This window comes from Macrotis lagotis, chromosome 2 (genome assembly GCF_037893015.1).
Source record: "Macrotis lagotis isolate mMagLag1 chromosome 2, bilby.v1.9.chrom.fasta, whole genome shotgun sequence".
NCBI lineage: Eukaryota > Metazoa > Chordata > Mammalia > Peramelemorphia > Peramelidae > Macrotis > Macrotis lagotis.
Window position 1 is genome coordinate 318278182 of NC_133659.1, and position 139277 is coordinate 318417458.

General features: G+C 39.1%; 2 protein-coding genes across 3 annotated transcripts in view; both read right to left on the bottom strand.

The window, feature by feature from the left end:
- Positions 1–9929, bottom strand: part of ANKS1B (ankyrin repeat and sterile alpha motif domain containing 1B) — a 1440110-nt gene extending 1430181 nt beyond the window's left edge. The window contains exon 1 of the mRNA XM_074226655.1: positions 9724–9929. Coding sequence (XP_074082756.1) covers positions 9724–9857 — 134 coding nt within the window. The 5' untranslated portion in view covers positions 9858–9929. The remainder of the gene's footprint in view (positions 1–9723) is intronic.
- Positions 9930–27755: 17826 nt separating this feature from the next.
- Positions 27756–119251, bottom strand: BLTP3B (bridge-like lipid transfer protein family member 3B). Of its 2 annotated transcripts, none has more exons than XM_074226656.1 (21): positions 119159–119251; positions 83000–83162; positions 80825–80863; positions 75995–76086; positions 73871–74060; positions 73134–73274; positions 71464–71634; positions 69850–70030; positions 68592–68675; positions 65848–66030; positions 65557–65675; positions 63151–63292; positions 57156–57349; positions 53305–54794; positions 52767–52933; positions 50812–50954; positions 49539–49689; positions 46396–46652; positions 45790–45898; positions 40111–40262; positions 27756–39938 (listed from the first exon to the last, which is right to left on the bottom strand). In XM_074226656.1, exons 1-21 carry the CDS (start codon positions 119200–119202, stop codon positions 39810–39812), a joined length of 4341 nt encoding a protein of 1446 aa, XP_074082757.1. In that variant the 5' UTR covers positions 119203–119251; the 3' UTR covers positions 27756–39809. The 2 variants fall into 2 exon arrangements, with proteins under 2 accessions (XP_074082757.1, XP_074082758.1); XM_074226657.1 differs by lacking the exon at positions 119159–119251 and adding an exon at positions 80404–80626 and having other exon boundaries at positions 83000–83038.
- Positions 119252–139277: the final 20026 nt, after the last annotated feature.

Below are 139277 nucleotides of genomic sequence, written 5' to 3' on the forward strand. Positions count from 1 at the left end.
GTAGAATAGGTTCTATGACAAAATGTCCTGTAGGAAACTAAGAAAATCAGTCTGGAGCTAAGCAAAGTCAAGGCTAGAAATACAAAGCTAGGTCACTCTTGCATAAAAATGAGCGCTTCAGTTATGGGGAAGAATGGGATAGCCAAGGACAAGGAAGTAAGACAGCAGAGGATCAATAACGGAAACAATAGGTCAGGAAAAGAATGAGGAAAAAGAAAAAAGGCAAAAGAGAAAGACTGAAAACAAACATAGGAAATAAACCAAGAAATCATGGTAGCTCTGAATCAATGAGAATTTAAGGTGATAGCCTATGGGACAGAAGTAAAATACTGGCTGCCCTCCAGGAGCTTACATTCTAATGCACTGGTATAACATTATATATGCAAACATATGTAGAGTAGATAATAATATACTGGAACAGGAGGGAAGGGGACTAGCAACTGAGGAAATAAGAAAGACCTTCTGTAGAAGGTGTCAAATGCTATGAGTCCTGAAGGAAACCGAGAAATTCCAGGAAACAGAGATGAAGAGAGGACATTCTCAAAATATGGGATGGGGGCAACTAGATGGTGCAGTGGATACAGCACTGACCCTGGAGTCAGGAGGACCTGAGTTCAAATCTGACCTCAGACACTTATAATTACCTAGCTGTGTGGCCTTGGGCAAGTCCATTGCCTTACAAAAAAAAAAACAACTAAAAATAATTTATAAAAATATGGGATAGATGCAGAAATGGAACTTGGAGAAGAAGATGTAAGGAGTGATTTAGCTGTTTCATACAGTTCTTGATGGGAATAATTTATGATAATGTTATAAAAGTGGGGTGAGGTTTGTTTTAGATCAATTTCAAACACAAAATGTTGAGATATATTTGATCATAGAGGCAACAAGGAACTACAACAGTATTGTGAGTGAGAAAGAGTATGCTGATAAAAGGAAGAGTTTATGACATCATTTGCTACAGAGAGGTCAAGAAATACAAGGTCATTGGATCTGGAATTTAGGAGGTCACTGATGACCCTTCACAAGACCACAGAATTAAGAGTTGGAAAGGTTCTCAGTAGTTAGCTAGTCCAACCCATGATGTTGTCCATCATTCTTAAAAAAGACCACTGGGATTGAGAGTCTTGGAGAGCGGCCTGGGACCATTGGAAGGATCCATGATCTTCTCAGAGTCATTCAGTCAGGATGCACCAGAGACAAGTCCTACTTTCAAAACTGGCTCTCTATCCACTACAAAATGCTTCCTCTTTTCACAGCAGGAATAACAACAGTAATAATAGATAACACATAGAGAGATTATAGATAAATAGCACTTTAATGCTTGCAGAGTGCTTTACATGTTATTTATCTGATTCTCATAACTTTATAAGCTAGGTACTTCTAATGCCTACACTTTACAGATAAGAGAATAGAGGCTGAGGAAGATGGGACTTGCCCTGGGTTGCACATGAAATACTCAGAGAGTATTCAAAACTATCTTCCTGACTGCAAGTCCAACACTCCATCCATTTGCCAAGTAGCTGCCTCATAGGCTTACTATATCATGGATTAAGAACTAGAATGAACTATATTAATCATGGAAAACTCCCTCCTTTTACAGTCAAAACTGAGATCTAGAAATGTCAGGACTTAGCCCTCTGTTCGCTATCTCAACCCTTTCACAATCTGATCCCAATCTTTGTTGTTCAGTCTTTTCAGTTGTGTAAGCCTCTTCATGACCCCATTTGGAATTTTCTTGGCAAAAATACTGGAGTGGCCTGCCATTTCCTTCTCCAGCTCATTTGATAGATGAGGAAAATGCAATCATCGACTCCAACTAAACCTTTCCAGCTTTATCAAACAAAAATCTCCTTCCCATACTCTATGATCCAACTGTCTTTCTGTTTCTTATATTCAAGACTCCATGTCCCATCTTTGCACTTTTACCCCAGCTGCTCCTCCCTGTCTGGAATATACTCCACATTACACATCAATCCTACATTCATTTCACTCCTCTTAGAATCCCTAATTTCTTCAAAACTCAGTTCAAGTAACATCAAATTTTCTCGAATTGTTGTGTGTCTATACACACGTCTGCATGTATGTATGCATGTATTTACTCAAGTCATCTTCTGTCCAATATCCAATAGAATGCAAGCTCTCCAAAGGCCAGGGTTTTGTTTCATTTTTTTACTTTATATTTCCCAAAATGTCAGAGATACTTAAGAAACACTTCTTGGGAAACATTCATACACATGCATAAACATACACACACACACACACACACACACACACACACACAGTATAAGTAATTTTATTGGTTGGTTCATCGATTCAATTGCCTAAGGTCACACTGATAGTACAGTGGCCAGTTGGATTTTCTCTTAATCCAGTGCCTTTTCAACTTCCATATACTGCCCCTCTCATTACCCCCAATTATAGCAAGACAGATTTTGGTTCACTATAAGAAAGAAATATGAAATGTTAAAGAGGATTGAGCAGAGTCAGGAAGTCAATGTACATAGTGACTATAATATTTTAAATGGTAAGAATAATCACAAAACAGTTGAAACTGGATGCTCAGAAATTATAAAGAATAAACTTGGCCCTAAAGAAAATAAGATGCTATCTCCCCGTCTGTGGAACATTTCATATATTATCAGATTCTTTCAATGTGTTGATTGGTTTTGTTGGCTATTTTTCTGTTCTTCCTCCTTTCCTTTTTAAAAAAAAACCAATCCTTTTTTGTCGAAAGGATGGGTCTCTAAGAAGAGGGAGGGCAAACGTTATAGGGCAAAATCTAGCTAACATGAAAATCAAAGATAGAAATAAAAACCTACTTTTTAAAAAAGTTATTTAAAATGACTTAGATTCTTGAAAAATTCTTATCACTGGAAACAGCCAAGTAGAGGCTAGATGTCCTCCCACAATGTACACTAAAGAAGGGATATATATCAGAGACTGAATTGGGCTAGATGACCTCAGGTCCCTTCTACCATTAGGACTCAGATTCCACAATCGGCTTCCCAGACTGAAATTCATTCCCATTATTCCCATTACATGAGGCAGACATTTAATTCCCAGGGCCACATCCTTAGTAATTAGATTCTTCAGAAATGTAGAGCCAGGTGTTTTTCCTAAAGTCTGGGATGACTTCGCCTGAAACTCCCAGGTCTGTTCTATGTTTCTGTCCTGAGACTGAGCTTACTTGGGTAATTAAATGACCACAATCTCGAATGACCTACTTCCTCAGACACTATTTCTACATTGTGTAATAGCTCCAGGCTTCTCAAACCCCTCTTTGGAAAGTGCACAGTCACAGACACACACTTTAGCTCCCAGTAATATGATTCTTGCACACTTAATTGATATAAGGCAATCAACAAAATCTTTGGGAAAGTCCTACATTGGTTGGTTTTCTAAGAACACTGGTGGGAATTAGCAACAAGAGAATGATAATGTCTAACCAAAATAAATTGAAGAAGTGAAGAAAAATTAAATGAATAGCCAGCATTAAAGATGAAGTTGCAAGGTCAATTAAAATGGATCCCTAATTTAAAGTTTTTGTGCAAATAATATCTCCAAGTGATTAAAAATGAGAATCATACAGAAGGCTGAAAAGGACATGATGAGCCAGAATACAACATATAATCAAGGATTTATTTGACTATGCCTATTTGTGAAGAGTTTTTTTTTCCTTTGGGAGGGAGGTGTAGGAGAGGTAGGAAGGAAAAATATATTTCTATTTTGAAAATTAAATTAAATTTTAAAATATGCTCCAAAATACTTGCATTGATACACAACCAAAGAGGAACCTCAAAGAATTAGAGAAAAGTATATGAACAAAAGGTCAGGTCAACACATGGTTATGGAGTAAGGGAAAACAGATGAACAGCACAAATGCCCCACACTTGGCAAAGTGCCACAAATAGCACTCTTGAAATGGCAGGAGAAATCTAAGTGAACTTCCAGCACCTTGGATGACCCTCTGGAGAAGTTATGAAAGGACATGGAAGAGAAGCAGCCATGATGAGTTGCAATCTGCATCATTGAAAGGTAAGTCCAAATCAATGTACTCATAAATCCATTGGAAAATTTTGAATGAATAATAACTCACATTTCCTTAGTTACTCATAGGATCATAGATTTAAAGAAAGACCCTAGAGGTCATCTGACATAAGAAACAGGATAGTATAGCAAGAGGCAGTTTGGTATGAAGAGTAAGACACTGGACTTGAAATCAGGAAACCCTAGAATCAAACTCTACCTCAAACTCTAGCCATATGGTTCTGACTCTTAGTTGTCCTTATCTAAGTCTCTTACCTTTCCTGGACCTCAGTTTCCTCATCAGTAAAATGAAGGATATGGATTTTAGGTTTCCCTCCAGCTCTGAAGATTTGGTTATAAGTTTCATATTTCAGATAAGGAAACTGAGGCACAGAGAGGTTAAGTAATTTACCCAGGGTATAAACAACTAATAAGTAGTTGAAGCAGGATTCAAATCCAAGTCCTGTTGATACCAAGTCTAACAGTGCATTTACTGTACCAAGTGCCTCAGAATATGAAAATAAGGATGACAAATTACAATTTGACAGATAAAAAAACAAGAGGTAAAATGACTTGCTTAAGGTCACCTAATTAATAAATGTCAAAGGCAGTACTCAAATTCAGATCTCCGATGATTGAGTCCAAGTGTTCTCCACTCTGCCCATGCTGCCTCTCATTTCCAACTTAGATATACAGATCTAAAGGTTTTAAGAAACTTTAGAAACCATCAAGTCTAAGATTCTTCACCTAGAGTCCCAAAGAATCAGGGATCAAATTTCAGGGAGATAGACTGGGGAAGGGAAAAGGAGGAAGGGAAATTACATATTTATTTTTCACTTTCCTCTCACTGAAAAACTACCATTTCCTTTGGTTATTTAAAGCCATCATTCTTCAGAGACTTCATTAGATTGCCAGGACAAAAAAAAAACATTAAAGACCCTTAATCTAATCTAACTCCCTCATTTTACAGAAGGGAAACTGATGACCAGGGTTAAATGAATTAGAATCACAAAATCTAGAACTGAAAGTGACCTGTGACATCATCTAAACCAACCTTTCATTTTACAAATAAGCATAGAATTCTAGATTGGGGAGGAACCACCTTGACTGACACTCATTTTGTTGTTTAATTAATTTTCAGTCAAGTCTGATGCGATCCCATTTTGTTTTCTTGGAAGAGGCACTGGAATGGTTTGCCATTCCCTTCTCCGGTTCATTTTACAGATGAGGAAAATGAAGCAAACAGTTAAGTGACTTGCTCTAGGTCACACAGCTAGAAAGTGTCCTCATGGCACTTTATCCATTTCTATACCTAGTTGCTTCTCATTTTAGAAAAAAATTGAGATCCACTGAGAAAAAGTGCCTAAAATAAAGGCAAGGTTAGAACCCAGGGCAAAAAAAGGCCCAATCTAGTGTCATTTCTAACATGTCACATATATGACCCAGCTCACAAACAAAAGGCCATCTATTTGATAAGTTATGCTGAGACATACAAACTTCAAAGCCTTGTACAAATTACATTTTGTGAGTAATTAGATTTGATTCATCAGAAAAAAATGAACCAATTTTCCATTACCCTATAACTAAATTCCTCTAAAAGTGAACCATTTGTTAAAGTGATAATAGAATGATGGGAATTACATACCATTTTTGAGTTTTTATCTTGTCCCCAGGAACAACTATCTCCTGCCCTTCCACAGTGAATTTTTTCAAGTATAGAGCATCAAATTTTGCATAGAAGAGAACAAAATCAGAAAGAACTGAAGAGGAGAAGAGTTTTGTTTTTCATAATTTCTTTTAGGAGTTTTTCTCTGGAACGGTTTTTTGCAGGGATACAAAAAAAATTCTGCCACTTAAGACAAAACCACACTTTTCCAAACCAAAGAATTCCTTTTCAAGTTAGCACACTATTTTCTTTTTTCAAATTTGCTTTGCATTTACTATGTGATGACAATCAAGGACTGGATGTGCTTATTTTAAAAACTGACCATCCTGATTGCCATAAATTCAGAGAGAGGACATCTAATGCATCCCTGTCCTCTCCTCCAAACCTTCCTTTTTTCAAAGCAGTGAAATTGGGGAAGGGCTATTTTCAATTGTCTTCAAAACTCATGACCCATATACCCCAAGGATATACAAGGCAGAGAGCCAGGTTCCACAGATGGCACCAAATTCCTAGCAGCAAAAACTTGAAACAAAGATAGTGTTTACTGAGTGAAAGAAAAATTGATCAAATTATAGCACCGATATAATAGAAAAGTACAAGATAATATGAAAAAATCAAAAATAAGGCAAGGAAATTCAGGAAATTGTCTTGCAGAATCATGAGGGAAAAAATACATAATGACCTCAGTAACATAAGAGAAAAGAATTCAGGTTAGGTGTTTTGTTTTTATTTCAGAGAATGTGAGAAGACTTGTTTGAAGTGGTATGGAGTGAAGTAACAGACCCAAGGGAACCTCATACATACTGGCCACTATAATGTAAAGGGGGAAAAAATCAGATAAATGCAATAAGCCTTTGGATCTCCAGAGAGCTAAGGAAGAACCTCATTGCTCACTTTTTTATTAGGTATCCTACAGATTTTGAATAAGAGACTTGTCATCAGGAATGGATTGATTTGTTTTGTTTAACTGTACTATATTACAAGGAAAATGGGGGGGGATAAGAGTATTGGAAATTTGTGACAATTTTTTTAAAAAGCATCCATAAAACATTTTAAAACAACAAAGAAGAATTATCACAAATATGTCTACTTTAAAGCATCATTCATCATGGTAAAAAGCAAAGCATTAATATGCTCTTAATCAGGTCTTTCTTTGTCATTGTCTCCTCTCCACTCTCATCTCTTTCCCTGAGATTCAGTTATTATCACAGCCCACTTGGAGCATTCAGCTATGTAGCCATAGTCCTCTCAATTACTGAATGTAAACTCAGATGAGAGGATTGGTTTTACCTCTAATGAAGCAATATAAACAGGCCACTATAGTATATGCTTCATACAACTGCTATGCCTACCTAAGAACATTCATTGGATCTGTAATAAGACAGAGCTTTGTGAGGGGTTTAAGACTCTCCAACTTACAGTGAAATTGTGTCATCCACAGGGATGTCTAGGAATCACCAGTTCTTTGCAAAACTATAATGGACATTGGAGCAGCTAGGTGGTGCAGTGGATAGAGCACTGACCCTGGAGTCAGGAGGACCTGAGTTCAAATCCGGCCTCAGACATTTAATAATTACCTAGTGGCCTTGGGCAAGCCACTTAACCCCATTGCCTTGCAAAATCTAAAAAAAAAAAAAAACTATATGAACATACCCAGTGATTATTCCATATGCTGAATTCTAATTAAGTCTTACTGACAAAAGAAATATGGTCACTTCTCCCTCTCCACTCACCCCCCTTTTTTGTTTTGTTATATCTATTCAATTTCTTAAAATTATACAAGTCAAGAATAATTTTAAGTGCCTACCATGGACTAGCAATGTGATAAGTGCTGGAGGGATACAAAGAGAAGCAAAAAACAGTCTCAACCCTCAAGGAGCTCCCAGTCTAATGAGGAGACAACATATAAATATGTACAAACAAAATACAGACTCGGTAAACTGAGGAGAATCTCAGAAGTAGGGCGCTCACTTTAGTACCTTAATCTAGTGAGCCCTATGATTTCATCAGTGTGGGGAAGCCATCCACACAAATGAAGAACACAGTCCTTCATTTAGATAAATCTTTAACAGTTGCTGGAAGCTCAGAGAGGTTCAGTGATTTGTCTAGGGTCACACAGCTAGAAAGTGTCAGAGGTCAGATGTGAATCTTGGTTCCCCAGGCTCCAAGCACAGTGCTCTTTATACTACACCATCCTGCCTCTACGCCCTAGGGAGAAATATACACATAGAAAAGCATTTTCCTTTTTCTTTAAGATGCAAACAATTAGAAAGTTATCTTCCCTGACCACTAGGACAGAAGTAAACTTTAGTTATGAATAGACAAACAGTTTGTATGAAGCACATCATAGGAACCCACAAAAAAAAAAGTTTTATGAAGATATTTTTCTTCTAAATGAAATGCAATACCTATAACATAGCTGGAGTGGCAAATATATGGATATAATACATACATATATATATATATATATACATCATATATAAGCACATACATATATATTGAAAGACACATTCACATTTATACATACACATACCCATACACACACACACACACACACACACACACACACACACAGAAACTCATATACATATAAATACAGATACACATAGAGAATAAATCACATAGATGGGGGGGTAAAAAGAATAGTTTGTTAGGTTATGGAATGCCACATATGTTCACCTAGATCTAGAGGGGGAAGGGGCCCTAAAAGCCATGTAGCCCAAGCCCTGTGTGTTACGGATGAGAAAGCTAGGGCCCAAAGCCTTTAATAACTTGTCCAAGGTCAATTGGGTAGCTCATTGGATAGAGTCAGGAACACCAGACTCAGATAGTTTCTTTGTGGCACTTGACCTCTGTGAGCCTCAGTTTCCTTGAGTGGAAAATGGGGGATAATACCAGCACCCATCCTGAAGGAGTGTTGTGAGGACTGAATGAGACAATATTTGTGAAGCACAGTGCTTATCCTCTTCTCTTTCTCAAGGTCACCCAGCTAATGACACAAATGACACACGTGGGATTTGAACCCAGGTCTTCAGACTCCTTTAAGTCTGCACTCTATGCTGCCGCCTTATGCCTTCTTGACTCTGGCTCAGTAATCAGTATTTTCCTGACTTCAAGTCTGATCGCCTCTTCCCCATAAATACATTTGCCCGCTAGTTCAACTCTTAGTGAGTCCATCATTTTTAAATGTCCTATCTGAAGCTGCATCCAGACTCACATTCTTTTTCGGAAGTAATGTGAGAATAGCTTCCTCCTGCAACAATTCTACATTAAAAGCCCCTACAATCTCCCGCTTTGGATGTTCTCTCCCAGCTCCCGATCCTTTCGGTTGGATCTGTATGTATTTATAATAACAGAGTTGCACTCAGCTGTGTCCAGAAAAGGCAAAGCCTCCTGGCCGCCTCACCTGCTCCTTCAAGTTTCACACACTCTTAGGACCAGTGACATCTCATGCCAAGGTTCACTTTCTTCTTTTGTGGAATCGCACCCCAGAGCCTAAGTCATTATAAATCCGCACAGACCCATCTATATCTAGCACATATGAATATATATAAATATATGTATATATGTATGTGGGGGGGGGGGGGCTGAGGCTTTGGCTAAGTGTTCGAGTCCCTGTCGATTTCATTGAAACGGAAAGGAATGAGAGGAGGGAGCCTAGGCTAGAAGCTGCATCTATAATAAGCACGATTTATGGAAATATCCAAGAAAAGCATCCGAATTCTTATCCAGCGATGCCATAAAGATGCACGACTTCTGCACACGGCTTGGGGGGAGGGGGAGGGAGGAGTAGCAACCGATGCACTGAGGAGAGGAACATTTAAAATTTCTCTGAGGCTCTAAGATTCATTTACCTGGAAGACAAACATAGATTTCCCCTCCTCCCATCCAAACACATCCTGTTTCAAGAAGACACTCTGGAAGCGACCAGGCTCAAGGAGCTACAGAAAGATGATTATTGATCCCAAGACATAAGGTTGAGTGAGGGAGTTGGGGGGAGAAGGGGAGGGGAGGGGGCACGTCCTTACCTTAGCAGGCTGGAGAGTGGCAGAGCCCCGGAACCACTGCCTAGAATCCCTCCTTTCCTCCCAGACAGGAGTTTCTCCACCAGAGCCACATTTCCAGTTCGAGCCGCTTCCAGTAGCTCCTGGTCCTTCCCCATAATCACTCGCCCGCACCGAGAGGGGTGGAGGGGGGGAGTCCTTTCCCCACCTTATGCTCCTACTTCCCGCCCCTCCCCTCCCCCCCAAAAAAATCCAGCGCCCCTCCCCACCCCACCCTAAAAATAAGGAGAAAGCTTCATTCAAGGAGAGATTCCTGCAGCCAGTCAAGAGAGCCGCCAGCAGCACCTCTCTACCTCCTCCTCCTCCTCCTCCTCCTCCTCCTCCTCCTCCTCCTCTTCAGGGCGCAGCTCTTACTGGGGGGAATTCGAGCATCTCCGAGGAGAGGGGCTGGACTCGCTCAGAGGAAGGAGAATCAGCGCTCCTGCCTAACCCCCTGGGGGGTGGGGTGATGGGGGACAGGGTGCTTTTCAAAGGGGGGTGGGGGAGAAAGGTAAGGAGCAGGGAGAGGTGGGCAGTGAGGGATCCAGAAGCAAGCGAGAACCAGAGTCCGGGCTGGCGCCGGGAGAGCGGGGAGCCAACGGCCGGAGGAGGAGGAGGAGGAGGCGGGCGGGGATGCCGGCCCAGGCCCGTTGCTGGGAGACCAGGGCTGGCATCGGAGGTGCTGGACAGCTCCGCGCCCCGCACCCGCGCTCCGGAGCCCGGGCTGGACAGCTCCGCGCCCCGCGCTGGCCGCGGCGGTGCTGGACAGCTCCGCGCCCGCTCCCGGAGCCGGGCAGCCCGGCGCCGCTGCGCCCCGCTCCGCGTCCCCGGGCCGGGCGGCCTGGGCCGGGGCTGGCGCTGGCCGGAGCGGGGCCGCGGCCGCTGGAGCTGGGCTGGAGAGGCTGGCGGCCCTGGGCCGCCTGCAGCCGGGGCCGCCGCTCCGCCGGAGGAGGGCTGGGGGAGATGAGACGCTGCGCGTGCAGCAGGGAGGGAAGGCCGGGGGGGAGGGGTGGGGGCGGGGATCTGGGGTGGGGCAGGGAGGGATTTGGGGGAGGCGGGGAGCTGGCGAAGGAGGGCGGGGAGAACGAGGTGCTTCTGATTCCCTCGCACCGGAGAACAGGTTGAGACGGAGGGGACCCCGCTTGGCCCTCCCGGAGCCGGGTCCGGCGCGCTGCCCGGCGAGCACAGGCATTGTGTAGCCAGGGCCAGGTGTCCCCCAAGCAGGTCTGTCCGGAATCGGGGCTCAGGAAGGGGGGGAGGGGGCAAGAGGAAGGGGGTATTTCCCCGGGGGAAGGCAGGCACCGTTCTTCCATGCCCGTGCGGGCACCACCGGGGCTCCGGCTCCGGCTCCGGCCCAGAAGGATGCTGAGGAGCCTCCTTCAACACGATGGGGCTGGGGCTGGGGTCGAAGGTGACGGTGGAGCCGAGGATGAAGAAAGAGGTGAGAACAGAGATGGCATGGAGATGCTCGTCGAAATCCGGCCGCCAGCGCTCAGGCAATCGGGTCCGTGACTCCTGCTCACCCCCGACTCGGAGGTCTTAGCATTCCTGGTTTCCTCAACTCAATTCGAGCCTCCCTTCCTACATATTGCTCCTTCTGCAGCCCCCCACAACCATATTGTATCTATACTGCCTAGAACCTGACCATCTCCTTCAGGATGTGCTTCACGGATGCTGTGCTTACAGCCACTGCACCATGATTTGTGTTGCACGCTTTAGGAATAAAAGCTAATCTTGCTATGGGATTAGTTTGCATTTTTTTCCAAACTCATTGAGGTTTCGGGCTATGAATATTATTTCGTTTGTAATCATGGTTGGTATTTATTTAACTACTCTCTTGACAGAATGTAAGCTCCTTGAGGGCAGGGACTACGTTATGTTTATCTTTGCCTCCTCAGCACCAATCAGAATGCCTGGAAGTAGTGGTTAATAAATGCTTGAATATTGCATAAGGTTCCTGGATAAAGCCCAGTTTAGGTGCTTCTTGTGCTGTTGGTCAGAGTTCTACGCCCAAGGGTCATGAAATAACTGTAGTTTTGTTTTGTTTTCTTTGCATTATCTACTACATAAAATAAATATGACAAGGGACTCATTAAATATTCTCCTACACGTATGAAGGATAATATCAGTGGCAGACATACTTGATTTTCCATTTTGTCCTGCATGCTTTGCAGGACAAAGAGCATGCTTTGGACAAGGAGAAAAAAGGCCAAGAGTTTTGGTTCTAGCTCCACCATTTACTAGATAGGTGACTATGGAAAAGCAATTTAATTTTTTTGCTTCACCATTAACTAGATGTTTGACTTGGGGCAAGCAATTGAACTTTTTTGCTCACTCATTTTCCTCATTGATAAAATGAAGATAATATGATAACAGCCAAACTCCCTCCTATTACTGAGAACCAAGAAAATCGAGTAACGTAGCCAAGGTAATGCATACATCAAGTGGCACAGTTGGGATTCAAACCAAAATCATTTGATCCAATTTCTATCTTTTGACTCCCTCTACCTATCGCATTGTTTCATCTCTTCTCACCTACATGATTACAATGACCTCCTTAATCGGTCTCCAGTGCTGCCAAGATGATGTTCTTTATGTACACATCTATGATACTCCAATACTCAATAAACCCAAATGGTTCCCTGTAATTCCTAAGACACAATTTTTGTTTTTTGAAGCCCTTCTCAACCTTGACCAACTAGCCTGTGCAGTCTCATTATAGCTTACCTCTTCTCTCATGTGGCACTCTGTGATCTGGTCACACTAGCCTTTCCTCCCTGTTCTTCACACAGAGTACCTCTATCTTCTGTCTCTTCCATTCCTTTGCACTGACCATTCTCCATATCTGGAATGCTTTCCTTCCTTACACATTCCTTCACTCCCCAGTGCCAACCCCATTTCACAGAATCCCTCTCTTCCATCAAGAGAAAACTGTAGCATCACCTATATGAAGGCTTTTGTGTTCCCCCCAACTGCATAGTATCTTTGTGATCTTGGATTCTTTTTTAATTTATTTCTCCATTTATTCTGTACAAGATTTATATGCATGTGAGATAATCTATTGATAGAATGTTAGCTCTTTAAGAGTAATGATTGCTTCAAAATTGTTGTCTGTATTCCTGGTACCTAGCACAGTGTCTGGCACCTATGGGCAGACATATAAATGCTGGTTTACTTGAATAATTGACTTCCATTGCATCCAACTGTCCTGACAGACTCAGAGAGCTGAAAGGTGGGCAAGCTATTAATAGGTATATGAAAGCATTTTGCAAACTGTAAAAGACTGTATATTCATAAATATATGATTATGAAGGATCTCACACACACACACACACACACACATATATATATATAATATATATGTATATATGTATATATAACACTTTTTAAAGGTTTTCAGGAAACTTTTCTTACCACCCTGTGATTTGGAGGCATTGTTCTCATTTTATAGGTGAGGAGATGAAAAGTCTAAAGAGATCCAGTGTTTTGCCAAAGGTCACACAGGTAGCAGGTATCACAAGTGGAATTTGAACCCAAGTCCCAACTCCCATGCTCTTGTACTTACATCCACTGCACCACGATTTTTGTTGCATAGTTTAGGAATAAAAGCAAATCTTGCTATTGGATTAGTTTTAATTTTTTAATTCATTGGAGTTTCAGACTATGAATATTATTTCATTTGCAATTATGATTGATATTTATATAGTGCTTTACACAATTTAGCTCATCTGAGCCTCACAAACACCCTATGGGTTTTATTATCCCTCTTTTACAGATATGAAAGCTGAGACTCAAAAGTTGACTAAAATTTCCATGGGTACCCATTCAGAAATGTCAGAAAAGTATTTTTGCAGACTCTAGGTCCTACGTCTAGGATTTATACATCCTCCATGATACCTATCAACTCTGTACTTTGTGCACAGTACAGGCTTGATAAGGATTAATTTCCTCACAATTTGGTAAGAAAATGAAAGATAGCAATAAAAATTAGGATGAATTCCCCTCTCTTTTTAGCTCCCTTTTATGTAATGTCTTTCCCAATTACAGTGTAAGCTCCTTGAGGGCAGGACTGATCTTTCTTTTTGCTTTTTTTTTTTGTATTTAGCACAGTGCCTTGGCCGATCATAAACACTTAATAAATGTTTATTGACTGACTGGTTTCTTTGGTACAGAGAATTCTTGAATCAGCAGACTCCATACTGGTGTGGATCTGTACCTTCTCTGCAATTTATAATATTCCAGACTTGACACTGAAAATTCAGGTGACTTGATCAAACTAGTACATATGAGAGGAGAGTCTTGAACCCAGTCTCTTCCTGACTCCAAGGCCATTTCCATATCCACTAAGCCACAGTTGTCTCTCCTGGAGAACAAGGAAGATAAACATAAATTGTAAATCAATTGGATTATAAGGTTAAATAATAAATGTGTTCCAAAAAATGTATAAAGAAGCGAAGGTCAGTTGGTTGTGTTTTATGATATAGAGTAGACAAATCTGGGTTAACACTTGGGGAAATGGATTTTGAACTACAAGCAATTTTAGAAATCAGATAAAATAACCTTACTTATGACATCCCTTCTTCCATCTCGGCATCTTTATAGAGATGTATACATGCTTGGAATGTGCATTTCTCAACTTCATCTCTTGAAATTCCTAGTTCCTTCCAAGGCTTAGCTTAAGAACCATGTCATACAAGAGATCTTTCCTGATTCCCCCAGTGTATTAGTGCCCTATACCACTCCCTACTGCCCTCCCCCAATCAAAAAAAAATTCTTTGTATTTGCCTTTTAACCTAGTTTGTATTCATTTATTTTTTATATATGCTGTTTCTTTTCTTGGTGGAATATAAGCTCCTTGAGGGAAGGATTCAACTTATAATTTTGTTTGTATCTCCATGACTTACCACAATGCCTAGCCCATGATAGGCTCTTAATAAAGACTTACTGACTGAGTTTCATTGAATGCGTTCCAGACAAACTGGTCCCATCAGATCTCTAAGTAAATGGGAAGTGTGAAAAAAGCAAATTCAATTTGTAAGTGACACAAGGCAATCCATTCATCACTTAGACAAGATGTCTCTTTTTCAGAAGAAACCACCAAGGAAATATTCTAGTGGCCATGAGTGAAAATGGAACCCAGTCACCATACCACACCGGCTATCGACAGCAAATGTTAGTCATCGGTGAGCTAAGGCAAGATCCAGTGACCCCAGGCCCCTGTGTCATCAGCATTCTCATCGGAGCCACCCAACCACTAATGGGAAAGACATTAGTAAGGTTTTATCCCCAGAGTCAGTTTCTGGCACTCTGGTGTTCATTTCTTTAATGATATTTTCACATCCATCAAAATTTCTAGTTATAAAGTTAGAAGCTAACTTGCAGAAGGGGAAGAAAGTTATGTTTTGCCAGTCTGCATCTGTGATTTACTGTTGTTACACACACTCATAGGAAGGCAATTCAGCGGTCAGTTAGACCAACTCCCTTATTTTAGTTATGGAAACTGAGACCCTAAAAAGGTTAAGAGAAATGATAAAGATTACACATGTAGTAACCATCAGAGGTAGAATTTGAATGCAGACTTGAGAGACAGTATTTTTCATCAATGTTAGGGAACCCCTGGCGTGGAAAGTTCCTCCATTTATGCAGATTGGTGACTTATTTGTAATTAATAGTCTTATTTGCCTGGATATTTAGGAGGTCAGAATGATGTGTCTGAGGTAGGCTTGACTAGAAGTCTTCCCAACTTCCTGCTTTCAAGAAGAAGAGTACATTCCTCAATAAATCACACAAGAATGCTACTTTAATGAAAATATAAAGGATCTATCTTTTTGATGGTGTAGGAGCTTCTTCCAGCTCTGAAGACTACAATCCATCTAGGTGTCGCTTGAGGTTATATTTACAAAGGTCAAATAGCTATTAAATGCCAGAGGTAGGATTTGAACCTAGCTCCAAGTCTAGAACCTTATTCATTAAACCAAGGATATCAAATTCAAATAGAAACAGAGGCCACTAAGTCACACATAAGGATCCCTGTGGGTCACATAATTGACTTTAGAAAACCATAAATTATACTTAAATTTTGTCTTATTAAATATTTCTCAGTTACATTTTTTTTTAGGTTTTTGAAAGGCAATGGGGTTAAGTGGCTTGCCCAAGGCCACACAGCTAGGTCATTATTAAGTGTCTGAGGCCAGATTTGAACTCAGGTACTTCTGACTCCAGGGCCAGTGTTCTATCCACTGCACCAGCTAGCCGCCCCTCAATTGCATTTTAATCTAGTTCAGCAGGAATAATTCAGAAGCGTTGATCACTGCATGTGGCTGCCTCAGAAATGCCACATAGCCAAATAAAAACTGGAAACCCAACACCTGGATATTTTCCTGAAATGGGCTCACATTTCCAGCTCAGATATTTATGAGCTGTGTGAACTTGGTCAAGTCAGTTAAAGTCTTTGAACTTAAGAGCTATAAAACAAGCTTTAAAAATAGCTCATCTTCTGAGCAGAACCAGAACATTGTCCACCCTAACAGCAACATGGGGGTAATGATCAATCTTAATGGACTCACTCATTCCATCAGTGCAACAATCAGGGACAATTTTATGGTATCTGTGAGGGAGAATACCATCCGTATCCAGATTTTGGGGTTTAAACAAAGACCAAAGACTAATACCTTTAATTTTTTTAAAAATTATTATTATGTAATTATTATGTAATAATATTATGCACATAATATTATGTAATTTTACTATCTTATATTTTGTTGTTTCCTTAAGGATATGATTGCTCTCTCAACACATTCAATTTTGATCAGTGTGTAGCATGGAAACAGGGTAAAGACTATCAGACTGCTTTCTGTGGGGAGGTGGGGGGAGGGAAGGGAGACTGGGGAGGAGGGAAATTTTAAAATTCAAAACAATTATAGCTCATCTCAAAAAGTTGTTGGGAGTACCAAGTGTAACCACATATCTTAAAGTAATATACTGCCTACACTATTAAAAATAACAAAACATTTTAAGTACTATAAAATGAAAAAGGTGGATTCAGAGAAGCATAGGAAGATTTCTATGAATTGATGAATTCAGTGAGCTGAACCATTTCTTTTGCTAAGTAAATATCGATCTTTGTTATTGTTTTTATTTAGACTCAGCCATCATGTAGAAAGTTTACATTCTGAACCTAAGCATAAACATGAAGGTTAAAGGTTTGTATGAGCTAAAATATGGTTCAATTTTGAATTAATAAAAAACTGCTCATGTTCTGGAGCCTGTAAGAAATGATTCCTTTATCATATAAATCCATCTTCACATTCCAAATGGAAGACAGAGCAGTATATTAGAAAATACACTAGAGTGATAGCCAGGAAACATGGGCTTTGGTCCCAATTCTCCCACAAGCTACCCAAATGGCCTTGGGCAAACTCTCTGGGCCTCAGTTTCCTCATTCATAAAATGAATGGGTTGAATTGTACACACTGGGGTCCTTCCAGGTCTAGAATTTTATGAGTCCAATTAATAGCGGGGACCAATGAGATTCAAAGTAAATGTGGAGATGTGTTTGGTGATGGGATTCTGAAGCATAAAACTTTTAAAAAAGTATTATAACCTTAGAATATATTGTCATGTATAAATGCCCTAGATTTTCATGACATTGGAAGACATCTCCTGAACTTTTTCTCATCCATTTGTGACCTTTCCTCTCCAAATCTAATATTTTTTTGGATGTAGTTGTTTGCATGTCACCTCCCTCATCACACTATGAGCTCCTTGAAAAAAGGGATTTTCTTTTGTTTGTATTCCCAGAGTTTAGCACAGTGTCTTAAAGAATGTTTCTTCATACAATCTTTTTTTTTTTAGGTTTTTGCAAGGCAAACGGGGTTAAGTGGCTTGCCCAAGGCCACACAGCTAGGTAATTATTAAGAGTCTGAGAACGGATTTGAACTCAGGTACTCCTGACTCCAAGGCCAGTGTTTTATCCACTACACCACCTAGCCACCCCTAAGAATGTTTCTTCATTAACTGACTTTTCAAGTGCTTGCTTCAGGACAGGTAGAGAGACTCATTAATTATCTGGGTTCATTGTTTGGCCATCATTTTGGAGAAAGTAGCAAAGAGCTAGGTATGTCTTTTGACTTCCTTTTAAATATTATTCCTTTTCATTTCAGTAAACCTGTTTTTCAAGAAGAGGAAGGGATTCAATTAAAATTGCTTCAATTAAAATTGCTAATATAGCCAGGAAATTTTGAGAATATCTTGAGTAATGTTAACAGCTCTATTGCATAGACTAATTAGACCAAAACTGGATATCATCACTCAGCAGCGAGTCCCTGACATCTCCCACATGAGTGCCTACATCTTGGGTGATCTAGGGAAGCATCAAAGTCTCATTATACTCTTTAGAATATCTATTTTGATATTCTTATTAGCATTATATCAAGTATATACCACAGTATTACAAAGTGATGCATCTATTATTTTAATAAATTCATAAATGTGTGTCATTCTCTTAGAAGATGGTGCTTTTTCCAATTTTTCATCATTGCTTAAAACACTATTTTTAAAATTTATCCTTTAGAATTGTCTTTGGAACAGGTGGTACATTCTTTTTTTTTAGGTTGTTTTTTTTTTTTTTGCAAGGCAATGGGGTTAAGTGGCTTGCCCAAGGCCTCACAGCTAGGTCATTATTAAGTGTCTGAGGCCAGATTTGAACCCAGGTACCCCTGACTGCAAGGCCGGTGCTCTAGCCATTGTTCCACCGAGCCATCCCTAAGGTGGTACATTCTTGACAAAATAAAGAAAATTAATGATGAATTGCTGGATTTGGAGTCCAAAGACCTAGGTTCTGCCATTTAATAAAAGTATATATGACCTCTTCTAGACTTCAGCTTTCTTTTTTGTTGAATGAGGGGTTTCAGTTCAATGGTCTTTAAGATCTCTTGCAGCTCCAAATCTACTTGTACACTTGGGTTAAAAAAAATCAGCTTCCCAAATACAAGATCAAAAAGATAATGGCTGTATTTTTCTGAAAAAGATCTGGAATTATTAGTAGACTGCAAGCTCATTATGAGTCAGAAGCATAACACTGAAAAGAAAGCAAATGAGATGTGGGGCTGCATAGTGTCCATGAACAAAGAAATGTAAATCTTGCACTCTGCCATGATTAGATCACATCAAGACAGTTATTTTAATTTTGTTCAGTTGTTTTCAGGCGTATCCAACTTCAAAACCCTTTCTGGAATTCTTTTTGGCAAAGATATTGTAGTTTGGCATTACCTTCTCCAGTTCTTTTTCCAGATGAGAAAACTGAGATCAGATGTGAACCCAGAATGAGGAGTTTTACTGACCCCAGGTCATGCACTCCATCCACTGCAGTGCCACCTAGCTGCAATGTTGATTAAAGGGCATCAAATTTTAGGAAGGACATTGATAAACTAAAGGGTCCCTAAAGGATGGCAACTGGAATGGCAAAAGGCTCAGAGAAATTGGCACATGAGAATCCCTTAAAGCAGAGACATTGAGTCTAAAGAAGAAAAGATTTGGGGAGAAATGATTGCTGCCTTCAAGTATTTGAGAGGCTCTCATGTGGAAAAAAGGATTCAATTTGTTCTTGACTCAAGAGGGAAGAACAGGGAATAATGGGTAGGAGTTGGAGAGAGGCAGATGTAGACTAGATGTTCAGAGAAAAACATTTTAACAATTAGATCTATCCAAAAATGAAATGGAGTGGATAGGGCTAGTGAGTTACCTCTCATACAAAGTCTTTAAGTGACGGCTAAATACCAAATGATCAGAGATGTTATATAAAGGATTCTAATTCAGAAGTGCCAGGCCCAGAGTAAGGACCTGATAAATACTTGTTTGTTGATTGACTATTGAAATTCATAAACTACATAAGTTGAAAAGCAATAATCATTTATTAAGCAATCAAGATATTGGGCTATCTAAATATAAAAGTTAAACAGTCCCTGTCCTCAATGACCCTCCATTCTACTAAGGGAAACAATCTGTTCATAGTAAATACATAATAAATACAAAATAAATAAACCTGCAATAGAAAAAATGTTAGGTAATTTTAAGAATTCCCTTCTTTAATTATTAATTCTCATTGGTGCTAATACAATGTCCATTATGTATCATTTATTTTTCTCTGTGAAATAAAGGAGTTGCAGGGGAGGAAATGTTATTAAAAATGAAAGGGGAAAAGAAGCCAGAGTATATCGCTCTTTGGGATTAAATTTATCTTGTGACTTAGCATCATGCCATGCTCTATTTGCTGGTAGTTTGGGATGAAGACTCACCGGAGGTAAGTATTATAGGATTTAAGAAGAAACTCACTGTGACTTTATGATGAAAAGACTCTTCCCTTGCTGTTAGTGGAAATTGTCCATATTACTATATATCCAAAAAACTTTGTGATATTGCATAACTGCACAATGGAATTCTAGAAACCTTTACTCCCATGGGGGGAGGGCCCCAAGGCAATGAGCCATCAAAATAAGACCTAGAAACAGAGACGTAATTGGAAATTTTCCTACACAGAGTAGGGAGTGTTTTATGAAAGTTCAAATAAACTCTGGTGAAGGGAGTTTTAGAGGCCATTCCGGGTGAAGGGAAAAGGGATTTCCACTTAGAGTAGAGCAGAATTAGGATTTCATCTATTAAAAAAAATTGTACTCTTCATTTTGGTGCTGCATGTAATAGAACCCTCATGGTCCCGACCTAAATATAGTCCTTGCCTCAACAGTATCAAAGGATTGTAGAGTGAGATGTTGAAAACTTTTGTAAGATCATCAAACCCATCTTCTTCATTTTTTAGATGAAGGCATTAAAGTTCAGAGAAGTGAACTGTGATCTTATGTCAGAGGTGCCACATTTGAATATAGATACTCTGAAAAGGAGGTGGAATGGAAACTGGAAGAAACGGGGAAATGGAAGAGAGGAGAAGGAAAGGGAAAGGGAGAGAAGGGAGAAGTCTAGGACAGTAATAAGGGAAGGGGAGAAGAAAGGATGGTAGGGAGGGGAAGAGGGGGAAGAAACAAGTCATATAAGTGTGTCAGGATCCAATGCATATTGTGACAGTGTGAAACATTCACTTTACTTGTGTTTAGCTGAGAAAATCTGTGGACTTTACAATTTCAATCAGGGTTCCTATTCTAAGGGAAAGAGATTATCTTTCATTCTCAACTTGATGCTAAATGGGAGGCAGCTACATCAGATTGGGACAAATAATGAGAACCAATAAAAGCTGAGCAAAGAATTATCATTTATTTACCCAAATGTATGCTTATTATCTCAATTCTACAAATAAAAGGGAGCACAAGCTCAGTCAGAAGTTCTGCTCAGAAGAGTTTGTATCTTGAAACATCATCGACAGGGAGGTAAAGAACCAGAAATAGGAATTTCAAAGAGGCAAAGTTGGGCTTCATACAAAGAAAAACTACCTAACAAGATGTGTTGCCCCAGAGTAGAAGTTGCTGCTATGTGAAATAGAAGACTTCCCAGCATTAGAATTCTCTGAGAAGAGGTTCAATGACCTTCTTTTGAATATGTTTTAAAAGGGACATTTTTTTCCCATTTGGATTATGGGGTCCCCTCTCAACTGCCAGCCTCTATGATTCTGTGAAAAGGGAAGTTGTTTGGAGGTTCAACAAGGTCTGTGAGCTAGAAAAGAAAATCAGTCAGTTTTTGGAAACTTTCAATGGGAGCATGTTTAAGGCTAGCAAATGGTCAGATAGACCCAATAGATGTTGTTTGGAAGAAATGTTTATGTATGTATATACATAGATATAGATACACATGCAAAATTATATACACACGCAGATGTGTATGTGTGTGCATTTATTTTTATTTATTCATTCACTCATTTATTTGCTTGTTTGTTTGTTTATTCATTTATTTATTTAAGGTTCCTTCAAGCTATAGGCAACAAGAATGTATTACATACCTCCTATGTCAGGTAGAATGGTAAAGTTGTTGAAACCTCTCAAAGAAGTGTATGAGTAGAGGAGGCTTCTCCCTGTCTTTTTTTTTTTTTTTTAGGTTTTTGCAAGGCAAATGGGGTTAAGTGGCTTGCCCAAGGCCACACAGCTAGGTAATTATTAAGTGTCTGAGACCTGATTTGAACTCAGGTACTCCTGTCCAAGGCCAGTGCTTTATCCACTACGTCACATAGCCGCCCCATCCCTGTCTTCTAAGATCACTAAATGAGACCATTGAGTCCAACCCTCCCATGCCACTTTACTTAGGTAAGATCACTTGATCCTCACAAAAACCTGGGAGGTAGGTGCTATCACTATCTCCATTTGACAGATGAGGACACTGAGGCAAACAGGGTGAAAGGACAAGTCCAAGGTCATACAACTCATCAGTGTCTGAGATCACACTGGAACTCAAGACTTACTGACTCCAAGCCCATCTCTCTAGCCATTGCACCACCTTGCTACCATCTCAATTTTTATGGGGGGTCAAACAGGAAGACTTCTGAGGTCTCTTTTAACTCCACCGTTTATTTTCAAATTCTATTCTACAAATCTCTGATCTGCATAGCAATACTGATTGCGTAACTCAGGGCACAGGTATGTCTATTATTTATTTTTCAATTTCTAAAAGCAGGTGCATGGTCAAAGTCTCTGGATGTAGGAGAGGCAATATTTTAATAACCTCCCCAAACAGAGTCAAAGCTAGAGCCAACTCAGCAGAAAATAATAGCAAGGAACTACTTGACTTCTTCATGAATGCAGAAAAATAGCAGGCCTATCAAAGTTGCATAGGAAAACAGCTGAGTGCTTACCAGGGAGCAACATTCCAAAGACTGAGCCTGCAGATTCATCAAATAAATATTTACTGACAAAATATAAAGTTAGTCTCTCTCTCTCTCTCTCTCTCTCTCTCTCTCTCTCTCCTATTCATCCCTCCCCAATAAGATGGGTGATTTCATTTCATCAGTGAGGACTTTAACAATCCTGACATTCTTTCTAAATTCACTGCTGTTAGGACAACTAAAGGGAACTGGACCACCCTTTAGGAAGGTATCATCTATAAATTAGAACATTCAGTCATAACTTATAGATTAAATCTCTCCCATTACCAGTTAGCATCAAGCCCCCTTAAAATGTACAGATGCAATGGTTGTGAATCTAGAGTCTGAAAGTTGCCTGTGATACTTCACAGTTAAGTGACTTGCCTAAGACCACATAGCCATTGTTGTTAGAGGTGGGAATTTGCTAGCCCTAATACACAAATTATAAAGCCCTTTAAGGTTTGCAAAAAAAACGTTACAAATATAATATATATTATTTGATCTTCACAACAATCTTGGGGATGAAGAGGTTAAATGACTTGCCTAGGGTTATATAGCTATTATAGGTGTCTGAGGCCAGATTTGAATTTAGGATAAATTGGAAATAACCAGAACAGGAAGGGACTAGCATTAAGGGAGATTTAGAAAAATTTCTTGTAGAAAGGGGATTTTTTTTCCTACTTGGGGAGAAAATGTACACATAAATTAGTGCATACCAAATGAACGCAAAGCACATTTCTCAACAGTTGTAATTTTCTTTGTCAGTTGAGTATTATTCTAAATGTAATGACTCTACTTCTAAATAAACTTGAATTTGGGTTTTTTTTATCCCACCAACATGATTTACTTGACTCTGCATTAGCAAATTGTTCATTGACAGGCAGGCTTAGTTTGGTCCCAAAGGAGAGATGAAAAGATGTACCCCTTTCCTTTTATTGGAGAAGTGGGGGCCCATCATACTGTCAGATTCAGTTGATATGTAGGTTAATTTCACTGAATTGTTTTTTCCACCCCAATTCCTTTTTTTGTCATTGTTACCAAGGGTGGCTCTCTGGGAAGGAGTTTGGGGAGAGATATAGTTGGAATTGAAACTGATATGAAAATAAAATATATCAATGAAAGACATTTTTAAAAGAAAGGTGGGGTTGACATCTATGCTTGGGGCTACCGTGAGTGTTTTTTTTAAATTCTGGATATTTTTCTTATATTCTGCGTAAGCTGCTTGGATAGTGCTTACAGTCCAAAAGGCTCTAAAGTTGAAGGTTCAAATGGAAAATTAATTGACAGATATCATATTCTCAAAACATTTATTGTTGCTGCTGTTGCTTCAGGGTTCGACCAATCAAAAATCCTTCAATCTTATACATGCTCATTTCTTAAAATATTGGGTGACAGAGAGAGACAGAGACAGAGACAGAGAGACAGGGAGAGGGAGAGACAGAGAGAGAGAGGTAGGAGGATTCAAATACGAGGAATTCAAATAAATATGGGAAGATTTAAATGAACCGATGCAGTAAGGACCAAAAGAATATACACAATGACAACAATACACACACACACACACACACACACACACACATATACAGAGAGAGTTACAAAAACAAAAAAATCTAAATATAATCTAACAAAATTATGATGATCAAGTTTATTCTAAAGAACAGATTTGAGAAATCATCTCCCCATAGCTCCTGTGCAGTGATAGGGACTATAGGTATGGAACCTTGCATGTAATATAGGATTTTTTTGCTATGTTGATTGGTTTTGCTGTACTGTTTTCCCCCTCTTTTATTTGTTGCTAAAAAAGCAATGGTTCTCAGAGTGTGGCCCCCTAAGAATCTACAAGACTTTCAGGGTGTCTGAGAGGTTGAAACTATTTTCAAAAATAATAGCGAAATGTTATTTGCCTATTGAAATGCTCCTCTTTTTTTCATACTACATATCCATGTGAGGGTGAATTTTCCCCACATACATAAACTAAAACATACTGCAACTGACGGCAGAAACAGATATGAGAATTTATCTTCAATTAAGCTAGACATTTGATTTGCAAAAATGCATAAAACAATGTAATTCTCACTAATTTTTTTTGTTTTGGAAGTTATTTTAAAATAGTTCATATAATATTAAGATATGCTATATTAAGTTGTATGTTTATTATTATTTTAATGAATTAAATAATTTAAATATCTCATATATTTAGATATTTTTATAGCTTTAAAAAAAATTTTTTTTGTAAGGCAATGGGGTTGAGTGCCTCGCCCAGGGTCACATAGCTAGGTAAGTATTAAATGTCTGAGGCCAGATTTAAATTCAGGGACTCCTGACTCCAGAGCAGGTGTTCTATCCACTGCACCACCTAGCCGCCCTTATTTTATAGCTTTTAATTTCTAATATGTTAAATACCAATAGAAATGAATAAAATCTGTTCAATAATTTTAAAATTAAGAGTATAAAGGGGTCCTTAGATCAAAAATTTGAGAATTCCTGTTGTAACAGATAACTCTCTAGGAGGGGAGAAGGGGATACTCTGGAAAATGTAGATGATGCAAAAACAAATGTTATCAATGAAAATTTATTTCTTAAAAATACAAATGCCAAATATGAAGATCTGTATATTAAGCAGAAGTATAAATGAGGTAAAGCGAAGCTAAGTATAGCACAATTTACATGAAGACAGAGCAGAATGGTATACTCATCAATTAATATACTCAATAAATTAATCAATCAACAGGCAAATATGAAATTCCTACCATTTCTCAGACAGTGTACTAGGTAGAGACAAAAAATGAATCATTCTATGGAAATTTCACAGTTATACATGTATAACCACTGTCAAGGGGAGGGAGGAAGGAGAAAAATGTGGAACTCAAAATCTTACCTAAATATGAATCCAGAAAACTATCTTTCTATGTAGTTGGAATAATAAATATATCTTTTAAAAAATGAACCAGTTGGGGCAGCCAAGTGGTGTAGTGGATAGAGCACCAGCTCTGGAATCAGGAGAACCTGAGTTTAAATTCGGTCTCTAACACTGAATAATACCTAGCTGTGTGGCCTTGGACAAGTCTCTTAACCCCATTGCCTTGCAAAAAAAAAAAAAGAACCAGTCCTTGCCCTCAATTTTACATTCAAGCTGGAAAAACATGCAGCTACTACTTTAGTCCAAGTTCTCATCATTTCTTGCCCAGGTAAACATGTTCATTCTCCTCTCTCAGATCTGACCCTTCTTCTATTCAAATAACTCTAGTGGATTCCTGTTGCCTCCAGAAGAAACTATAAATGTCTCTGAATCATTTTTGAAGCCTTTACTTTTTCATTCTTATTGGATGTTAATCCTCCTCCAACTTTCTACAATACAATTAAACTACATCTGTCTCTGTCTCTATTTCTCTCTCTCTCTCTCTCTCTCTCTCTCTCTCTCTCTCTCTCTCTCTCTCTCTCTCTCTCTCTCTGCCTTTTTCTTCACTTGTCATCCCCCATGTCTAGAACACACTCACTCTTTACCTTGGCTCAGTCTCTCTCTTGCCCAACAACTTGGCTCCAGTAATACCCTCTGCATGAAGCCTCCGCTACACCCCCACCTCTAGTACCACCCCTCCCAAAGAAACGTAACTACTTCATATGGGCATTTGTTCACTTTCTGCTGCCTCTATCTACATATGCACTTCTTTTTCTTGTGTTTCCTTCCCCAACTAGTTGATAACACAGACAAGCCTGGTGAGCTTCAGAAGGTCAGGAGGTCCTGGATGGCCACCAAGGCAACAGCTCAAGGATTCACTGGAGCGACCCATTGTGGTCATGGTGCTAGTCGTACAGTTATCAGCAAGAATAGGCCGATGGCAAGGGAAGAGCCAGGATGGAAGCCATGAAAAAGAAAATCAGATTTAGTCGTTGGTTCTGGCAATGTCCAATTCCGAGGTGGACTGTGAAAGGCTTAATTAGCAGGATACACATCTGTTGTATATTCTGGTAAGGCTTAAGATATTGGCCTCTGAACAGATTATAATATAGCAATAAGGTAAAATACTTTATTCTGTTTAAATCATTCTGTGCATGCAGGCTGGGACTCTCTTGTGTAATTTGTTACTTTCTGTATGGCATAAAAGCAGATGTCCTATACCCCCTTCATTTGTGTAACTCTCACTTTCTTCACTTTAGGGGAAATCCTCCATCAGGGCCCAAATTAGCAATTTTTCCAGGGGTATCCAGGGTTGGGGGTGATGAACCAATCACTGTTACAGTGAAAAGTTACATCCACTGTGGTAGGGCTGACTTGAGCCTTGAACCCAAACCAAGATCAAATCTCTGGGTACAAACCAGAGACTGACAACAGAAACAGTGGCAACCTCTTGTAAGACACTGTTCGAGAGTATCCTACATTGCTCCCCCAACAAAAATGGAACCCAGACAGACCCAAGCCACCCTGCTCTAGCAGACTTCTGGGACTGCTTAGAAGAGGGTTTGATCAGTGCTTCTGATTATTCCAATTATTGGATCCTGGAGCCTTGCATCTGAAATGAGGAGACACGTTTCCAATGCCACGTCAGTCATGCCCTAGCTCATGACATGAGTTGTACCATTTCCCTCAGCATATAATAATATAAATGGAGATGAAATTTTTGCAATATCTATCCGATGGGGTGATTGGCAGATTCTATATTACATGTTGTAAGATGATTTCACATTAAGGATTGGTTCAGTCTTTATATTGGTAGTCCCAGCCCCTAGTACCTGAGGAAAGGAAAGACTGCACAGTGAATAGAAAGAGGGCAGCTAGGTGGTGCAGTGGATAGAGCACTGGCCCTGAGTTCAAATCCAGCCACAGACATTTGATAATTACCTAGCTGTGTGACCTTGGGCAAGTCGCTTAACCCCATTGCCTTGCAAAAACCTAAAAAAAATGAATAGAAAGCCAGAGGGTCTGAGTACGAGTCCTGTTTCGGACACATTCTAGCTATGTAATCTTGGACAAGCCTATAGAAAGTTTTATTTGGACATTTCCCACCTTGCTAACTCCTCATCAAAAACAAAAACTCTATATATGGAGCCCTTTTCTGTCAAATTCCTCTGTGGAGGGATTACAAGAGAAAGGTTAATTGCCTCCTTCTTCTCTCCCAGTCATCATTATTCTCAAATATTTCTTTTCATAAATGTAAGTCAAGTAAATGAGACCCATAGAGGACAGCATGGCATATAGAGGGTTAATAAGTAGCATCCTGCATTTCTCTCTCTCTCTCTCTCTCTCTCTCTCTCTCTCTCTCTCTCTCTCTCTCTCTCTCTCTCTCTCTCTTTAGGTTTTTGCAAGGCAAATAGGGTTAAGTTGTTTGTCCAAGGTCACATAGCTAGGTGGTCAGGTACTCCTAACTCCAGGGCCGGTGCTCTATCCACTGTGCTACCTAGCCGCCCCTGCATTCTGCATTTCTAGATGGCAGTGAACACACTGAAAATACAAACTAATTCAAAAATAAGTACCTTGACATTTTGTCTAAGTGGTCTCTTCCCCCTTACAAAGAAAAAAATCAGAATTACTATCCCTGATGACTCAAAATATACATGCTTTTCACCTGAGGCCAAGGAAACTCTTGCTCATATTTTACAGGAAATTTAAATGGAAATGAAATGCTCTTTTCATCACCGTTAAATTCTTGCTCTTAAAAAAAAGGTTGAAAATTCTCCAATTTGTAATGACACCATTATTCTGGAAATGCCAATACTAGTTAGAGTGAATTGTTAGTGTGAATCAAGGACCCGTTATTTCATCAATATGAGAAGTCTCTGAGTGGGGCACCCTCTATAAAGGAAGGCTCCTTGTCTTATGAAGACTTATCGTCTTCCAGGTCCAAGACTGTCACACAGCTGGTAGGTGCTGAACCCAGATCTTCCTGACACCACGTATATCAGTCAGCCATAAAGCCCTCTATGGGTCAGGCCGTATGCAAAAGTGGTAGAACGATGACATCTGATGCAGAATAGGACTTCATAAGTGTCAACAATTCATTTATGTCAAGTTACTGAGAAAAATTTATTAAATTTCCACAATCTATACATACCACCAGCTGATTTATGCCATGTGTTTACTGCTTGTGTTATGTATTTATATCCCCAGCACTTGAACAGGGTCACCCAGGAAGTAATTAATAAAATGTTTATTGATTGATGAAATCACATAATTCTTACATTGGAAGCTTCCTAGAAACTATTCTGCTTGTGCCAGAGCTGTAGTGGATCCCTAGTCAACATCTAAAAAGTGTTCTCTTCATGTGGGGAGTAGGTAGCAGAGCCATAATTAGAAAGATTTGCCTCTGGAGAAAACAGCACAAAATGAGCTATAAAGGCAATAATAAAGTTTCAAGACCTAGATAGACCTTTTAAGACAAATTTAGTTGAGAGAGTAAAAGGGGGACCCAATGGTGATTGCCCTAAGGTGGGTACAGAGAGAAACCAGGACACTTCTGGTTGCTAGGTGTGCCATGAAAGGGGAAGGACAAAGAGCAAAGCAAATGGTAAGCAGCTCACTTGGGATACAGCTGCTAGCGGGAAGAACCGCATCACCTGGTTCTCACCAATTAAAGGCTGAACTCAGCTGCTTCTATATCGCCAAAAGACTGGGAATGCTATTCATTCCCTCTAAATTTCAGAGCCCTGAGACGAAGCTCTGGTTACTCCATACTAGTTATGGCTGTAATAATCATTGTCTGTTATTTTCATTTTTTTCTTAGAAATAAATGGTAAAAGCCTATTGATGTAATTGAATGATTTGCTCACTCTCTTATGGTAACTCAATTGAATAGGAATTATCCATAAGAGTGATCCTGATCTTTTGTCTTTTCAGGTTTACAGTTTTTTCAAAATATCTTTTCCTTGTTCTTCTTTCATTTGCTGTTCTTCAAACTATATGATAGAAAAAGTATCTGAGAAAACAAATGCTTGCCAACACAAAAAATAAAGGAAATTTTGAAAAAAAAAATGTAAAAGAGCACCAACCTAGAATTCAAAAAAAAAAAAAAAATTAGGTCCCAAACCGGATTCTGACTAATCAGTTGTATGGCCTTGGGCAAATCACTTTATCCCCACCTTCCCTGAAAAAATGGAGGTAACATTTCCCCAGTAGAGGAGAAGGTTGGGAACTTGGGACTGGACAGATCCAAGTACGGAATGAGCAAGAAAGGCTTTTAACCTCTTTCAGTCTATTTTCTCATCTCTATAATGAAGATAATGGGACTTATTGTAAGGATGAAATGAGATAATATAAGTAAAGTGAGCTTTATAGTGAAGTGTTAGCTATTATAATTATCGAGCAGGGTGATTGTGAGGATACAAACAATAGGAGAGCAAGGGGCTACCATGGACATACAACACTAGGTTTAGCATCAGGAAGATTCATCTTCATGAGTTCAAATCCAGCCTCAGACACTGACTAGCTATGTGGACTGGGCAAGTCACTTAACTCAGCTTGCCTCAGTTTCAGTTATTTTTAAATTTAAAGCAATGGGGAAGTGACTTGCCCAAGGTCACACTGCTAGGCAATTAAGTGTCTTGAGGTCAGATTGAAAACTCAGGTCCTCCTGACTCCAGGGCTGGCACTCTATCCACTGTGCCACCTAGCTGCCCTTGCCTCAGGGCAGCCAAAAAACTGAACTGAAAAAGTAAATGACAGAGCACTCCGGCAACTTTGCCAAGGAAACTTGAATGAGCTCATGAAGAGTCAGATGCAAATGAAACAACACAATTAACAATCAAATAACAAATGTAAATTTTGAAAATTATAGAGGATTCAAGAGTTGAGCTGAGAGGAAGACCTGGATTCGAATCTCACCTCTAATACTTACTAGCTGCTTGACCATGATCAGCAAGTCACAACTTTGTTGATGCAGGGATGGCACAAGCATTTGGGGAAGGGGAATCAGGAAAGGATTGATGTAAGTTTTTTGTTTGTTTGATTTTTAGATTTTTCAAGGCAATGGGGTTAAGTGGCTTGTCCAAGGCGACACGGCTAGGTAATTATTAAGTATCTGAGGCCGGATTTGAACTTGGGTACTCCTGACTCCAAGGCCGGTGCTCTGTCCACTGCACCACCTAGCCGCCCTGGATTGTTGTAAATTTTGAAGAAACTAGAGATACTGAGAGATAGTGGGAAAGGAACACGATCCAGGAATGGATCCAGCTGCTGCAAAGGTGTGGGCACAAGAAATAGAATTTTAGTTAGTAATTTGCTATAAAAAAAATGTTAAAAGAAGTATGAAGTCTCTACAAAGTCTACTTTTTTCTCAGGGAACTGACTAAAAGGAGATTAGCTTACATTTCAAGATGCCATCCATAACCAAAGGGGGAAAATATCTGGAGAGTCAATTTTCCAAATAGGAAATCGGTGACTATTGTCAGGACTCTTTTCTCTTCTGTTTAGCCAATACAATGAGCAGATCGTGACAGCCACAACACAATATGTTACTCCCAATGCCAGATGACTCTCTGGCATGGTAGCAGCACAATGAGAAGACTTGCTCATCTATTTTACCAGCCATTGTTTACCAGTGGAACATACTATAGTCACGCTTCTCTAGAGTAGTTGCTAACTTTGTTCTCTGGCCCCAATACACCACCCAGTACACTGGAGGTGGCAGTGAAGGGGGACTTTGGCATGCCCTGATCCTAGAAACACTACCCTCAAGGTATCACAAGAGGAAGAAGAAGAAAGGTGGCAACAAAAACTGCTCATCCACAACCCAAGGAGAGAAGGAAACTCAGGGACAAGAAGATCTCAGCGCTTCCAGCCAGGGAGCAGAGCTCAAAGAGTTTAGAAACCAGTGACGGAAAAAGTCTCAGTGCAAAGGGCAGGTGTGGTATCATGAGTTCTTGACAGGATGAGCAAAGCCTTTGGTCCAAGGCTATAACCCTAATTTTACAGATGAAGAAATTGGATCAGAGATGCCCATGATCCTAAGTAGGATTTGAAAAGCTTTTCAAGTGTGCTTTTTGTTTGACATTTATTAGAGGTAAAAAAGGGTCACAGACCAAAAACTATTATTTTTAATTTAGAAAAAAATTCCATTATCTTATTATGTAATTGTGCTATGTCGTGTGCTTAATTTTTCTTCCTTAAGGATATGATTTCTCTCTCATTACATTCAACTTAGATCAATGTTTGTTCGTTTGTTTTGTAGGTTTTTGCAAGACAATGGGGTTAAGTGGCTTGCCAAGGCCAAACAGCTAGGTCATTTTGTCTCAGGATGGACTCTGGGACTCCTGACTGCAGGGCCAGTGCTCTATCCACTGTGCCACCCAGCTGTCCCTAGATCAATGTATACCATGGAAACATTGTAAAGACTAACAGATGGCCTTGGGGGGGGAGGAGGAAGATTGGGAGAAAAACTGTAAAACTCAAAATAAATAAAATCTTTTTAAAAGGGTCACAAAATGGTAATAATGAGTTTCAACTGATTAATGGAATCTTGATTTCTAACCACTATATGGTAGATGGTTACAAGTTTCCTAGAGGACTAATTAATGTTTCCTTCAGGGGCCCCATTTGCCCAGCATGATTCTCTCTCTCTCTTCAGTGCCAGTCTCTTTCTTTCCAATGGACCCAAAAGGAGAATGTGATGCTTTCACCTAGAACAAGGTTCCCCTTTCAGAACCCCTTTCAAACAGTAACAAAACATGTCGTGAGCCTCTAGAATAATTTAATACTCATGATATTCTGGCTTGGACTATTGCAGTAAATCCTCAGTGGTTCCTCAACCACTGAGAACTGCTAGCCTAGAACATCCTTCTGCTCAGTCTAGAGAGGGAACACTCAGCTTATCAAACAGCCTCCGGATCAATGATGGGATTTTCATTGTCTAATCACATCTTTCCATAGGTAACTATATCTATCTCTGCCAGACCCAGTTTTTAGAAAGCACTGCAAAAAGAGTTGGCAAATTCATAAACACCAAGGTAGCTGGGGGGGGGGGGGTAGTGGATATAGCACCACGCTTGGAGTCAAGAAGTCCTGAGTTCAAATATGACCGAGTCTTCATTTGTCTCAGTTTTCTTTGTAAAATGGAAAGAATAGCACCTATCTCCAAGAGCTGTTGTAAGAATAAAATGAGGTATGTGTAAAGTATTGAGCATCCTTATCATAGGAGAGACCATTTCAATCCCCCCAGTACCTAGCACAGTAACTAGCAAATGCAATTAACATGTATTGCTTATATGAATTCTGCATGACTAGATGCATACTTAGTCTATACACACACACAGAAAGTATACAGTTACCTATATATCTCTCTGATATTCATGGATATCTAGATATTGATATCGATAGATCCTGTGTGTGTGTGTGTGTGTGTATACTGATTAATGCACATACCAATAGATACTGATATAACATATGAATATATGTGTGTATACAAAGATCGGTAGATATATCCATTTTTATATATTAATATTGTGTATTGTACATACATGGCTATATAAATATATAGTGATATACCACTGGGGATAAGTGCATGTGTCTATACTAATACATATGCATATTATATATATATATGCTCATATTAAAATTGATATACACACATATGAGTGAGGGAAATGAATGACTAAAATGACTGAACAACAACACAGGGAATTATATATTGTGATATATATATATATACACACATATATACATATATAATATATATTGCCAATACATGTGTGCATGCAAGTATGTGCACATATATGTGAATGCCCATTAATGAAAACATATGCAAAGATACATATAAATTCATTTATAAATGGATACATGAATGTATATGGGCAGCTAAGTGGCGCAGTAGATAGAGCACTGCTCTTGGAAACAAGAGGATGGGAGATCGAATCCAGCCTCAGACACTTGACTCGTACTAGCTGCCTCCCACCCAGAGTCATCTCCAGGTGTCCCAACTCATATCTGGCCACTGGACCCAGATGGCTCTGGAGGAGAAAGTAACGCTGGGGACTTAGCCCAGCCCCCTCACTCATATTCAATTCACATGCATGACGACATCTCCTCCCTGATGTTCTGACAGTCTTCAAAAATAAAGGACAAACTTTAGACGTATGTGATATGTCTATATAAAAGCTGGAACATAATATAAATGCATCTTGTACAGATATACATTAAAATAGGTACCTACATGAACATTAACTGATGCAAATGAGGACATGTATACTCATATACATACTTATTTAAAAGGACTGCAGATACATGTTCAAGCACATATGTACACATAAACTGATATGTAGGCAAGTGATTCATATCTTCTCATGTGGGTTTAGAGCACTTTTAACTTTCACATTTCTTTCACATTTTATGTGAAAAATATTTTGTATTTTTATATTTTATATTTACTTATATTTATATTTCATTTTATATCTTCGCCTAACAAAGACTGGGAAAATCTACCATCCTTCCATGTGACATTATTCAGATGATAGAAAGCAGGGAAGAATAGGAAGCTGATTTGGCAGAAGAAAGGGCATGAAAGTTAGGAACAGTTCTCTAAAAGAAATCTCCAACTGTCAACAACCAGGGAGAAATATTCTGGATTTTTAATGAATGAAAGAGGCAAAAACAACTCTGAGGTTTCATCACTAATGGAAAACATCATTTTGAAAACCCTAACAAACAGAAAATAGGTAGGGGCTGTGGGATGATAAGCCCATCGATGCCCTGTTGGTGGGGCTGTGACTTGGACCACCAATTCTGGAAAACAATTTGAAATCTTGTTAGAAAATTAGCGAACGTTTATGATCTTTTGGCACATATTATCCCAGGGAACTCAGAGAAAGATTCCACATGCACATATAAACATACATACATACAAAATACACACATAAAAGCAAACATAAACATTGAAAAATATTCATGACCAGTCAAACTCGGAAACAAAGTGCATATAGATCAAATGGCAAAATTTAAAGAAATTGTAGTTTGCGGATGGAAGAGAATATAATTGCCCTCATAAGAAACAACAAAAAGGACTAATTCTGAAAAACCTAAAAAAAGACCTATGAACTGATACAAAGAGAAGAAAGAAGAACCTGGAAAAACAATTTACATAACAACAGTGATACAAATGAAAATGTTAAAAGGCAGCTGAATTCAGACTAAATTGCCATGACAAATTCTGTTCCTGAGTACAGATAACGAAACACACTTCCCTTCCATTAGTAAAGAGGTGAAGGACTGTGGACACCGCATGTTGCAGAAGCAAGTAAAAGATCCTTGTGACCAAGTTATGCTTGACTATTGTCTATGACAAGGGAGGGTGATAATGGGGACAGAAAGATGCTACCTGAAAGCCTCCATCGCATAAAAAAACAAAGACATCAATAAGTACAGATGGACTGGGATTTTCTTCTGGAATATTGCTCTCAAAATAAAGGAATTGAAATATTTTTGAAACTAGAAAGGTGCGTTTTTCTTTCTTTAATGTAGAATGACAATTTTGTCTTATGTATGTATACACTGGCCTATCCCCTGCCTGAACTTTGGCTCATCATCTAAATACATGCTCAGAGTAAAATTATGTTTTACTTCAATCCCCCAAACTCAGTGATCCTTTGAAACCCTTTTAGAAAGATGAAAGCAAGCAAGAAAAAAAGATTCCAAAGAACATTTTAGAAGACAGATGAGTTAAAACTCAAATTGATTATCAGATCTTTCCAATTACCTAAGGGTTTCAAATGAAGACAATTCAATTAAAAAAAAAAGACATTTGGATTTAATTTTAAATTTCCTTGGTAAAACTGATCATTTATTAAAGACTTATTCTGCTATATGTTGTACCAATCAAATATTTTAGGTTTGTGCCAATATATATGCACACATATGTACCAATACATACACATACATTTTTATAATATATAATATATATTACAATGTGTGTTTATAGATGTATGTATTATACACATAAATTATTAATTTTATTTAATTTATTTAAACAATTGTTTATTAATAAAATTAATGCACATGTATATTTACATATATAAATGGATATATATGGATTTATACTAATGTATAAATATAAACATATATACATGGGTCAAATGATATCTATATTACACAACATGTAAGTGTGTGTATAAAAGAAATGTGTGTGTATGTATATGAGAAGTCTGAGTTTTGGTGCATTTTTTACTTAACTCTGCCTTTATCAAAGAGTTTGCACCACATCTTTTAAGGGATTTGAATGCATTCATATATCTCTGGTTATCTCCAGACAACTGTTAGTCTTTTGTTTAGACTAAAAATCTTCAACATTGGACGCACACAAAGACATCCTGTACTGAAATCCTCCTCCAATGACTCTGGGTTGAGATAGGCTCTAGGACGGGGGCCATGCCCTCAGACTTGGCTGGTTCCACTAGTTTGGGAGACTTTGAATGGGGTCCCATAGAATAATATAAAACTTAAAAAAGGAAAATATCAAGTTCCACATATTAGTAGAGAAAATAAATTATTTGGATGGAGGGTTAGTAGAAACATTCTCTGAGATGATCCAGGAATCTGAGTGGACCGCAAAGTCAACAGGAATGAGCATTACAGCACAATCTAATGCAATCTTAAACTACATAAAAAGGACAACATTCAGAAGCAGGAAGGTACTAATACCAGGGTATCTCACCAGTTTAAAGTACATCCAGAATATCGTTGCTGAGCTCTTGTTGCTTCATCTCAAAAACAGCAACAAGCTGAAGTCCACTTAGATGTGCCACGTCAGGGAACAGATGTATGGGCTGTGGATGTTTGGATAAAAGACTTAGTTGTGACACAATAGCTATATTTGAAGGTTGGTCTTGCAGAAGATGGCAGAAACTAGCAGGCAGAACTGGGAGTGGTGGGTAAAAGTGGCAGAAAGGTAGGTAAATTCCAGCTCAACTTAAGAAAAAAAAAACAAAACAAAAGGTCACTAATCATTTTCCGAGGCTGACATGGGGGCTGCCAGTGAGTTCTATGTGATTGGAAGTTTTCAGGCAGAGCCTGAGTGACTTCTCTATTGGGATGGTATGCGAGATGATTGGACGAGATGGCTCCTGCCTCTTTGAAAGGAGGATCTGAAGGTGATGGACAATCTGAGAGTGACTTCACAAGCCTCTTTTCACAGGAGACCTTGAGAAGCAGAGTAGCATTGACCAAGATCACATGGGTAATAATGAGCAGAACCATCATTTGTACCCAAGTCATAAGGACCACAAATCCAACTTCCTCACTAGATCTCTAAGTAGAGAAATTCTATTCTCTTGATTACTAGAATGATTCTTTCACAACTGTTTTATGAGGAAAAACAGAGGCTGAATTAGTTTTCCAACAGGATATTACAAGAATCAATGTCTAAGTCAAATGGAAAATATGGAAGGCTCAGTGACACCATCAGGTTACTGATCCCTACAGGTTATGAATGGGGCAGTCAGCTAAAATGAGCAGAATCAAGTAAGGTCTCATGGCTTCCTGGATAGAGAGCTGATCTTGGCATCAGGACAGTTGGGGTTCAAGTCCCACTTGTGACACATTCTGGCATGGTAATCCTGGGCAAGGCTTTTAATCTCATGCACTAAGCAGTTTTCTAAGACTAGGATTTGCAGAATAGCTCCCCATCTGTTTTGGATGAATAATGGTCCTACACTGATGGTATCTCATGTGTGGACACGAAAAGTATGGCACTGGTACAAATACAAAAAGCCTTCCTGAAAAGATCACTGTTTGGCGTTTTGTTTTTTTTTTTTTGGTTTTTTTTGAAATCAGATTTCCTTGCCTCTCCCAGGCAAGTATCACTGCCGCTAGTGGTGGATCTTTGACCTGCTCCATTTCCGACCTGGGTCACTTTAACCCTTCTCCTTTGGCTCTGGTTCTCTCTCCCCATTTCACGCCCATGACTCACCATTCTGGGTTCAGACTTTGCTTTATGACAATTGTAGCTCTGAACCCTCATCAAACTCAAGTGATGCACCAACCTTAGCTTCTCCAGTAACAAGGACTACCCTGTGGGCCACCTATGACTGACTTATTGTTCCAAGAATAAAAAGATAAGCAAAGCTGTCCTGAAGAATCCTGTGGATTATGGGTTGTACTTGTATTTTATACAGGTCAGATTTGGGGGAAAATGTGTTGCCAATATAAGGAATATGAAGTCTGTGCAACACTAAACTGGAGTCCCACTCCAGATGAATTTAAAATTCATTTCAAACTATGAAAACCAAAGTTACAGGAGATGACTGAATTCTAGCAGTGACCCCACCTGATGGTGGACCCAACTTTTCTTAAAACAGAGATTGTGCTTTTGTGGAGATTAGGTCTGTAGCTCAAAGGCGTCCTGCTGGAGACACAGATTCCAGGGTACTGACTGAATTGTTAAATGGTTGACCAAACGTCGTAGCACCTGCAGAGTGACAGACAATGGGGCTATATCTGGAAAGAATGCATATTGTCTAGCAAAATGGTGCTCGATCCTCAAGGTTGCACCATTCACTAGCACTAGAGGCCAGCTGTGTTCTGAGCTCTGAGTAGGTCTCCATCACTTTGGAAGTCCTGGGTCTCCAGTATACATAAACCAGAACCGTGGGAGAGTGATTATCAGAAAAGCAAAGCCTGTCAAGTGGCTGTATAATTCCAAAGCTGATGTGCCCACCCAGTAGCTGATGCACTCACTATCTGATGTTCTACCTTTGGCATCTAAGAGAGGAAATATATCTTAGGGTTAAGGATACTGGACTGGGATTCATCATTGTAGCTATTTAACCTTGTATGACTTCAACAATCTGAGGTTTGTCCTCTATAAAACAAGGACATTAGTATACAGATGATCTCTGAGTCCCATTCCAAGCTCTAGGGCCCATGAGTATATACTACTTAGCAAAATCTAGGTGTTCTTTTACTTTTTATTCTCCAGAAAGTGAGTTTCAAACCCCCCACCATTCACTTAAAACCAACCATCTCTGATGTATCCAAATTTTAATGGTTTCTGGTGGCCCCAGGTGTAAGGTGTGCCTCTGGGACCCTCTCCCATGGACAATCAAAACAACATTGGGCCAAATACGCTCATCACAGCGAAAGGGACATAGTCCACATAAAGTTTTAATCAAAATCAACTTTATAAATTCAAAACGTGTAAACACCCTCCTAATCGGGCATCAAAGAAACAATTGTGCAAAATATCTTTTGTGTGAAAACAAAACTCTTCCAACACTCTTGAGTCCAGGAGGGACAGAAGCACATAGAGAGGATTCATGGAAACATGTCCCATCAAGCTCTGACTGCCAAACTTAACAAGATACATCCACTTCACTTCAACCAATCAAGTTTCATAGGAATGTACAAGTTGATTGTGAAATCATTTGGCAGCATCCGCTAAGAGTTTACTAGTTTGTACAACTTTGTGCTTTTTTATTTATGCATTTGAACCACCTTTGTGTTGGAAGTGATCATTCGGTTACACAGCTCACCCATCACAAACGGGTTCCTTCACATTTTCATGTGACTTCACAAGGTCAGCCGGAGAAATGATTTTCTGAGGTTTATAAACAATAATATACAATGTATCAATCAGATTGGTCTTTTTTTTTACATTAACCAGTTCTAGATTTAAATACATTATTTTATGAACAGTGAAAAAGAAAGCTCCTCCTTATTTTACATCAACACTAAAATATCTGAATTTTTGTAAATAGCATCACTGTTAACAAATAGTACAGGGAAATAAATTCAGCAACCCATGTTAACAGAATACATATTCAAGTTGTTCTTTTTAAAAAATATTTCCTACCATATTAAAACTAGGAGATGATTTTTTTCATTAAGTATGCAAGTATTTTACAATATGTACTAAATTCCCTGACCACATCAGTGTAAAAGGGAGTTAAGCAACAGCAAACAAAATGAAAACAGTTTCAATGTTCATACAATCATCCCGTTACACCTCTCTATACTTTTCAGGAACAAGCCAGAGGCCTCCATAAATCAGGAAACCCCACCTCACCTCTGTATCACCTCGGATCCCAGGGCGATCAACTAAAAGCCGGCTCCTTCATTCCCCAGGTGTCACACTGGTTCCCTTGCCTGTCTTTCCCTCCTCTCCCTGGTCATTCATTCACCAGCCCCCTCCCTCTGTCCCTGGCTCCTTCACTCATTCACTGGCTCCTCATTGTCTCCTTCACTCATTCACTGACTCCTCTCATTCCTGGCCCCCTCCCTCTCTCACTGGCTCTTTCACTTATTCACTGGCCCCTCATTCATCAGCCCCCTCCCTCCCTTGCTGGCCTGCTCACTACTCGCTCATTCCTGGGGCTCCATGACCTTCTTCTTGAGATGATGGAGCAGGGCATCTTTCTCCATGAGAGCTTCCGCCAGTGCCATTTTCGCTTGAGCCAGTTCCTGCTTGAGACATTCGTTTTCTTCCATGAGCTGAAATAAGGAATTGAGAGAATATGGGCATACAGATCTCATCATAAAGCCTTCGAGAAGCATTTCTCAAGCTTTGACATGTTGAACAATTAGAAAACACACCAAAGCCAAGGCCCTGGTGACTTACTGAACACAATTTGCTAAAAGAGAACCCCCTTTCCTTAGGAGTTACCTTCATGCTGCTAGGGTCGAGGGCTCGCGCAGGGACTTCTGGCCACGTCTGAGTCGCCTGGGAGACAGACAACTGTTTCCTCACTTCATAGTCTCCAGCAGTTTGAGGCACTGGGTCTTTCAACACATTGATGTCATTCAGCATTCCAGAATCTAATTAAGGAAAAAATACACGAATCTTGTAAAAGCTGAGTGAATTCCCAATTGCTGGAGAAATCCAAGACTCAGCCTGTTTCTCAGCAGCACAATGAAAAAGGCACATTTTAAGTTGCCCATAGGAGGGCCTTTCACACATGACCACTTCATTTCATTGCTTCTTTCATCACATTTGTTAGGAAGGAATAGGGTGCTTTAAAACACACATACACACACACACACACACACACACACACACACACACACAAAATGCAGGCCATGAGCACGCGCGCGCGCGCGCATGTGTGTGTGTGTGTGTGAGGGAAGGCTATTTTATAGTTTGCTTTCTGAAAGCTTTTATCATATACCTAGGATATGCCAGGCACTGAGCTGGGCAGGAGGCATACCAAGACAAAAACAAAGCTGTCTCTGACTTGATGACAGGCACTTGGAAACAATCTGCATGCCACAGAGAGAGGACAGGAGGGGACTCAGGGGGCTATGGGCACAGCTGGGAAGATCAAGGATGGTCCCAGATGGAAGACCAGAAGGAAACTTTTGGCATCATCTGATGAGGCAGGGAGCAGTTTCTAGACTGTTCTAGGAGGACCTCTCTAGAACAACAACAATGGTGGAATTGTGGAACAAAGCTCAAAAGTTAGATTAGAACCAAGCTGGGAAAGCTTTCAAAACCAAGGGTTTCTATGAGGTCAGTAGACCCCAAAGATGGAATGGTGGTTACTCAGAGTTATTGCCTGCAGGATGCCAGAGGTCAAGGGTGTGACCTATATTTTGGTAAATTCATTTTGGTAACTTTGTAGAGGATTGAAGTGAATAGGTAGACATGAGGCAGGGACACCAACCAGAAGCTTGGTTGTCCAAGCAAAAAGTGGAAACGGCTTGTTGACAATATAAATGGAGAAAATGGGGCAGACATGAAAGACTTTGTATAAGCAGAAACAACAGGGAGGAAAGATAACACTAATATTGGGAATTAGAAGGACCAGAAAAATAAAGGAAGTTTAGAAGAAGGATGGGTTTGGGAGGAAAGGTAATAACCATTGAATTTGGGGGTCTGTGAGACATCAAGTTCTAAATGTACAAGAGGCAAGCAGTGGCACAGGACTGCATAGAGATGACAATCAATGCGAGTTGATGAGGCAATCCACTAGAAAACACAGCAGCCTCCATGTATCCATGTCTTCCCATCAAGCCTTCACACAAGATCAAGGAGAATCTTCACTTGCTGGTTACCTGTCAAGACTTTTACTTTAAAGTACTAAGGGTTAAATCAAGATTTATAAATGATTCAAAAACTAGGTGATTCTTAACACTCACTATCCCTTTTCTTTGCTAATCAGCTGCCACCATCACTGCAGAAAGCAAAGAAGGCTTAGGGTCATGTTGCATTTGACACTGTTTCTTGTGCCACTGTGACCTAAGAATCCATCACTGGTGGTGAGGAAAGTGTGCCCATGCTGACCCTCGATCTGCTGACACAAAGTCCGAGCCTTTGGAGATGAGCAGAACCTTCCAGAGCCTTTGGGAGCCCGAGTCATCTCCACCTGCTCAGATGCAGCTCCTGGAAACTTCCCCTCTGGAATGGACTGTAACTATCCTTCCTCTCAATGAAGAGTTCCTCCTGAGACCTTCATTATGGGGAGGAGGCCAGGCTGACTGACCTTCATTTCCTGACCAGCTTCTGACTTCAGGCCTCCAACACAATACTGCCACTACCATTGCCACTGCTACCACCAAAGCCACGGCCACCAATTGCCCCATCACATACACACTTTCAAACTCCCCTTTGTGGGGGGTCTTCACTCATTAAATTGGAAGTTCCTTGAGAAAGAGCTGTGTTTGCAATGCGAGTGTTCAGCAAGTGTGTGGCACGTGGTAAGGAAGGGCTGAATCCATGTTTCTCACCGTGCTTGCCTCCCCAAATGACATAATGATGCCCCCGACAAAAAGGCCCCAAGACAGATTCTCATCTGTATCCCCCGAGGGAGCTCCCACCCTGCCAGATTCATCAATATACAAGGCTGAGGATTTATTCTGTGTTTGATTTATTGAAGTTTGTAGTCAATGCTGAGTTTCTAGGAATGAATTTCAAAAAACAAAGACTCAGCAACTAATGAAAATAATCATGCTTTGAGCCCTGTTAATAAGTGCTGCATAGTATCACTTCTAAGAACTAAGATGCTGGTTTAAACCAATAGATCAGTGAGTCAGGCGCCAACAAGAAACAATTTGTTCTTATAAATATAAAAACCTGGGTCACTTTACTACCATTTACTCAGTGACTTTATTTCCAAGAATGTGTGGCAGGGAAACTCTGGGACTGCTTATGTAAACCAAACCCATCCATCTTTCTATGTGTGCACCCTAAATATAATCCTCTTTCTAGGACTGACAGTAAAGAATCTTTCAGCATCACGATGATTTATATGCATGTTTGATGTGTTTTTAACATAATCTTTCTCCTAAAGGACATAATGTATGTTCACCTATTATCAGATTCATTCTTCCAGTATCCAGGAAAAGCTGGGAGAAGCAGGGGTTGGTTCCATCTCCATATTACCAAGACAGAAATTAAAGACTGCCCAAGACCCAGGAGATGAAATGAAAAATCAAATCTTGTGGCTCCTACTTTTTCTTATGGAGAAGATGGCACAGCTCTTTCCTCTAGAATTCCATTGCCTTTGGATCTAAAATTATTAATGATGTGGCTAAAAAATCATACAATTAAAATCAGTTTGCCATATAAAGATGTGGAAACGGAGGACTTTTAGCCTTTAAATACAAAATCCTTAATAAGATACTACTTCCACTTTAAAGGGTATCTAAGTGGCCAAGAGGATAGAGTAGAAGGCCTGGAGTTAGGAGGAGCTGCATTCAAATCCAGCCTCAGACACTTCTTAGCCATTCGATGTGGTAAAGTCACTTAACCCTATTTGTCCCAGTTTGCTCATCTGTAAAATGAATTGGATAAGGAAGCAGCAAAATACTTCAGTATCTCTGCCAAGAAAGCCTCAAATGGGGTCATGAAGAGCTGGACACAACTGAAGAAAAATGACAGCACACCAACTCTACTTTAAAAAATATTTTAACAATGGAAGCATACAATATACTGAAAAGTGACATCAATAAGAAAGAAATGGAGAATCCATTCTTCCTTAGAGTGGGTGGAGTTGTTATCTAGCTGAGAGTAAGAAGAGTCAACCAACATTAAAGATAAATGAAGTCTGTATTTCCATATGGAAATGTCATATTCCCTATGGGTCTTCATGCAAATCTACACAGTGCAGAAGAGATTTATTTTTGCCTTGAGCTACTTTCAGATGAACTCACCAACTAGTTAAGCAGCCTTTCACCTACTGCACTGTGGAATGCTGATAAGAGAAATAAGAGGAAACTACTGAAGAAAAAAATCCATCATTACACTTCTCTAAATAAATCTCCTTTGGCCACTTTCAAATCCTCAACTCTACATACCCAGCGACCTTATCTCAATATATAGTCATCCATCTCTACCTTTTGGGGATCTGTGAAGTTTTGTTTGTTTGTTTTTTGAGATATTTTGTTCTTCTTTTATGCCTACAATCCTACTGAGCACCTACTTCCTGCAAGTCACCAAGATAAACAGAGGGGTGAAACATAAGGGTCCCTGCCTGTAGTCAAGGACCCTGCCAAGCAAGGTGAGGAGACAACACAGTCACAAATAAAACGTCAAATAGCAATACAAAAACATATTAACAGTATTTAGGTTTTGAGGAGAAAAAGCTCACTTTGGATGAGAATGGCCTAGGAAGACAAAGGCTATGTTGACAGAAAAACAGAAGAGGATGGGAAGAGAAGAGAGTGAGCAGCTGACAATGGGGAATCATGGGGCAGTCAATCTGGGGAAGGCACAGAATGAGCCTCCCTCACTGGTTCTTTGGAGCACATTTGTAGATAACAGATGCCTTGGGGAGAGCTTCTGGACTGGAACTCATATAGATAACTCTAGAGAACTACTGACATCTGTATGTACACACAGAGACCAGAGAACTAGATGAATAGAAAGACAATCGGATAGGAAGACAGATGTAGCCACTCTTGAATCACTTCAGTAAGCCCAGGTAGGACCTGGCTTCAATACACTTCAGTACTGCCCAGGTACCACATTGTTCCAGTCACAGAGAAGCCAAAGGAATGATGGCCTGTCTTCACACAGGGAAGTAATGACAAAGTAGTTTCGGGGCAGGAGGAATGCTACCTGCTTGGGCTCAGAGGGCAAGCACAGGCCTCCAGTAGGAGATGGCTTTCTACCCCAAATGTACCTGACCTTCTGACAGTCAGAGATGAGAGAACATGCTGGGCTCAGGGGAGGGAGAGCCTGTGAGAAAGCATTGATGAAAGAGAAGGAAAATAATGCAAGGAGATCAGTCTGGCTGAAAGGTAGGATGTTAAGTCAGCCTGGAAATAGAGGCTGCAGTCAGACTGGGAAGAGCCTGAAGTGCCCAAGAAGAGCTTCTACTTTGTCCCATGGGTAAGAGGGAGCCACCAGAGCTTACAGAGCAGGGGAGGGACATGGTCAGACAGAAGCTTCAGGAAAATTAATTTGGCAGCTTTGTAAATGGATGGATAGGTTGGAGGAGAGTCTGGAGGCTCTTGTGATAAATGGTCCATGAAAAAAAGGTGGCAGAAGCTGTGTTGATGGAGAGAAGGGCCCAGATGGGAAGGGACAGGACTGAGCATATGACTACATGTAATAGAAAAGGGTCCAACATGACTTCAAGGTTGTGAATCTTGATGAGAACGGAAAGGTCAGTACCCTTGGAAAGAAGCTGAAAACTGTGAAGGAGGGATGGATAATGAATTCTGTTTTTGGACATGTACTTGTGATGCACAAGGGACATTTAGAACTAAAGTTCAGAGGAAAAGATGAAGAATGGGTATGCAAATTTGGGAATCTGTGTTGAGGAAACCTTAACCTGAAGGAGTCTGAAGTGATAACGGAGAGAAAGGTTCAAAGTAAATGAGGGCCCGTGTCAGAGCCCTTGAGCACAATGAGAAAAGATTGAATGGTGATTCAGCAAACAAACCAAGAAGGAAAAGCAAGATAGCAAAAAGAGATCAGGAAAAAGGAATGCCCCAGGAACTCAGGAAGGACAGAGGACTAGTGCGCCATGGGAAGGAGGGGTCAGCAGTGCCAAATGCCATTGACAAGTCAGGAAAGGGCTCTTTCTTAAGAAAAGCTTAACCTGATAGAGCAATTAAGAACCCACTGGTCATCTTGAAAAGAGAAGTTTCAGTTGAGGGATAGGACTTGAAAGCAGAGATAAGACTACACCTGCTACCTCTGAATGCTTCTCTCTCTCTCTCATACTTTACCCTCAGTCTAACCTAGATCACTCCCTGTCTTGGGAGGAAGGGAGAAAAATGTGGAACTCAAAAGCTTATAAAAATGAATTTTGAAAACTCTTTTTAATGCCATTCAGATATAGAACCAAAGTGCCTCAGCTCCCCATAGTGCCCCCTTCACCTGTGCTTTCCTCCTCACCTCTGATATGAAAAGAGCCATCGTCCTGTCTCTCAACCACGAGGTGATGGATGTGGAGCGCTATGGGAGCTGGGCCGGGGGCTGCTGAGTCACTGTGGGGGCTGTCATCCTAGGGACAGGAAAAGGAAAAGTTGTCCAAGGGTTGCTATAGTAAAATGAATAGTAAAACATTTCCATCAAATGTGGAACCTGAGATGTAACTTCTTAACATTTTGTTTCTTGAGGAGGTAAAAATTCTGTTAACCCCAGTACTTCATCAGAAAGAACCAGAAAAAAAAAACAAAAAAACAAAATCAAAGTCAGAAAATGAGACACTCCTCCAAGGACTGCTGTCACTTTGGGGCAGGGTGCAGACCAAGGATTTTCCTGACAAAGGGGCCTGTGGTGAGGAAACTTTCTCTGCCAAATGAAGCCACCTCCAAAGACGGGGCCGCTCCATCTCCAGAGCAGACTGAGCCACTTCGAGGGTGGGGGTTCTGCCTGGGCTCACGTAGCTTGGAGAGGGAGGAGGCAAGGAAGGTCTGGACCCAGGCAGGTCCTCCTGACTCTGCTGGATCTGTAACTCTAGACAACATCAACAAGAGAAAAATGATTTGTTCAACATACTTTCAAATTTATCTTTGTATTGGAAACTTGTATCTTCATCGGCATAACTGCTCCAACAGTCTCATCTTCCAGAAAATGTTGAATATTCATAAGTGAAGAGATTAAAAACTCAGTACTAAAATTTTCTATGTGACATTGCAGAAATCCATTTTTTGCAGCTAGCAAGGAATGTATGACAGCACTAGGACCACTTTCAAACCTCAGTGTAATCTCAGGTGACGACCTGGCAGGTGTAGCCACAGCTTTTCGATCTGAACCTAAAGAAAGGACATACAGGTGAAAGTTATATATTGTTACTACTTCCCAAAAAATCTAACACTCTTCCATGAAGGAATAATTATTTAATCTGTGTTAGATACAAAGAAGTTGTCTTTTACATTTCTTTCTCTCCCTTACCTCCTCCTCAACCCCCAATAATCAAAGGGCTTTTCTTTAGCATAATTTATGTAAATACAGACACAAAGATATTGTGCTCTCTCTCTCTCTCTCTCTCTCTCTCACACACACACACACACACACACACACACACACACACACAGCCCTTTATATCTAACCCTTCATAGGCAATTCTCTATCATGATCTTCATCCCTCCTTGTCCCCATTCTTCACTGAATCATTTCTATTTTTAAAACAATAAAAAAAGTGTAAAAAAAGATGAATTCAACTAAATTATCCCTGAAAAATATTCCACAAATTCTTGCTAATGCTTAGGGAGTGTGAAAGTGTGTTTGTATGTCTTTGGAAGGTAGTAGGGATAGCCATAATGTCTACTGTAGGCAGTTAGAAAGTCATAGTCAGCTCATAAACGAGCTTCCAAGAAGTCCCCAGAAGCCTCCTCAACCCCTCAGGATTGTTCCCTTTGGCCTGACAAAGAGGAAGGCAACCACCCCTGGCAGCACTGGTGTTTGAGGCCAAGGCATTCTACTAAAGGAGATTCCTTGTCTCTTAATTGCCTACACTCCCAGAGCAGGATGGGAAATGCTTTTTGCAGGAGGAAAGAAATGAAAGTAAAGACTGGAAAGTTAGGAATTTTATGATTCCCAGGAGAGGAGTTAAGAACTCAGAAAGAGGAACAGGAGAGATTAAGGTGCTTTCTAAAATCTGGGAGTCAAACTCATGACAGAGCAAAGAAGAGTGAAAACAAATCCAACATTGAAAATAAAGAAATTTTAGGTTTATTGTTGTTGTTCTTAAACCCAGATGACTTTAGGGGAGGGAAAAGGAGGGATCTTTTTAAAAGAATGTAAAAGAAAACAATAGATGTTTCTCAAGTCAAGAATATAGAAAAATGTTCAGTTACTTATTTCTAACAACATAAGATCAATTCATATCAAACATAATGTTTCACCATAATTTAATTCAGCTTCTTGGTACCCAAGGAAACATAGGCTTTGAAATTCAAAATCAGAAATACATTTGGCAACCAAAGTCATATTCATTTTTAGTCAGAGAAAAAATACTTCCATCATTCACAGTCCCCCCCCCCCTCTTTAAATTAGGAATAATGGTCCCTGGCTACAGCTCCTCCAGTTTATCCCTTCCATGCCTAATCCATCAGTGTAGCTGGGTGAGAAATCTTCTGCTCCTTCTGGTACCTGAATTCTCTCAGCTGAGTCCACAGTGACTCACATTTCACCAACTCTGTCATGATTCTGCTCTGGCAGACTGAGGCACATTGGCGCTTTAGTTTGGGTGTGCCTCAAACCCTCTACTAGTCAACAAGACCCAGCTAGTTTTTTGGAGACTGGTAAATTACTTTCCTGCAAATTATCTTTTTAACACTCCAAGAATCATCTGAGAATATAGACTTTCTTGCTCACTGAGAAACTCAGTAAGCATTCACCATATAACTCATGCACAAGGCAACCAAGAATACTTCCTTATTTCAATAATTTATAACAAAAGAGCAAGTTCTGAAGGGCCTGGGTAGGGAAGAAAAAATAACACATCTGGATCTGACTGCAGCATGGGCTCTAGGAAAAGAGAGAAGGGTTTAGATCTCTACATTCCTACACCACCACCCCCGATTTTTTCGATTCTACTGCCACAGCACATGTCTCAACTGTCTCTTAAACTTGGCTCTCAGTGATTTCCCTATTTCAATGGATTCCCACAGTTTGGGCTTGGCTTCCCTCATTTCTAAGAGGTTTGGAGCAAAAGCACTCCCATCTACACTGCCTAGGCAAGAGAAAAGCTGGCAGCCCCAAGGCCCTCCAGGTCTTGGAAGCTGTCTTACAGACAAATGGCACATTTACCTGAAATTCCCAGGATGAGTGGTGTGAACATATTTATTTGATATCATGCAGGGATGAATTTAGTTCAATTTGTAATGTACCAGATATAGCATTCTGTGTATATAGCAAAGAACAAGATTGTAACTCACTACATTTTTTAAAAGATAATGGAAAATAATCAACATTGTCATTTTCAATCTCGAGACTTCCAACCTAATGAGCACTTTCTCCAAATGAGCCAAATCTAAGTTCACATTAGCTCGAGAAAGGGCATGGTTTCATGTTCACAGGCTTCATTTCCTTTGTTGCTTAAATCCAAGCTGAGAGTCAATTCCAAAATGAACATGTTCAGCATAAAACAAAAGCACTATGAGGGCAGGGAACATGCACATTTACACACACACACACCCAATAACACTTGGATCAAAGGAGCAGCAGAAGCTTTTATTAGAGGATAGTGAGAATCAGAATCTTGACCTTGGGCCTAAAGTTTTCCTTCTCTCTCTTCCTCCATAAGTGACCCATCAAACCAAAGAATGTAAAGTCTGAATAAGACAAAAAAAAAAAAAAAACTGTGAAGACTTTCTGAACATGAGCTATAACAATCACATACAAGAGGAAATGAAGCAACTCTTATTAAGTTATGCTTCTTTCCTAACTCTACAATAATTCTCCAGCTTGGACCACAGTCTTTACAGAAGGGGCCATCGATCTAAATTGATTCACTAAATATGTTTTGGTCTTACTAGAAATGAAAGTCAATACTCTATTAGTCCTTCTATATTGAGAGTAATAGAAAAGTTTTTCTTGAATCTGATTATGTCACAGAAAGATGCACTACTGAGTTATACCATCGAAACCAAGCTCTATCATCTGTGAAAAGAACGGAAGATGACTTGGCCTCTTACCTACGGGACGATTACAGAGATACTGCCGAACACTGACATTGCCCAGCTGGCTGGGAGTCACCTGGTTCACCTGAAGGCAGATTTCCGTATCTTCTCCTCGGATGTCAATTTCCCCATTAACACCAGTGATTTTAAACACCACAACTGACATCTGTTAACAAATACAATTAAAATCAGGACAGAGGACAAAAATTAAAATAAATTGATCTGGAAGAGTTGAATAACTTTTTTCTTTAGAGATGAGACTATATAGAGAGGCAATTACATTTCATTAATTTAAAGTATAGAAATATGAAGCATAACATTGAATTGTAATATTTCAGTTCCAAAATCTCAAAAAAAAAAAGTGGATCACAAGGACCAGGATTTTTTGTCTTGAATTTTTTTAGTGATAAGAGTCCCTTATTGCATGAGGGAAGCCTTCCTGCTGAGACCTGATTTGTGACATTTTTCAAATCTACCAAAAGAACTTTGTTCCTAGTTAAGAGAACTCTAAAATTGGATCAATATGCTTTTTTCAGGGCATCTAGGTGGTGCAGTGGATAGAGCACCAGCCCTAGAGTCAGGAGAACCTGAGTTCAAATGCAGCCTCAGACACTTAATAATTACCTAGCTGTGTGGCCCTGGGCAAGTCACTTAACCACTGCCTAGCAAAAACAAAACAAACAGATATGCTTTTTTCTCCACAAACTATTATTACCTCATTTATAAACAAAGTAACCTCCCATACAGAGAGTTCCTATCTTGATCCTTTTTCTTTTTCTTTCTCTTGGGAGGCTGGGGGAGGTAATCAGGGTTAAGTGACTTGCTCAGGATTACACAACTAATAGGTATCTGAGGTTACATTTGAACTCAGGTCCTCTTGACTCCAGGACCCAGTTGCTCTTTCCACTGTACCACCTACCTGCCCCCACCTTTACCCTTTTTTAAATTTTGTTTAGACTCAACTAAAGGAAATGTAAGAAATTAAAAGCAAGGCAGCAGAAAAGACAATAAGATAAAAAGTAAGAAGAAATAGCTAGAATTTCACAATTCAGAGATGAACCACATGATAAATAGGCAGAAGTTCATTCCAACAAGAGACAGTCCAGATGCCTGGAGCCTGCAGAGTGAACCTCCTTGCCTTGCCACACAAGCCAAACAGCATTCCTCACTGATTTCATGGCCAGAGGAGTATGCTGGTCCCGAAGAAGGAGCTGCAAGTTTCTGGGCTAAATGTGCTAAGATTAATTGGTAATGTATTGGCTTGCACAGAATCTATTCAAACCATTACCATTTCTTCAGGATTTTCTTGAGCACTCTCTGAATTTGTACTGATGGCATCTGGAGAAGACTCTGCACAATTCTGAACCTTTGCACCAACACTGCTATTTTCTAATGGGCTCTGGTAACTCATATGTGAGATATCTTCAAGACCTATTATAAGAGAATTGAACAAATATTTTATGAAGTCCACTTTCCATACATGTAACATCACATTTATCTAACAACAACCATACTAAAATGAAAAAAAAATCACTCGCATACTGTGACAATAAAAATACCTTAACTTTCCATACTTTCAATGTTAATCCAAGTATTCTTTACTAAAAAGAAAAGAGAAGAAAAGAAAAGAAAAGAAAAGAGAAAAGAAAAGAGGAAAGGAAAGGAAAGAAAAGGAAAGGAAAGAAAAAAAGAAAAGAAAAGAAAAGAAAAGAAAAGAAAAGAAAAGAAGAAAATTGAAGATTGATGGGTGAACGCAGAATGAGTTCCTTCTGCTAACATTTGCTCATAATACTACACAAAAAGATTATACAGTCCCAAAGTTCCCAGCACTGAAAAATGCATCCATTTCGACAGGCCAGTGCTCTAACTGCTCTCCAAATACCTGTAACCCACTTTGACCTTCAGTCCCATTCTAACCTCTCCTATCAAAAAGAGCAAGACTCCTCTTCCTCAAGGAACATACTTTCCATTTCACTGTCTTTTTTTCAGATCTCTGCAAAGATTTCTCATGTCCTTTCACCTCAAATCAAAGCTAGTGGTTCTCCACCAACTGTTTCCCTTCACCCAACTGCCTAGTTCCCCTAGTCTCTGCCTCCTGGCTCAACCAGACAGCCAGACCACCTTGAGTAGACCCAACATGGCCCAACCACATTATCCAGAGTCCCACGGTCTCAGGACCATCTCACTAAGATCCATAGTCAAGACATTTTAACTTCTGGAATTTCCTTCCTGGAACTCCATTGTCTTGACTAATGAGTGCCTCCCTTAGCTCACTATTTTGTTAAGGTTCCACGTTCACTATTACTGACCATCTCTTCACCAGCTGCCTTGCCTCTCTCTTGCTCTCACTTTCGCTCTCTTCCTTTCCCTCTCTCTCTCTCTCTCCAGTTCTGGAAATATTATCAAATACTCTTCCACTGTTCCTAAAAGGTATCCTTCTGCTCAGTGGCCTACTCCCCACCCCTGTAACATTCCTGACCAAAGTAACCCTTCCAAGGCATCAATTCAATACCTGTACTATTTCTTTCTATTAAAGTATTAACTCTTTAAGGACAGAAACTGTCTTTTGCTTTTATATTTATACCCCCACAGTGCTTGGAATATAGTTAAAAGCTTAATAAATGATTTTTTTCATTCATTCATTCATTCATTCATTCATTGCAATTCACAGTTATATTTCTTTATATCTGTCTCAGAACTTTCACTATATTCACCACCAGATTTTCAAAAAGTAAGTATCTGCTAATGGTTTTTAACATTGAAAATTAGATAATGACACTTAATCTTTAGATTGCCATTCTTTTCATTTTTTAGATTTTGCAAGGCAAATAGGGTTAAGTGGCTTGCCCAAGGCCACACAGCTAGGGAATTATGAAGTGTCTGAGACCGGATTTGAACCCAGGTTCTCCTGACTCCAGGGTTGGTGCTCTATCCACTGTGCCACCTAGCCACCCCTAGATTGCCATTCTAAGGTACATTTATACCAATTTTTAAAAATTTTAATAACAAAGATAATAATAGTTCCACAATAGTGTATAACTGAATGTTATAAATCTTCCTTTTACCATATCTAAGCATCTTTCTCCTTCATATTATATTATGACCCATATGACCTTTACAGAGTTGTTTTGGATGTTCACAATTCTCTCCCTCTCTCTCAAAGGCAATGTAAAGCAAAGTGCCTTAAATGAATTGAATCACTAAAAATATTGCCCACTCTTATCTTAAGACTGGTAGTCTTACCTTTTTCTAAAAATATATGGCTATCATTCTCTAAAAGTTGTTCTTCCAGCATCATGCTATCAATTGAAACAGCATCCAGAGAGACTTGGGATGGACTTCTCCTCATGTTCTTATAAGAAACAGAGAATGCAGGTGGAGGGGGCAGGCCACGTTCCTTAGGCTTTCCACTTTTTATACATGTAAAGATATTAGAGAATTGTTATGAGAAAGGCAATTCTATTATAACATCATTTTCTTCCAATTAAATAAAATAAAAATAGATATAATAACCTAAGACATTAAAAATGAACTATTTTTAAAATTTTTATTTATTTAAGGCAATGGGGTTAAGTGACTTGCCCAAGGTCACACAGGTAACTATTAAGCATCTGAGGTCAAATTTGAACTCAGGTCTTCCTGAGTTGGTGAGAGCTAGTGCTCTCTCCACTGTGCTACCTAGCTGCCCCCCCAAAGCAAACTATATTAAGAAAAAAATGAAAATTCAAAAAAGATCTGGAAACCATCCATAACATTTTAGTCATAATCCAGGAATAATTACCTTAAAGAGGATTGTGATGTAAACATTCTAACTGTGGATGCCTGATCTTTATTTATCTCTTGTTCCTGAGAGAATAAAGCAGTTTCTGGGATTAAAGAATCTGTAGTTCCATTTGCTTTATCCATTAAACTATTTGGAAACATATTTTGTTCATCAACTTTATCAATTAACAAAGTTCTAGAATCCTCTTTGTCATCTAAGATATGATGTGAATCTGTGGAAGATGAACTGTTTTTGTCCCTTATTTCTGCCAAATCTTCTTCTGTCCCACTTCTGTAAACTAGCCCGGTACTCTCATCTTCAGTTATTTTCCCTAAACTTTTATCTGACGAATCCAAAAATGACATCCCTTTTTGCAGATTTGTATCACTGGCTGACTTGAAAAGACATGGATCCATAGAGGGGACATGGCTAAGGTCAACACTCATAGACCTATTGTCTGCCATCAGATTAACACCTGAACTCCTCACAGCATCCACTGCACCAGGAACAGATTTCCTTTTGGATTTCAGAGTTCCTCTGAGGTCCACAGGTGAATCTTCAGGGACCACAGGGCCTTGGCTGTCAGAAAGGGGAGATTTAAATGAATGAGCTTGGTCCAATGGGTGGAGGAGCAGAGCAACTTCCGCACTTTTCAATAAAATGCCCACACAAAGGGACGCTTCGGTGGCAGGTTTGCCCGTCACTGCTTCCACATCTTTCTTTAAGTTCTCGGAAAGCAAAATGAGTGACTCATGGAGGAAAAGCAGGAACAGATACTGGTAGTGATTGATCTGCATACTGACGTGCTTCTGAATGTGAACCAAGACGTGGAGGTCAGCACTGGGGGAAGAGGCAGCAGGAAGTGGGGCCATGCAAGCTTCAGCTGGCAGCCCGCTTGGAGCACCATTGGGCACAGGGGCAGACTCTGTGCTGTAATACTCCTTAAGGAGCTTCTTGCGCTTCAGGCGACTCGCCAGATCGCTAGACTCACTTTTTGAGATGTTTAAAGGGACCGGATTACAAGACTGGGACTCTTTTTGGGACTCTGCAAATCGGGTGGGCTGGCAAATCCAGAGGGAAAGGGGAAAAGAGTCGACAAAGCTGACTGGCCGTCCCTTCCCACTTCTCATTCCTTCATAGTCTATCCAGAACTGGGAAAAGTGCACGGCCCAGACGTCAGTGGCCGCCGAGGTCTTCAGAGTATCCTTATTCAACTTAGGAGTAACATAGCCTTTGTACACATCATGCATCTTGGTATCTTGTTCATGAGCGTGTCTCTGGAAGATTGGATGCAGGAGATCAAAATTATCACAATTTTTAGGAAAGCTGGTATACGTTTTACTAAAAAAACTGCAATCTTTGAAATCTTGGAACAAAGCTTCCAAATCAGAATGCCTGCAGTTTGGAGAATGTCGTGTATTTGTGGCAATCATTTCAGAACTCTGAACAGAAACTGCACGTGGTTGATCTTGATGGCATTCTGATTTCTTTTCAGAAGGAATGACAAGCTAGAAGAAAAAAAAAACATTTTGTCTAGTCAGAGCTCTAAGTGCATAAATTTATTTTTATTGATCAAAGTCAAGACTTAGCTCAAAAGGGATTTTCCTCAAAGTCTCAGTCTCTCTCTCTCTCTCTCACACACACACACACACACACACACACACAGACACACACAATACTATTTGAACAATAACTGTTAATCTGGTCACATTACTTATGTGAGGGACAGCTAGATGGTACCACAGAGTCAGAAAGACCAGAGTTCAAATCATCAGCATTTCCCACTTATGTGACCCTGGGCAAGTCACCTTACCTCTGTCTGCTGAAGTTTCCTCAACTGTAAAATGGGGATAATAATAGCATGTTCCTTGCTGCTCAAAACAGCAGGGTTATTTTGAAAATAAGATGATTTCACATTTGCAAAGCCTTATGCAAACCTTAAAACACTACATAAATGCTGGCTTTCATTCTTACGTTTGTTATATAATATTATACAACACAAAGGACATTTTTCTATACATTTTGGAATTATGCAGTATTTCATTTTTTCCCCTAAAGATGAAATGTGACATAAAAAAGAAACTATAATAAGGGAAAAAAAATGTCAGATGCTGGGAACCTCTTTAGGATGTGTTTACTCTATGACCCAAGTGTTGGGAAGGTCCTCTATAAAAGAATCAAATCAAGAGATTGATTTCTTTTAATATTCAACTTTGCAAATGCTTATATACCAACATCTTAAAATTAACTAATATCTTAATATCTTAACACAACAAGACAAATGTTAACAATAGGGTACAGAGCATGAGCTCCATGTTACTGAGGATGTGACTTCGCTGCCTCGGGTCTCAGAGTCCTCATCAACCTCATTCTTCTCTCTCTCTCTCTCTCTCTCTCTCTCTCTCTCTCTCTCTCTCTCTCTCATATAGGTGTACTTATGCACATACACACAAATGCTTATTTTATGTGTGTGTGTGTGTGTGTGTGTGTGTATGTGTGAAATTATATAACAGTCTTGGATCACATTAAATTACATATAATCTCAAAGTTCTCTTTTTACGTTAATATCTACAATTCCAAGACTTAATTGGGTATCTTAAAACAACATTTTGAAAACTTTTAAATAAAAAAACATCTATAGGTATTTTCCTCATGAGAAGCTCAGAAGTCTTAATAAAATTCCTGGGAAGATAATCTTTAATTTGCTGATCCCATATTGGAGGAGGGTAATGTGATAAATCTGAATGAGCAAGGGATGGACTGCCTGGTAGATGGCCAGCTCAGTCATCTGCCCTCTTGGGAGAAAAAAAAGGCATGCGAGATCTCAGTCTCCTTGGCCATAAAAGGAGGAGGTTGGATTATGTGATCCTGAAAAACCTATTTCTCTATAACTAGATAGATGATGTCTAAGACTTCTTCTAGATGTAAAATGTAATGCATCTATCCTCTCTGCCATGAAAAAAACAGGAATTTTTGTGAAGTCTAGAACTCCTTACTCTTCACCATTTACTAATATTTCTTTGGGTCCTCTCTCTGGAAGGTGCTGCTAACATTTTAATAGTTCAAATAATATAATACTCAAGGGGATAAATTGTCAAACCTTATAATCAGAACCTTTGGTTTCATATGTATACATGAGTGTGGATATATATATATTTAAATCTCTTTCTTAGTCATAGAAATTGAACATAAAGAAAACTTCAGCTAATTTTAAAATTTCAACTTAAGAATTCACCTCCAGCCAGAACACTTAAATCAGATTTAATGAGCAGTAAAACTAATTTTAGTTTCACATCTTTCTTGCTCACCTCTGAATGGAAGAACAACCAAATGAGCAAATAGAAGTTAGAAAATGAAACAAAGGAACTAAAACAATCAATTTCTCTACAATAGCTGAAAATGTGAAGGTTAAAAATAAAATTGCTAAATGAAAATCAGCATCACAGCTGAGAAAATTTATACCATCAAAGGGAACTGAAATTCTGGAAAGATAAGAACCTTTTCCTGGCTGGTGATGTCAAAGCCGGTTTGTTCCATGATCACATGATCTAGAGCTGCAAGGGGCCCAAGAGACAAAGAACTCGGTCTGTCTTATGCTTCAGAAGAGGAAATTGAAGCCCCCAGAGTTGATGTCACAAAGGACCCCCAAAGTAATAAATGAGAAGCGGAGTCAGGGTTGATCTCCATCTTCCCCAGATCTTTCTCTCTCCACTAACCCCCCCCCCCCCAACAGGAGGTGGAGGAGACCAGGACTTGCCCCCCCCCTTCAACCTTAGCTGTTGTCTGAGGCACCACATCTTTTTTTTGGAGGGGGGCACCACATTTCAAGAGAGACCCTTGCAGTCTTCTCACCAGAGGTCATACAGTACCTTTAGCATTAATCCATCAACTCGAATATCAACGTGTTCATCAGACTTTGAATTGTCATTCAACTTGTACATGGCCATGAACTGATTGAGACTTTGTTTTAAATCCAACACAAACTGATTTAACCAGAGAAGACTTCTCTCATCCAGAGTAAACTGTAGTGCATTCAGTTGTACATAAAGGTTGGGACTTGGAACTGGGCAGGAGAAAAATAAACATGAATGTGAAATCTATAGCTACACAGCATGAATAATCTTCACTGAAAGAGAAAATACAAGCACTGGGCTGGGTGGCACAGTGAACAGAGCTCTTCTTTTTAGGAAGCCTTGAGTTCAAATCCAGCCCCAGTCACTTGATCCTGGTCTATCTGCTCCATCAGCTTCCTCATCTGTAACAATGCAAACTGTAAGCACTGCATAAATGTTAGCCATTTCTATTAACAATAGCCAAGGAGACCAACCCTAGAGGCATCTCTGGAAGCTGCTCTCATCTGTCCCCTGGAGAGCCACAACTCTGGCTTCCCCTGTGGCAGACTCACATTTGAGGAGGCTGGTCCTTTCCTTGCAGCTCCAAGTCACAGATGCCTACGGCATCAAGAAGTGAAATGACTTGTCCATGGTCACACAGCCACTACTGATGAGACCGAGGTGCGACTGTCTCTCCTTCCTTGGAAGAATACTCTATAAGTGAATCTTACCCACCCACTCCAAATGACGGAGCCAAGAATGGACATGAGAAAGAATTCCTAAGCCATGCATCCATGTCAAGAGTGACTCCTCACATTTCTCAAGCAATGTTTCTGTGCCCATTTCAAATGACTGAATTATGAACCATGTGGTCATTTCTATCATGCCAAGCCCTTCCCTCTGCTTAAAGTCAGAAGATTGTTCCTTCTCAGTTATACCTGATGATGAGTGAATATGAGCTTTTGAAAAAAACACTCCTGCCAAGGAACCCTTGGAAGTCAACCTGGTGCACTGTCCACAAGACTTTGAGGATCCAGCTTTGAACTCCACATGGTTGGCATTAGTGATTCTCACTAGAGTTAAAGAACTCCAGAACTGGTAGCATGCAAGAAAAATGATTCCCTGTACCAGATGTCCTAACATGGTGATGCCCTGAGATGATGAGGTAAAGAATGGAGCTTTTTGACTAATGACAAAGGGATAGAAAACCTAAACAATAGAAAATCAACACAATGTGACCCCTGTTCTGAGCAAATAAAAATATGCATCAAAAAAAGATGATGGAATGTAAAGGACTACATTCAGTCAAAATGAGGAATTGGCTTTGGGAGCAAAAAGTGTTCATCTTCAAGAAAATTCTAATTTTCTGACAGTTTTGAGACATTTCTGAATACTGTTTCTCAATGAAAATGGCTTAATGAATGTCTTAAATAACAACACTTGGTTTCCCTTAATTGTTAACATGACCAGTTAGGTTGGTACCTAAACTGAAAAGAAAGCTTCAATTTAGCACAAGATATTTTTAAGCAAACTTGAAGGTTTGTCAACTGACATTCTTCTAGTTCCAGTCCCAGATTGCATTGGTAACCTTGTGCCTGATTTACTGCAAGCCCTTAGCTGGCCTCCCTACTCTTTACTCTCAATCTCTTCCCACCTTAATTCATTGGACACATCTGCTAATTATTTTTTTTTTTTTTTAGGTTTTTGCTAGGCAATGGAGCTAAGTGGCTTGCCCAAGGCCACACAGCTAGGTAATTATTAAGTGTCTGAGGCTGGATTTGAACTCAGGTCCTTCTGACTCCAGGGCTGGTGCTCTATCCGCTGCACCACCTAGCTGCCCCAGCTAATTAACTTTTAATTCAGATTAATCTTCCATAAGATCAGCTTCCCTCATTTCATTCTTCTCTGATGCCAGTTTCTCCCCCCACCCCCAACATTTCCATAGTGCACCTTGCACGTGATCTCATCTGACTCTCCCAATTATCTTCTAAGGTAGAGAGAACTGAGATAAAATCATTCTTTACAAATGAGGAAACAAAAACTCAGAGAGATCAGTCACAAGGCCAGTAAGGGACAGAAAGATCCCTGCATTCCATGTCTGTGCCTGTGGCAGCCTTAATTTTGCCAGCCTCTTCAAACTCCTTGCTAATGAATTAAGTTAGTCTCTTCAACAGCCCATGAATACATCACACTCTTTCCCACCTCCATCTCCATGTCCTCTCCTCCCATTCTAGACACCCCATTCCCTTTTTTAAGGTCCAGTTCAAAGACCTTCGTTTCAGCAAAAACTCTTGACTACTTTAGCCCTCAGGGAAACCTTTTATGAGTTTAATATACCACAAAATTTAGCATTTAATCATATACTGTTGTTTTGTACACAGCTTGTTTTATGAGACTTGAGTTTTATTTTCAGATAGGAAATTATTCTCCAAAGTCCCTCAGTAGACCCTACCACTCCCTCAAATTATCATCCAAGATCACTCTTCCCTGACTCCACCCAACTCCCAGAAAAAGCTGTCAATACTGATTGCCTCTTATTTTATTCCCTCTCATACATTTTTTAACCATTTGAGATGTAGTCAAAGATCTCATTTCTCATCTGAACTTGCCCTCTCCAAATTAACTTAAAGGTTAACATTAATGAATGTCAACCTAGACAGAGATCATTTATACGCCTATCTCCAGCATCCATTTCCTGTAGGATGGATCCCTTCTTCTGAGCACTCTTTGCTTCTTGCTTTGACAACTTCAACACCATCTTCACTGGCCTCCCTTTTTGGGTTTCTACTCCAATCTACTGTACATACCATTAGTTGTGCCATCTTCTTGAGATCCTATTAGGACTTCAATACTATCTTAGAGATTTCAAAAGCTCTTTCATTGTCCAATTTATGACTGTAAATGAACATTGACATTCAAGGCCCTCTCTAATCTGACACCAACTTATCTTTCCAGCTTAAACTAACACTAGGTCCTTTCTATGACTTCTGCATTGCTGCCCTAGAAGATCATCACCATTCACTAAATCTGTCTTGCTCCTTCTCTCTTTGCATTGCTCATGACAGCTCTCATGCTTGGAATAATTTTCTCCATTTCCAACTGTTTAAGCATCTTTTAAGGTTCAGCTCAAGTACTGTTCTATCCTAAAGCCCTTCCAAACCTCACCCAATACTACACTCAAAACCTTTCCATCTACTAATTACACTAATTCCTATTATTGTAAAGGTGCTCCTTTCATTATCACTTATTACACTGTAACCTCCTTGAAGGTACCACCAGGGTTTTCTTTAACTTTATATTACATCAACAAACCCATGACAAATCTATAGATTATTACTATGTCTGTACACTGATTAATGTTCTCTAAACTTTGTCTTATCTGCATGACCAGTGTCCATTCTTTGTAATTAAAAACGACATCTAAAAAATAAAACTTCACAAGGAAGAAATGCTATTTTAAGGAGTCTTTCCTGAAAAAATCCTGAAAATAAAAGTCTGGATAGGTCCTCTTCAAAGTGCACAAAAAAACAGAAGTCATACTGAAAAATGGTTCATTTTTACACCAATGAAAGTGAATGTAAAAATCACACACACAGGTAGTCTGAAGACCATTTGGATAAGTATAAACACTAAACCGTGACAGTGGTAAAAGGCTACTTTGTACACTGCTCTCTTATTCATCTTTCTTGGTGTCCTTTTGCTGATTTCATTTTTCTGTTTCTCTTCATCCCATCAAAGTGGTCATCTCTCAAAACTATACCCTCAATCCTCTTTTTTTTTCCTCTTTCTATACTTTTCTTTGACCATCTCATTGACGCATGGCTTTTCTTCTCATTTTTTTATGCACAATTTTTCTCTCTCTTTCCCTACCTCTCCATCTCTCTCTCTCCCCCATCCCTCTCCTCTCATATCTCTTCCCCATCTCACTCCTTATCCATCTCTTTCTTCCCCAACTCTCTCCTTTTCTCTCTCCTCTCCTCTCTTCTCTTTCTCCTCTCTCCCTGGCCTTATTCTTTCCCTCTCTTTCTTCCTGCATCCCATATTGAACCTCTCAGATTACTCTCATTTTTCCTAGTTATTCAATCATCATCTAATCTTTCTAAAAAGTTATGAAAAATACTTCATTCCAGCCTCCTAAAGGTTTCTTACCATCAACAAGATCAGAATCGCATTTTTCTTCTTTGTATTGTAGCCTCACTGCCTACACAGGGAATAATATGTACTTAATACATATTTATTGAAGTGATCGAGGAAATTTAACAGAAAAAAATGGTATTTAGTTCATTAGAATCAGTACACACAAAGTTCAGGACTTTTTAAACAGAAAGTGGGGTAAATGAAAAAGGATGTGAATTCCTTGTATATGCATTTTATAGACTTAGTGGAAAGAGAGCCAAGAACAATCTGGGAGACAAGAGTTCTAGTTCCAGCTCTTTAAATATCAGCCTTTATCATCATAATCCCTGTTTCTATTTTCAAATTTGTTAAATGGAGATTAAGAGATCGTTTTTCTACCAACTTCTAAAGGTCATAGTGAGATCAAAGGAAATGTCTATGAAAGCTCCTGGACAAAATTGTACAGTATACAAAAGTAATATAATTAAGGCAATGAGGGTAGATTGCAAAAAGTTTGAACCAGGAGGAAAGAAGGCAAGGATTTTAACTATCAAGAGCTGGGAATGAACAGTTGTCTAAAGTAAAGTAAATTCCTGTATTATTTCAATTTGTTTAGGCTCACCTCCTCTTAGAATATTTTTCAATAGTTGTTACTCAGGTACATACAACTTTTTAATTACCACATTTAGGGTTTTCTTGGCAAAGATACTGAAATGGTTCACCACTCTCTTTCCCAGCTCATTTTACAAATGAGGAAACATAAGGCAAACAGAATTAAGTGACTTACCCAGGGTCACATAGCTAATAAATGACTGAGGCAAGATTTGAACTCAGAAAAATGAGTCTTCCTGACTCCAGGTCCAGCACTCTCTCCAGTGTGCCACCTAGATGCCCTCTCCTAGTATATAAAATTATTCTAAATAGATCTGTATAGGAAAAATTCATTAATAAACTAAAATAAACAGCAGCATATACTATCATTTTTGTTCAAAATAAATAAGATTTACAGAACACTTTAAGGCTGCCAAAGTGCTCTGTGTAGGTCATCCCATTTGACCCTCACCATCATTATCCCCACTTTTTTTTTTTGATGAAGACACTGAGGCTTGGAGAGGCTACAAAGTTGGCAGACAGGAGGTGATCTCAGCTATTTCTGACTCAAGTCAACTGCTCTATCCATTACACCAAACTAGCCTAAGTATATCTGAGTACCCCACCTATACATCTGAGTAAACTAAGTGCAATGATTTATGAAAACTAAGTCAACATCCATCTTTAAGTCATTAATAAGATATTGACAGATGCATGGCATCATTGATAAGAATGTTCCTTCTCCACTTTTTATTACTGCCTTCCTATCTAGTATGATTGTTATCCAGAAATCTTTCATAGATGAGAACATAAAAATGGTTTTCCATTTTAACGCTAGAGTGGATGGGGAGTTGGGGGGAGGAAATGTCCCCAATAAACATTAGCAAGTCTTATAAAAGCATCATTTCTGGAATTTTTAGCTTGAAAGAGACATAATGCAATGATTGAGCAGCTCAACTTTGAATGTTAAAACTGTCTACATGGAATAAGCTTGACTTTTAAAAAAATCATCTTATTATCTGCTCTTAAAATGCACTATTTCAAACGTGTTGCTGTAATAAAAAAAAATCTGCCCGCCAAAATTCTGTTATTTAGTTAAGAGAGTAAAACTAAAAATTAATTATCTGTTATATTCTACATTCATCCTGAATTATTAATTTTTATTAGCTAAAATCAAGTTGGATTTTACAAAAGAGAAATTAAAGCTTTCAATTTATTCTGAAAATACACTTTCATACTTCAAATTGTTTTTCATCAGATAATCTTCAGAAGCTTAATAACTATGAGCCAAATAAATCAAGAAATAAAAGAAAATATGTCTTACTGGGAAAATCCTTGCCATCTGGATAGTAGTATTCTGTGAATTCTATATAAACAGCTGACATTTCTTGTGGAAGATAGAGGGATTTTTTATTGCAGGAAATCATAGTTTTGGGGGAAGATCGATACTGGTCAGCTGTAGATACCTGCAAAAGAATCCAGACTGCTTAAATAGTATTATTTTTAAAAATCAGGAATAAAATACCTTCCATGTGGAATCTATAAACTCAAAAAATTTGTAACAACACAGTGCTTGATTAAAAAAAATCACCTTAGAGACAACTTTCAAAAGATCTATTTATGATTTTAAAGAGATTTATTTCTCTCAAAACCCAAGTGGTAAGTGTCAAAAGGAATCATGATTTAACTTTAAACTTTAAGCTTTTAGAAAAACATTTCAGATAATCTGGAAATGACAAGGTAACACAGACTATTCACCATATCATCTGACAAATGCAACTACTGAAAATTAAATACCATAAATTCTAAAAGAGTAAGATATAAAAATCACAATTAAGCAATAGGTATGTAAAAAAAGACAAATCTTCATCTAAAGTCTACTATACAAACTTTCCTTTTCTAATTTATCTAAAAGAGAAAAATACAAAACGGCTCTTAATCTTTTGAAATCCCCCTTTCTATTCCTGCAATGACCACAGAGGAATAACAGGGAAAAAAAAAGAGGGGCTAAAAATAATCATATTATGTTTAGGCCATCTATAAAGTTTAATTTAGTCATTAATATTCCTAACATTCCTAAGCTAACCACGAACAAGAAGATAGGCTACTGGAGGAATGGAATTTTATTAGTCTTGACCTTTTTGTGATGAACAAAACCAGAAGAAAGACAAAAGTTGAAATTAAATAGCTCATAGTTTCTCTAGAAGAGGCAAAAGAATCAATGGAGTTGGCTTTGGTGAGTGCATAAAAGAAACAAGAAAGATCATTTCATGGGGCATTTGGTCATTCTATATGAACGACAAAAAGGAAAGGAGAAGCCATTTCAAGGCAAATATGAAAAAATGTTGGAAGGGAGTCAAGAAGTAGCAGACTTCTAATTATACAAAGCAACAAAAAATCAAAATTGCAAAAGTCATTCAGTGGAACAAATTAGGTATACAGCATATGGCAGCCACAGAATGCAGCATCAAAATGTTAAACTTAAAGACCTGAAGGGGGGGGGGGGTGAAAACTAATTATACAACAAAAATTCACCAGAACAACTAGAAAGCAGGCTGACAGAAATAAGGTTTAGACCAACATATCCCACTATTATCTATTAAGATGTGATCAAAATCAATACATAGATATAAAAGATCATATCATAAACAAATTAAAAGAGCAAAGAAGGAAATAATTTCAGCAACTATGGACAGAAAAAGAGTTCATCATCTAAGATTCAGAGAAGATCACATTAGATGAAAATGGAAAAGTTTTCAGGAACAAAATCAATGCCGATGAAATTAAGAATGAATCGAAGGGGGCAGCAGGGGGGAGGGGACCTTTGAAGCAAATTTCTGCCACAGAGCTCTAACTAAAGATTCAAAATGATTCAAATAAACTAATTTAAATATATAAGAACAAAAGTCATCTTCCCACTTAAAAATGGTCAAATGATATGAAAAAGCATTTATTAAAGGAAGAAATATAAGTTATCAATCACCATATAAAAATGTTCCAAATCAATGGGGACTGGAGAATGGAAATTAAAACAACTCTGAGGTTCTACTATATACCTCTCAGGATATCAAAAATTATTTAAAAAAAAGAAGATGGAAGCTACTGAAGGATCTGAGTGAAGACCAAGTTACATTAACATTCTGGATGGGTGGTCCCAACAGAAAACTGTGAAGTGATCCAGACATCCAGAAAGCAATTTAGAACTGTGCCTCAAAAGTCACTAAAGTATGTGTCTCCATTGAGTCAAAAAAATTAAGAAAAAGATCCACATAGACACAAAATATTCACAGTAACCCTTTATCTTATAGCAAAAGAATAGAAACAAGAGATGATCCTCCATTAGGGATTGGCTATACAAATTGCGACACAAGGATGTAATGAGATATTCTACTATAAGAGAACCCTAGGAAATTTGCATGAATTGAAAATGGGTGAAATGAAGCAAAAACCAGGAAATACTTTATACAAATAAAGCAATTTCAAGAAATATAATCCTAAAAACTCAAGGACTCAATGAAAAAATCAACCACAATCTCAAAGATTGTGATATAAAAGTAGCTTGGCACAAAATGGATGGAAAAAATTATCCTCAGTCTAAAGTCAATTCAGCCAGATCAGGTAGAGCTAGACAAAACACTTCATTTTAAATAACTTGTTTGACTTCTCAGCACTGCTAGTAAGAATCACCAAAATATTTCACAAGTTACATTGTAAGGACAAAGAAACTTACTTGGTATATATTGAAATCTGCAAGTCTAACCACCACAGAACTGGACATTAGTTTAGCCTTTGATTGTTGAGATGATATAGAAGGAGTTCTAGAAATTCCTTTGGGCACTGATTCTTTCCCTATAAGAAACAAAACATTTTAAAAGTGGATTGAGATTTTACACACATTAAAGTTTAATTTTTTTATGTGCCTTAGTCTCTAGTCTGAGATTTTTAAAAGTAGAGAGAACAGAGAAAAGGCCAACATGGGACAATGTAGTAATGAAGCTCTGAAATGTTGGAAGAAACACACCTGTTTGGACATGCTGAGGGGGAGCCTGTGTTGGGGATTTGGGAGGAGAATCGACATTATGATCCTTCACAGCCTGTTTAAGCATTTCAACATTGAGGTTGAACTCATCCAACAATTCTTTGGCCCATCCATTTTTGGTCTTGGTGGCATCACTATAATACATCCAGTGACTACAACTGTCTCCTGCAAATACCAACAGACAAATTTAATATCTTCTCCTTTATTCAAGTTTTTACATAAGCAAGATTCTACCGAAGATAGAAAGGCACCATGGGAGTGTATCAGGAAATGGTCTCAAAGTTTCCAAGTTCCAATTGTGACATATTCTGGCTGGGTGATCCTGGGTAGGTCAGTGCTCTGAGCAAATCTCTGGACAAAGTACCTAAGGAGATTCCTAATCCCAGCAGCCCCTGGACTGAGGAAACCTCAGGTCCAGGCCCCGATCTGAGTCACAAGGATGCTTTAGCTTCTTGATTAATCTACTACCTTTTAACTGACACAAAGTGAAATAACTAGAAGTAGAACATGGCCAATAACAACAAAATGAAAAGTACAATAACAGCAAGTCAAATGGAATTGATGGCTGTGACAAAGCTGGGCTCCAAATGAGAATCAAAGAGGATGGAGCCCCTTCCTTTCTTGGGAGGCCTGGAACTCCAAGGACAAGGGATAGGGTGACTTGGCTTGATGACCTCTTCTTCTCTTTTTATTCTTGGTCATAAGAAGTAGTTCTTTAGGATGGGGAGGAGCAGATGTATAATAGAGACAGTGAGGTGAAACAGTAACTAGAGCACCAGGCCAGGAGTCAGGAAGGTCTGAGTTCAAATCCAGTCTCAGACACTTACCAACTATTTGATCCTGGGCAAATCACTTGATTGCTCTTGGCTTCAGTTTACTCATGTGTAAAATGGGGATAATTACAGTTCCTACTTCCCAAGGTGGTTGTGAGAATCAAATGAGATCAGATTTGTAAAGCACATAGCACAGCGCAAGTTGTCTAGTAAGCAGGATATCGTTGTTACCTATCATCATCATCATTATATTTGAAAATACAGGTGATTGAAAAGTACAAGATACTTTTTTAAAAAATCTACTCTCTTTCAAATTCACCCATTTTGGTTTCTAAGAGATCTAAAAATGGATGAGGTCTGACTCCATCTAGTCCTGCCAGGCTCTCCTTTGGACTGAGACAACAGGTAATGATTACCAAGAAGGTAAGACCATCATAGGCCAGAGTCTCAGTTCTCTAATTAAGGAGGGGGCATCCTCACACAATGTGCCACATCAGCCTAGCCAAAGAGGATTAGCCAAAGTGGATTCCAACTCAGTAGATCACTTGATCTGAGTCCTCTGGGGAAATGGTAAATGAGACAAAGGTTCCAAGTAGATTATTTATTCGATAAGAGAAATATAAGAAATATAATATTATAAATATTAATAAATTTATATATAATATATTGTATGATGTATGATAATGATATATAATAAATATAATAATAAATATGATGTTATAATTATAAGAATTATATTTATATAAATATAAATATAATGAATATATTATGAATTATAAATATAATAAAAACTCCTAAGACAAAAGAGCTTTGGAAATGACAAGGGGAGAGCATGTGTTAGGAATTTTAATTTTATTTGTTCAAGGAAATAGGGTTAAGTGACTTGTCCAAGGTCATACAGCAAGTCAATTATTAAGTGTCTGAGGCCATATTTGAACTCAGGTCCTCCTGACTCCAGGTCCAGTGCTCTATCCACTGTGCCACATAGTTGCTCTAAAAACATTCTTTAGAATCTTTAAAATCAGAATTGACCTTGCAAAATGAGTGAAAAAAAATTAAAAATTGTCATTTTTACCCTATTACAATATTAACAATTTTCAAAGAGCTCTGACTTTCTCACATGACATCAAATATTTCAACAATATGTTAAAAACAGGAGAAGCTAGGTGGCACAGTGGACAAAACACAAGCCCTGGAGTCAGGAGGACCTGAGTTCAAATCTGGCCTCAGACACTTAATAACTGCCTCGAGCAAGTCACTCAACCCCATTGTTTTAAATAAAATTGAAAACAAAATTAAAAAAAATGTTAAAAACAAACTTGCTAAATTTATACAATCCAGAAATATAAATAACCTAGCTTTCATAAAGAACACCTCTTAGAAAGAAAAACTATATATGAATTTTTAAAATCCTACTACCAAAAAAGTTACCCTACAATGTAGAGACCCAAATAAAATCAATTTCACCTAATTGGGCCTCTGATGTTCTTAAACGTTTCTATCTTATGTGATTTGTGTAAAGGTTACCAAAAGTTACCTCTTACCCAGGACCTACTAATTCAATTTGATTTACTTTTAAATTAGCATTACCTTAGGTGGATGGAAGTTTTTAATTACAGAAGGGAAACCATTTCTAATTTGCATAGACTCCAGCTTCAATATCCTATAGGTGTCTTCTAAAAGTTAACAATTGTTTGTCTAGAAGTACTGATGGAAGGAAAAAAGGTATCAAAAAAATGAGGCAAAAAAAAGCATCATTTTGAGAAAAAATTCCAATGAGAATCATAGTGCAGGAGTTTTCTGAAAAATTAATTCTTCAATGAACTATCCTCATCTCCCTTTATAGGAGAAAATTTTGCATAATTTTAAGTAAAGAGAATTTCATACTGTATAAAGCATATTAAATATAATCTAACTCAGCACCATCTCATCTAGGGTATTTGTTTTACATACCTGCTTTGTGATAAGGATAATAATCTACAGTTAGGTGACTAAAAGAGAGTTGCATGGCTCCTCCAGTGATCCGTCTGCCAGACTCTGCAAAAGAAGAAACAAGTACAAATCGAACTTAATTTGACATTATTTAGAAAATATCATGTCTAGGCATTTTATAATGACTTGCTGTCATTCAGTCATTTTTTTAGTCATGTCCAACTTTTCATGTCCCCGTTTAGGGATTTCTTAGCAAAGATACTGGAATTGTTTGCCATTTCCTTCTCCAGGTCACTTTACAGATGAATAAACTGCGGCAAAGAGGCCAAAGTGAACTGTCTAGCATCACATAGCTGAAAAGAGTCTGAGGCTGGATTTGAATTTGGGAAGGTAAGACTTGTTGACTCAAGGTCCAACATTCTATCCACTATGCCACCTAGCTGCTACAATATATGACTAAACAAACTTTAGGCTAAACAAAACAAATTATAGGCTAAAAATTCAAAATTGTAAACTTAAGTCTATTGTAAAAAAATACAGCATAATTATAATTATGGGAACAACACTGGCAACACTGGCCATAAAGGTATGTAGAAAAGAGCATCACCATTATCCAAAGCTAATTGGCCCAAAGGGGATCCCATCACCTTCAACACCATGTTCTTACCAACTGGTTGGCTGGCCTAGATGGTCTATTTTATGTAGACAGTGGTAGTGATCAGAATTCTTTTATCCAGCAGGCAGGCCACTGGAGCACACCATTGGCACAGGAATGGTTTTTCTCACCTTCAATTGACACAAGTCTGACTGCTAAGGAGCTGCCCAGGATCCCTGAAGCTTAGTGTCATTAATAGTGTAGACTATTCTCAGAAGTTACCCGACAAATACTGGACTACATGAGTAAATTAAAACCATGGAGGTTCTAGAACCCAAATAGGAGGTAGGAATTTGTTCAAACATCTGTGAATAATCCATGTGGACATCCTTAGGAATATATCATGAACTGAATTTCTTTACAAAGACAAGTCCAAAGTAGCATAAAAGACAGATGGAGGGATCAAACCTTGTACTGCCTTAGCCCTCCAAAGGTAATCAACCTAATCAGAGGCTCATTCGTCAATCTTTTACCAACATTCAAAGGCAGGTCTAGTAAAACATAACAAAACCATGCACATCATCATTCTCACCATAGTTTTAAAATGGAGTATAAGAGCCAATCTAGCTCTGTAATCAATTAGAGAAATATCTAAAATGGACTCAAATGTGTTGACTTTATTACCTTTTTCTTTAGCATGAATGTCATCACATATGTGCAGATCTAGATGAGAAATTACTAAATGATGGGAGGTTTCTTTAACATCAAATTCTTTGAAGAGTTTTGCAATGGTGTCATTGAGGTCAGGCACAGCTGATGTCTGAGGTGTCTTCACTTGCTGAGAACTTGGAACTGGAGTAGAACTCTGAAAAAAATTAAAACCCATCACTATGACTGTTGACCTTCCACAGTGAAAGTGCAGGGCCATAGGAACAAGGGTTGCCCAAGGCAAGAAAGGAGAAGGCATTACTACTGTCACCAGAAAAGGGAAAACCAACAATGGTAAGATCACAGATCAATTGAAGACTCAAAATATAGCTCCAAGTTAGGATTTAAAACTTCATTTAATAGGAAACATATATCTGCAGTACTCAAATTACTGAAAATACTTAGACTTAAAAAAAAAACCTCCAAAAACAATAAACTCAGACTGCCCAAAATTGTTGTTCAAACATGGTCAAAGTAACTTTTGCCAGTGAATAAAATCCTTGGGGCAATGAGGATGTCACTCAGATTAGGAGAAGCTTTTTATCTTCCTACAAGAGAGCTATTATCTTTCTGAATTCTGTCATCTGCAGCATCTAGCTGGATGCCTAGAAAGGTCCTTTATCAAATAGCAGGAAGGACAAGAGAGTACTGATAGGAATAAATGTCCCTCTGTTGGTTTCAAAATATTCATTATTTATTTATTTATTTGTTTTTTTAGGTTTTTGCAAGGCAAATGGGGTTAAGTGGCTTGTCCAAAGTCACACAGCTAGGTAATTATTAAGTGTCTGAGACTGGATTTGAACTCAGGTACTCCTGACTCCAGGGACAAAGCTCTATCCACTGCACCACCTAGCTTCCCCAAAAATATTCCTTTAATATGCTAACCAGTGGTAGGACCTCAGGATGAATACAGAATAGTATATTTTAATTCATTTCAAACATAGATACTTTGATATGTGGTAAGCCATACAAAATGCTGGGTGATGAGGATATGAAGACAGAAAAAGCTTTGCTCTCAAAGTGTTTAAATTCTACTTCAATAATTACTTAAGAAAAAACCAAAACAAAGGCCAAATGTTCCCTCTCTTTAAAAGACAAAGCCAAAAAATAGTAACCACAAAGAAAGCTGGTGCATACTGTTTTGGGACAACCCGGGGTTCCTATGAACTTCTTCTCTTCTAGTGTCCAAGCTAATTTTCTTGGGCTGAGTCTTCATTACATGCTATGATCACAAAAATTCAATCACTTATGGCTAAGCCTTTGTTGATTGACTGTCCCAATTGAGTTTAAGCCTATCATAAGATAGCAATATTTGACACACAGTGGATCTGTTCAATATGCCTAAGATTAAACTCCAGAAGACAATAAAAGTGTCTTCAAATTGTTCTGCATTTCTTTCATTTGTGTCCATTAATAGGTCATGCATGAAATAATCCCCCAAAAAATGTTTTTTTCTAAATTGATCAAAATACTTTTTTTCCTTAACCAGACCTAAAAACGTCTGTTACTTGTCAATTAACCACATTACTTTTTTTTTTCTTTTTAAACTGTTCCCACAAAAGCAACTAATTTGTTAACAGAATAGCATACCTGGGTAGGCTCTGAAGCCATGCTCTTCCTCTGTTCTGTCGATTTTTCTATAGCTTCACTAAGGGACTTTGCATACTGTACCATTGCCTTCAACTGGGAATCCGTTAAAACCCACAACAAGTCATCCAATATTAACACCAACTTTGTTGCTATGACATTGCAGTCCTTCAACTGTTAAACAAAAGCAATTTATAGAATCAAATCTTGATGGAAAAATTTTTGGTTTGAACTTGAAATCTTTTAATGGCATTTAGTATAGATGTTCTCTCCACTAAAAAAAAAAACAAAAACTATAGCCCTGCTTCCTTTGACACCCTAGGCATTTCCAATCTAGAATAAAAACTGAAAAAAAAAAAAGAGGAAAATTCCAACTTCTAATATAGTTCCCAAAAATGATTACATTATTTTCAAAGCAAAAGATACAGATGGCATTAAACATACAGATAGCATTCAGGCTATAAAAATGTTTGCGTATCATTCAGTCTTTATAATCATGTGTGACTCTTCATGACTCCATTTGGTGTTAACTTGACAGAGATACTGGAATGGTTTGGCATTTCCTTCTCCAGCTCATTTTATAGATGAGGAAACTAAGGCAAACAGGGTTAAGTGACTTGTCCAGGGTCACATAAGTGTTGCAGACAGGTCCTCTTGACTCCAGGCCCAGCACTCTATCCACCAATGTTAGCATACTATGAGCAATATGGTTATATTATGTTAGCATCTTATCTAGATATACTTGAACACATCAAGGGCTCAAAATTTCCTTTCAAAAATTTTAGTACTTCCTCCAGCTACACAGAGGACAGCAGAGAATTTTCATGAAATCCAATGTCTGAAAAAAAAATGTTTCTGTGGCAAACATTGAGGTGATAAGTCTCTCCCAAATTAGCATAGACTGGTCCTGATATGAAATGTATGACTGGTCCAATATTCAAGGCATCGCCACATGATCAGAAAAGTTAGTGTTCATATTTTGTTAAGAATTTAAGAATCCAGTTACTTCCATGCAATGACAAACCAAACAAAAAATCTATTGGATAATTTAGTATACTCTATTAATATATTTCTACTGCCTCTTATAAAATCAAAATTCAAAATTCCATCTAAACTTTGAGAGTGGAAAACTACGTACAAAAGCTACTGACAAAGATGGTAGCACTGCACAAGTGGAGAATATTGTATTTCAATTTTATCACTCAATTATGGATGAGTTAAATGAGAATCATGTCACTCCATCGTTAACAAATCATATCCTAAATCATAATGAGCTGTAAACATGACATTTTTCCCAAAGCAGGGCCCCTTCTACAAAATCAGATGCTTTCCCAGTACCCAACAACTCTAGTCTCCTCTCTAACTACCCTTAATGATGCCAAACCACTTGTATAATGGCCACACCATTTACTGAAATCTGATGGAAATTTAGATCCTAGTGTAATACTGAATGAACACATTTCTCCATCAAATCAGTTTAAAATATATCTATTATGTTCTGGCAGTACTCCACCAGATCATAAGGGACCCATTCTTCTGGCTTTGGACACTATGATTTAACTTCTACAAACCAATTTCTACTCAGAAGTTTTATTTTTAAACTTATTACTATTTTCATAACTAACAACGAGGAAAGAATATAAAAATATAACCTTATAACCTTACAGACTTACTCTTCTTTTAAGTGTGACTCTAATTTTTGATTGGTTTGTTATCAGTCGAACGGGAGCACTCATGATTTCAAGATGAGAACTTTGGATGGCATCTGCTTCTATTCGGATCATCTGCCAATTAATTTCTTTAAATGTCAAAATCTAAAAAACAAACACAGTCTTTAAATGTTTATAGAAATGGAATACAGAACACATTATTAAAGTGAAGAAAAAATTATTGTACAAAAACATTTAGAAAAACTTTTCCTATTTGTTTTCATAATACAGGTTTCTCAATTTTATGTACAATTTTTTTGATATTATTAATTTTCCTTTCTATTAATTATATGAATTCTTTTTGTCACAAGTTCAGTAAGATTCCTTCATAATCACATAACCTGGACAGTAGTTTAAATTTTAAGTAAACTAATCAGTTTGTAGAAAGTAGGTACAAACTGCAGCCAATTAAGATGAGTAAAATAAATTTAATCAACATATTCAATTTTTCAGTTTTTAAGTAAAAGAAAAAAACAGAGATCTATTAATGCATTAATCTTTTTTAACATTAAAAGAACAATTACAATGAAAGTATTTAATGCAAAATTACCATTAAGTAATTACAAATGGGATGGAAACAGATGTAACCTATAAGAAAGATCAGCAAAGGAAATGGCACTAAGTAAAATGTTTACTTTAAATGCTCTCTGCTTCTCACCTATGGGCAAAAATGACCATTTAAAGAAAAACATTGGTCTTACCTCTCCACGCTGCACATCTTGAATACGAGTGCATCTTAAGTCTCCATGCTGCCAGTTTGTATTGACACTATAGATTCTTAGCTGGGAAAGCTCAAATGAAGCATTGAATGCCTTTGCACCAATTCGTATGATAATAGAATTTACAGAAACAGTAATCCCCTCCACTACTTTTTCAGCAAAACCATATTCGCTAAAAAACAAAAACAAAAACAAAATGTAATCTCTTAATTGGGTTTGTTAAAAGGAAAGACTCACTTTTAATACTTTCATCTAAGAACATAAAAAAAATGATCTGATATTTTATCCAAAAATCTGAAACCATATTATTATTTAAAAACCTTAATATTAAATATATTTTTGGCTAAAATAAAATATGGTTTCAGTTAAGCTATAATAAATGTCACTATCTTATGACAACCATTTAAAGCCTGAATATTGGTAAAGAGAATCACCTGTTAAGCAGAATGTGGGATTAACTATTTATAGGGAGTGAATAATCCTCCTGAAATATCTAACTGCTCCTCATAGTCTTTAACAAATTAGTTTATTATTAATAAAATTAAACATCTATTATTATTCCTTCTACTATAAGTCAGAATATGACATGCCAGTATGAACACATAAAACCTGAGTAGCTTTGCTTATTAATGCTGCAAAAAGTCTGCTAAATCTCATCATACATTGGCTAAAATAAGGATATTATGAAAAGCACTTGGCATTGCAGACAAATGGCTTAATTGTCATCAGGTCACTGAATCGCCCACTCTATCCCATCTGCCTGATCAGATGGCTCAGCAAGTTGCCTTCTTTTTCACTACTCTCCTCTTTCAAGTTCCACAAAGATTATTCATTATGTTGATTACATCTCCCTCGGTTTTAACTTTGAATCTGAAGATCAACCCCTCTATTCTCCATTAGTCAGTCATTTCACAATACAGACTTGTGGGTAGGAAGTACCACTACAAACCAGCTAATGACTCATATTCCTAGCTGCCCGCTATCTCATTTCCCTTTATACAACGGTTATTTAATTAATGACCTGAAATCTAAGGGTAGACAGGCTAAGGATGTGGTAAATTTGGCCTGCAGTCTACAGACTTCAGAAGTCTATTCCAAATTCCCAAAGTCCCAATGTGGAAAAACCCTTGAGAGACTAGGAAAATCCAAAGTACCTTGCCCATTCCCTGATAACACAAACATGATTCATTCCCATTTTCATTTATTGTTCTACATGTTATCTAGCACACTATGGACAGTGAGAATACAAATGAAAAATGAAAAACAACACAATCCAGAAATGTAAAAAAAAATAAAAATCTAAAGAATCTAATTAAGTATTGGTTTATCTCACCTTAAAAAAAAATTCTGATAAAAAATCTAAAAAGACTATGAGGAGGGGTGGCTAGGTGGTGTAGTGGATAAAGCACCGGCCTTGGAGTCAGGAGTACCTGGGTTCAAATCCAGTCTCAGACACTTGATAATTACCTAGCTGTGTGGCCTTGGGCAAGCCACTTAACCCCATTTGCCTTGCAAAAGAATAAAATAAAATAAAATGAAATAAAATAAAATAAAATAAAATAAAATGAAATAAAATAAAATGAAATAAAATAAAATAAAATAAAAGACAATGAGGAATAATTAGGCACTTTTCAGAAGGATTATTCACACTCCTTGTAAAGAGTTGATCCCACATTTCACTCAGCAGCTGATTCTCTTTACCAATGTTCATTTGCAAAGGGTTGTAGCAAAGTAAAGTCATCGAGTATTCAGATAGCTGACAATGTTTTATTTAAAACACAACAAAGCAATCATCAATTTGTGGGTTATCAGTTTTACTCTTAAATTATTCCCAAACTGATAAACTAGTTTAGTGTCCTGCGAGAAGAGAATGTGAAGGCAACTAAAAGCTGCAAATCAACAAAGATGATTCAAGGGATTAGCAATTCAACAGGAAACATGTAAAGGAAAAGTTGGCAGAAATCTGTTGAAATGAGGGTTGGAGATGATAGGGCTTCAGCATATTAAGTTAACAGTATTCTGTTCCACTGCAGTAGATAATGAAGAGCTGACTATTCCTAGCAAGGCACATAATGTAAATTGGGATCAATTTGCCTAATAACTGACCTCTGTCCTGAAGCAGTTGCAATAGGTGATGGGCCATTAGGGAGCCGGGGTTCTTCACATGTGCTCATTTCCATTATTACTTTATCCAGGGACTAATGAAAATACACCAAACAAAAAAAATTGGCAAGATTCATCTCCTACTACAATATCAGTATAATTATTAAATAAGACTTTATTTTTTGCATGTTCAACTCTTGAAAGAACCACAGTTTACATAGAGAAGGACTCATCCCCTAGATGCTCTGCTAAGGAGCTTCAATGCAAACACAAATCAATAGATACAAAATGTTACATGGAAAGTACCCAGGAGATATAAAAACAAAGGGCTCTAGGAGGTTCAAAATGAGCAAAAGAGCTAAGTTTGGAAATAATTGAGAAAATGTTTAAAGCATATTTACTCTTTTGTAAGTGAAAGGAGGCAGTTTGAAAGGGGAAAGGGGAAAGGGGCCCCTAGGAAAGATCCGACTTGGGTTACATCTCTGCCCAGTACAATCAGGCCATAAAGCTGTGGTAAAGAGCTAATATTTCCAACTTAAAAACAAAGAAAGCTGCAGAGAAGATTGGGATAGGGAGGTGGGGGATGGTGGGGAGAGCTGAATTTAGGGCTGTCTCTGAGAATATGAATGGCTGTCATGTACTTTCTGCTTGGCCCGGTAGAATAACTGAGAACAATGGATGGAATCTGCAAAGAGACAATTTTACAGGAAACAAAGAAAAACTTCCTAATAATGACAGGCATGGAAAAGAAGCAGTACCTCTGAATGAAGGGAGTGTTCCCTAACTTGCGAGTCAAACATTTCTTGGAGATGGTTTACCAGGAATTCTTATTTGGAGGGTTTTTGCTTTTTAATTTATTAAATATTTTGCTATTTATGTATCCAACTAACTGGTTTACTTTGTACTTTTATGTGCTTTAGTTTTTGCATATAAAAAAATGAATTTGAGAAGGAATCCAGAGGATTCACTGCCTGCCAAAGGCATCTGGGACACAATAAAAGCCTCTGGTCCCTTCTGTGGTTCTAGGATTTCAATTCTACTGTGTGCAAGCTATTCTGCTAAAGCAGGAATAAGAAGAAAAGAGGCAGAAGTCTCAGGTCTTGAGGAGCTTGCACTCTACTAGGTGACAGGGTGGGGAACATAGCAGGAGCTACTTGCCTTGTATTTATTGTCTCCTGTGATCCTCACACAGGAAGGTTCTGTTATCACTCCCATTTAACAGATGAGTAAATCAAGGCAGGTCCTACAGACAGTAAGCGTTGGGGGGCGGGGGGGCCTGAAATAAGGACTCTATCCACCACCCAGCTGAAAACAACATAAATTTGAGGAAAGAGACAGAGAAAACAAACCCATTACCAACGGGACATCTCAGAGGGGATGACTTGACTGAGGTAGATCTGTCTGGCATTTTAAGTTAAGCCCTCTGAGGCAGAAGTAGTCTGTAGATGAGAGTCAGCGTGTGCACATCCCCTGCCCAGATGGAGGACTGGGCTTGGAAAACTATGACTAGACTGGAGAGGTCACCCAAGGGAGGACCAGGAAACCTGAGACAGTCTGTCCAGGGGACCAGGAAGGGTCAAAAGGAGGGAGAGGAGATGGCCAGAGGCAACCACTCCTCTTTAATCCCTAAACCTTAGTAAGAATCTAGTATGCTCAATGATGAGGATATAAATCCAAGGAATGAAACAATCTTTACTTAGAAAGACTTAGGTCATACAAATGGGGGGAGATAAGTCTATATAAAGATACATATGACACAAATATCAAGTGAATGAACCTAAAAATAAGCAAAGTAGTTAAATCCAAATTAGGGGGTGCAGCTAGGTGGTGCAGTGAATAGAACACTGGACTTGGAGTCAGGAGTCCCTGGGTTCAAATCCGGCCTCAGATACTTAATAATTACCTAGCCGTGTGGCCTTGGGCAAGCCACTTAACCCCATTGCCTTGCAAAATCTAAAAAAAAAAAATCCAAATTAGGGGGAAGAGACATCTAGAACAGTTTCAGGCAGAAGAGGATGGCCATAGTGTTGGGCATAAAGAGGGGATATATCCCAGGTATATGCCTCTCAAGGCATCCAGGGCAAAGGCAACACAGAGAGAGAGAGAGAGAGAGAGAGAGAGAGAGAGAGAGAGAGAGAGAGAGAGAGAGAGAGAGAGAGAGAGAGAGAGAGAAATGTCCCAGTTGGATTGAGCTTTAAAAGCTAAAGAGAAAAGCTGATAGAGCTTGGGACCAATAGGAACTCCCTGGAGTTGACAAGAGTTGAGCAGGTGGGATGGACTGGGTAGGAAGAGACCTGAGGCAGGGGCACCATCAGAAGGCTGTCAGAATAATCTAGGAGAGACTAAGAAGGACTTGGTGATCTGTGCCAGTACAGAGCAAGAGTCTGATGTGAAAGACTTTGTTGTGAAGGTAGAAATGGCCAGATTTTGACAACTCATACGTGGGATGAAGAAAAATGAGTTTTAAGAGATAACACATCAACATGAAAATCAATAAAATATACCATCTATGTATTCTTTAAGGTATCAAACAAAAATCTTTCAGGGAAATAAATCTTTTCTTTTCAGGGAAAGACATCATCCTAAAGAAGGGTCTTTAAGCTTTATGTCACTATAGTAAAAAGTAAATATGTTAGGGATTCCAACATTTATTTTATTTAGTTAAACAGAGTATGTAGTGGTCCCTCTGCAAAAATCATTGCGGCAAACTCTAAGGATACATAGTCTTCAACAAAGACTCTTCTCTTGATAAGCTCACATCCAAGGTGAGGGATGAGAATTGCCCTCAGACACAACCAATAAATGAAATCTGAGCAAGGAGCTGGCAAGGCAATAGAAGAAATTACAAGAGGAAGAAATTAAGTTTACCAGGGAAGGAACAGAAATGTGCTCTCAGGAAAGGCTTGTAGGATTAAGTGTCACTGCCTGATTTGGACCTGGAAGGTAGGGAGGGGCTTCAACAGAGGAAAAGGAACACTTACTCTACTCCATCTGACAGGAGCAGGAAGATAAGCCAAATGGAGAATAGTTCTAAGTTTCAGTTTAAGTGAAATGGAGTGCTTTGAGACAAAACTGGAAAGGTGGTATGGACCCATATCAAGGAATTTTATGTTTTATTCAACAGACAAAAGTGACTTTTCAAAGTTTTTTTAATGAAGGACTGACATAATCAGAGATGTATATTAAAAAGATTACTAAGACAACAATAAGAATAGTTTAAAGATAGGATAGATTAGAAGCAGAAATACCACTTTGGAAACTATTAAAATAGTACAAGACTTTAACTAGGGTGGCCAACGTGAACATTATACCTTTGAACACAACACTAAAGGTAAAGAAGTATGAGGAAATGAAGGTTGTTGTGTTATCATGGATAAAAGCAGGGTTTTTAAATTTTTATTTTATTATTTATTTTAAGCATTCTTTTTTATTTTAATTTTGAGTTCTCCCTCCATTCAAACCCTCCTCACTCATTGAGAAGGTAGGCAATTTGATATCATCATGCATATGAAATCATACAAAACATTTTCAGATTAACCATACTGAAAAAGATATATACTTCAATTTGCACTCAGGGTTACTTAGTTCTCTCACTAGAAGGGACAGTATTTTTCATCAAAGGCCTTTTGGCATTGTCTTGAATCACAGCTGTTACCGTCAGAGTAGCTAGGTATTTTGCAGTTGATCATCATACAACACTGCTGTTACTATGCACAATTATATCCTGGTTCTGCTCACTTCATGTAACTCTTCCAGTTTTTCTGAAACCATCCCACTCATCATTTTTTATGGCACAACAATATTCTCATACCACAAATTGTTCAACCATTCCCTGGTTAATGGGCATCCCCTCAATTTCCAATTCTTTGCCCACAAAAAGAACTGCTATAAATATTTTTGTGCATGTAGGTCTTTTTATCTTTTTCTTTAAACTCTTTGAGATACAGACCTAGAAGTGGCATTGTTGGATTAATGGGTATGCACAATTTTATAGTCCTTTGGGCATAGTTCCAAATTGTTCTCCAGAATGGTTAGACTAGGTCACAAATACACCTAACAATTCATTAATATACCCATTTTTCCAAGTCCCCTCCAGTATGTATGTATCATTTTCTTTTTTAGTCATGTCAATCTGACAAGGTTTTAATTTGGAATTCTCTAATCAATAGTAATTTAGAGCATTTTTATGTGACTAAAAACAGCTTTGACTTTTTTTCTGAAAACTGCCTGCTCATACCCTTTGATCATTTATCTTATTTCTTATAAATCTGATTCAGTTCTCTATATATTTGAGAAATTAGGTCATTATCAGAAAAACCTGGTATAAAAAATTTTCCCTATTATGCCCTAGTAATTTTGCCAGCATTGGTTTTATGGATTTAAATAATGTTAAAAAAATAAAAGATTAGAACCTGTAATTCTAGAGGTGAAAGGGACTTCAGAAGGAGTCTTGTACAATCTCCTCAAGTTACAGATAAAGAAATTAAGCCCAAGATGAGTTAAAGAACTTTCCCATGTTTACTCAGTTGGTTCACAGCAGAGTCAGGAAAGCAAGTTTTTTCTACTTATTTAATTTACATTTTAGAGTTCAAGAAGTACTTGACATAATCATTCTCATTTATCTTCCAAACATCCCTGTGAAGGAAGCAAAAATACAAATAATAAAATGAAAGCCTAAGGAATTTAGCCATGGTCACAAAGCTGCCTAAAGACAAACTGGAGAAACAGGTTTTGTTTGTTGCTGTCGATTTGAAATAGCAACCTAATTTTTAATTCATTGCCTAAATCTACTAATACATATATTTTTATTTCTGAGAAGACTTCAGAACTTACCAAGCATATTGGGTGTGTTTTCAATTTTGTCCATGGAATCTGAAAAAGGGAAAAGTATGTATTAATTCAAAGTGAATTATTTAACTTTTTTTAAGGATATCACACTGAGGTAAACGTATTTTTATAATTAGAGGAAAAAAATTATACCAGATAGATGTTTTTCCTTTTTCTTTAGATATTAATTAAGGAATCAGTTCACATTTTGAAATTAAAGGTATTTTTTTTGGGTTTTCTTGCAAGGCAATGGGGTTAAGTGACTTGCCCAAGGTCATACAGCTTGGTAATTATTAAGTATCTGAGGTCAAATTTGAACTCAGGTCCTCCTGACCCAGGGCTGGTGCTCTATCCACCTAGCTGTCCTTAAAGGTATAATTTTAAATTCACGTAGGGAAAATAATATTGTCATTTCCTCTTTTGGGTATCACAAGCACTCATTTTTGATATTCTATCACTAAAACTCATCTCTGATTGATAGCAAGAATTAGGATCACATACCTGGCTGGTCTCACCTCTAAATTACAACAGTGGAAATAAAACCAAAACTATATGAATATAGATTACATATTTAAAAGATGACTGACATGCATTTAAGCAAAGCTCAAAGATTTCTCTACTAAAAAAAGAGATAAAAGAAAAAGGAAAAATATTTCCCTAGCAAACTATTTATTTTTCAATAAAAGTAAATAAGCCTTCTTTTCTAGCTTTTACTTCAAAACCCGGAATTTCATCTCTGGAGTCCAGAAGTCTGACATTTTGGTTCCCTAGACTGCGCCTGAATTTGGTCCTTTAGGTTGCAGAGATGGCTATAAGCAATATTTTTTTTAATGGAACAACACAAAAAAAACAAAACAAAAATGAAACCTATCATGTGAAGAAGTTGTACTGTGAAATTAGGGAAAACATATGCCCAAAAGGATGAAAAAGTTCAATACCTCTGTACATGTTTGGGGGAAAACCCCTCTCATTAAGAAACTAATCTGTCTGATGAAAAAGGGTAAAAATATCACTTGTACAAAAATATTCATAGCAGCCCTGTTTGTGCTGGCAAAGAATTGGAAATCAAGTAAAATGTGCTTTAATTAGGGAATGGCTTAGCAAACTGTGGTATATGTATGTCGTGGAACACTATTGTTCTATTAGAAAACAGGAGGGAAGGGATTTCAAGGAAGCCTGGAGAGATATGCATGAACTGATGCTGAGTGAGATGAGCAGAACCAGAAAAACACTGTACACCCTAACAGTAAGATGAGGGTGATGATCAACCTTGAAGGACTCGCACATTCCATCAGTGCCACAATGGGGAACAATTTTGGGCTGTCTGAAAAGGAGAGTGCCATCTGTATCCAGATAAAGAGGCGTGGAGTTTGAACAAAGTTTAAGGACTATTCCCTTTAATTTAGAAAAAAAAAAAACAGAAAAAAAAAACAGATATCTTATTGTCTGATCTTGTTACCTCTTGGACTTCTTGTCTCTTCCTTAAGGATATGATTTCTCTCTCATCACACTCAATTTGGATCAATGTACAACATGGAAACAAAGACTGACATATTGCTTTCCATGTGGAGGTGGGGGAAGGGAAGTAAGATTGGGGGAGAAATTGTAAAACTCAAATAATATCTTTAATAAAAAAAGAATTTATTAATAAAAAAGTAAAAGAAAAAAAGAAACTAATCTGTCAGAGGGCAGCTATTACCTTATTAAATTAAAATTTTTTTAAAAAGAAATTCATCTGTCATCTTTTAGCCTTAAATACTTATCCATAAGACAAAGTGAAATTTCAATTTTCACCCTACACATTAGTTTAATATGAGCTTTCCAGTATATTGATGAGACATACAAAGTTTCAAAGAACTACTCCTAACAAGGACAATTGTTTTCCAACTACCTTCTTTTAAAAAATATTTTCCTGGGGCAGCTAGGTGGCATAGTGGATAAAGCACTGGCCTTGGAGTCAGGAGTACCTGGGTTCAAATCTGGTCTCAGACACTTAATAATTACGTAGCTGTGTGGCCTTGGGCAAGCCACTTAATCTCATTTGCCTTGCAAAAACCTAAAAAAAAAAAAAAATTTTCCTTACAAGAAAACTTAGAAATCTATTTAAAATAGAGGAAAAATGAAAGTCAAAAAAAGGGGGGGGGGGGGAAAGAGGGGTAACAACCACAAGAAAATACTCACCCTAATGGATGCTTTATTACAAAAGACTTTGTTGATAGAGAGCCAAGTTGGCAGATCCAGCATATTTTGGAGAACCTCTTCATCCAACTCTAAGTTTGTCAGCTGACCTTCTCCCTTTAGCGTACTGAGATTTATTTTATCTGGAGACAGATTTTTGGTAAACCTGAAAAAGAACAGGTATTCATCTATAAATTCAATATCAAACAGTTGCATGTGAAATTGGGTTTAGATTGACCACTTCTTTATTATCTCATATAAAGGGTTTATCTTCTTTTTCTTTCTCACGATGGATGGGAGGGGAGATAGAGGGAGTCTGAAGGGAGAGAAAATATATGACTATAAAGATGGTTCATTGAAACAATTTTTTTCCCCTGAGACAGGGTCTCCTCATCTTGCCCAGTCACTAAGAGGCTTTGTTCCACCAGTGATCAGCAGGAGAACTTTGCCCTGCTTATTTATGATGTGGGGGGGGGGGGCTGGACCCCTCCTCGGAAGCCTGGGGGGATCCCCTGCTCAGAAAGGTTCACCACACGCGGGATAAATCAAATGCAGGCACTTGATGGCTTCAGGCCACCACAACTCAGAACTCCAGAGCTCATGGGATTCAGTCTCAATCATCTTGGTATTCAAGATTACAGGCATTACCACCATGTCCAGCAAATAAGAATATTATTTAAAAAAAAAAAAACAAGCACTTATTCCAAATCATTGTTGCAAATGTGCAGAACATTAATTCTTTACAGGTCTCCCCCACCACCCCACCTCTCTCTCTCTCTCTCTCTCTCTCTCTCTCTGTCTGTCTCTCTCTCTCTCTCTCTCTCTCTCTCTCTCTGTCTCTCTGTCTTTATCACCATCACTCTTTTTCCCACCTCCCAAAGTAATTCAGAAACATGTAGCAAGCATCCACTTGGTACATATGCCCAGATTCAGTCTTACAACTCTTGATAGCCTAATCTAGCTATCCTTGCCATTTACCAGATCACTCCTGCAGTCCTGGCTGGGTGCTTTCTCTGCTACAAATCTAGGGGGGAAAGGAAGAAAGGACATGAAGAGAAGAAAGAGGAAAGTAGGGAGAAGGGGGAAAAGGGAAGGAAGGAAGAAAGAAGGGAGGGAGGAAAAGAGGGGTGGCAGAACTTTATGTGGCTGCTGCTCCCTGTACCCCAGGGACATCCCCCTGTGGGGCACAGCCTCATGCTTCTCTAAAACTTCCCAAAGCTCTCCTGTTTCAGAAATACCAACCCAGTTCATCTTGGGTAAACCATACCTGCCCAAGGCTGAAAAGATGTGGGAAGGGAGAAGCAAGAATCTCTAACTTTCTGACAGAGTGTTTCATTGCTTTTCATTTTAAACTCACCTATTGGATCTCTCCTAATATACTTTGAGTTAGCTCCACATGTAATTATTCCTCCAGGAGTCAGAAGAATGAAAGCAAGAACTTATCAAATTAGCCAAAGGCTATAAGAACTCCAAAGGACAAGCACTCCGTGGAGGACTCCAAAACCTTGAGGGAGGCAATGCAGCATGTAGGAGCTTAGCCCAGAGTTCAGTTCCTCCCTGACCCTGACTGCTGGGTGATCCTGTCAACCTCTCATTCCTCTAAGACAAGGGTTCTTAGCCTGGGATCTGTGACCTTGCTTGCCCTAATGTTATGCCATCTGTATTTGAATAGAACTGGTTTCCTCTAATCTTATCTTACATATTTACAACTTGATACAGAAAAGGAGTCCTACAGGCTCTTATTGACCTAGCAAAGGTGCTCCTGACTCCAAAAAGTCCTTGCTCTAAAAGGGTTATTGTTAGAGAAGGGGGAAGGAAAACCATTGACACAGCACCTACCATGCGTGCCCCACTGTGCTAAGCAAGCTTCGACAACTATGATCTCATTAGATCCTTACAATGACTGGAGAAGAGGTGCCATCATTATCCTCATTTTCCACAAGGTTATACAACTCGGATCTAAGGACACATTTGGACTCAGATCTTCTTGACTCCGGGTCCAACACACTACCTACTGTGCCGCCAGCTGCCTCTCAGCTCACCTACACTGGACAATTTCTTTTTTTTTTTTACATCCAAGAGTTTCTTCGAATAACAAAATCACAGGTCCAGTTAGTTCCTCCCTATCTCTCAGCTCACCATTATCTTAAATGGGTAGTACTCTATCTTTTTTTTTCCTTCCAAGCACTTCTTCTCATTCACATTTTCCCAAAAAAGTACTAACCTCATCCAAGATGCACAAAATGTTCTTTTTTCTTTTGGATTATGCATTTCTAACTTTCCCTAACATATTCTGTTCTATTTAGAACTCACATTTCCTTTTTGCTAATCAGATTAAATCACTGAGTGTTCCCAGGGCTGATGATCTTTTGTCCCCATTCTCATCCTTTATCTTTACCACTCCCTATCATTAGACATCAGCCATACACTCCATCCATTTAGGTCCAGTTTAGACTGCCTTTCCCAGGATGCATTATCCTCAAATTCACAAAGGAGACAATGTATGTTAGCCCACATCAAGTACATACCTGTTTATTTTAAATCAACTATTCCTTGAATAGTTTGGGAATGGAGAGTTCTACTATGTATAAATGTTTAAGGTTAAGTTACTTTATATGTAATGCATGGATTCTGAGCTATAGAGAATTTAAAGAGACTATAATGAACACCAATAAAAACCAAATTACATTCAAGATCTCTTTGTGAAGATTCTGCAGTGTCTCAGAATTTTATTAGAAACCTGAATTACAATGCTAACAGAGTGCAGTTGGGAAAAGATTGTTGTTGTTAGCTGTTGTTGTCTTTTGTTCTCAAAGAAGATCTTGACATCAGGGGGGTGATGCCATGACATGTATATGAATTGGATTTAAGTGGGGAGGGGGGACCTGCTAAGTCACCAGTCTCACTTTTTCCTCTATAGTCATCTGAGTCCCATGGCCAGATATCAATCAGGAGAACTGGAGATGGTCCAGAATAGAGAGCAATCAGGGTTAATGACTTAATGACTTGCCCAGAGTCATACAACTAGTAAGGTATCTCAGGTATCTGAGGTCACATTTTTACTCATGTCCTCCCAACTTCAAGACCTATGCTCTATCCACTAGGCCACAAGAGAAAAGATGAAATTGAATCCATACAGACCACTGACAACTTTGGAAGTAACTTTTTAAAAATAAAATAAACCCCATGTCCTTTTCTCATAAATGTACAATACAGAATATGCCAAAAAATAGAATTCAGGAGTAATTTCTAAATAAACAGAAATTTAGTATATTACTTTGGAGACAACATACAGGGTGTCCCCAAAGCACATGCTACAGTTTTACCTAGGAAAGCTTTTAAATTAAACTTTTAAGCTACTGAAGTTTAAAACTACACAAAGACTTTGAGAACCTTCTGTATTAATAATATATATTAGGAAGCCTAGACTGTAAGCTGCATGAAGCCTAAGCACAGTTTTTCAGCACGCTCTTCCCAATCCCAAGCAGCTGGGCAGTTTCTGGACTCCATGGAAACAATAATAAATAATGACTTGTATATAATGATTTAGGTCCACTAATAAAATTTAGCCTGGACTAATTTTTGCCACAGAAAGACAAATGCACACAATTTTAAATTTATTTTTCTTCTTTAACAAGGATAATGTCTAGGGAGAAAAATGACAAATGATATTATTCAAATTCATTTTTTTCCTAGACATTGTGAGACTGTTTTAATTGCAATGCTCTATTGCAACCCAATAAACATTCATAGAAATTTACCATCTGCAAAGCACAGGACAAAGTGTTAGAAATAAAAGGTAAAATGAAAATTTGTCCCTGTAATCAAGAAACTCACATCCTCTAGAAGAGATACAAAATGTGAACACAAAAGTACTAGTATAGAATTTTTTTAAAGGAAGAAGAGAACTAGTGACTAGGGCAATCAGGAAGACTTTTGGTACAAAGTGGCATATGGGGGACAGCTAGGTGGCACAGTGGATAAAGGACTGGCCTGGAGTCAGGAGGACCTGAGTTCAAATCCATTTTCAGACATTTAAGATTACCTAGTTGTGTGACCTTGGACAAGCCACTTAACCACACTGCCTTGCAAAAACAATAAACAAAAAAAAAGTGGCCTATGGGTTAAACTATGAAAGAAGCAAGGGTGTGAAAGAGGCAGATTAGAGAGAATATTCCATGAACTGGGTGGGGAGAGGATTTCACCTGTGTAAAGACACAGAAACAGGATGGAATCTCAATTTGAGGGGACAGTAAGCAGACTTATTTAGTAGGAATGTACTTTGTGCAAAGGGGAATAATGTGAAATCAGTCTCAAAAGAATGATAGACTGAAACCAAATTGTAGAGAGTGTCAAATCCCCCACTAAGGTGTTTTATGCTAAAAGTAAATAGAGACAATGAAGTTCTTAAACAAGGGGATAACATGGTCAGAACTGTGCTCTGGGATAATTTCAGCTGTCAGGCAGTAAAATGGAAAATAATGAGACAAAGTCCAATTAGGAGACAACTACAATAGTCTAGACAAGAGATAATCAGAGTCTGACAGAGTAATTGCCATATGAATGGAAAGAATGAAACTGATTCAAAAGATGATATGAAGGTAGAATTTTGAAGGCATGGCAATAGATCTGATGTGTGGATGAGGGAAAGGCAAGAGTCGAGAATGACTCTGAAGAATCAAAAAGACTGAAGCATCCTTTTTTTTCTTTTTTTCTTTTTTTGCAAGGCAATGGGGTTAAGTGGCTTGCCCAAGGCCACACAGCTAGGTCATTATTAAGTGTCTGACACTGAATTTGAACTCAGGTACTCCTGACTCCAAGGCCAGTGTTCTTTCTATCTACTGCACCACCTAGCCGCCCCTAAGACTGAAGTATCCTTAATAGAAACAGGGAAATAGAGGAACAGCTTTAAGAATTAAGATTTTCAACATGTTGAGTTTAAACTGCTTATGGAATATCCAATTGGAATATCCCATAGCAACTGGTGAAGACACTGAGAAAACAAATGATTGAGAAGTACATAGATATGGGAGTTATCTGCATAGAGACAATAACTGAACTCCTGAGAGCTAATGAGATTATTAAAAGAAGCTGTAAAAAGAAAATGGGGAAGGATCTAGGACAGCACTTTGATGGATACCTATAGTTAGAAGGCTTGCCATTAAGATCAAACAAAGGTGATTGTGGAGTGGGGAAACAGAAAAACAGGAGAACAACAAAGCGCTGTCACTGAAACCAAGAGAATAACCCAGACTCAAAGGGAGTCAAAACTTAGGGAGTTAAAAAATAGTTCCAGAGTAAGATAGTAAATAGTGTCAAAAGCACAGAAGGGTCAAGAGGGAGCAGGATTAAAAAAAAAGTAATTCAAAAATTGCTAATAATCTTAGAATAAGTAGAATCAGTTGAGGAGTAAGGTTATAAAACAGACTGGAGGGGGTTGAGGAATGAGTGGGAAGAGATTATGTGGAAGTAAGAAGGGCAAATGACTTCCTCTCAGAGTCCAGACACAAAAGAGAGGAGATATATGGCAACATTTTGAGGAAATGGCAGGATTTTACTTAAGCATTGGGGAGGCCAAAGCACCTTTGTAAGCAGCTTTGAAAGAGACAGCATATACAGAAAAATTCAAGATAAAGAGGCTCTTTATATATACAAAGTAAAGAGCCAACAGAGGAGATTTGTGGAAATAGGATCAATCACGCAAGTAGATGGATTAGTCTTGTGTTGGAGACTGGGTATAAGGGAGAAAATAATGGGGGATTTGGTTGCGGTCTGGGAAAGAATAGGGAAGAAAGAACTTCAAACAGATGATCTTCTACATGTTTAGTCTTTACATAAGTACTCAATATACATAAGCAAAAGAAGAAATTGAATATAAATCTAGCCTATCATTACCTTTCACCTCTAATTCTTTAATGTAACCCATAATTTCACTTGACGCTCCATAAAAATAAAAAATTTTAAAAATTTATCCATCTGGACTTTATAAGAGAAAGGTTTTTTTGTATATATAAGCTTTTTTTATTAGTTACCCTTTATGAAATACTCTAAATATAAAATAGATATAATGATAACTTCCATAATCACACCTTCTAGAAAGCTGCTTCCACAAAGTAACAAGTCCTCCAACTATTATTAGTTTCTTTTAATACTTAGACTTGTATTTGAACTATATAAACATATTTTTATGCATATTGATATTGCTTGTCCAAATATTGCTCTCTCTCCTTGATGTTCTTCCTGAAAAATCATGTTCCTGCCACCATATTTACCTCAGACAGGTTTGAAAGAATGAACACAAGTGTCTATTGACTGGATTTAAATAAAATAAATAGCATTAAGTAAGCCCTGACTGGCTGGGTTTTTCTACCTTCTGAAGTCATCTCTTCGGTCTCAATTCTTCTTGAAGATACCAGATAAAGAGTAATTAAATGAACATTATCATATACCAGACTTGATCCCAAGAGAGAAAAAATTCTCAGGGAAGGAATTAACTGATTTTTGATCAAAGTAACATTTAATATAGAGGATCATGTATGTTCCAGAAGACAAATCTGAAAATTAGTGTCCATCATTTGAAAGAAGGAAAAAAAATGGTATGAAGTCTTTATTTAAACCAGATGGGGTATACTGAGGAAACAAGAGCTAAATGTGGATAAAAAAGGAAAAAGTTTATGTAAAGTTACAGCATACAATTGCATTCATGCACAACAATAAGGTATAAATTTCAAACCTGCAAAAAAACAAAACAACAAAACCACAACTTTGTAAAACAGTAAAATAATAGTATTTGACACTCAAGAACCTGAAAAAGTGTTTGCAAAATGTGTTAGCCATTGATACAAATAGTACTGTGCACCAAATTGCAAGAATTCATCAAATATATTTTATAATCATTCAGTGAAACATACAAATGTCTGTTGCACATCTCAGCTTACCTGGTTTAAAAATGATTGAACCAACTAGTCTTGCCCTCAAAAATTTAGGCATGATATATTAAAAACAAACAATAGTGAGCAATAAATAATAAGACAAATCTAGGTGATATCATAAGTCAAAATGGAATCCTACATTAGAAAAAATACATTTCATTCCCTTCCATATAAATTTTTTTAAACTGCATTAGTGGTTATTTTATTGTTCTAAATAACTGAAAAATTAACTCAGGTTCTGTTTGTGATGGTAAACACTAATCAATTTAATGCTGCCATTTGTTTTAATTTTGGATGGATTTTACAACTATCTCAATAGTAAAGCATGTTATTTGAATCTTACTGTGCTAGATAAAACAAATAAGATGACAATGTTTCCAGACTATCTATAAAAAATAACTTATCAGGTGCTATTCTGAATTTGAAAAAACAATACAAGGGCCAACTGCTGCAAAGAATGAGCCACCTCAATAGCAACGGTCTTGTGAAAAAACTAAAAGTCAAGGAAAGTTGTCTATAAGGCTCGCTCACGGGTTCTTGAAGAGGGGCAGAGATGGTTAAAGGGGGCTTGATTGGGTTCTTAAAGAACAAAGGAAGCACTTTTTCATGAATACTTGGTCATCTCATAGTATAGTACTCTTGAGAAACATCAGCAACACCACCATGAAGCCTCACAGAGTCAAGAAAGAGCTGAAAAGAATCTTGGAAAAAAAAAATTTCAATGACTGATACAAAAGTGTGCCTGGGAGAGGACTGCAAAAAAATAAAATTCGCAGAAGTCTCTCACCACTTTGTCATAAATAATTTCTTCAAAAAAGAAAGTCAAAGGCACTCTATATGGTAAACCCCAAGTAACTCAAAAAAATGAAAATGGTCATATCAACGGGAACCAACCATAAGAGTCATATCCTAACCAGCTGTTTGCACAGATTATCTATATCTTAGAAAAGAGAGTAAAATTAGTTCTAAATCATCATACTATAAATAAGATCCTGAATGCTACTAGCTGCAGACTCCAAAAAAATGGGAAATTGATGAACACTCATCATCAACACAAATTATCTCTAAATTTTCCAAGGAGTTTTAATTGATAAAAGAGAAGTCAAAGAAAAAAGAATCTAAAAACTGCCTTAAACATTAAATATTCCATAATATCTAGCCAAAGAGAGATATTGTAGTCAAGAACATTAACATTTTAAAATATTCACTTAAGCGTTCAACAAACATTTTTCAAATACCTACTATGTTCAAGTGCAGAGGATGACAAGACAAAACCAAAAAGCCCTGTCCACAAGGAACTTACATTCCTCAGGGCATTAAAAGAGAAAGAGAAGGAGAGAGAGAGAACAAGAGAGGGAGAGAGAGCAAGCCAGGGAGAGAGAAAGAGAACTGAGGAGAGAGATGAGGGCAGCTAGTTGTCAATATGGAAACAGAAAGTGGCAAGAATTTGCTCATGTGAAGAATCTTACAGATCAAAAGGGTAGCAGATTATGAGCAATTATCAACCTATAAAACAGTAATAAGTATTGAAGGAAAAAAACAGATTTGTAAAATGCTTAGAACAAATTCAATTAAACTATATCATCTCAAGAACTGGAAAAAAAAAGGAAAATATCTGTGATTGATTTTTATAGTAAGTGCTTTTTGTCAGTCAATAACAGGTGAGCTAACACATAGGGAACAATTAATTATGCTTGCCCCTATACTTGCCTCCAACATGGCCTTCCTCTTTCTATGCATGTTTTAGTTCAGCACCTTCCTAAGTTTTATCTTTTGTGATTTCTCAGATTTCTGCTTCTACTAGACCCGGCATAGAGAGAAGAAGATGAAAAGTCAATTCTCTAGACACAAGACAGAAAAGGATACCAACTGCTTGAAAATAATCTCTTATTACAGGAAGAAGAAAAGGCAATTGAGAATATCAAGAACTACTTGACCCACATGCCTACTTTTCTATCCATAATCTTAATAAGAGAATAAGCAACTGAGAGTATCCTTAAGAAAGGGATGAACAGGGAACAGGCAGACTTGCAAATGATATTCTATAGTAGATCTCATCTTTAAAGTCATACAATTCAATGAACAGTGCAGAGAATACATTATACATGTGCTTAGGAGATTTTTAAATATTATTATAAAAAATCATTTAATTTTTAGAAGAAAATATATAAAGGCTCTCTTCTAGGAAGTTATCTCAATGCATATTTCAAATTTTGTAAATCTGTTTTTCCCCCTTATTGTCTCTTACTTTATTAAGGAAGTGATATTTTTGATAACCTTCCACTCCTTTCCTCTGTAAGATTTCTTTTAAAAGATGCAACAGAGATAATTTCAAATATTTATAACAGAATCCAAAGAAGAGCTTTAAGAAAAATGGGAAAATACCTTTAATGATCTCTAGCAAAAGGCCAGTCTATCAATATTCTTCAAGTAATATTCAATGGCTGCAGAGTTTCCAAAGCACTGAAGGAGCAGGTCATTCAAAAGGTTGGGGAGGGGGGGGTATGAAAGGACTGAAATGTCTACAGATTACATTAATGAAATAGGTGGGTCAGGTCATGTATTGGCACCAAGGGATAATTGATGGACAGTCACAATCTGCATGTTTTAACATGTCCACATACCTACAAGAACATCCAGAGAGAATAAGGATGACCACTCCTCCTCATCATGGATAGGTGTCACATAGGATGAAGAGATGTGGATAGGTAGACATACGCAATCTGGAACAAGTATCCAGATCAGTGAGATCACAAACTCATCCAAACAAAGTTATTAAAGCCTATTTTGTGAAATAGTTGGGAAGTACAACATAAAATCAAGGACAAAGGATCAGGGGGAACACCGTCACCTTGAAATCATTTAGGGTGGGGGAAGAGAAATACTGGGGGGAAAAAAGATAAGTTTTTTCAAGGATCCCTTACATTTTACTTAAGAGAATTACACAGGAAAAAGAAAACTAGATTTGTAGTCAAAAGAAATGAGATGAAATTCCCACTGCCATGGGGAAGGGAAGGGTAGAAACATGTAGAATTGAAGAGCTTGCAAAAGGATGAATGTAGAAAACTATCTTTGCATGTGATTGAAAAAAAATAACAAAATGTTTTTAAAAGAAGAAATCAAGGGGCAGAGCCAAGATGGCAGCATGAGAACAGCCTTGCCTAGGAGCTCTCTCAAAAATATTCCAAAAACCTTAAAATTATGGCTCTAATTAAATTTTCAAGAGACAGAACACACAGAAAGATCCAGTGAGGCAATTCTCCAGCCCAAGGTAAACTGGAAAATAGTGGGAAAGCTCTGTTCCATGGGGGAGGAGGGGGTGGCAGCACAGCCAGGATTATAGTGCTGGAGTTGAAAGAGCTCCAGTCTTCTGGGAATAGCCAACTGGGTGCATGGGCGCCCGGGTCCCAGGTAGCACCAGCTCTCGGCAGCAGAGGCAGTTTCCTTACCTAGCAACCCAGGGAACACCAAGACCAACAGAAAAAGCTCTGCCAGAGTGAGTAGGAACCAGCATGGCCCTCAGTGCAGCCGTGGCCATCAGCACAGCTGTGGCTCTCAGTGCAGCCCAGATCCCAGGAAAGGGAAGCAGGACCACAAAGCCGCACAGCAGGAGCCACCCAGAAGCTGCTCCCAGAATGCTGAGTCCACAGAAGGTAAGGGGGTGGGGGGAGACGGTCAAGGTCTCCTCTGGCCCTGGGGAAGGACTCTTGTGCTTTGTCTATATTCAGACCCTGGTGGCAGTCTGGGAGGCCCCTATTGCCATAGAGCAGGTACCCTCCCCAAGGCAGAGGGGATTGCTTATGGTCATCCATAGACCAGAGCACAGACAGGAGTAGGAACTGAGGTCCTTGCAGGGTGTCCTATGAATACTCAAAAGTTTGGGAAGCTCAGGCTGGGGAAATGGATAAATGGAAAAAAAAGGAACCTGACCATAGACAATTACTTTGGTCCCATGGGAGGACCAATACTCATACTCAGAAGATGAGAAAGTTCCAGCTTCTGCATCTAAATCCTCCAAGAAATATACAAGTTGGTCTCAGGCTATTTCAGAGCTTAAGAAAGATTTTGAGAATCAAATAAGGGAGGTAGAGGAAAAAAAATGGGAAAAGAAATAAGGGAAATACAGGAAAAAGATGAAAACCAAGTCAACAGCCTAGTCAAGGAGATCCAAAAAATGCTGAAGAAAAATGACATACAAAAAACTAGTTTAAGTCAAATGGAAAAAAAAACAGTTCAAAAAATTAATGAGGAGAAAAATACCTTAAAAAGCAGAATTGGCCAGATGTAAAAGGAGATGAAAAAGCTCTCTTAAGAAAAAAAAATCCTTCAAATGTAGAATGGAGCGAAAGGAAGCTGATGACTTTGCAAGGAATCAAGACATAATAAACAATAACAAAAGAATGAAAAACAAGAAGAAAATGTGAAATATTTCATTGAAAATTCAAGGGATCTGGAAAACAGATCCAGAAGAGACAATTTAAAAATTATTGGGCTACCTGAAAGTCATGATCAGGAAAAGAGTCTTGATTTCATTTTTAAAGAATTTCTACAGGAAAATTGTCCTGGTATCCTAGAAGCAGAGGGCAAAATAGAAACTGAGAGAATCCACCAATCTCCTACTGAAAGCGATTCAGAAAAAAAAAAATAACCCCCAGGAATATTATAGCCAAGTTCCAGAACTCCCAAGTCAAAGAGAAAATATTACAAGAAGCCAGAACAAAAAAAAAAAAAAAAAAAAAATCAAATATCGTGGAGCTGCAAGTCAGGATACCCAGGACTTAGCAGCATCCATATTAAGGGCTTGTAAGGCTTGGAATATAATATTCTGGAAGGCAAAAGAGCTTGGAAAACAACCAAGAATCAACTACACAGCAAAACTGAACATCTTCTTCCAGATGAACTTTCAACGAAATGGGGGAATTTCAAATGTTCTTGAAACAACCAGAGCTGAACAGAAAGCTTGATCTTCAAGTACAGGGCTCAGATGAAGCAGAGAGAGAGTGGACAAGAAGAGTAAATTATGAGGGATTTAATGATGATGAACTGCATGTATTCCTGCATGGAAAGATGATACAGATAATACTCATATGAACCTTTTCATTTATTAGTGCAGTTAGAAGGAGCTTTTATAGTTGAGACACAAGAAAGAGCTGAATTTGAAGGTATAATATATTTTTAAAAAGGAATCAATGAATGAAAAAGAAATGTACTGGGAGAAAGGAAAGGAGGGGTAGAATTAAATTAAGATATTTCATGTAAAAGAGTCAAGAAATAGCTTTTACAATGGTATGGAAGGCGGGGGAAGGTGAGGGGGATTGAGGGAGCCTTCATTCTCATTGGAAATGGCTCACAGAGGAAACACACACACAGACACATATATGTATATTTAATAGGGCATAAAAATCTAGAAAAAGAGGAAATGGGAGAAAGGGAACAGGGGGAAGGGAGGGGGGATAGGGGATAGAGGAGAAGGTAGGTCATGAGAGAGGGCAGTCAGATACAATACATTTTCTTTTTTACTTTTTGCAAAGTGGTGGGATTGGATGGCCTGTCTGGGACACAAGGCTGGGTGGGTGATGGGTCTCTGGGGTGGGATGTAGGCTTGGGACCCCTCCCAGGACCAGTGCTCTGTCCACTGTGCCACTCAGCTGTCCCACAGCAAACTTTTGAATATGGACAGAGTGAAAGGAGAGAGAAAATATAATAATTGGTAGTGGGGAGAAATGGATGGAGGGAATTCTTTTTTTTTTTTTTTAGGGTTTTGGGTTTTTTTGGCAAGGCAATGGGGTTAAGTGGCTTGCCCAAGACCACACAGCTAGGTAATTATTAAGTGTCTGAGGCTGGATTTAAACTCAGGTACTCCTGACTCTGGGGCTGGTGCTCTATCCACTGCACCACCCTAGCCATGGAGGGAATTCTAATCAGCAACATCAACTGTGGAAAAATATGGAAGCAATTTCTCCGATGGACTTAAGATAAAGAATGCAATTCACCCCAGAGACAGAGCCGATGGTAGTGGAAGACAGACTGAAGTACATTTTTTTCTTTCTTTCACTTTATTTCTCGTGAGGTTTTATTTTTGTGGGAGGATTATGTTTGCTCTAATAACAACACAATTTTAGTAAATGTGTAAAAAATGTAAATTATAAAAAGAGGAAATATAAAAAATAAATATAAGAAAGAAGAGAAATCCCTTATTGGGATCGAAGTTGTTTAAAATCTATCATTGTTACTGTCATGGCCAATACTGATTTAGCAATATATGAGATATATTTATATCTATTGGTAATGGAAATGCTTTTGTGATCATCTCTATCAACTCCTATGCTTTAGATTTGGAAGAGGTTTTACTGACTTTAGTCACCCATTTTGAGACATTCAAAATTGAATCTGTGGGAGTTGTAGTAATACCTGACTTTTAACAACCCATTTAGGGACTTAGCAAGGATACTGGATTAGTTTGATATTTCCTTCTCCAGTAGATTCATTTTGTCAGGTAATCTGAAGTTAAGTGACTTGCCAAAGACCACACAGCTATGAAGCATTTAAAGGCTGGATTTGAACTCCAGACTCCCTGACCGGAGGTTCAGGATTCTATCCACTGAGCCACCAACTGCCCTTCATTTTAAAAATGAGGAGACAAGTACAGAAAGGGAAGGTGACTTGCACAAAGTCACAAAGGAAGCAAGAAGTCAAGTTAAAACTCCAACTAGTTAAAGAAACTGTGCCAGTTGAGCATAAAAAAAAGGGAAGCTGAAGAAACATATGACGGCTCCTTCAAGTACACAGAGGGCAGTCCCCTGAAGAAGGATCAAACATATTTTATTATTCTCACAGGGCAGCATCAGAAGGACCCAGAGAAAAGCCAAAAAGAGGACAACTGAGGCCTGAGGTCAGAAAAGCCTTCTTCACAAAGTGGCCCCAAAGTGTAATGGGCTTCCTTGAGAGGCAGGGAGTTTTCCTCTTTGAGATCTCTGGGCACTATAATGGGGATTCTCTGCAGGCTTGAGTAGAGCAGGTACTTCCTGAGGTCTCTTCCAAATATCAGACTCTGTGATCCTGTAACCCCAGTTTCCCTGACTCCCAACTGAAGACACCATCCCCACCACCACACAACCTAAATGAGAACATACACACACACATTCATTCTCTCTCTCTCTCTCTCTCTCTCTCTCTGTGAGTTGAACCCTAATCTGTTGCTTGGTTCCTAGTGTATTATAATGGAAAGAGCTGGGCTGGGATTTAGAAGAGTGCTAGTTCTAATACTAATTATCTGCATGACCTTGGGGAAGTCATCAATCCTCCACAGACTTAATTCTCCTTCTTTATAAAATATGTCTGTCCTTTCCAGTTCTACAGTTTATAGATAAGTTACACAATCACAAAATAAAGCATGCAGGAGTGAGGGGCAAGAGAACCCAATATACCTAATTATGGGAAAGGCTCTAGAGAGTTACTGTCTCCTATTCAATAATCTAAACAAAGCTAAAGCAGAATTTCCCTGCAATGACCAGTTTTAGAGATAAGGGCCCCAGGTCAATCCCACGTATACACAGGAGTCCCAGGTCAAACCAAAGGGCCCACCCTTAGTACTTAGATCTAGGTCAATATAAGTTCCTGGAAAGCAAAGACTGCTTACATTTGTATTTCTATCCCTAATGCAAAGTACACACTGGGCACTTAATAAATGAACCCAGAGCAACCACCCTCCCATCCTGAAATGCAGCTGGCCTCCAAAGGGTTCCCCATCCCAAGAATCATGACATGGCCCCAGTGAGTCCTCTGTTCAATTCAATAAACCTTTGCTAAGTACCTACTAAGTACAGAATGTTTGGTTAGAGTCAGACTCTTCCTAAGCCACTTAGGTCATCAAAGCCCACAGTCCCAAGGTCACTGGAAAATTAAGATATATTCCAGTACAGAAAAAAATAGGCTGTGTATCTTACACCTACAGTTAAATGATGTTCAGTCCCAAAAACATCAACTTACTCCTCCTATCTTGCCTCTCCCAGGGGAAAAAAAAAATGTCATTCATGGATCTAGCATTTTGGGGGGAACAATAAAGTAGCATCATCACCAAGTGACTGACCTAAATTTCAGCTTTTCCTTAATAACCGGTCCCATTTTTTCCTTTATAACTTGGCATAGGGAGGTTCACAGTTTTCTATGAGAGTCATTTCAGTTACTTTCATGCAGCTGTGGTTTGTACTGAACACATGAATATCAAAGCTCTAAGTCTTTAGTGATAAATGAAAAAAATAGAATAAAGTTTTTGAGATATTAAGGGCCCTTTTACACTTTACACCTAAAGGCTGCTAAGGAAGCCTTCACTTAACCACTGTGACAACTTCATAGACTCCTAGCAAACAGTTGACCAGGGCATCATTTTGTGATTTACACAGCCCAGAAGAGAAGGCCAAAAATCTTTTAGGTTTCTTTGTATAAGAAACCCCCCCAAAAGCATTCCCACCATGAACACAGAGAACACAAGCCTACATATTAAGGAAAGTAAATATGACTCTAACCTATATATCAACTACTATCTCAAAGAAAGACATTGCCCCCAAAAGTTGGGAATAACGATCATCAGCATTTCTCTCCTTTAAATTTTTTTAAAAAATCATTTGGAAAGGGGAATATTACCTGAGGGCAAGGAATTCAGACAAAATGCCCCTATTCCTGATGAAAGCAAGTGGTCAGTTGCCAGGGTCTCTTTAGATGCCTCTGGTTCTCATGATTAGGAAATGCACAGCAAACAGATCTCCACCACAGCCAGCAGGGGTCGCTGCAGGGAACGGGACACAGGGGGCACACAAAGGATCAAGTTTATAGGGAAGGGAGAAGAGGAATGATACAAGGATGAAAAAAAGTTTTAGCTGTATGAACTGAAAACAGCAACAGTCAATTGCATTGCTTTGTATCATGTAGAACAGAAATCTGCTGAAACTGTAAGATGTGTCAACAAAACTCCTCTGCTGCCTTCCAAGGGGCCACCCCAGGCACCATGCCAGCCTTGCCCCTGGCAGCAGGACTGCCCATGCCTGGACGAACCCCAGCAGGGTTTTCACACTGGAATCTCAGAGCAGATCCCAATGGTACTTTACCAAAAGTTCTATTTTACTGAAAAGTAGAAAGGAAAGAGAAAGTGATTTACAGCAGAGGAGGAGAATGTTAGACCTTGCAAGTGCCAGCCTAGGAGGCTGTATCCTGGACTGGCCAGGGGACCAGCAGAGAAGCCTGGGCCCATCTACAATCCACCACTCTCCTAATGGAGAGGTTCTTTGGGAGGAACGGGTCCTGCCCTGAGCCTGGATGGGTCTCCCTGCCAGCTTCACACATTCACAGCTCTCCTTTATTATTATTATTATTATTATTATTATTATTATTATTATTATTATCACCATTATCATCATCATCATCATCATCATCATCATCATTATCATCCATGGTTCTGACTTCAAAGAAGTCAGAAAGCTAAAAGAATGAGAATTATTAGATAGGTACAGAAACTGGGTCTGAACCTGGGATTTCATGATATGGAGAATATCCGGGGGAGTAAACCCCCTTCTCTATGGTTCTGAGTCTTCGGGGCCACCTAGAACTTCGAAAGGTTAAGGGATTTCCCAATAGACAACCAAGTCGGGATATGCTGGAACTTAAACCATGGTTTTTGGCTGAGGCTTTATAGCACAAAGTCACACTGCCTTTCTCAAATCATTCTGAAACTACATTTTTATCACAAATATTTGCAAGATAAAAGTTTACTTTTTTCAAAATAAAATCAGCAAAATCAAGATATATATGCCCCCCACTGTATCTCCATTAGCATCTTGGACAGTCCCTTATATATAGACACTCAGGTGGATCCTCAACTTTCTTGCCTTTTACTCTCAATTCTGCAATTTGGTTTTAACCTCATCATTCCAGCGAAAGCTACCAATGACCTCTTTACTGCCAAATCCTTGCTCAGTTCTCATTCTTTCTAACCTCTGTCCTTTGGACATTGTTAATCACTGTCTCTTACTTAATATTCTTTTCTCACTATGTTTTTGGGTCCCTGCCTTCTCCTACCTCACTGCTTCTTCTCAGTCTCCTTTGCTGGATCTTGATCCAGGCCATTCCCTCAAACTATGAGCATCCCAACAGGGTTTGGTTCTAGACCCTCTTCACTTCTCCTATGCTAATTGTGATCTGATCAGCTCCCATAGATTCAATTAGTTATGTAGAGGATTCTCTGATCTACCTACCCAGACCTACCCTTTTTGCTAGCCTCCAGTCTCAGTAATTTCTATCCCTCCTTATTGGACCTCTCAAATCAGATATCCAGGAAACATCTTTCCCTCCAACAAACCCTGCATTCTTCCCATCTCCCTCCTTCTCTCCTCTCCAATGACACAACTGTATCCAGGTCTTCATTATCTTCCTATAACAGCCTGCTGGGTGGTCACCTTGTCACAAATTTCTGCCCTCTCCATTCATTCTCCAATCAACTGTCAAAGAGTTATTCCTAAACACATCATACACATGCAAATTTAAGTGCATCTCTGGGATTAAATATAAAGTCTTATTTTGCATTTAAAACCCTCACCTCCATCTTCTCCATTTTCTTACATCTTATACCCTTCCTTTCTACATACCCTGAGATTCAATGATACCACACTTCTTGCTTTTCTTCAAGAGACACAACATCTATGGGCATTCTCATTGGCTGTTGCCCATGCCTGAAATTCATTCCTTCCTCACTCCCACTTTCTGAATTCCTTCAAGTCCCCACACAAACCCCACTTTCCACAGGAAGCCTTTCCTGATTCTCCCTTAATTCCAGTTCCTTCCTTCTGGTGATTATCTCCTTTTAATTCTATATAGGTCTTGTTTATACATAGATATTTGTATGTTGTCTCCTCCATTTAACAGTGAACTCCTGGAGATCAAAAGCTGTCTTCTTCTTTCTTTGCATTCTCAAAATGCCTATCAGGGAACAGAAACTTGTTTACACACACACACACACACACACACACACACACACACACAAAAACATACACATACACATACATTTTATTGACTGACACAGGTATTTAATAAATGTTTAAATTATCAATTCAACATATTGAAAATTTTTTCCCCCTTGAAGAAACTCCTCTCTGCCTGCTCAGGAGTTCTAAGTTTAGGGCTAAAGAGATCAGTTATTGGTACAAAGTTGGAATTAATGGAGTAAGCCTCTGGGAACAGGGGGAAAACCGTCCAGTACCTAAGGAGGAACAAACCCACCCAACTTGGAAACAGTGGATCAAAGCTTTCGGGCCAATCAAAGGGCATAGGACTGTGAGTGGACCCTGCATGTCTAGCCTGCATAACACAGGGAGAACAATCTTTAAAAAAAAAATTAAGCTGTAATTTCATATAACAAAAGGAAAGCAGAATTTCATTTACAGAAATGCATTGCCCACTTTGATGAAATAGATTTATTTCATAATTATAGGATATCAGTATAAGGGGATACTCTTACTAGTAGTGCTAAATGGAGGTTAGCTATTTTCACCAAGAAAAATAACATGGAAACGGCCTTTGTATATATAAATTCCAAGTCTAGATAAATAACTGGTGTAGAAATCTTCATTATTAAATACTATAAATACTTTTAAAAAAAATCACTTGTCACTTCATCAAAAGGAAGTTGAAAAACAGAAAGCATGAAACCACAGGAGTCAATTTAGTAGTACTATAATCTATAGAGCCAAATACCTTCATCTTCACCTAATCTAACCTTAATCAAAGGTATACACACACACACACACACACACACACACACACACACACACACAAAGTCTGAAGATGATAACTCACAATTATAAAATGCTGTTTTCAAGTTTAAAAGCTCTTTCCTCAAAATAGCCCTGTGGGATAGGTAATTATTACTCATATAATTCCCATTTTAAAGATGATAAAACTGAAGACAAGTACCTTGGCCAGTAGCACAAAGCTGAGTATTAGAAATGATATTTTAAACAGACTCCAAATCTGGTATTGCTCCCACTGCACCAAAGCAGCTCCTGTTTAGTCCCTATTAATCTATTTAACAAATTTAACAAATTCTTAGATAGATAACAAAGATGGGGAGGTGAGGAGCAGAAGGCCTAAGAGATAAAGATTTTGCCCTCAATCTAGCAGGGAGGGTTTGTAAGAAATGCATTCATAGAGGAGGTCAAAACAGAAAATCAAGGTGAAAGTAAAAATCATTTCTTACCAGGGGAGAAAGAAAGAAGATGGTCAAAGGAGGTGACCTGAACTGTGCCCTGGGGGGAAAAAGAGGAAGAGTCTAGTAGGAGTCTAGATGGAATCTATTCCAGATATGGAGGACAATGAGTACAAATAAGGGTAATGCAGGCAAGATGCAATCTTCTGCTAATTATCACCAAACAGTTGTATTAGGTGACTAATGCAAAACTGAGTTGCACTGTAGTTTTTTTTTTTATCAGTGATAAAAGTCACAAATCTAAGCCATCTAATCCAATTTCCTCATTTTAGAAATGAGGTAACTGAGCCACAGAGAAAATAAGTGACTTGCTCAAGATTAAAACACAGGTCCTCTAACTCAAAATCCAATACTACACTGATTTCAAAATCCTTTGTGAGTGTTAAGAAAAAAGTTATAATCATTGCATCAAAAATTGCATGAGAATGAGATCAAGATCTATTTTTTGAAAGTTTTGAGGCAGTATTGTGTCAACAAAATGTAGTGTTGGAATGAGGAAGCACTGAGTTCAAGTCCTGTCTCTGACATATGCTAGCTGTGTGCCCATGGGAATGTCACTGGACCTCAGGCAGGGTTAGAAAGTACAGAGAAGCTGTAAGTCTTGCAATGATGGAAATTTCCACACAGGAGATGCATACTCCAATGAAATCCTAGGGTTAAAGAGCCCCTATTCAAATAGAGAGACAAATAAAGCATTTATTAAGTGCTGACTATGAACCAAGAGAATAACAAAATGAGATAGTCTCTACTATTTATCAGGAGCTTACATGCAGGTAAATGGTGTCACAATGGCTAAACCTTTAGTACTAGAATTGGAAGATGTGAATTCAAGTCCTACCTTAAACACAGGTTGTATCACCCTGGGTAAGTCTCTGAGCCCCTCTAACCTAAGATGCCTAGTTTGTAAGAGGGGATCAGTAACAGCACCTACCTCTCAGAGTTGTTTTGAAGATGAAGTGAGGTAATATTTGTAAAATGTTTTGCAAATCTTAAAGCAATAAGTGCATGCTAAGTCAGCATCCTCATATGGGAAAAGACAACACATAAAAGAAGCTGAAGAACTAATAAGGAAAAGAATACTCATATGGAGGCAATGCAGCTGGCAAAGAGGAAAGATTCAAAAAAAGTCATCAAGTGAGTGAAGAGAAGCATGGGATAGGGAGAGGAGAGAGAGAACCACGGCTGGGGCCCCTCTTGAAGTGGTTGTGACAGATAAATACAGAAAAGGGTAAAGATGAGGAGGAAGGAAGATAGAAAAGGGAGAAAGAGGGAAGGATCCAAATAGCTTATAACTCTAGCTAAAAAAAATTCAATATCAAAAAAATAAACTTATGAAATCAATAAAATGTATGAGAATACTCCATTTATACAAAGATTCATCCCAGTAGCCCTTTAAAAAGGATAAGTTTATTAGCAAAGAACTGGAAAGTGAGGGGATGCCCATCAATTGGGGAATAGCTGAACAAATTGTAGTATATGATTGTGATGGAATACTACTGTACTTTAAGAAATGACAAGCGGGGGGCAGCTAAGTGGCACAGTGGATAGAGCACTGGCCCTGGAGTCAGAAGTACCTGAGTTCAAATATGACATCAGACACTTAAATAATTACCTAGCTGTATCTTGGGCAAGTCACTTAACCCCATTCACTTCCTTTCAAAAAAAAAGAAAAAAAAAAAGAAATGACAAGCAAGATGGTTTCAAAAAACCTGGAAATATTTACATGAATGGATTCAAAATGAAGTAAACAGAACCAGGAAAGCACTGTACAAAGTAACAGCCACATTGTATGATGATCAAGTGTGAATGATTTAGCTATTCTCAGCAACACAATGACCTAAGGTAATTTTTAGGGACTTGATGCCATCCACTCGCTGATAGAAAACTGATGGGCCCTAAATGTAGAACGAACTTTTCTTCACTTTCACTATTTTTCTTGATTTATTATCTGTGAGAAAGAATCAAGTGTTTTGTTTCCACAAGTTTGAGAGGATATTGCCAGAACCTCACAGATGTCTGTGAAGGTATTACATTACAAAAGCTAGAATGACTGGTCTTTGAAGAAACTCAAAAGATGCCAACCTTTTAAAAGAAGAAGAGAGTGAGACAAAAGGAAAGGTGATTAAATGAATCACTTTGCACCTTGTCAGGGGTTGAATGAGGGTCAGTGTTATTGTCCTTTGCACCTATTCAAGAAGGCTACTATTCCTCCTCTGTGCTCATTAGTATAGTGAGAAAGGCAGGGAAAAAAATGTATGGAGGTGACTGTATCAGTTAGATTGTGACCCCAGTCAATGACTGGCACTAAAGGGGGAGGAACAAGCTTTCCAAACTGCATGTAAGACCAGTCTTGCCATGATTCAGCAACCCTCTTCCCTTGAGAGAGATGGTCCTTTTATTAAGATATCTTAAGAACAGTCATTTTAATCATTCTGAACTAAGAAATTATGAGCCATTGATAACATCCATCCATCCATGCATCCATTTATTTATTTAATTATCTTTTATTTACTTTTGGCAGCATGGCTAGCATAGCAATGTGTTTTCTATAATTTCAAGTATAGAATGGATTTCACATTTCTTGCTTTCTCCATGAGTGAGGAAGGAAGAGAATTTGGACAAAAATATAGATAGATACAAACCTGTTTTTTTTTAAATTATATTTAAAACATGTTTGGATTTATGTAGCATCTACTGGACTAAATGAGTCACACCTGGGCTTGTATTTTTTTTTTTAGGTTTTTTTGCAAGGCAATGGGGTTAAGTGGCTTGCCCAAGGCCACACAGCTAGGTAATTATTAATTGTCTGAGACCAGATTTGAACCCAAGTACTCCTGACTCCAGGGCCGTGCCTTATCCACTGCACCACCTAGCCACCCCTGGACTTGTATTTTCAAAAGAATGTCATGAATTCTTTAGTGATTCTCTGACATTATGAAAAGGAAATTAGTATCTATTAATAACTTTTCATTAAAAAGAAATATTCTTAATAAGCCACAGTTCCATTTTTTCATGTCCTCAAAAAAGTGTAGCAATACTATTATGACTATAATTTCTAATTATACCATTTGGTATTCTTTAAGGTAATATGAAAATTGCTTTTAATGTAGAATGATACACATACAGAGGCATAAAGACAATGTTCATGAACAAAATGTCGGTATTTCATATGTATTATTGATTACCATATAAAATGTGACAAAGCAACATACTTTTGAAAAGCACCTGCTCCTTCCCTCAAATCATTTATTTGTCTGCTTTTTAATATTATTTCTAAACAAGTCATATACAGAACACAATTCTGACATTAAGAGATTTATCTTTGGTAAGACAGACTGTGTATGTAACCAAATATACATACTTTACAACAGGTAGCTAGGTAATGCAGTGGATAAAACAAAGACCCTGGAGTCAAAAGAACCTGAGTTCAAATCCGGCCTCAGACATTTGACTCTTACTAGCTGTGGGACCTTGGGTGAGTCATTTAACCCTGACTGCCTCACATCCAGGGCCATCTCCAATTGTCCTGATCCATATCTGGTCACTGGACCCTGATGGCTTTGAGGAGAAAGAGAGGTGGCGACTTAGCATAGCCACTCATCATTCAAATCCCTGTCATGGCATCACCTCCTTTGGGAAGTGATACTTTACATCAGAAGCCAGCTATAATTCAGAAGGTGTGTGTGTGTGTGTGTGTGTGTGTGTGTGTGTGTGTGTGTGTGTGTACCCTGGCAAATCTTCATTTATTTGTTTTTATATTTTACATATAATATATATCCATATATATTATGTAATATATTATACACACACAAAGAGAATGAGAGGGGGGAAGGGGGAGAGAGGGGAGAAGAGGGAAAAAGAGAAGGGAGAGAAAGAGATCTTTACAATTTTAAGTGCTAGGAAAACATTATAAAATATACCTTAAATGACCTTAAAAATATGTGGCTAAGAAAGAACTTCAGTCTCCCGGAGGCAGCCCCAGGGCGCTAGGAGCTGCAGCTCCCCGCAGCAGCAGGGAAGTTTCCTGAGCTACACCCCGGGGAGCACCAGGCAAAAATTGAGGGGACCTCTGCCAGAGCGAGCACATGGAGCCCAGCCCTCAGGGCACACAGCAAGCAGCACAGCCAGGGCAGCCTAGTTCCAGGAAACAGAAGCAGGCAGAGACCAAGCAGGAGCCCCCAGGACATGAACATATTGAGCTGAGGGAAGGGAGTGAAGAGAGACTGTGGAGCTCTGTCCTCTGCCCCTGGAACAGGACTCTGGGGCTCTGACCACATTCAGATCCTGATCCCAGTCTAGGCCCCGCCATAGAACAGCAGGGCCCCCCCCACCTCAGCCCTGTGGTGGGGGGGGGGGGGAGCTTATGGTCATTCACAGACCAGGAGGGAGGACAGAACCTCACACACTGAGACCCTTGTGGGAGTGTCCCAAAAGCTCAGGAAGCACCCCCAAACCAGGCCCAGGCTGGGAAAATGAGCAAGCAGAGAAACAAGAGGAACACCATTGAGAAATATTTTGCAAATGAGCCCAAGAAGGATCAAAATACTCAATGTGAAGATGAGGAAGCACAAGCTCCTGCATCTAAAGACTCCAAGAAAAACAGAAATTGGGCTCAGGCTATGACAGAGCTCAAAAAAGACTTTGAAAATCAAGTGAGGGAGTAAGAAGAAAAACTGGGAAAAGAAAAACTGGGAAGAGAAAGGAGAGAGATGCAGGAAAAACATGAAAATGAAGTCCGCAGCCTAGTCAAGGAAATCCAAAAAAATGCTGAAGAAAATAGCATGCTAAAAACCAGCTTAAGTCAAATGGATAAAACAGTTCAAAAAGTTATGGAGGAGAAGAATGCTTTAAAAAGCAAAATTGGCCAGATGGAAAAAGATGATAAGAAAACTCTCTGAGGAGAACAAATCCTTCAGACAAAGAATAGAACTCAGGGAGACTGATGAATTTATGAGAAACCAGGACTCAATACTTCAAAACCAAAAAAGGGAAAAATTAGAAGAAAATGTGAAACATCTCAATTGAAAAAACAACTGATATGGAAAACAGACTTAGGAAAGATAATTTAAAAATTATTGGAATGCCTGAAAGTCATGATCAGGAAAAGAGCCTTGACATCGTTTTCAAAGAATTACTACAGGAAAATTGTCCTGATATTCTAGAAGCAGAGGGCAAAATAGAAATGGAGAAAATCCACCGATCCCCCCGAGAGAGAGATCCCCAAAAAGCAACTCCCAGGAATATTATAGCCAAATTCCAGAACTCCCAAGTCAAAGAGAAAATATTACAAACAGCCCGAAGGACACAGTTCAAATATCGTGGAGCTGCAATCAGGATCACACAGGACTTAGCAGCAACTACACTGGAAGGGCTTGGAATATAATATACCAGAAGGCAAAAGAGCTTAGAATGCAGCCAAGAATCAACTACCCAGCAAGGCTGAACATCCTCTTCCAGGGAAAAAGATGGACTTTCAATGAACCAGGGGAACTTCAAACATTCCTGTTGGAATGGCCAGAACTGAACAGAAGGTTTCATCTTCAGATACAGGACTCAGGTGAAGCATGGAGATTGGAGGAGAGGTGGGGAAATATGAGGGACTTGACGAACTGCATGTATTCCTGCATAGAAAAATGACACTGATAAGACTCATATGAACCTTCTCAGTTAATAGAGCAGGTAGAGAGAGCTTTTATAGTTGAAGCACAGGAGAAAGCTGAATTTGAAGATAAAATATGGGGTAAAAATGGAATCAATAGGAAAAAGGGAAATGTAATAGGAGAAAGAAAAAGGAGAGGGGGAATAGGCCAAGATATTTCATATAATAAGATTTTTCTTTATTACAATGAGCTATTGCAATGATATGGAAGGGGGGAGGCAAGGGGGAATGAAGGAAACTTTGCTCTCATCAGAGGTGGCTAGGAGAGGAAACAGCAAATATACTCAATGGGGTATAGACATCTGGAGTAAGAAGGAGGTGGGGCAGGGGGAAGGGGTGGGGATGTGAATAAAGGAGGAGAGGATGGACCATGGGGGGACAGTGGTCAGATATATCACATTTTCTTTTTTACTTCTTGCAAGGGGCTGCGATTGGAAGGCCTGTCCGGGACCATAGGGCCAGGTAGATTCTGGGCCTAAGGGGTAGTATGGGGGCTCAGGGCCTCTTTGCCCCAGGACCAGGGATCTGTCTGCTGCGCCACTCAGCTACCCTACAGCAGAGTCAGAGTGAAAGGAGAGAGAAAATAAAGTACATGGTAGTGGAGAAATAAGAAAGGAGGGAGTTGCGATCAGCAATGGCAACAGTGGAAAAATATGGAAGTAACTTTTGCCATGGACTTACCATAAAGAATGTGATCCACCCATGACAGAGTTGTTGGTGTTTCAACAAAGATTCAAGCACATTTTTTATTATTATTATTTTTGGGGGGGTGCAGGGCAAGTGGGGCTGGGTGGCCTGCCTGGGGCCACATAGCAGGGTGATCGTCGGGTGTCTGAGGCCAGATTTGGACCCGGGTGCTCCTGGCTCAAGGGCCAATGCTCTGTCCACCACCCAGCCACCCCTACTATTATTACTATTTTATTTTATTTTGGGTCCTTTTTTTTTCTTTTTTGGTTTTTGCAGGGCAGTGGGGTTGGGGTGGCTTGCATGTCACACGGCTGGGTGATTGTTGGGTGTACAGGGCCGGACATGGGCTCCGGTGCTCCTGGCTCCAGGGCTGGTGCTCCATCCATTGCGCCACCTGGCCATAGCTACAATTATTACTATTATTTTTTTTATTTTAATTTTTTTCTCTCCCCTTTACTTTATTGCTCAAGCGTGTCTATATTTTTTGGGGGAAGGGGGTATTTCGTTTACTTTTAAACAAGAATATTTTATTAATGTATAAAAAACATTAGTTGTACAAAATGAGAATATTAAATTAAAAAACATATGGCTAACCTATTATTCATGCAAACTAAATACATATTTAGCTGTTTAAAAATACTTGAAATGACGATGTGCATACCCTCATACACACCTGTGTGTGCACACACATGCATGCGTGCACACACACACACACACACAGTCTAACAGTGAGAGCCATTCCCAAGCTTGCTGGGGCCCCAGCTGACTTCATCTGGGCCTGAGGGAAGTAGGGGACTTCTTACTGAGGAGATGCCCAGATGCCCCTGCTCCCTACCCTGCCCTCTGACATTCCAATTCCTGATTCCCTTCTATCACCTCCTTACCACTAGATAAGACACAGGCACAGAACATCCCAGGGTGAGTTGGACTCTCTGGATGTCATTTCTCCATAAGAGCAGGAGCTATTTTAATCTCTTCAAAGCCTAAGAGGTACCTGGCACTTGATAAATACTCATGGACTGATTGCTCAAACAAGACTAGAGAGGAGAGAAAGATCAATTCAAAAAACATTTACTACATTCAAGGTGACTAAGATTACTTTGGCAGCAACAGAAACCAACAATGTGCGAGACGATAAGGATGAAAAAAAAGAAAAACAATAGAATTCAGTCCTCAAGAATTTCCAGTCAGTTAAGAAGATGAGATGGATGACCAATAATCTGAATACAAGGTAAATTCGAAGGACAGAGGCAATGGAGGATACTAATGAAAAGCCATTCTTGGAGCTAAGACCTGGCTTTAGTTTCTGCTTGTGTGTGTGTTGGGTGACTCTGGCCAGGTCATTTAGCCTCTTAATCTCGAGCACATTCTAAGACCCAAAGCTGCAGAACAGAAGTCAATCTTCATGAAAGAAAGAGGTTTCTCTCCAAAGGTTACTTACACCAATGAATATACAGGGTCCTACTTTACCCCACCCGACACCCCTCAAAAAAAAAATTAGAATAAGAGATCTATATAGAAGAGATCAAACAAAAGTTTCAATTTTAAGGGAAGTCACTTCTGACAGGAGGCAGGGCAGGCCACAGAGGGGAAAACCTCAAGGAAGAGGTCAGAATTGAGATAAGCTTTGAAGGAACCACAAGATTTTTACAAAAGATTATGTGGGTATAGATTGTGCAATGAGCACACAGGATGAGACTGGGGAGAAAGGAGGATGATTAAAACTGAATGGAAGAAGGTAGTTTGTAAAATAAGCCTCACAATGGAGCCTGGAAGGGAATCATGGAAGAGTTTAAAGGCCATAATGAGCTTGGCAATGAGTCACTGGAACATTTTTGATTGGGACAGTGGCTTAATCAGATACACTCTTCTCCCTTCTCTTCCTCCTCCTTCCCCTCTTTCCTTCTTCCTGTGTTAAAAAGATTACTTGGTCAACATGGTTAAGAATGGTTTTAATGTTTGTGGTAGCAAAGAATTGGAAATTAAGTGGATGTCCTCAATTGGGGGATGGCTTAACAAACTGTGGTCTATGTATGCCATGGAACACTATTGTTCAATTAGAAACCAGGAGAGATGGTAATTCAGTGAAACCTGGAAAGATTTGCATAAACTGATGCTGAGAGAGATGAGCAGAACCACAAAAACATTGTACACCCCAACAGCAACATGGGGGTGATGGTCAACCTTAATGGACTTGCTCATTCCATCGATGCAACAATGAGGCACAATTTGGGGGTTTCTGTGATGAAGAATACCATCTGTTTCCAGAAAAAGAATTCTGGAGTTAGAAAAAAGACCAAAGATTATTACTTTTAATTTAAAAAAAAAGTCTGTGTATTATGTAATTTTGCTACCTCTTACACTTTATTTTTCTTCCTTAAGGATATGATTTCTCTCTCATCACATTCAACTTGGATCACTGTATACCATGGGAACAATGTTAAGACTAACAAACTGCCTTCTGTGGGGGATGGGGGGAGGGAAGGGGGATTGGGGGAAAATGTAAAATTCAAAATAAATAAAATCTTTCTAAAAAACAAATAGCTTTGAGCTCAAAGTAAAAGCACAAAGACAGAAAGCTCTTACAACATCTCTTATCTGTAAAAAAGTTAATAAGGTTTTGAATTAGTAAGATGTTAGTGGGAATAGAAAGACCACAATAGATTCAAAATACATTTATAGTGGTATACAAATGGATTAAACAAAACAAAATAATTAAAAGTATTATCTTATGCAATATATCTTGTAACTTTTTAATGCCTTAAAAAAACCCTTCATATGTAATATCCTTTTGCTGCAATCACTTGTTTTAAAGATGATTCAACCCTTCGTTCCCTAGATTCTGACACATTGCCATTTGAACACATTGGATATTAATCATACCCCTGATTTAGAGTCCTTTTCCCAAGTCCTGCCATCATCCTAACCTATAAGTTTTCAATGGAGTTTAAATCAGAAGTATTCCCAGATCACTGAGGCAGATTTATCTCCATCTCTTGGATAAAATTCTTACTTAATCTCTGTTGATGCATGGCCCAACACCAAGGTAGGGTTGCCATATTCCATCTCCATTTGGGAATTTCTGAGATTACAGAAGCCCTGAATGGAGGGAAACAAGATATCCAAGTCCAGTGAAAGCAAAATATTCTCCAAAATCTTAATTAAGTAGACATTTTTTATCTGATAAAGATTCCCAGATCTTACAGGATTACCTGAACTTCTTTTGACAAGTTTGTGTGTGTGTGTGTGTGTGTGTGTGTGTGTATCTTTTTTTAAGGTTTTTTTTTTTGCAAGGCAATGGGGTTAAGTGGCTTGCCCAAGGTCACACAGCTAGGCAATTATTAAGTGTCTGAGTCCGCATTTGAACTCAGGTACTCCTGACTCCAAGGCCAGTGCTCTATCCACTGAGCCTCCTAGCTTGTATATACACACACACACACACACACACAAACATACATATCTCTGAATGAAAACATGATTTTCATTAGTCTAAATTATCTTTTTGCTCCAGTTTTTTGTTCTGTCTTACCAAACATAAGTGTTTCTTCCCTGCATTTCAGTTAGCTCATCTATTAAAAAGCTGGGTTTGGATTAGGTTAGAATATAGGAAGTTCTGGACCCTGGGCAAATCATTTAATTCCTCTAGGTTTCAATTTTCTCATGAATAAAATGGGCAGGCCAATAGTACCAACTTCCCAGGAATAAAATGAGATTATCTGCATAAAGCACTTTGTAGAACTTAGAGGTCTAAATACATGCTAGTTGGTATTATTATCTTGTGCCATATGAGGGCAAGAATGATTTGTCTCTCTATCCCTAGCATGCAGGTGTTTCATACTTGATGAGCTGAGCTTCCTCTTGATACCAGAGGCTAGGGAAATGGATGAGATGACCCAGTTGGCAGACAAGATGCTTTAACTTGCCCCGATAGGTACTATCTTCAAAGATTTCAAGATGTCCTTCTCCTCACGCCCTCAGAGAAAATGTTTCCAATCCTTATGGACTCAGTGGGATTCCTTTAATGTCTAGTAGTCCAAGCCAGCTAATGTTGTATAGGACAGAGACCTGGGCCTGGAGTGAGGAAGTTCAAATCCAGACTCAAGACACTTAATAGTTGTGGGATGCTAGTCACTTCCTCTTGATCTGCCTCAGCTTTCACAACTGTATAATGGAGTGAAGGATGACACAAGCTTCACAGAGTTGCTATGTGGATCAAATGAGATACCATCTGTCCAGTGCTAAGCCCAGGGCCCTATCCAGAGCAGGTGTATCAGTAGGAGATGCTTTGGTATTGGGTGGGTGTGAAGAGTCCCAGTTGTCTGGGGCAGGAGGCTAAACTAGGGCTTCTTACCATCTTCACATGCTTCCCAGGCTCCTTGACCAATGATGGGCAAAATAAACCAACAAGTATTGATTTACTGATACAATGCCTTAAGGTTGGCAAAGTAAACAAGCCAAACCAACTACCATTTCTTCAGCACGATGATGTCCCAGGCTAAGGGTTGGGAATCAAAGGTCAAGAAGAAAGAAAAACACTCCTCCCTCCCTATTCCAATGGGAGAAGACAGAAGGTAACAGGAAATGGTGTAGGGGGCATGGGAAGAGAGGAAAGGGGCACCTATGTAGGGACTCAGAGAAAAAGGAGCACAGCCTGGTGAGGAATGAAGACTTTTTCTATCTAATTTTATCTGATCCTCACAACAACCTTGTGAGACAGGGTGACGACCATCCCTATTTTACAGATGAGGACATTCAGGATGAGAGAAGTCCAAGGCCTTCCTCAAGACCAGACAGCATGAATCAGATCTTTCATGTCCCAGCCATCATGGCCCCTTCCACCCTCCCCAGAGGGCCCCTTGGAAACAAAAGCCCTATCTGCCCAGACAGTTCAGATTTCACACTCAAATTTCACCAGCTGATCTATCTTTATGGTGTGGTAGCAAAGAGGCTTATAGTTAAGGCTCAAGGCCATTTCAGGAGCCAAATGGTGAGATCTAATTGCCACTCAAAATAAACAAATTATAGGGTATGGGAGTCATTGGGGGAGTGGGGAGGGAAAGGCCCTTGGGGGGAGAGTAGAGATCCAGTATGCCAAACAATTCTTTTAAAAATTTCACCCCTTTCCTCGCAGAACCCCAACATAGAACCTGTACAATGGGTATTTCATATATATATATATATATAATGTCCCATCTTAGTTACTACCTAAAAAGGGATAAGGGATAGTCTTTCCTTCCAGTCTGATTTAAATGACCTTGAAAAAGTAAGTCATTGGTAAATTCCCCAAATTGACTCCACTGGACCACACCCTCAATTATTCTGAAACTTTTTTCAATACTTTGATGGAAAAAAGCTTAAGCCCTCAGTGAAGAAAATGTCTCTAGGGGGGTAAGGAAGGTGTAGTATTTGGCTGACACTGAAACTTCCTTACTGTAGGGAATGGTTCTTAATTCTCACTCTCACTTCCACAGTCAAGTCCTTTCCTGACTGTGGATCAGCAGAATTCAACATAATCCTCCAACTTAAGCTTCTGGATTTCACTTCCTCTCCCCAACAACACTCTTAGCCTTTGACTTGTGCAGTGACTGAGTCATCGAAAGGCCTCTTTGGGTTCAGGGCACAGTCCCTAAAAGCCAAGAGCTCTGCAGGGAGCAATGCATGCAATACCATGTATGAGTTCATTTCCATTTTCCTAGCCAAGAATCCAACTTTTCCAAAACCTTTATTGACAGCCAAAGAAGCTTCCTCTAAAGCAACCTTTGTGTCAGTGCAGGTCCCTTCTCTCACTCACAATAGTTGAAGGATGCCCTGTGGCTCTATGGACCATCCCTCCCCTTTATCCCATTTCTACCAGATGTACTATGAAGTCACTCCAATCCAATAGCCAATACATAACCAGAGGGGAAACCAATAAATAGATGGAAGAGTAAGATGGAATGAAGATGATGAAATCAAGGGCTCAGTATAAGAAGGCTCTCCTCTCTGCCTCTAAGAGTAGTAACTGGACACAACAGCAGTGGACGTATAGAGGCACAGTGTTGTGATTTCTTTCACCATCCAGCTCTGGAGCAGGGATACCAAGGGAATAATCTGAGTTGGGAGTTGGGAACTGAGTTGGGAACTAGCAGGGGAAGGACTAGGGGAACCAGATGGTGCAGTAAAGTCACAGAGTGTAGAGTGTAGAGGACTTGAATAAGCACATTTTCCCTTAGTACTTTCCATGGTGCTCTGACAAAACAGAGAAGTTACCAAACCACAGGTTTCCCTGAGCTCCCATCCCCATTTCTTAGCAACACTCTCCTGCCACGGCCCAAGGGAAGTAAGTGCATCTGTCTTGAATCACGAGGGTACCTGGGTGGGAAGGACATTGCATTTCAGTGTTCAGTCCAGGCTCAGTCACCTACACACTGTGCTATCCTGGACAGGTGAGTTTAAAAGGGCTTTTTCAGCTTCAGTTTCCTGATACAGGAAAAAGAGGGGGTTGGATTCAATGACTTCCAAGGACTCTTCCAGATTTAGATCAGAAATCCTAAGAAGTATCTTCACCACAAATTATACATAGCTTAAGTAAATCAGAGGACCACAGTCTCAAGTGACTTACTGAGTTTGCCACAGATTTATACTATCAGTCAAGCACTGCCTCTTCCAGTCTTCCCCCCCAACCCAGCCAGTATCAATGCCAGCTCTCCCTCCCGCTATAAGAAGCCCCTTGGTTTTAGAGGAGGGTCCTATTTTGATTGGGGCACATCTTACTTCTAGGAGCAGCTGATCCTTAACTCACAAACCTGCAAGTGTCACCTTTGATATATCTGATCCAGGTGTCAATCCCTGATCTTCAGAGATGTAAAGATATTTGGGTTTCTGAGAGGGTTCAGAGTCTTGGTAAAGGAGATTCCAAACTAGATTTACATCAAGATTGATTGATTAAAGCAATCATTAAATGAGAAAGTGGAACTAGAGCAAGGGTTCTTAATGTGGTGTCTGTGAATAAATTTCAGAGGGTCTGTGAGTTTGGATGGGGAAGTTATTGTATCTTTCTTTCAAAATAACAGCTCTCCTTTGAAATCCTCTTTATTTTGTCATAGACATTTAAAAGCATTGGTCTAATGAGGGGACCATGGGTATCACTAGACTTCCAAAGGGGTGCCTGGAAAAAAAAAAAGGATGTCTAGATTATCTTTCATTTCTTTCACACTTCTCAACTTCTGTGAATATAACAATTATGACAATAGTTGGCACTGATTAACTAATACTGACAAAGTACTTTCCACATCTTATTTCTTCCTCACAATGATCCTAGGTGGGGAGGGGAGAGGGAAGAAAGTGAAATTACTAGTCCCTTTTACACAAGAGGCACAGAGAGGTTACCTAGGGTTATACAGCTAATTTAGCTAGATTAATTTGAGGCTACTGGGATACTATAACTACATTTCTCTAGGGTCACAGAATTAATAAGTGTCTGAACCAGGATTTGAACTCAGGTCTTTCAGTACAGTACAGTTAGGAGGTACGATAGAGCACCAGGCCTAGAGTCAAGATGACCTGAGTTCCAATCTAGTCTCAGACACCTCCTAACTGTATGACTCTAGACAAGTCACTTAACCCTCTTTACCTCAGTTTCCTCATCTGTAAGTTGGAGTTGGAGAAGAAAATGGTAAATCACTCCAGTATCTCCTCCAAGAAGACTCCAAATGGGCTCAAGAAGAGTCAGACACAAAAGAATTGATGAAACTTTCAGTTCTGCATTCTAATCCATTTCAATTTTTATAACCAAACCAGCAACCTAATTCCTCCTACTAAAAGTACATACAGAATAGCAATGGAGCCAATGAATCACATATAAGAACTTAAATGACTGAAATGTTTCAGTTGCAGAAACTCATTACAAATCATGATAAAATTATTAGAGATCACACAGGTTAAAAAGTAACCTCAGGGCACAATCCTGAACACATGGATATTGTGTTGCTTTGCCAAAGCAACTACCACCTTTGTCCTGGAATGTGTGGCAATAACATCTGACTTGAATCACATCTAAACATCAAATCAGAAGAAAAACAAAAATCTCAGTTTAATGATAGTTAGCTTCTTTTCACCAAGGAATTCTGAAATGGGTTTTGGACTCCTTACACGTTTTTAAAATGTATGAAACTCTGAATAAAAAAATGTCCTTTCGCTCTCTCTCTCTCTCTCTCTCTCTCTCTCTCTCTCTACATATATATATATACATATATACATATATATACATATATTTTATATGTATATATTACACACACACATATATATATCCATCAAAGGTCATACTATATGTACTCTCTTATGCTACTGTCTTATTTTATTTTTGATTTGACTAGGACATCTTTGTACTGAGTAGCTATTTCTACTCTCATATTACACTCTTCAGAACTCTGATCATTTTACAGATTTAGAAATTTAAAATTCGTTTAAAACAGCTAGCAAAGTAGCTCATTCAAGCTGAATTAGAGAGAAACTTTTATTCTATGTATATACAAGATTTGTTTATCTTCATGAAAGTTTTAATTTGAATGATAGGCTTGACAGATTTGAATTTGAGGTATTCACTTGTCCGTGGATAAAAGGAAGTAGCAGCATTCAGGATTGCTCTAATAAAACTCAATGAGTGGCTTCTGAGTAATGACTTGGAACAAGGTTATTCAGTCCTCTTTAAGAGACAAATATGGGGAAGCTAAGCAAGAAATAAATTGCCAGCTTGCCTGAGTCATTCCTGACTATAACCACATTATGAAATGGAAAAAATGACAACTCTTGGCTTTATCACCATAGATGCCAAAATCCAAAAGTAAGAGCCCAGGCTTTTAGGAACTTTTTGTTACCTAAGAATGAAGTCAAAATCAAGGGCATCTTGGTGCCTTGGGTTATTGGCCTCCCACAAAACTGTTGGTGAAAAATAAGCACATGCATTAATGAATGCATACTTTGGAAAACTGAACCCTAATAAGGAGTTTGGTTAGTAAACATCAACATTAACATCTGACCAAGAAAACATTCCAAGCTACTGCTTACAGGAAATCATTGCCTCATTTCCAAGAGGCTGTCATTAAGTGAACCCTTTCCAAAGGGGGTGGAGGACACAGCATGGTATGTATAGTGAAAAACCTTCAGAAAACCAAACCCAACCAACTCAAGTCACATGGAAAATCAAAAGGTCAGTGGGACAAGGTCATTGATCACAAGACTTAAAAGTGAAAAACGGAGCTCAGCAATCACCTAGTTCGGCCTCCCTCTTCATTTTACAGAAGAGGAAACAGACCTTAAGCAGAGAAATGACTTGCCCAAGGGCACAGGAGTGGTAGAGAGCAAAATGCCAATTCAATCTCAAAGAAACACAATTTCTGAGCTGAAGAGGAAAGCAAAGTCATTTTAGTATAAAGACTCTCTAAAAAACAATTCTCTTTACAGGATCCCCAACCCAAACAAGTAGTCACCAAGTCTGTTACTTCTGATGAGTGAAAAAGCCATTTGGCCCTGCAATAACCAGCTTCCTTTTAGAAAGCTGTGTTTTCTTTAAGAAGCTGCCCCTGGTTCTGTCCCCTGACACCAAGCAGGCCAAGTCCAACCCTTCAATCTCTTGAAGCCGGTTCTCACATCCTGTCTTTCAGCGGGCCATCACAAGGCATGACACGGCGAAGCTGGCCAAGCTGCAGGGACCCCGGCCTGAAATCCTGCATTTTTTCCCTCCTTTGCAGCTATCCCTGGGGCCTGGACGGCACTCCCTTTTCCATCCCCTACTTTCCTTACATTGCTCAGCTCTGGAGACAGCTGTCATACAAGACCTAGCCCAGTCCCATCAGTAGCTGATGATTCCCGACCTCTGCCGCTGCTTTGAATTTCCTTCCAACATAGTGTTTTTCATTGAAAAGTATTTCTGTGCCAAAATCTGTATGTATATATATATATATATATATATTTATATATCTGAATTCACCCCCCTCCTCCCTGTTTGTATAGGCTTCTGAGGACCCCAATTACGTGGGATAATGATCCCCAAGCTTGCTAGTATTTTTCAATGAAAAGCATTTCTGTCCCAAACTTTGCATATGTGTCTCTGAGTTTCAGGCGTCACCATGCCCCTTCCTCCGGGGTGCAGAGACTTCTACTAATGGACCCCAGTGACCCCAAAACTTGTTTCCCTTCTCCTCTGCCTCCCAGGGTCTTCCTCTTCCTCTCCCCTCCCATTTTTCTCTGCCGGGCTCTCTGGATCGGGGGGGGGGGGGGTCCTCACAGCATTTCTTTATTGACTGATTCCCATCTGTCCAGATCGCTCCCCTTCTGGGGGGACCCCTGGAAGGCCGGCGATCCTGACTTGTTTCCCGGAAGGAAAGGCCGCTGAGATTCGGGGCTGCCCGGGGCCCCGAGCCCCCCGGGGGTCCCCCGGCTAAATGCCTTCTGGAAGGTCACCGGCTCCCGGAAGGGCCCCTCGGGGGCTCCGGGCCCCGCCGGGATGAATGACTGAAGCACCCCGAGGCCCTCCGCCCCCGCCGCCTTGGGGGTCCTCTCGCCCTCCTTACAGACGCGCCCCCAGACCCGAACTCGGCCCGCGGAGGGGCGCGGGCCGGCATCCCCGCGGCGAGGGGCTCCCCCGCACCGACCTGGACAGGTGCTTGAGGATCTGCTTCTTGATGAGCCCGGCCATGGCGGGCGGAGAGGGCCGCGCGCCGCAACCCCGCGCCCCCGCCTCGCGCCTCCGCCGGCCCGAGCGCAGCCGCGGGCCCAAGGCGAGCCCCGAGGCCCCGGCCCCCGCGGCCCCGCGGCCGCCGCCGAAGCTGCCACCGGCGCCGCCGAGGGACGGGCTGGCTCATCCCAGCTCAGGCCGCCGCCGCCGCCGCCGCCGCCAGCGCCATCTTGACTGCACCATCACCTGAGACCCTTGGGGGAAGAGCGACCTCTCGGGGGCGGGGCTTCGGGGCGGGGCTACCGCAGACGCGGGGAAAGGATAGGCGGATCCAAGGGAGGGGTGTGGCTACGAGAAGAGGGGCGTGGCTACGGGAGACAGGGAGAGGAGAGGCTGGTCCGAGGGTGGGGGTGTGGCTAAAAGAGAGGGGCGTGGCTACGGGAGACACAGGGAGAGGAGAGGCTGGTCCGAGGGCGGGGGTGGGGCTAAGAGAGAGGGGCGTGGCTACGGGAGACGGAGAGGAGAGGCTGGTCAGAGGGTGGGGGTGTGGCTAAGGGGAAGGGGCGGGGCTACGGGAGACAGGGAAAGCGGAGGCTGAGCCAAGGATGGGGGTGTGGCTAACGCGAAGGGGCGGGGCTAACGAAGGGGCGCGGTGCCGGAGACCCAAGGAAAGAGCACGGGGAAGGTGGGTCTTTGGGAAGGTGGGGCGGGGCCTCAGCGAGGGGCGGGGCCTCTGGGCGAAGAGGCGGTGCTACAGTCCAGGGGCGGGGTGGGGGAGGGCACGAGGGAGGAGGGGGAGGATGCTGGGCGGGCTGCGGAAGGGCGGGGCGCCCGGAGAGAAGGACGTGGCTCTGAGCTCCGGGAGGGGGCGGGGGCGGGACTGGAGGACAGGGGCAGGTTTCTATTGGACAGGAAGGAGCCCCGTCGGGGCGGGGCCATGCGAGGGGCGGGGCTTGGGCGGGGCTCCGAGGCGGAGGGCGGAGCTGCCCGCCCGGGCCGGTCCGTGCGTGGCCCTGGGCCCTGGGCGGGAGGAGGCGGCGGGAAGATGCCCGGGCCAGAGCTGGTCCGAGCCCGCTGGGAGGGCAGGCCCCGGGCCAGGCAGCGCAGGTGCGGGTGCAGGGAGGCCCTGAGTTCAAATCCAGCCTGAGACGCTTCATAATGACCTAGCTGCGTGGCCTCGGGCCAGTCACTTAACCCCATTGCCTTGCAAAAACCTAAAAAATAAAGAAATGCAAGGAAAGGCACAGTCTGTGCCAGCTTTGGGTGAGGAAGGGGAAACTGAGGCACTTGAGGACTCTCCCCCTCCCTTTTATAGATAGGAGATTGTCCCAGGGTCTTTTTTTCCTATTACACCATTCCCCTCTTTTGAATTTTATTTATTTTCTTCCAATTTAAAAGTTAACCCTGCTCCAAAAGTGGGTCTTTCTCCCCTCTGCTCAGTCCTTCCCCCCTCCCAGATTTTTCTTCATTTCTTCTAGAGCAAGGTTTCTGATATTTTTCTTTTTAAAAATAATCCTTTATTTTTCAATTAACCAGCATTTCTCTCCCCTTCGTCTTTTTTGCTCATTAAAAGAAGAAAACAAAACTCCTTCTAACACTTTTGCCAACCACAAATAGTCGGCCAAAAGCAAATTCTGGTATTATCTATGTCCAAAATGTATAGTCGTCCTCTGCATTCTGCAGCCATCACCTGTTAGGAGGTAGATAATGCGGTTCATATTTTGTCCTGTGGAATCATGGGTTTCCAACCTTTTTCAGTGGCCCTGGCCCTTGGCTTTCAGTGAACTGAACTCTTGATTCGAAGTGAAAGGAAATAAATTGTAAAGTGTACTCTTGTATGCCTTTAGAAACAAAAGGGTTAATTGCTTCTCAATAGCCTCCTTGGGGTATGCACATGCTGGGCTGGAAACTCCCAGCAGAGCATCCTGTTTTCTCCTGACCAAACTCCCTAACCCTCTTTTTTGGGGGGAGGGGCTCACTCCAATCCTTATGAGGTGGGCAGAGTGGCATGGAAGATTTAGAAGAGTGGGGAGGGTAGTAGGTCTATGGGTAGGGAGGGTAATCAGAAACAGTCAAAAGGGAATGTGAGTTGTAGTCTTGCTCATGCCCAAACAGGTATAGATTAGGGCAAAGCAGACTGAATAGTTTCCTTCCCTTCTCTCATCAACATTATTATCCAGTTGAAGTTAGAGTGAATGCTTAGAGCATGGTAGGTATCATGGGGGAAAGAGGTCACAGAAAAGTAGCAGTCATTGACTTGTTTGTAGAAACAGTCGATACCTCCAGTTTTCCATGATCTAGATGGGTACTTAGCCATTTGGTTATGTGATGAATTATATATACTGTAATGGAGCAAATGGATTACTGTCATTAATGAAGATAATGAGCACTTCCAGTTGATGCATCTATTTCATGGTTATGTGAAGGGGAAAAAAAAGGAAAGAGAGAAAAAGAAAGGAAAAAAGCCAAAGGAAGGAAGAAAGAAAGGAGGGAAGGAAGGAAGGAAGGAAGGAAGGAAGGAAAAGAGAGACAGAGAAAAAGGAGAAATGAGAGAGAAAAAGGAGAGGAGAAAGAGAAAGGAAGGAAGGAAGAAAAGAAAGAAAAACAGAAATCCTTAACCTTGAGTAATTGGCTAAATAACAGAAACAGTGAAAGAAGGTACAAAGAATTATATTAATAGTAGCAGTTAACATGTATAAGCAAACTGTTTTAATATGGGAGGGAGGTGCTATTATTATCTTTATTTTTCAAGTGAGGAAAATGAGGCACAGAGCTCACCCAGCTAATAACTGCCTGGAGTAAGATTTAAGCTCCTGTTTTCCTAACTTTCCTATTGTGCCTGTTAATAGTCTCAATCATACTTTTTGTTCATCACTCAGAGAATTGATACCTTACTGGGGGGAATTCAACCATGTTCCTATTTCAAATCCCACTGTAAACAGAACTAGAAACCTCAAAGAATTTGCAAATTAATTGAAAGTTCACAAGTTCTCCTTTGAGAAGAAAACAAAAGTAAGAGAAACTGAGTTAGTCTCATCATATTCCTAAGGTGGGATTTAAGTCAAGATGCTCTTGTGGCAAAGTCCAGTCCCTTTTCCACTACACCAGAAAGAATAGAGGTAACTAATTTCCTCTGAGTGAAATTGGTTGTAACCTATTTGTTTTTGTTTTTTAAAGTCGCTGATTCTGGGAAAAAATGAGAAGTAGATAACAATAAAGAAATTAAAACTATTACCATCTTTTAAAACTGAATCAATGAAAAACATTTTCCATAAGGAGACTCTGCCATCTTTCAAATCTACTTGGCCAGCAAAATTAATTACCTTACCAAAGAGAGATGGTAGGCAAGAGCTTAGATACAACTGCAGTTGAGGACCATTTTTAAGACTTCTTATAAAAGACCACAAACAGCATCACCTCTCAATACAGTACTAAGTGAATTAGGAGCAAAGAAACCTAAAGAAAGTTTGGCTTGAGATACAACTAAGATTCTCCTAAAAACATTTATGACATTATAGATGATACTTAAAGAAGGAAAACATTTGATGTGAAACAACCCTAGGGTTTTGTGTGTGTGTGTGCACATGCACGCATGCACATGTATGTGTAATATAAATCTATCTTCTCTGGCAATTGTACCCTCTGTATTTGTGTTAGGAAGTCATGAATGAACTCAAGATGAAAGCTAATTCCAGTGTTCTTTCTACTTAGATAGCTAGAGCATTGGACCTGGCTGGAGACAAGATGACTTACTAAGATCACATTGGTAGAATCTGGCAGGGCAGGGATAGAACCCCAATTTCTCTATTTCCAAAAACAGTTGGCTCTCAGCAAACACATAGAGAAAAATCTGAACTAGACTCAATTAAAACCCTGAGGGTTCCCAATTGATAAATGGTCAAAGGATATGAAAAAGCAATTCTCCAATGGAGAAACCAAAACTATGCATAGTCATATAAAAATGCTCTAAATATTATTGATTAGAGGAATGCAAATCAGAACATCTCTGAGATACCACTTCACACCTGTCAGATTGGCCAATATGACTAAAAAGGAAAATGATCAATGTTGGAAGGGATGTGAGAAAACTGGGACACTAATGCATTGTTGGTAAAGCTGTGAACTGATCCAACCTATCTGGAGATTGGAATTATGCCCAAAGGGCAATAAAAATGTGCATACCCTTTGTCCAACAATACCACTACTGGTCTGTATACCCAAAAGATCACAAAAAAAAGGATTAAAAAACTCACATGTACAAAAATATTTATAGCAGCTCTTTTCATGGTGGCAAAGAGTTGGAAATTGAGGGGATGCCCATTAATTGGGGAATGACTGAACAAATTGTGGCATATAATGTGATGGAACACTATTGATCTATAAGGAACCATGAGGGATGGCATTTCAGAATAGTCTGGAAAGACTTGCCTGAACTGATGCAGAGTGAAGTGGACAGAACCAGAAGAACATGGTACACACTGACAGCAGCTATGATGAACTTATTTATTTCAGCAGCACAATAATCAGACAATTCTAAAAGACCTCTGAAGAAAATAACCTCCACATCCAGAGCAGAAACCATGGAGCTTAAATGCAGATCAAATTTACTATCTTCAATTTTTTAAAGTTTTCTTGTGTATCATATCTTTTTTTCTCTCTCAATTCAGATTTCTCTCCATTTGGATTAAACTCTTCTTTCAGTCAATATGATTAATATGAATCTATGTTTAACATGGCTATTCATGTATAGCTTATATTAGATTGCTTTCTGGGGGAGAGGGAAAAATGTAAAACTCAAAGCCTTGCAAAAAATGATTACTGAAAACTACTGCTGCATGTAGTTAGAAAAATGTTTATCCATTTCAAAAACAAGTCTCTGAGGGTTCACTCTTAATCAATCTCTAAAAGATACCAAGAAAATGGAAAAGACCATGGACTACACTAATACAAAAAAAGAATGACCATCTATCCACTGAACTGCCAGCTTTTTCTCCTTCAGTGTTTTCCAAAGATCCACAACTTTATTTTATTTAGGCAGATAGAGCCCTGGGCTTTAAATCAGGAAAACCTTGAGTTCAAATTGAACCTCGGACACTTACTGTGTGACTCTGGGTAAATCACAGCCTCTGTCTACCTCAGTTTCCTCATCTATAAAATGTTTCTAATAATAACAACCTCCCCTGAGGGTGTTGTGATTATTATTTTTGTAATATTTCTAAAGCTCATAACACAGTGCCTGCTATATTGTGTGTACTCAAAGTTCATTTCCGTCCCCCTTCCCTTCTCCCTCATTGGTATCCAACCAGGCATCTCTTTAACCATCTGTGCCTTCTCATTCAGTACTGCTTTGGCCCATGTGCTCCCATAGCACTTTCATAGGGGATGTGTTAGGGAGCGAGAAGCCCTATTAGTGTTTTTAAACATTCTGTGGATATCTGTGTCATATTTGGGTCATCCATCTGTTATCTCTTTGTCTTAATATATGGATACCTCCTCATTATTCTATGGATTCTGTGATCACAAATCAAGAACTCAAAGACACCTTAGAAGTGATCTGGGCTTATAGAAACATAGTTTTGGAGGTGGCAGAGACATAGAGATAAACTAGGGTCACATCATAATAAATTTGGAACTAGAAGGATCCTTAAGGTTATAGCAGCACCCAGAAAGGGCTGGGAAGAAACAGACTCAGAGACTTAGAAAAGGCCTTCACAGATCTTCCAAGGTCACAGTAGCATAGATTTAGAGCTGATCATGCCCAACCCATTTATTCAACACCCAAGGAAACTGAGTCAGAAGAAGTTGTCATTTGCCCTGTGACAAACTGATCAAACTCCCTAAGGAGACCCAGGGTTCCAGATTCTCTTGTTCCCCTCCACTTTTCCCACAGTGCACATTTTCGATGCAATACTCAATGTAAACAGTGGGCTCTGAGACCCATTTAGGAGAATGGATGTAAGATACTCTTCAAGAGGGGAGATGCTGGCTATTATCATTATTGGCCTCCAGTCTGATGATGACATCATTCCCTTAGCCTTCTTCGGCACTCCTGCTGACTTCTTGCAGCTTTGATGCAGCAATAAAGGGATGTGCTGACGAATGTGGAACAATCTCGTTTGCAGACACACACATTTTTATGTGGAATCTGCATTTATTAACACTTTCTTAAATCCAAACAATCAATAAAACAATTAAGTCCTGATTTGTGGAATGCCAATTTCTGGGCTATAAAGATCGCACTGAAAATTGAATAGTGTCCCCTTTGGGTTGATCTGAGATGGCTCCCACACACAGCTACTCTCAAGTCACTTTTGTTTGTACACTTGAGGCAACTTATGTCCACCAGACTGTGATCGTAGATCATATACCCTTGCCCCCTCATAAGGAAACTAAAGATTAGAGATAAAAAACTGTGAAGTAGGGGGTGGCTAGGTGGCACACCAGCCTTGGAGTCAGGAGTACCTGAGTTCAGATCCGGCCTCAGACACTTAATAATTACCTAGCTGTGTGGCCTTGGGCAAGTCACTTGACCCCATTGCCTTACAAAAAAAGAAACCCTAAAAAAATTTTTTTTAAATGAGAAATGGCATTTCTGAGGTCAAGGCAAGGATAGAAATCCCATTTCTCCCTTTCCTCTACAGTTATCTTTGCACTTTGAATTTTGCATGATTGTGGGGATTATCATTGAAACACCACCACCAGAAGAGTATTGAAGTTGAAAATAGTGGAGTTTGTTTCAGAAAGAAGTTTAGGATTGCTGAAAGTACTATCCCATTTCCCAAAAATAATCTGTTGTCTCCTATTCAATTCTGGACATACATCTGCAGTGCCTTCATGTGGATGGATGGAATAACTCAGTGAATGGTCTATTCATCTGCAAATCATAATCTTCATAATAGGCATCCTTCGTCCACTTGTCTTTTCCTGTGTGAATTGTTAGGGCAAATAGTTTGGAATGACTATGGGTCTCATTTAGCAGGTTTTGTAACATCCTGAAGCTTGATGCAATCAATGCATAGGAATCTGCTTTCTCATCTCTATAAAATTTAATGAGAATTGTCAATGCAGGCAATGAGAATGTCCTTGGTGAGAATGTGAGAAGGGAACTAGGCAGGGTCTTAAAGATGATTTTCAGACTGTCTCTAAAATCACACACATATAGACAGGGAGAACAACTAAGTATTCTGCTGTGTTTATTGATTTTTAAAATAGAATTTTATTTGGTAGAACAAAGGTAACTGTGAAGGCTGTCTTCAAACAAGGGAAACAAGGGGTGTCCTAGACATAGAATGATAAAAGCCTCTATTTGATTACAGAGACAACTGAGTTCTATTAACCATTCGTTATTGAGATTAAGTAAAAAAAAAAAATAGAACTCATCCAAGGTGTTTGTTAGCTCACAGGATGTTTTGTGTAAAGTCCAAACAAAACAAGGATTCCTAATTATTGCAAAAGTCCTCCAAATGTTCTTTCTCAAAGAAGGCATTGTATCAGTTGTATAACTACCAGAGAGCACTTACAATGCCTCATTGGTGAAATCTATGGTGATGCCAGAAATCAGTCTAATCACCCACAAGGGAATTTTATATTCTCTCTGTCTTTCAGTTAATTGTGAGATAGTAAAGATGTGTGTCATTGTTGAATATCACTTGTAAAAGGCAACTTGTTCTCTATTAATACACTCATAGAGAATGCCCTCAATTCACATATAGATAACTCTCATAAAGATTTTGTATTGGGGGGTGGCTAGGTGGCGTAGTGGATAAGGCACCAGCCTTGGAGTCAGGAGTACCTGAGTTCAAATCCGGTCTCAGACATTTAATAAGTACCTAGCTGCATGGCCTTGGGCAAGCCACTTAACCCCACTTGCCTTGCAAAAAACTAAAAAAAAAAGATTTTTGTATAGATGGTAGAATAAAGAATATAAGTTGGTAGTTAATAATGTTACATCAATTCAATGAACATTGTAATTCATCAATTGCTTCTTACACAGCTACAAGTGTACAAAGCAAATAGCTAGGTGATGGATGTAAAAACAAAAAATCAAATAAAGCAAATTAATTTTTCTCTTCAAGATGCTTATATTTTGAAGGCAAGTAAATTTTGAAGTGCTGAGGAGGGAAGATGAGGACAACAGTGTCCAGCATTGATTCCAGTTTCTCTAAGGCAAGACTTGTTTTCATTTTTATTCATTATTTCATTTATTTTTATATTAACATATTATACAATTTATTATTTTGTTTTTATTTTGGGGCTGTGTATATATCCCAGTGTCTGACACATAGGGAGGAGCTAATAAGTGATTAATAATTCTTTGATTGATTGTTTATAAGGAAATACTATTAAGTATCAAAGGTAAGAAAATCTGAACAAATCATTGACGGACAGAGTTTTGGTTTTCCAAGATGAATGGTATGCTTACTACATGGCCAATCTTGGAGATAGAAAATCTTGCATTCAAGTTTTGTCAATTGTCAGCTGAATACCAGAGTTCAGGGTTAGAATGTAGGGTTGGGAATAAGATTAGAGTTTCACTTCTATGGTTCTCTGTTATCTCATTTATAAAATGAGGAAACAGCTTCTTTTTTTTATTAAAATAGCTTTTATTAATAAACTTTTCTACAGTGGAGAACCAATTTCCATAGTGGAAAAAGGCCCAAGGAATAGCTTCTAATGTCCCTTCTGTCTTAAGTCTTATGAGTCTATGGTTTCAGTGGCACAATGTACAGAGCATCAACCCTGGAGTCAGGAAGAGTGAAGTTAAATTTGGCCTCAGACACCTACTAGCTGTGTGTATGACCTTGAACAAGTCAATTCATCGCTATTTGACTCAATTTTTTCATCTGTGTAATGGGTTAATTATAGCATCTACTTTCCAGGATTGTTGTAAGGATCCAATGAGATAATAACAACTGCAAAGAGCTTACTTAGACTAATATTTGTCACAGAATGGATTACAAACACATGTAAATGGTTTTTTTTATTTATTTTTATCTCTAGCCAAGTCTCTAAAGAAGGGCTTCTTAATCCAGGGTCCCTGAACTGGTTTGGGTTTTTTTTAATTTAGATAACTATTTCAGAATAATTGATTTCCTTGATAATCCTATATATTTCATGTAATACATTTAAAAAATATTCTGAAAAGGATTCTCAAAATGACATATAGGTTTTCCCAGCTGCCAAAGAGGTCCATGACACAAAAGCAGGCAAATGTAGCTGTTAAGGCTATAAATCACCCAGATGATGCTGATGTGCATTGATCAGGGAGTTTCCAGGATGTCCCCCACATTGATAAAATCACAGGTCTAAACAAGAAAAACAGCAACAAAATGAATCATGAATTTTTATAACCTGAATATGTATTCATAAATAAATACAAAAATAGTTATGAATGACATGGGAAGGGGAGAGACAATTGGTTCCTGATGGAGTAGAGGTAGTTAGTCCATAGTCACTTCTAACTGTTGAAGCTAAGTCTCAGAAAGTTTCCACAACCCTCATAGAGTGCTGCTATTGCTAGATAGCTTAATAGATTGTGTTAACCATTATTATATGAGTGATCCTGGCTGATTACTGATACCGACCCATTGATGGATGTGGTGATTATCTGTTGAGCAATTTGTGATTTTTAAAAAATGTCTTATTTAACCAATTTCAATAACTTTCCATATTCCCATGTTATCAGTCACTCCTCAGACAGAAGTATAGATTCCTCTGTAATTTATGTCCTCCTCTATGAATTGTTTTGTTTTGTTTTGTTTCTGGTCCAATGTCACAATTTAGGATTATGCAACAAAAACTACTAACTTTTCACCCAATGACCCTTTGCTGAATATGGGCTCCAAGGAAATAAGTTCTAGAAACAAAGATATCCTAAAAAGCAAAAATTTTAGAACACTTCTTGTACTAGAGAAAAAAAGAAACAAGGATAGTATATACCTGTAAAGTCACTAGTATATGAAACTCCCTCTGTTAATGGCTACTGGCAGGTTCTCTGTATATTATAGACTGAGAAGATCCAGCAAAGGAGACTGTTCAGAAAGGTGGGACAACTGAAACACTCTAGGTTCCCAACAATCTAAAGAAGTGTCTCAAGGACAAGAGGGTAATTCTACAGTATCAAAGGTGCACATAGCCCCTATGGCTCTGTCCTAGGCCCCCTTCTTTTTTCTTTTTGTACTATTTCACTTGTTGATCTCATGGGCTTCCATGGATTCCATCAGCATCTCCATGTTCATGTGTACACACACATGTTTATATACATGTGCACATTCATATGTGTATTGCATTGCACATATATATATATATATATCTTATTTGTGCAAAATTGTTTGCATGTTTGTCTCTCCCATTCAAATGTGGGCTAATTGAGGGCAATGATCTTATAAATTTTTTATTTTTGCTTTTCTAACGTATCTGATACATATTTATCACTTAATAAATCCCTATACACTAACTCAGTGACTTTCTCCAGCAGTTTGAGAAGCACTCAGGGGCTGACAGTGGGATTTTCTCAGGGTTAGGCCATCATTGAAGGGCAAAGGAATCTTGCGAGTTAAAGAAGCTGTTTTAAAAAATGGTTGACTGAATGAATGAATGAATGAATGAACAAGACTTTGCTAAACTCTTGCTGTGTTCAGTTACTATGCTAAGCATTGGGGATACAAATACAAAAGTTATCTCAAGGTACTTATATTTTAGTAGGAGGGGACCCCACATGGAGGAATATTAGCCAGGGCTCAGTATTTTGGTTTGCCTCTGTCTGAGCAATGACTATGATAATGTGGGAATATGGAAGGATATTGAAATCAATTAAATGTTTTTCAAAATCAAAATTGCCCAAAGGACGATCAGCACCAGTGATGGTGAGTAGAGCCATAGTGGAGTAGATAGAGCTATCCATTCCAGTAGCAATGATGGTATTATTTTTTTTTTTGGCAAGACAATGGGGTTAAGTGACTTACCCAAGGCCACACAGCTAGGTAATTATTAAGTGTCTGAGGTCGGATTTGAACTGGGGTCCTCCTGACTCCAAGGCTGGTATTCTATCCACTATTCCACCTAGTTGCCCCAATGGAGGTAATAATTATAGTTCTAGGACTAGAAAACAATAGGTGGAAGATATTTGAGCCACAGCAAGGGTAGCAAAGAAATAGTCAGAAATAAATTAAGCCTGACAAGAACTTGTATAAATACAGTTGGGTCACCTGAGTCACTGCTCAGTAAGAGAATCAGGAATCATGGTAGAAGCTACTGAAGTAAAAGGGTGTCCAAGGTCAGTAGAAAGACAATTAAGGCAGAAAAAGATTAGCTGAAGGGTTTGGACAGCTAGGTGGTTCATTGGTTAACTGGTTAGACCTGAAGTCAGGAAGACCTGAGCTCAAAAGTGGTCTCAGACTTTTATATGACCTGGGACAAGACACAATCTGCCTCAATTTTTCCAGGCATAAAATGGGCATTTAATAAGCAGGGTTGTTGTAAGAGTCAATTGAGGTCATATTTATAAAGTACTTAGCTCATGAATGCCTACAACAGAGTAGAAAATGTTTGAATGCTTATTTATTTCTCCCCATTCTCTTTGAGATGAGAAAATGGGAGATATTCATTGATTTAAAGTTATAAACCAGAGGCCATCTTGTCTGATACTCTCATTTTATAACTTTGAAAAAAAATTAGTGTTCAAAGCAAGTTTGAATTGCCTGAATGTCCCAGCTAAGAATAATGGAACAGGATCCAAGTTCTATTTTGTTGGTTTTCAGGACTGGGGCCATGATTAAGAGGGACAGGCAGAAGCATTGATATTGTACTACTAGAGACAATATTCTTGGACTGGCACAAGACCAGAGTGAAATCACTTGCCAAAAATATTTTTATTAATCAAGAACAAAAGTCAGGGGTTCAAAGCAATCATATACAATTGTAGTTCTGATTATAAACATTGGGTGCCGTTATTCCTACAACTGACCGGTCAGCTTCCAGGAAAACCAAAGTTTTGAGTTTGGTAGCAGAACTGAGCAGCATAGACCATTGAATGACAAGTTGGTTCTACCCTAACATCGAAATCTTGTTGCCAAAATTCAGAGTACTGACAATTTCGTCCATCATGAGACAGACTAGCTCATAACCATAAAATTATCATATTACCATCCAGTGAAAGGTTAGGTAACGTTTTTTTTTAGGTTTTTGCAAGGCAAATGATGGGGTTAAGTGACTTGCCCAAGGCCACACAGCTAGGTAATTATTAAGTGTCTGAGACCAGATTTGAACCCAGGTACTCCTGACTCCAGGGCCGGTGCTTTATCTACTGCACCACCTAGCCACCCCTAGGTAACTCTTCTAATGAAAGATTATCACCATAGGATGATTAGGCTATTGAGAGATAGTATTGTGGATAGACTGTGTTGATCCTGATTGATCACCAGAAAAGTCATATCCTGGCTCTTTGCCCAGAGTTGCTGGAGCCTCACTGATATGGGAGGGACCCACATCCATAAGACCAAGGACTTCCACAGCATCCAGGTCATCACCAGAAGTCTTGTTTCCTATCAAATCAGACCACGGAGCAATGACAGTTCTGGAAAAGATAGCGAGAAGGATGTCCTTGCCCAACATTCCTCTCACTATAATCAACATGTCATGCCATTGATTCATTTGATGTGATGGTCTTCTTCAGTTATGAAGGACAACAGCAACAGATGAGGGACTCAGGGAAACTGTCATTTGACCAAGGACTCATAGGTAGGTAGTAAGCTGCAATTGTGAATCTGAATCCAGAGCTTGTGTCCTAAATCCACTGTACAGTACAAAGAAGTTTTAGTCAAAAGGAGGGATTTTTGTTTTTGTAGTTTTTAAATGTGGAATATTTCTGCCCAGTGAGAAAGTCTATGGTGTGACTGACTGTGCTTGTCAGTGCTTTGAATGGAGATGTGACCAAATTACTGTGATGTCAACATATTGGGATCTGAAGTTCATTCCATTGTACAGATGAAGAAATTGAGACTTACAGAGGTTAAGTGACTTGTGCAAGATCATGTCCCTGGTGCATGCTGGAGCCAAGATTTGAACCCAAGTTGTGGGACACCAAAATCACTTCTCACCCCAGGGAATGTTTTATGGGGAAGGGAGGGGTACCAGGCAATCAATCAACAAGTATTAAGTGCTTTGGGTTTATAAAGATAGTAAGGATAAAAAGGTGAAAATATTTCCTACCTTCATGCCTCCTTCATTCTAGATTTCCAATCCCTGATCATGGAGAGAAGTGCCAATTAGTTTGGAGACTGGAAGGTTCAAGCCTGAAAATGTTTCAAAATAGGCCCAGATGTTGTAAAAGGTTTTTGCCCTCAAAGGGCACCAAGTAGGAGAAGGGGCATGGCTAGGAAACAGACATGAAAAGATTAGGCCAGAAAAAAAGGGTTTGGGGGTTTGTTTGTTTTTTGCTTTTTTTTCCCAGACTATGATAATCTTGAACTTATCCTATGGGATGATGAACAGCAGTAAGGATCGAAGAGCATGCCTAACTTTAAGGCCTTCCAGAAAGTGGTGTCCTTGGAACCTTTAAGGTGCAAGTTAGCCCTTAAAAGACTGCTCAGGGGCTTCTTTGAAGAGCAGTTTCCAAGAGCACAGTGGAGTCAAGTAAAGACTTGAACAGAGGTTGAATGAGTCCATGGAGGATGAGGATTAAGTTTACAGGATGAGACAGCAGAATTGGGAAAGAGGTGAGATTTATAGTTAAGGGAAGGGATGATGAATAACAAGAATCTAGCAGGCAGGAGAAGACAAAGTATGTGAGCAGTATGTGAGAGGGTTAGAGGTGGGGGATGTGAGCAAAGTTAAGTAGTAATAATGGAAGAGCTGGCAGGATAAAACAAATAAGTCCCAAAGTTTCTAGTGATGACTTAAATCGGGGCAGCTAGGTGGCACAGTGGATAGAGTACCAGCCCTGGAGTCAGGAGGACCTGAGTTCAAATGGGACCTCAGACACTTAATATTGATTACCTAGCTGTGTGGCCTTGGGCAAGCCACTTAACCCCATTTGCCTTACAGAAACCTAAAAAAAAAACATGACTTAAATTTAAGGAAATGTTCCTCCCAAAATGTTAGATTAAATATCATAAGAAGGCATTGTCTTACCAGGATCTAGTTATCACTTGGATAGACAAAGGCACTGGGTCTGGGATTTCACTGGCTAATGGAACTCTAGTGTAAGAAATCCAGGTTTTCTCCATCTTTGAAATTTATAATCTTAGACATTTGCTTAGAATACTGCAGGACTAAATTATTTTCCTGGGCTCACACAGCCACTGTGTGTTACAGATGGGATTCAAACTCGGGTCTTTATAATTTTGAGTCCAGCTCTCCATTCACTGTGACATTCTGCTTCTCAGAATACAATGATGATGATGTTTGTCCTTCATTCTCGAAGAAGACCATGACATCAGGGAGGTGATGCCATGACAAATATGTGAATTGGATTTGAGTGGGGGGGGGGGATCTGTGCTAAGTCACCAGCCTTACTTTCTCCCCCAGGTCAGGACAACTGAAGAGGGCCCTGGATGTGAGGCAATCAGGATTTAGTGACTTGCCCAAGGTCACACAACTTGTAAGGGGCAAGTGTCTAAATTTGAACTCAGGTCATCTTGACTCCAAGGCCTGTGCTCTAATCCTTTATGCCATCTAATACCCCATTCAGAATAGACATAAAAAGAGGCATCTGAACCTCTCTATCAATCTCTACAACCCATGTTTTGTTTTTTTTTTAGGTTTCTGCAAGGCAAATGGAGTTAAATGGCTTGCCCAAGGCCACACAGCTAGGTAATTATTAAGTGTCTGAGGCCGGATTTGAACCCAGGTACTCCTGATTCTAAGGCCGGTGCTTTATCCACTATGCACCTAGCCACCCCTTAGCCCATGCTTTTTTCCAAGAGAATATAAGTTCTCCCTTATTTAGAATCAATATCCAGTTTAGAGGTCTAAGGGATTTGTCTTTTGGAGCTGCCACATTTTTCAGAAACACTAGATCTGTAGCATGTAGGAGGTCCTGAATATGCCAAGGACAAAGTCCCCTACCCAGAGCTGACATATTTTCTTGTTTGCATCCCAAACTCTGCTCCTTGTGTGTCCTTGGGAGTCAAGAGAGGCACCAGTCAGTCTGCGCCAGATTGAGAAATTGTTTTTGCAGCTACGACCTTTGCAGATAAGCAGACCCCGCTATCTTCATGGTCTAACAGTTCCCAGGGGAAAAGAATGCTGCTTTTGCCATTTTACATAAGGGAAAGGAAATGGACTGATCCCCTCTTCTCCCCTTCAAGAGGGGATCAGTCCATTTCCTTTCCCTTATGACTTCCCCTTATCCCTGTAACTTAAATACTGGGACTTTCCCTGTACCCCCCCCCCCCCCATCCAGGTTCCTTGGCAAAGGGAGTTTCCACATACATATGTCTTTCTCTTCAATAATCCAGTTAAAATATGTCTTTTGACTTAACCCCATTTGCCTTGTCTTTGTCTTTTGGGCCAATGATATTGTTTTTGGTGAATAAAGGCACAGAGATAGGATAACTGGTTGTGGTTGAGCTACAATGATGCTACAATTTTTCAAGGTGTGGCCCAGAGATCTTGAGGGGTGGGAAACTGGGAGGAATGAGATTAAAACTATTTTCATAATAATGCTAAGCCACTTAAATATCTAATAAGGTTAATATTAACACTCTTAACTCATAAAAATAAATATAAATTCTTTGGGGTGGGGAGAGGTCTTCGATAATTTTTAAGAGTGCAAAGGGATCCTAAGGCAAAAATCTCTGGAGAAGCACTTCTCGAGAACCCATTTGCTCCTGTTATTTATTGAGGATTACTGATTTTGAACCTGTCCTCAGAATGATTTGTGGTTTATTGTCCTTTCAATAATCCTTCTCAGAAGATGAAATACCTCATTTTTCTCTTTCTTTCTCATTTAAATCAATAATAATAATAATAAACATATTCATTATAATTAGCATTTAAATGGCACTTGTAAATGTAGCCTGGGTTTCTCTGAGTACAGGAAGTTACTTTTACTTGGCTGCCTACAAACCTTGCCCAGGGCTTCACAAATATTATCTCATAATAACCGTAGGAGGCAGGATCTATTATTATACTCATTTTACAGATAAGAAAACCAAGGCAAACAGAGATTAAAGGACTTGACCAAAGTCACATTGCTTTTAAGGTCTGAAAATAGATTTAAACTCAGCTTTAATTTAATCTACCCATCCCTGTGATTATAAACATGATCAAGTCTCCTCCTCCTAAAAATTAAGTCAAATGTCTCCCTTAACGCAATTATTTCATTCTCTTTGACTTCACTGATGACTTCTTGGAATGGCAAAACACTCAAGTGCAGCACCAAACATTGTGCTAGATGTTGGGGAGACTCATAGAAAAATAAGTCAGGCTCAAGACCTTCCCTTCTAATTAGGGGAGATACCACAAGCTGGTCCACACTATTCATCAGAAGTATCCAACTCAGGTTGGAAAGGAGACCACTAAACCATCCCTGTGTCCATATTGCTCTCCAGAATGGTTGGATCAGTTCACAATCAAGAGTAATACCTTTTTATCAATTCTCATCTTGAAGGATTTAGTATTATCAGTCACAAGTATACTTACTTTATTTTTATTATTTATTATAGTTTTTTTTATCTTTTTCAATTATATGTCAAGAGTTCAACATTCATGTTTTATAAGATTTTGAGTTTTAAATTTTTTTCTCCCTTTGTCTCCTCCCCTTTCCAAGATGGCAAGCAGACTGATATAGATTATACATGTGTAATTCTGTAATATATTTCCATATCAGTCATGCTGTGAAAAAAGATCAAAATGAAAAGGAAAAACTATGCAAAACAAAAAAATATGAAAATGTTATATTTAATCTTGTATTCAGACTCCATAGTTCTTTCACTGGTTGTGGATAGTATTTTTCATCATGAATCTTGGATGAAGATGGGACTGAGTTCTGAGTTTGGGAATGCTTGTAAATAACTAGTTTGTTTGGTGGCCAAGTCTGGGATGTAGACAAAGTTGCTCTTTATTTATTTTTTTGTTTCTGAAAAAGCTGGGAGTCACACCACGTTGATTGTGAATTATGGGGGAACACAATGGCTAGGGATGACTTGGGGAATTTATCAATAAACAGGATCAGGCAACTGTTCAATAGTGCCCTCTGGTGGTTAAATACAAGAGCAATATCTTTTTAATTTTACTTTTACAATTACACATCATTAAAGGTTTCCAACACTCATCCACTTGTATATTTTTGTTACATATTTCTACCATCCTCCCTTCTCATCCTCCTCTCCAAAGTGTCAAATAGTTTAGTCAAAGTTGTATATATTTGTGTTTGACATGTATATATATTAGTCATTTTGTGAATGAGGAATTAGGACTAAGAGAAAAGAAAGAAAACCATGAGATAGGAAGGAAAAACAGATGAGTTTTTTTTAAGTCAATATAGTATCCATTCAAATTCTGTTGCTTTTTTTTGTCTTGGGTTTGTTTGTTTTTTGTTTTCCTCTGGATGAGGAAGATGTTGTCCATAAGAGATCTCCCAGGTTGTCCTACCTAGATCTCTGAAACGTTGGGAGGAGCTGCATCCAACACACTTGGTCAGCTCATTTTGTATTCAATATTCTACTCCTTTGCTCAACATCAGTTTGTGTAATTCTTTCCATGTTTCCCTATATTCTGACCATTCTTGCTTTCTTGTAGAAATATATAATTAATATATAGAATATATACTATAATATATAATAGATACTATATAATATATATAGAAATAATACTCAATAACATTCATATACAACTTGTTCAGCCTTTCTCCAATGCATGGACATACCCTCATTTATCAATTCTTTGTTCCTACAAAAAAGCTGCTATAAATATTTTTGAATAAGTGGGACTTTATCCAATTTTTAAAAATTTCTTTTGGATATAGGCCTTAGTAAAGGAATTTCTGGGTCAAAGGGTATGATCAATTTTAGTGCTCTTTGGGCATTGTTCCATATTGCTCTCCAGAATGGTTGGATCAGTTCACAATCAAGAGCAGTACCTTTTTTATCAATTCTCACCTTGAAGGATTTGGTATTATCAGTCACAATTAGATTATAAATTCCTAGGGGAGAAGGACCAAGTTTTATTTAACTTCATACCTTTCCCAGGGGATAACAGTTGTTTGCATTTAGAAAGTACTTAAAAATAATTGGTTAATTTAAGAGTAAGTATGGTGGAATGTGTAGAGAGCTAGCATTAAAATTAGCAAGAGCCAGAGCTGGGTTCAACCCTAGCTTTGACACATCCAGACCAATTAGCAAACCAATTAGCCTTGGGGCCAGAGGTCTGGTAAAGAGATGAAGACCAGGAAGAGACGAGGAGTGTGAGGTGAGAGTTGAGGTGAATTTTTTTCAAACAAAAAGGACACACAGAATGGCCATTAACATGGAGGCAAACAAATTTCATCTTCCGCACATAGTCCATATCAGCCTGGATGCTTACCAGAACCAGATTAAAATGTAATTGAGAAATATTTAGCAAAATAAATAAAAATACAATAGAACACAATAATGTTAAAAGGTGTTTTTCTAAATCAATTTGCAGCTGCAGAGATCCTTGTGTATGGTTTAGTGACCTCATTTCTATTTGATTTTTTTTTTTATACTCCTACTTAAGGGAATTCTCCAATAGAAATTGTAGGTAGATGGAGCTTGCTCCACAGAGAGTTCCTCAAACCAATGATATAACTAGTCTATATTCTATATTTTAATTGTTCGTCATTTATTCGTGAACTTTTCTCTCGATTTATGTAACACTGTAGGATCATGATGTTCTTCCCTTTTTCCTTCTCTTCTAGCTTCCTGCTTTTTCTTTCCTCTCCCATCTCCCTAAATGTTGGCATAAAAAGGCTTTCATTAATAGTTTTCTCTTCATACCTTCAGCATCTCCCTTCTATGTTGCTCTCCATCTCCAGGAAGCACTGGCCCCGTTTCCAAAGGCCAGGAAGACATATCCCTCTTAATGTTCTGCTGGTCTTTCAATCCCTCAATCAAACTTTCTTTTCTCTTAGTCTATTCCCTCCCTTAATACATGAGTAACTTTCCAATGTGACTTTTCTTTCTTCACTAATGGAAACATTCATGGTCCCAGTCGTCAATGTTTGAAATTATACAAGTGTTATCTATCTGATACCTCTTTTTTTCCTAAGACCCACAATCCAGTCCCTTAAGTTTGTAGATTTTCCCTTGCAATTCCTCTCATATCTGTCCTTTTTTCATTCCCACTGATCCTATAAAAGCAGATCTTCATCACCTCTGAGCTGGGCTATCTGTGACCAGGCCAGCTAAACTCTGACCTCTGCGATGCCCTCCATGATGCCTGGCATTTGTGGTTCTTTATCCACATCTTAGGATGAATAGAAAGGGATCCTTGGAATTTTGGAACTACAAGTATCATTCTACCTTCCGCTAAAGAATGTAAGAGAATTAAAAATATGTTATAAAATACAATGAGGCATGTACATGTTTACACATCTTTATTAACAAGGATAGCCTCTCTCTTCAGTTAGTATCTTTGTGTGTGGAAAATTTAATCCCTTCACTGAGGAATCTGAGCTAGCAATTCCCAGGAAGAATCCAAAGGAACAGGCTTCCAGCCAAGATGGTGGAGAGAAGCCAGGCACTGCACTAAGGTCTCCTGGTCTTCCCTCACATATAATAGGAAACAAACCTATGAACAGAAATTCCATTGACAAAACCCAGAAAAAGAAGTGAGGAGAAGAACATCTACCCCAAGGTCTTTCTAAGGGGACCATGGGTGAGCTGGGCACAGAGAGCAGTCAGTCAGCACAGGGGCTGGGTGAGACCGGGATTGGCCTGGGATCAGTTGCAGAGGCCTTGACCTTGGGGGCTGCAGTCCAAGAGCTGACTAGGGTGCAGAGACGTGGGCTGTGGGATTGAAGGTCTGGGGCGCTCCGGCGGGGCAAGAGTGAGTTCCAGCAGGAGAGTTGCAGACATGGATTTGGGCTCTGGTCTGGAGAGCCTCAGACTTCTTAGTTTACTTCAGCAGAGTCC

Bases quoted from the DNA above. Each gene is read 5' to 3' on its own strand.
- BLTP3B (XM_074226656.1), bottom strand. From the start codon at position 119,202: ATGGCCGGGCTCATCAAGAAGCAGATCCTCAAGCACCTGTCCAG. The intron at 73,275-73,870 runs GTAAGACCAATG...TTTGTTTTTTAG, and splicing joins AAGATGTGCAGCGTGGAGAG to ATTTTGACATTTAAAGAAAT. The intron at 45,899-46,395 runs GTATGTTGAACA...TCCTGTCCCTAG, and splicing joins ATACAAAGATAAATTTGAAA to GATGACAGCCCCCACAGTGA.